General features: G+C 45.7%; 1 protein-coding gene across 2 annotated transcripts; it reads left to right on the top strand.

The window, feature by feature from the left end:
• The first annotated feature begins 3,586 nt into the window (after positions 1-3,586).
• LOC120914288 (class I histocompatibility antigen, F10 alpha chain-like) lies at positions 3,587-83,809 on the top strand. 2 transcript variants are annotated; one of them, XM_040324918.1, is made up of 9 exons: positions 3,591-3,751; positions 12,122-12,382; positions 19,705-19,983; positions 34,148-34,426; positions 68,373-68,480; positions 69,133-69,174; positions 71,537-71,665; positions 78,098-78,137; positions 83,572-83,809. In XM_040324918.1, exons 1-8 carry the CDS (start codon positions 3,652-3,654, stop codon positions 78,133-78,135), a joined length of 1,236 nt encoding a protein of 411 aa, XP_040180852.1. In that variant the 5' UTR covers positions 3,591-3,651; the 3' UTR covers positions 78,136-78,137; positions 83,572-83,809. The 2 variants fall into 2 exon arrangements, with proteins under 2 accessions (XP_040180853.1, XP_040180852.1); XM_040324919.1 differs by lacking the exon at positions 19,705-19,983 and having other exon boundaries at positions 3,587-3,751.
• Positions 83,810-113,942: the final 30,133 nt, after the last annotated feature.

The raw sequence follows: 113,942 nt of genomic DNA, 5'->3' as shown, positions 1-113,942 counted from the left end.
GGGGAGAGAGGGAGGGAGAGAGGAGAGAGAGGAGGAGAGAGAGAGAGAAGGGGAGAGAGGGAGGGAGAGAGGAGAGAGAAAAGAGAAAGAACGAGAGAGGGGGGAAGAGAGAGATTAGACAGAGAAAGAGAGTCAGTGGAAGTGCTCACTCACTTGACGTTGTCCCCAGGGGCTGGCTCACTGGTTCATTCAGCATTTTGTCAGCTGCTTGTTTTAATCTTGCCGCCCACCTCCCCTTCACAGACGAGCAAACACAGGAGGGACGGGGCTCCGGAGAAGCATGAAGCTGATTGGTACAGAAAGCTGAAGGGGGATTGGATGGAGCACACAGGAGAGGTGGGACTCGGGAGTGATTTCAGAGTGGAGAGGGGGGGATTGCTGGACACTGTACACATCAGAGAGGAGAGCGCCCTGCTGGGGCAGGGGTCTGCATTATTTCTGAAAACATGTCAGAGCGGAGAGATGAGAGCTGCGCGGGATCGGGATGGCGCTGCTTTACACATGACAGCTTTGTGGATATTGTGGTAGTGGATTAACCAGCGGCCGGGCGCTCTAGGCGCTCTAGACTAATCCGCCTAGTGGTAGCGCCGGCCCTGCCCGCACCAATACTCTGCAATACCCCCCGCACCAATACTCTGCAATACCCCCCACACAATACTCTGCAATACCCCCCACACAATACTCTGCAATACCCCCCACACAATACTCTGCAATACCCCCCACACAATACTCTGCAATACCCCCCACACAATACTCTGCAATACCCCCCGCACAATACTCTGCAATACCCCCCGCACAATACTCTGCAATACCCCCCGCACAGTACTCTGCAATACCCCCCGCACAGTACTCTGCAATACCCCCGCACAGTACTCTGCAATACCCCCCGCACAGTACTCTGCAATACCCCCCGCACAGTACTCTGCAATACCCCCCGCACAGTACTCTGCAATACCCCCCCGCACAATACTCTGCAATACCCCCCCCGCACAATACTCTGCAATACCCCCCGCACAATACTCTGCAATACCCCCCGCACAATACTCTGCAATACCCGGAAAATACTCTGGAAAAAAAAAAGCGTTTTAACCACTTCCCGCCCGCTGGCCGTCATATGACTTCCTTGAGTTTGTGGGGGGATATCTGAATGATGCCTGCAGCTACAGGCATCATTCAGATATCATCTTTTTCAGCCAGCGATTCTCTACACCATACGAATGATCATGCCGGTGATCTGACATGCTGGTTCCAGCTATCGTGGAAGTTCCAGCGCATGCGCGAACTGATGCGCTGAGATGGTTCCAGCCATCGGGAAAGTTCCTTCAAGCACTGCGCAGGTGCAAACTTGCTGACGGAAATCCCCGAACGGCGGCCGGCATCCAGGGCGACGTGTATAGTGAGGTAAGTGGCCAGTCGGCCTCACGTCCTCGCTGCGCTCGGACGGCTCGCTTCGCTCGCTCGGCCTCCTGGCTCTTTTTTTAACATCCTCCAATCCACGGGGATGTTAAAGAATGAGCCTGGATGCCGGGCGAGGTTCGGGGATTTCCGTCGGGAAGTTTACGCCTGCGCAGTCAGTGGAGGAACTTCCCCCATAGGGGAACATTCAGGACAAGTCACCGGCTGTTCCACCTCTTGATCGTTCTTACGGGAGGCGAAAGGGGGCGTCCTCCCCTCCCGTCGCCCTCTGGTGCTTCTTCCGACTCACCGCTACGATCGAAGCCAGGATCGTGTTTTTTTTTTTGTTTTTTTTTTCAGGCTTCCCAGCCTAGAGGTGAGATGTGGGGTCTTATTGACCCCATATCTCACTGTAAAGAGGACCTGTCATGCTATATTCCTATTACAAGGGATGTTTACATTCCTTGTAATAGGAATAAAAGTGATCAAAACATTTATTTTTGGGGAAAAAAACGTGTCAAACTAAAATAAATAAAGTAAAATGAACAATATTTTTTTTTTTTTTAAAGCGCCCCTGTTCCTGTGTGCTCGTATACAGAAGTGAACGCACACGTAAGTCCCACCCACATATGAAAACGGTGTTCAAACCACACGTGAGGTATCGCTGCAAACATTAGAGCGAGAGCAATAATTTTGGCCCTAGACCTCTTCTCCAACTAAAAAGATGTAACCAGTAAAAATATTTAAAGCGTCACCTATGGGGATTTTTAAGTAGCGAAGTTTGGCGCCATTCCACAAGCGTGTGCAATTTTGAAGGGTGACATGTTGGGTATCTATTTACTCGGCATAACATCATCTTTCATATTATGCACAAATATTGGGCTAACTTTAATTTTATTTTATTTTTTTAAAGCACAAAACAGTTTTATTTCCAAAAAAAATGCGTACGAAAAATTGATATGCAAATACCGTGAGAGATAAAAAGTTGCAACGACCGCCATTGTATTCTCTAGGGTCTTTGCTAAAAAAGCATATATAATGTTTTGGGGTTCTATGTAATTTTCTAGCAAATAAATTATGATTTTTCCATGTAGGAGAGGAATGTCAGAATTGGTCTGGGTGTTCCAGAATGCCCTGATGGTGCTCCCTGCATGTTGGGCCTCAGTATGTGGCCACGCCGTGTAAAAGTCTCACACATGTGGTATCGCCATACTTGGGAGGAATAGCAGAATGTGTTTTGTGGTGTAATTTGTGGTATGCATATGCTGTGTGTGAGAAATAACCTGCTAATATGAAAATTTTGTGTAAAAAAAATCTTGATTTTGCAAAGAATTGTGGGAAAAAATGACAACTTCAAAAAACTCACAATGCCTCTTTCTAAATACCTTGGAATGTCTTCTTTCCAAAAAGGGGTCATTTGGGGGGTATTTGTACTTTTCTGGCATGTTAGGGTCTCAAGAAATGAGATCGGCCGTCAGTACTTCAGGTGTGATACATTTTCAGATCTTGGCACCAAAGCTTGTGGACTCTCTAACTTTCATAAAGTCCAAATAATATCCACCAATTTGTACTTATTTTTACCAAAGATATGTAGCAGTATAAATTTTGGCCAAAATGTATGAAGAAAAAATACTAATTTGCTAAATTGTATAACAGAAACAAAGAAAAATTCATTTTTTTACAGAATTTTCAGTCTTTTTTTCTTTTATAGCGCAAAAAAAAACAAAAAAAACAACGGTGATCAAATACCACCAAAAGAAAGCTCTATTTGTGGGAAAAAAGGACAAAAATTTCATTTGGGTACAGTGTTGTATGACTGAGTTATTGTCATTCAAAATGTGAGGGCACCGAAAGCTGAAAATTGGTCTGGTTATTAAGGGTGTGTTGCCCAGTGGTCAAGTGGTTAAGGGTGATGGTAAAACTGCTTCTCAGCTGCCTATTTTTACTGTCCCCCAGCTGAATGTGTGAAGGAGTCCTTAGTGCAAAGAAGAACGTATGACAGACAGGACTGAGTTGTGTTGTTGCTCCAATCCATCTACAATCCCCTCCTATACAGTATATTGTGTGATGAACAGCTCAGCATTTTACTTATTACTCGGCGCTCCCAACCTGTTTAGCCTCCCTTTGCCTGACAACTAGTGACAGTCTGTGTATTAATTTTCCTATTGGACAGAGAGCCAACCTCATCCAATCAGCACAGTGCTTCCTGTACACAGCTCTGACTCACACTGACTCCTCAGAGCGTCTCTGAAGTTGATGGTGTCGTGTTGTGGAGATTCTCCGTATAGATCACCCCAGAGGATGGAGATGACACCCCTCATCCTGATCATTCTGGGGGTGTCAGGAGGGTATTGTGGTGAGTATTGGGGGGTTATTGTTGTAGAATTGTGAAATATCCTGTAATATATTCCTTTATATCAGAGGAAACAGAGAGGACATTACTGAAAGTGAAACTTGTCCGTCCTCATTGTGATATGTAAATGTTCTGTCGTCATTTTGTCCGATAATAATGTACTAATATTATATATATACTGTATTTGTACATATTTATTTATATATAGTGTCCGGATGTCTCACAGGGAGCCTCTCCGAGTTTTATCTCTCCCTTGCAGGCCATGTAGGATCACCTGAGCTCAGTGCAGTGTTCATTTTGACATCAGATTTCGTTTTAGTCATTGTCTTTTGACTAAAATGCCATTTTAGGGCCGGATTCACAAAGAGTTACGCTGGCGTATCAGTAGATACGGCGACGTAACTCGGAATCTAAGCCCGTCGTAAGTTTAAGTGTATGCTCAAACTGAGATACACTTAAACCTAGCTAAGATACGACGCAACGGCGGATCCAGGGGGGGGCAACAGGGCAATTGCCCCCCCAGAGGCAATCTTTTTTTTTTTTTTTTTTAGACTGCTTTCTGGCAACGGCGGATCCAGGGGGGGGAGGGGCAACATGGCAATTGATCCCCCCCGAGGCAATCATGTCACATTGGCTTTTAAACTGCTTTGCGGTGCCTGCAGCTCCCGCTGCCGAGTCTCTCACTCTCTCTCCCTCTCTCATCACCAGGGCTGGTAAGCTGCCTGTCGCCTGTCCTGAGGCTGCTTTGAGCTGTAGCTGACTGCAGCGCTCCCCCTCTCTCCTGCTTGTATGACACTGGCCATCTCTCGCTGTGTGTGAGATCTGGGTCTGTGTTCGGCTGTGCTGCCTGTGCTAGACCTGCTCGTGTGATAGTAGATGGAACACTGATTGAATCAGTGTTTTGTCTATCACACAAGCCCGTCTAGGGGGGACTTTGCTAGAGCCGAACACAGACCTACAGCTCCTGTTTGTTCCATGACACACGTCGGGAGAGGAGATGCCTGCTGTGTGTGATCGAGGCAATGCCATGGTGAGTGCCATGCACAGTGTGGCTGCATTAATAGACAAAAGTGGGGCTGCATTCAATTACAAAAGTGGGACTGCATTCAATTACAAAAGTGGGGCTGCATTCATAGACAAAAGTGGGGCTGCATTCATAGACAAAAGTGGGGCTGCATTCATAGACAAAAGTGGGGCTGCATTCAATTACAAAAGTGGGGCTGCATTCATAGACACAAGTGGGGCTGCATTCATAGACCAGGGCCGGCCCTATGATGGGACCGGGTGGTACCATGGGTACCAGGCAGCACTTTTAGGGGGGCCAGCCTGTTCCGCCAGCTCCGCTACCCAAATAAAATTGATGTCCTTTTTTTCCCACAAATAGAGCTTTCTTTTGGTGATATTTGATCACCTGCGGTTTTTATTTTTTGTGCTATAAATATATATATTTTTTAACTTTTTGCTATAATAAATATCCCCAAAATTTTGAAAAATAAACTATTTTCTTCAGTTTAGGCCAATATGTATTCTTCTACATATTTTTGGTACAAAAAAAAAACACAATTAGCGTACATTGATTAGTTTGCGCAAAAGACATTGTGGCCGCCGGCAATTCACAGGTCCCTGTATACTCCTGGATACATGTATAGAGCCTTTTATACGCCTATATGCATGTATAGAGCCATGACAGGGCCTCTTTATATTCCTATACATGTATAGAGCAATGACAGGTCCTCTTTATACATGTATAGAGCCATGACGGGTCCCCTTTAGTTATCATGATATAAAATAATGAATGTGGGGGCCTTTTGGTTGGCGTGATTTTTTTTCTGGGGGGGGGGGGCGCATTTCATTCTTGGTCCCAGGCAGCACAATGTCTTGGGCCGGCACTGTCATAGACACAAGTGGGGCTGCATTGATATACAAAAGTGGGGCTGCATTGATATACAAAAGTGGGGCTGCATTGATATACAAAAGTGGGGCTGCATTGATATACAAAAGTGGGGCTGCATTGATATACAAAAGTGGGGCTGCATTGATATACAAAAGTGGGGCTGCATTGATATACAAAAGTGGGGCTGCATTGATATACAAAAGTGGGACTGCATTGATATACAAAAGTGGGACTGCATTAATATACAAAAGTGGCACTGAATTTATACACAAAGGTGGGGCTGCGTTCATATGCACAGTGAGGCTGCAATGGTGGGCACTTATGAGGCTGCATTGATCTCTTGTACCATGTGTTCAGTCTTTGACCATCCCTTGCACCATGCCTGCAGTCTCTGACCATCTCTAATACCACGTCTGCAGTCTCTGACCATCCCTTGTACCATGCCTGCAGTCTCTGACCATCTCTTATACCACGTCTGCAGTCTCTGACCATCTCTTGTACCATGCCTGCAGTCTCTGACCATCTCTTATACCACGTCTGCAGTCTCTGACCATCCCTTGTACCATGCCTGCAGTCTCTGACCATCTCTTATACCATGTGTTCAGTCTCTGACTATCCCTTGTACCATGCCTGCAGTCTCTGACCATCTCTTATACCACGTCTGCAGTCTCTGACCATCCCTTGTACCATGCCTGCAGTCTCTGACCATCTCTTATACCACGTCTGCAGTCTCTGACCATCCCTTGTACCATGCCTGCAGTCTCTGACCATCTCTTATACCATGTGTTCAGTCTCTGACTATCCCTTGTACCATGCCTGCAGTCTCTGACCATCTCTTGTACCACGTCTGCAGTCTCTGACCATCCCTTGTACCACGTCTGCAGTCTCTGACCATCCCTTGTACCACGTCTGCAGCCTCTGACCATCTCCTGTACCACGTCTGCAGCCTCTGACCATCTCCTGTACCACGTCTGCAGTCTCTGACCATCTCCTGTACCACGTCTGCAGTCTCTGACCATCTCCTGTACCATGTCTGCAGTCTCTGACCATGCCTTGTACCACGTTTGCAGTGTCTGACCATCTCTTGTACCACGTCTGCAGTCTCTGACCATCCCTTGTACCACGTCTGCAGTCTCTGACCATCTCCTGTACCATGTCTGCAGTCTCTGACCATCTCCTGTACCACGTCTGCAGTCTTTGACTATCCCTTGTACCACGTCTGCAGTCTCTGACCATCCCTTGTACCACGTCTGCAGTCTCTGACCATTTCCTGTACCATGTCTGCAGTCTCTGACCATCTCTTGTACCATGCCTGCAGTCTCTGACCATCTCTTGTACCATGTCTGCAGTCTCTGACCATCCCTTGTACCATGCCTGCAGTCTCTGACCATCTCTTGTACCACGTCTGCAGTCTCTGATCATCCCTTGTACCACGTCTGCAGTCTCTGACCATCTCCTGTACCACGTCTGCAGTCCCTGACCATCTCTTGTACCATGTCTGCAGTCTCTGACCATCTCTTGTACCATGTCTGCAGTCTCTGACCATCTCTTGTACCATGTCTGCAGTCTCTGACCATCTCTTGTACCATGTCTGCATTCTCTGACCATCTCTTGTACCATGTCTGCAGTCTCTGACAATCGTCTACAAACTATGGGATAGATTTATCGCATTTATATTTAAATATTTTTTACTAGTAATGGCGGCGATCATTGGTTTTTTAGCGGTACTGCAACATTGCAGCGGACACCTAATTGAGTTCTGTAAGCAACACCTTATTTTCTGGCAGTGCCCCTCCCGAGACTAGACTCTGGATCCGCCCTTGATACGACGGCATACGCCGTCGTATCTTAGGGTGCATTTTTTTCGCTGGCCACTAGGTGGCGCTTCTGTTGATTTTGGCGTAGAATATGTAAATTACTAGATACGCCGATTCACGAACGTACGCTTGCCCGTCGCAGTAAAGATACGCCGTTTCCGTAAGAGATAAGCCGCATAAGGATAAAACTGCCCCCTAGGTGGCGTACCCAATGTTAAGTATGGCCGTCGTTCCCGCGTCGAAATTTGAAAATTTTACGTCGTTTGCGTAACTTGTCCGTGAATGGGGCTGGACGAAATTTACGTTCACGTCGAAACTAATTTTGTCCTTGCGGCGTACTTTGGAGCAATGCACACTGGGAAATTCCACGGACGGCGCATGCGGCGTTCGGGAAAAACGTCAATCACGTCGGGTCACCAATAATTAACATAAAACACGCCCCCTCATCCTCATTTGAATTAGGCGCGCTTACACCGGCCCCATTTACGCTACGCCGCCGTAACTTAGGAGGCAAGTGCTTGAATACACTTGCCTCTCTGACTTACGGTGGCGTATCATAAATACGATACGCTGCGCCGCCGTAAAAATGCGTGGATCTACCTGAATCCTGCCCTTAGTTTTAGTCCTATTTTAGTCAACTAAAGTCTCCAGTACATTTTATTTGACTAAAATAAAATGGGTTTAGTTAAACGTTAATGCATTATTTAACCACTTCCAGACCTTAGGTGTTTTTCAGATTTGGTGTTTGCAAGACTAAAACAGTTTTTTCTGCTAGAAAATTACTTAAAACCCCCAAACATTATATATTTTTTTTTCTAACACCATAGAGAATAAAATAGTGGTCATTGCAATACTTTTTGTCACACCGTATTTGCGCAGCGGTCTTACAAGCGCACTTTTTTGGGAAAAAATTCACTTTTTTTAATTCAAAAATAAGACAACAATAAATTTGGCCCAATTTTTTTATATATTGTGAAAGATAATGTTACGCCGAGTAAAATGATACCCAACATGTCACGCTTAAAAATTGCGCCCGCTCGTGGCATGGCGTCAAACTTTTACCCTTAAAAATCTCGATAGGCGATGTTTAAAAAAGTCTAGAGATTGCATTTGTTGAGCTACAGAGTAGGCCTAGGGCTAGAATTATTGCTCTCGCTCTAACGATCGCGGCGATACCTCACTTGTGTGATTTGAACACCGTTTTCATATGCGGGCGCTACTCGCGTATGCGTTCGCTTCTGCACGCGAGCTCGTCGGGACGGGGCGCTTTAAAAAAAATTTTTTTTGTTTTCTTATTTATTTTTATTTATTTTATTACTTTTTACACTGAAAAAAAAAAAAAAAAAAAATTGATCACTTTTATTCCTATTACAAGGAATGTAAACATCCCTTGTAATAGAAAAAAGCATGACAGGTCCTCTTAAATATGAAATCTGGGGTCAAAAAGACCTCAGATCTCATATTTGGGCTTAAATGCAAAAAAAAAAAAAAAAATTGGGAAATGTCATTTTTTCAAATGACAAAAAAAAAATAATTGTCTCTTTAAGAGGCTGGGCGGGACTGACGTTTTGAGCTAGGGGGAGAGCTAGGGGGACGGGCGAAGGAGATTTTTCCTTCAGTCTCGTCCCCGCTCAGATGCCGAACGGTCCCGATCGCCTCCGCTGCTAGCGACGGCTCCGATAACCGATAACGGCGATCTCGCGGCAAATCCGCCGCGGAGACTGCCGTTATCGTTTACCAGACCGCGCACACTAAAGATTGATACCTCGGTTGTGGCAGCAGCTGCTGCCGTTACCGAGATATCAGTCTTTAAAAAATGGACGTACATCGTCGTGCACAGGTCTGGAAGTGGTTAAGCGTTTCTTTAGAATTGCCAAACTCAATATATATTTCTCGAGTAAAAATCTAATATTTATGATATTAGGAGTTGAACTTGCACTACAGACACTGATTTAGCCGTGATTATATGAACGTCTTCATAAATAAAACCACGTTTCATAAACAAACAAATATATTGATTTTTGATAAGCAAAAATACAACTTGAAAAAGAACAAAAAAAAAATGTAAAATCTATTGGCTGTAACGGCATTGCACATATTACTTGAATATATTACCAATATTAACCACTTCAGCCCCGGACCATTTGGCTGGCCAAAGACCGGAGCACTTTTTTGATTTCTTCTTCATATTTTTGGTAAAAAAAATCGCAATAAGCGTATATTGATTAGTTTGCGCAAAAGTTATAGCGCCTACAAAATAGGGGATAGATTTATGGCATTTTTTATTATTTTATTTACTAGTAATGGTGACGATCTGCGATTTTTTTTTTTTTATTTATTTAATTTTTTTTATTGCGGCGGACATATCAAACACTTTTGATACTATTTTGGGACCATTCACATTTATACAGCGATTAGTGCTATAAAAATGCACTGATTACTGTATAAATGTCACTGACAGGGAAGAAGTTAACACTAGGGGGCGATCAAGGGGTTAATTGTGTTACCTAGGGAGTGATTCTAATTGTGGGGGGAGGGGACTCGCAAGGGGAGGAGACCGATCGATGTTCCTCTGTACTGGGAACACACCATTGGTCTCCTCTCACCTGACAGGACGTGGATCTGTGTGTACACACGATCCGATTATCTCACATCGAATCTGATGAGTTTACTAAAGTCCCGAAAATTCTCATACGACAGAATAAAAATTCTGAAGTGATGTCATGTGTTTGCATTTGTATTGCATTTTCGAACAACGGCTGTACTGATAAAACGAAAATCGTACCATCTGGCATCGTACGAAAACAAATTCTGTGCATGTCCGATAGAATAATATCGGATGATCTGTCCTGATCGGCTATGGAAAGCTCTGTACTAGCGATCTGATTATCGTACGTTCGATTCGAATGCAGCATTTTTCGTACGATTTTCAGATCGTGTGTACGGGGCTTAAAGAGGAGTTCCGGCACGGCGCGTCGCTGGAGCCGTGGAGCAGGTAAGTGTCAGTTTATTAAAAGCCAGCAGCTACACTTTTTGTAGCTGCTGACTTTTAATAAACGTGGAAAACCCCTTTAGCCTAGGTTCACACTGCTGCGAATTCAAAATCGCGGTTAAATGCGCGATTTTACCGCGATTTTGCCGCAATTTGCCGCGATTTCGGCCGCAATTTAATGTAAACCGCGGCCCGAAATCGCAAAAAGTAGTACAGGAACTACTTTTTGAAATCGCAGATGCGGCGTCGCACTGATTAGGACAGTGCCATTGCCGACAATTGCCGCCGATTTGAGATGCGATTTGACATGTCAAATCGCATCTCAAATCGTTCCAAATCGTACCCAGTGTGAACCAGGGCTTAAGTCAACAGCTGTATACTGTATCTACTGACCTTCATTATTAGCTCACCTGTCTGGGCATTCAGTGGTGTCCTCATCCAAGCCCATTCTTCAATGGCTATCGGGTGCTGGCGCCGCCATCTTGACTAAGGCAAACAACCGGTTTCCTACTGCGCATGCATGAAGTGCGCTGTGGTTTGTGAATGGGCTGCATTTCACAGGTCCCAGAAAGCTGCAGGGGAAGGAAAGGGGCTGACCTTCCAGCTCAGTTCACCATGGCAAACTTAGCCAGAAGTGGGAGTGTGTACCTGTCAAAACCACTTAAAGGGGTTGTAAAGGTACAATTTTTTTCCCTAAATATCTTCCTTTACCTTAGTGCAGTCCTCCTTCACTTACCTCATCCTTCCATTTTGCTTTTAAATGTCCTTATTTCTTCTGAGAAATCCTCATTTCCTGTTCTTCTGTCTGTAACTCCACACAGTAATGCAAGGCTTTCTCCCTGGTGTGGAGTGTCGTGCTCGCCCCCTCCCTTGGACTACAGGAGAGTCAGGATGCTCTCTACGTTGCAGATAGAAAAAGAAGCTGTGTGTTAGTGGGCGTCCTGACTCTCCTGTATTGTACAGGATGTATATATAACACTCTGTATGTAATCATTATATACATTATACTGTGTGATGTGTACAGGATGTATATATAACACTCTGTATGTAATCATTATATACATTATACTGTGTGATGTGTACAGGATGTATATATAACACTCTGTATGTAATCATTATATACATTATACTGTGTGATGTGTACAGGATGTATATATAACACTCTGTATGTAATCATTATATACATTATACTGTGTGATGTGTACAGGATGGATATATAACACTCTGTATGTAATCATTATATACATTATACAGTGTGATGTGTACAGGATGTGTATATAACACTCTGTATGTAATCATTATATACATTATACAGTGTGATGTGTACAGGATGTATATATAACACTCTGTATGTAATCATTATATACATTATACAGTGTGATGTGTACAGGATGTGTATATAACACTCTGTATGTAATCATTATATACATTATACTGTGTGATGTGTACAGGATGTATATATAACACTCTGTATGTAATCATTATATACATTATACTGTGTGATGTGTAGGGGATGTATATATAACACTCTGTATGTAATCATTATATACATTATACAGTGTGATGTGTACAGGATGTATATATAACACTCTGTATGTAATCATTATATACATTATACTGTGTGATGTGTACGGGATGTATATATAACACTCTGTATGTCTCTCTATCAGACAGTCACTCTATGAGATATTATCACACTACAGTCTCCTCTCCGGGATCCGGACTCCCTGTGTACTCTGAGGTCGGATATGTGGATGATAAGGAGATAGCAAATTATAACAGTGACACCCGACAATATCTTCCCAAGACTGAGTGGATGAAGAAACTGGGATCTGATTACTGGGAGGGACAGACACAAACAGGTCGGAGAAATGAGGCTGCTTCCAAGTACAATGTACAGACAGCGATGAGACGATTCAACCAGACTGGAGGTGAGAGAATTCTTACACATTTATTTATTAAACAAAATACACAGGACGCTGCCGACACTGTGTATTGGGTCCAGCAGATTGTGATAATAATATTGTCACTTTACAAAACAGATACAATTCCATGAACAGCGATCCCCAGAGAAATGTAGTGATGTCCATCTTAGTGCTGGAGGATGGGATCTGTCAGGTTTAGGGTGGCCTTGTATTAAAACATTCAGATGAAGCCCCTCCCCTATACCTCTTATACAGTACAGGGGACCTGGGCCAATCAATATGTTTTTAGTAGAAGAATTGCATCCCTGTAGCTCTATATCTGTTCTGGAAAATGATCCTTTACTGAAGGTCCATACTAATCTTACAGGGAGACTGTCATGGAAAAAAAGAAAACGTGACCCCTGAGGAGCCTGCACATACCTGCAGCGGGCCCTAATACCTGATTATATGGCCTGAGCTGTTCTGGCAGGTAGAGATTTGACACTTCCTGATAATGTTGACGTTTGCCCGCCCCTTTCTACCTCTGCCACATTCCTACTGGTAAGTGAAGAAAGCCGTCATTGTGATGCGCCAAGAGGAATGTGTTGGTGAGGGATTAGCAGCATCCATCAACCCTGCCAGTCAGAGCTTTGACAGACAGAATAACGATGAGTTCAACTGATGTTAGGGTGTTGAAGGCAGTGGCGGCTGGTGCTGTCGATTCAGCCAATCAGGTGACAGGTAACCATACCCGAGCACCTAATTGGCTGAGAGGCGGGTCAGTGTTAGGAAAGCGATTTATTTGCTTCCCTAACACAACACTGAGTAAACAGCGAATGCACAGCATTGCGCCCGCTGTTTACCGATTTGGTAGCCTATTAGAGCCCATGGCTCTAATCAGGCGCTTCCAAAAAAAACTGCCGCTGTAATTCAGATGCCCGGTGGCTGACAAGGGGCTGGTCACCTGAATAGGGGGCGGCAGCGGTGACAATAGATAGATTCATGCATGAATCTATCTATGGTGATAGAGGGGTGACAAGAGAGAGGGGGCGGCGCTCCTGCGCCCTTTATGGACGCACCGCCACTGGTTGAAGGCTACTGGAGGTATCTGGACCTCTAAATGAAGGTACTTTATACTTGCAGCTGGGTAATTGACCTCTTGTTTAATTACCTCATCCTTGCAAGTCTTTGGAAAAAGATAAATGCCCTATAGACTAGTAATTTGCCAGAAAAGGGAGTGGAGGGATGTAGTGTGCTTCTGGAGGAAGGAATAGGTAAGAGGTTGAATGCATTGTACTATACAGGAGAATAGAGGGGGAGGGGTGAATGTTCACACTGCGGTGTTAGTGTTTGATGTCAGTGTGCATACTGCAGTGACCAGTAGGGCTGGATATATCCCAAGGCCACATGGCCACGTGTCCTAGGGTGCCATCACTGTCATATGCACTGGGGGTGATGCCTACCAAAACAAATTGTATGTCTACATGCTATGCACTGCTATGCCTAACGCCTTGCCACACCCCTGTCCTGTTTAATCAGCAGGAATGGCAGTGGACCTTATTTCCACCCTTTAGGCTCTATTCATACTTGTGCAATGTGTGATGCGACTTTGAAAGTCACATGACAAGTTGCACCCCATTATATGTGAAGTACTAATGTGCTACCAGAAGTGTTAACGATAAGAGTAGTAAAACAATGCTTACTCCAAAGTGTATATAGCTGCTGAACTTCTAGAGTGTTGCCACCACCAATGGATATGTATGTGATAAAGTGAAGCAGCGCTAAATACTGTGACCAATACTAAAATATAACGTGCTAATATATTGCAATTATAAATGGGCATACATATATATCTTATCCCAATGTGCAAAAGTGCAATCCAATGACATCAAAAATAGACCATCAAACAAATATATAAATATGTAGTCCAATAATAAAGTGCATCCAAAATTTCACAAAATAGCAAATAAATTGTCTCTTTTTAAAAAAAAAAAGTGCAAAAAGGTAGAGGGGGGAAAAAAGGGAAGGGGAGTCCAGGTGTAGATGAGAAGGTGATAGCCTGTAGATGTCCTTCTATAATCTGCACCCAGTGTGTTCTAGCCTCTCACCTTAAGGGTAGACCCCCACGGTCTTGTCGTGCATTAAAGATGTTTGATCCGATAGATCCAGATTCCACGACCAACTCCTCTACTATACTTCCAATACTCTCTCCAGATCCACGGGATTATAAATCTGGAGATAACATTTGAAGTATAGCAGAAGAGTTGGTCGTGGAATCTGGATTCTATGGAAAAACAGCTTTGATACCACAGTGATCCCCTGTCCAGGATACTTCCATCGAGGAGGAAGATGGAACAATCTATCGCGATTAAACGTCTTTAACCACTTAAGGACTGCCTAACGCCGATATACGTCGGCAGAATGGCACGGCTGGGCACAATCACGTACCTGTACGTGATTGTTAAATGCCCAGCCATGGGGCGCGTGCCCGCGATCCGAAGCTCCGCACCTGCAGACCCGATCGCTGCCGGAGTCCCGCGATCGGTCCCCGGAGCTGAAGAACGGGGAGAGGTGTGTGTAAACACCCCTTTCCCGTACTTCACAGTGGCGCTGTCATTGATCGTCTGTTCCCTGATATAGGGAAAGGCGATCAATGATGTCACACGTCCAGCTCCGCCCCCCTACAGTTAGAAACACATATGAGGTCACACGTAACCCCTTCTGCTCCCCCTAGTGGTTAACTCCCAAACTGCAATTGTCATTTTCACAGTAATCAGTGCATTTTTATAGCATTTTTTGCTGTGAAAATGACAATGGTCTCAAAAATGTGTCAAAATTGTCCGATGTGTCCACCATAATGTCGCAGTCACGAAAAAAAAACGCTAATCGCCTCCATTAGTAGTAAAAAAAAAAAAATTAATAAAAATGTAAAAAAAAGATCCCCTATTTTGTAAACGCTATAAATTTTGTGCAAGCCAATCGATAAACGCTCATTGCGATTTTTTTTTTTTTTACTAAAAATAGGTATAAGAATACATATCGCCCTAAACTGAGGAAAAAATATGTTTTTTTTATATATTTTTGAGGGATATTTAGCAAAAAGTTAAAAATATATTGAATTTTTTTCAATATTGTCACGCTTTTTGTTCATAGCGCAAAAAATAAAAACCGCAGAGGTGATCAAATACCACCAGAAGAAAGCTCTATTTGTGGGAAAAAAAGGACCCCAATTTTGTTTGGGAGCCACGTCACACGACCGCGCAATTGTCAGTTAAAGCGACGGAGTGCCGAATCGCAAAAATGTGCCTGGTCCTTTACCTGCATTTTGGTCCGGGTCTTAAGTGGTTAATGCATGACTAGACCCGTTGGGGTCTACCCTAAGCCTGGGTTCACATTGGAGCGATTTGTCATTCGATTTGAGAGATCAAATCGCATGACAAGTTGCAGCCTATTGGCGGCAATGGCACTGTTCTAATTGGTGAGACACCGATTTGCATAAGTAGTTTTTGCAGATTTTTTTTATTTTTTTTTTGCCGATTTCAGGTGTGACATCAATAGACATCTGTGTATGAAGCCACACAGATGTTTAGTAGAAGTAGCACTTGAACAGGCGCTGACCTTGCTACTTTGAAATTGCGCTACTTCAAGTGAACCAGGGCTTAAAGTGAGAGGCTAGAACACACTGGGTGCGGATTATAGAGGGACATCTACAGGCTATCACCTTCTCATCTACACCTGCACTCCCCTTCCCCTCTCTTTCCCCCCCTCTTACCTTTTTGCACTTTCATATTTAACCACTTGCCTACAGGGCACTTTCACCTCCTTCCTGCCCAGGCCATTTTTCAGCACTCACACTTTGAATGACAATTGCGCGGTCATACAACACTGTACCCAAACCACCTCTGCGGTTTTTATTTGTTGCGCTATAAACTAAAAAAGAGGGACAAGTTTGAAAAAGAACAATATTTTTAACTTTTTGTTATAATAAATATCCATTTTTTATTTTTAAACAAATTATTTCCTCCGTTTAGGCCGATATGTATTCTTTTTCATATTTTTGGTTAAAAAAAAAAAATCGCAATAAGCGTAGATTGATTGGTTTGCGCAAAAGTTATAGCGGCTACAAAATAGGGGATAGATTTATAGCAGTTTTATTATTTATTTATTTTTTACTAGTAATGAAGGCGATCAGTGATTTTTATCGTGACTACAATATTGCGGCGGACATATCGGACACTTTTGACACATTTTTGGGACCATTCACATTTATACAGCGATCAGTGCTATAAAAATGCAATGATTGCTGTATAAATATGACTGGCATGGAAGGGGTTAACACTAGAGGGCGATCAAGGGATTAATGTGTTCCCTAGCAATTTTCCTACTACAGCTGGTTCTAAAACCCCCTCCCCCAGCGAAGACCTTGTATGGGGCGGAGTTTGTTCAGGCTTGAAGTGCAAATGAGTGACCGCCTCCTGATCCAGCTGGTAGGTTCTAATGGATGGGGCTCTATGTGTCATTTCATGTGTGGAAAAAAACATGTCAACAAACACACAGAATAACCAAGCTCAACTTACCAACCGAATTCACCTGTCTAACAGTATGCGTTAAAAACAGGGGTTTAGTTGCACGCATTTGCAAATGCATGCTTAACCACTTTGATACCAGGCACTTATGCACCTTCCCGCCCAAGCCAATTTTCAGCTTTCAGCACTGTTGCAATTTGAATGGCAATTGCGCGGTCATGCTACACTGTACCCAAACAAAATTGGCATCCTTTTTTCCCCACAAACCGAGCTTTCTTTTGGTGGTATTTGATCACCTCTGCGATTTTTTTTTTTTTTTTTTTTTTTTTTTTTTTTTTTTTGCGCAACAACTAAAAAAAGACTGAAAATTTTGAAAAAAAAATACGTTTTTTTATTTTTTTCTGTACATTTTTTTGTAAATAAGTACGTTTTCTCTTTCAATTACGGGCACTGATACGGCGGCACTGATGGGCACCGATGAGATGGCACTTATGGACATCGATGAGGTAGTACTAACGGGCACAGATGAGGTGGCACTGATTGGCGGCGCTGGTATGCGGCACTGATGGGCACACATAGGCGGCACTGATGGGCACTCATGGGCGGCACTGATGGGTAGCACTGATGGATACTTATGGGTGGCACAGATGGGCACTGATAGGTGGGCACTGGGCATGGATGGGCACTGTGGGGCGGCACTGATTTACCCATGTTGCCAGTCAGTGTTTGTGGGCACTGATTGGCATCTTTTTATTTTATTTTTTCATGCTTTTTTTTTTTTTTTGCCCCATTTTTTTTTTTGCTCTTCCCTGGTGGTCCAGTGTGGCGATCCGAGGGGGGGCTGCGCTGATAAACAATCAGCGCGAACCCCCCCTGTCAGGAGAGAGGCCGATCGGCTCTCCTCTACTCGCGTCTGTCAGATGCGAGTGAGGAAGAGCCATCAATGGCTCTTCCTGTTTACATCGTGATCAGCCGTGATTGGACCTGGCTGATCACGTGGCAAAGAGCCTCCGCCGGAGGCTCTTTACCAAGATCGGAGATGCAGGGTGTCAGACTGACACCCCGCATCACCGATCGCTGCACGCCATCGCGGGCGCGCGCGGCATGAAATCCTGCAGGACGTCCAGTCAGGATTTCAAAACCACTTCTCGGACTTAAATCGGCTATAGGCCGGGCGGGAAGTGGTTTACCACTTAAGACCCGGACCAAAATGCAGCTGAAGGACCAGGCCCCTTTTTGCGATTTGGCACTGCGTCAATTACGCGGTCGTGTGACGTGGCACCCAAACAAAATTGGCGTCCTTTTTTTCCCACAAATAGAGCTTTCTTTTGGTGGTATTTGATCACCTCTGCGATTTTTTTTTTTTTTTTTTTTGCACTATAAACAAAAATAGAGCGACAATTTTGAAAAAAAAAACAATATTTTTTACTTTTTGCTATAATAAATATCCCCCAAAAATATATAAAAAAATTGTTTTTTTTTCTCAGATTAGGCCGATACGTATTCTTCTACATATTTTTGGTAAAAAAAAATCGCAATAAGCGTTTATCGGTTGGTTTGCGCAAAATTTATGGCGTTTACAAAATAAGGGATAGTTTTATTGCATTTTTATAATTTTTTTTTTTTTTTTTTTTTACTACTAATGGCGGAGAAAAGCGATTTTTTTTCGTGACTGCGACATTATGGCTGACACTTTGGACAATTTTGAACCATTTTTGGGACCATTGTAATTTTCACAGCAAAAAATGCATTTAAAATGCATTGTTTACTGTGGAAATGACGGTTGCAGTTTCGGAGTTAACCACAGGGGGCGCTGTTGGGGTTATGTGTTCCCTGAAGTGTGTTTACAACTGTAGGGGGGTGTGGCTATAGGTCTGACGTCATCGATTGTGTCTCCCCTATAACAGGGATGACACGATCGATGCTGCCGCCACAGTGAAGAGCGGGGTAGCCGTATTTACAAACGGCTCTCCCCGTTCTTCAGCTCCGGGGACCGATCGCGGGACTCCAGCGGCGATTGGATCCACGGGTCCCGGAGCTTCGGACCGGGTCGCTGGTGTGCGCCCACGACTGGACAATAGCACAGCATGTACTTGTGCCCAGCCGTGCCATTCTGCCGACGTATATGTGCAGGAGGCGGTCCTTAAGTGGTTAAGCTGCAGACCCCGTCAAGGCTCCCTGTGTACTGCAGTCCTAACTATGAAATGTAAAGTCTCCTATCTATCAATCAGCATACATGTGCTTCCACTGAGGAGACTTTACAGTTTAGAGTTAGGACTGCAGAGATTTCCAGAGGCTGGCGGAGCAGCTGCAGTGCATGCATTCAAAAGGTGATACTGCCACTTTCTGAAATGTCCCTTACACATACCAGCAGGGCTTTTTTTCAGGTGGAACGGCTCAGACCCTTTGGTGCCTTCTCACAGCAATCACTTGTAAACACAGAAGTCCAGTTTCTGTGTTTACAAGGGACAGCTCTGCTCTCTGTATGTAGTGCAAAGCCTCCTACTGTTTGTGAAATCTGACCACACCCACTATGTGATGTGATTTGGAGGGGGTGTGTGGGGGAGGAGTTTTGGGGGGTCGTGGTTGAGTTCCAGCACCTATTGTTTGAGGGGAAAAAGCCCTGCATACCATACATGTTTCACACTCTGTGGTCCTTAATACTGTGAGGTGACATCATTTTACTTATATTATTATTTTTAAATCTTGATTACTGTAATGATTTATCATCTTTATCATCATCACTACACCATCGTTCCTCATCACATATCACACACATCACTTCCTCTGATCCCGGGTCACATCTTCCTCTTCTGTCTGCAGGGATCCATATTGTACAGGTGATGAAAGGATGTAAGCTGAGAGATGACGGCACCACTGAGGGGTATTATCATCATAGATATGATGGGAGAGAATTCATGTCTCTGGACACAGAGAATGGGATCTTTATCCCGACCATGAATGAGGCTCAGATCACCACACAGAGATGGAACAGTCCGGAGGAGAGATGGGGGGAGATACAGAAGAATTATGTGGAGAATATCTGTATAGAATGGCTGAAGAAATACATCAACAATGGGAGAGAAGATCTGGAGAAGAGAGGTGACTGCGTATACTGAATGTATATGTGTGTGTAGTGTAACGATGCAGGTGATTATGCTCTAGTGGTGTATGCATTTTCAGGAACACCGGTCATTCCAGGCTGTGTTTTTAGGGGAGTGGCAGCCCAACTTTATTTAAACAAAACAAACGTCACAGAAAATCTTCCCTCACAGGGGGTTCCACCATCGTTGTATAACAGAAATCTCAGCCTCCTGGCTCACTCACTCTTACTTAGGCTCGATTCACACCTATGCATGTCGCTTCTGAGCGTTTTTGCAGTGCTTTCTGTGTTTTTCGACATGCGCTTTTAACAAGTTTTTATCGCTATTTTTCCGCGATTTGCATTTTTTTTTTTGTCAGCAATTTTTTTTTTTTTACATTTCCTTTAACAACCAGCTATAAACAGGTTAAAAAAAATGCCAATCGTGGCAAAAACACGGCAAAATCACGGTACTTGCGTTTTCGATGCGGGTCCATTAAATTCTATTACATGCAAAACTCTGCTTTTTGCGAGGGGGAAAAAATGGCCCCGACCCTTTCCAAAAACGCAGAGGCACAAAAATGCATTGATGTGAACATGTTCCATAGGAACCCATGTTAAAAAATTTCCCTACATTTCTGCAAAATGCACCAAAAACCGCATTAGTGTGAATGGAGCCGAAGTCACAACTCCCTCCTGGAGCTTACTTGCTCAGCTTCGTACTGATTGGTCGCGGGTCACATCCGCCTCCTGTACACATCCACACTCAGACTTCCACCTGCAGCCTTAAGCCTCGGATTTCCCGACAACAATTGTGTGATGGAAGGGTTTTGTCAGATAATCCTACTGTTTGTACGCTCCATCGGACAATTGTCGGAATTTCCGACAACAAATGTTTTATAGCATGCTTTCAAATTTTCCGACAACAAATGTGTTCCGTAGGATTATCCGATCGTGTGTACACAAGTCCGTCGGAAAAAAATCCAATGTACAAACGCGCATGCTCCGAACCAATGCTAACCATCAGACAACATTAGCAGAAGTTACCCAAAGGTAGGTGCTAAAGAGCTGAAAAAACAACGTAGTTTCGTGTATGTTGGCTGAAAATTTTCTGTCGTGTGTAAGCAGAACAAGTTCACAGCCAACGCCCTTCGCACAAAATTCCACGGATTTGTCCGATGGAAATCTGATCGTGTGTATGAGGCTTTAGACTCCTAGAGACCACCTATCTCTCTGTCGTGGAGCCGTCTCCACCTAAAAGCCCTCCCGACTCCTACACCAGGCCACCTGCCTGTAGGGTGGAGATGTTCCCAAGTGTGAGCCCTGAGCTGTCTTCCTGAGAGGAATATAAACCCAGAACACAGGTGTGCAATCATCATGCCTGTCTTTGCAAAAACCAGGCGGAATGTGCTAATACACACTGTGACCTGGGGTCGCCTCTCCACAATATATATATTTATATTATCTCACAAAAGTAAGTACACCCCTTACATTTTTGTAAATATTTTATTCTATCTTTTCATGTGACAACACTGAAGAAATTACACTTTGCTACAATGTAAAGTAGTGAGTGTACAGCTTGTATAACAGTGTAAATTTGCTGTCCCCTCAAAATAACTCAACACAGCCATTAGACACAACGCTTTACCGTCGTATTTGCGGCACTTTTCAGCCACTAGCTGGGGGGCATTTTTACCCCCGCTAGCGGCAGAAAAAGGGGTTAAAACCACTCGCAAAGCACCGCTACAGCGGCTTTTTTCCGGCGGGACGGCATGGCTGCTCATTGATTTCAATTGGTAGGAGCGCATCAGGAGCGGTGGGTTCCATCTTTTAGAGACGGCGATTCTGTGCACCGCAAGAACGATCATAGCGGCAGTTCCACCGCTTGATCGTTCTTGCAGGCCATGGGAGGGGACATCACCCCCCCTCCCGCCGCCCTCTGGTGCTTCTTCAGGCTCTCCCGTGCCATTGGGGACCCGGAGAAAGAACCCACCGCTGCCGGATGATGAGCGTAGAGATATGACCGTTGGAGGCCCGGTGCGACGTTATGACGTTCCATCCGGGCCGCTGTTGTAAACAAAGCCACGATCGCGGCTGGAAAGCATGGGATTGTTAATTACATATTTTTTTTTTTATCTCATGCTTTCCAGCCTGGAGGAGAGATGTTGGGTTTTATAGACCCTATTTCTCTTCCGTTCATGGACGGACACAGCAGCCTTTGACCTTAGGGTTATATCCGCTTCCTTCAGGAGAGTTTAGGCAGAAAAAAAGCACTTTAAGTGTTAACAACACTTTCCTCAGTGCGGCTCCTCCCAGGGGGCGTGGCCCCCCGGGTATAACCCACACCCTGCTCTAGCAGCCTCAGTTTTTCTCTGCCTAACGACAGGCACTCTGGAGTCCTGTACTCTGGAGTCCTGTACTCTGGAGATTTTTTTCTTGCGATTTTTTTCGCTTTTTATTATTTTGTTCCTGCATTTTGGATCCTGAGATTCTTCTATCAACTGCCGACTGGGTGACAGGCTGGGTCTTAGACTCTTGTAGTCCCCCCATGTTCAGCCTACGAGCGTTTGCTGGCCCTCAGCTCAGCTCTGGGTCGTCCACGACAGGCCCCTTGCTCCAGGGGCAGCCAGGAAACATCTTGTTCTAGGGCACACATATGACCGGCCTTTATGGCTTTGTAACAGTGTGTCTGGCCGACAGCCATGCCATTTATGCGGACGTTGGGTCTGTCTGGGATACCTCCAGCCGGTGGTCGCAGGATGGGTAAGTAGTGGCCCCTTGCTCAGGTAAGGTGGTATGGCTGGAAATTTCCCCTGGGAGGTCGACTGAGGGTTTGCCCTGCTTTCCTCTCTCCCTTAATTCCTCTCCCATTTGGGTAGCGGCTGTGAGGGGGGACTTTCAGGGGTCTCTTTATACACCGGGGCCTGTGTGCTAGCGGGGGCTGTTTGTGTGTTCACTGCAGGGGGCTGTGTGTGTTCACTACAGGGTCTTTTGTGTGCTGTGGTGTGTTATGTGCTGTAATGCGGTGTCACTTTGGGCTTTTTAAATGCGCAACGGCCGCCATTTTTCCATAGTCGCGCTTTATATGGGTCGGCGGCCATTTTCCTGTGGTCCTATGGCGTTTTTTGCATATACGGTGGCCATCTTGGATTTCGTTTGGCCTCGTGTGGCCGTTTTAGCGCTCAGGAAGACTGCGAATCTCTCTGAGGGGACAGACAGCAGCACGGCCAGCTTCTCAGCACACTTCAGACTCCTCTTAGCTTGTGCTGCACCGGGTGGGGTGGTGAGTTCCCTGGGGGCCCCCATGCTCTGTGTAACGGCCGGGAGGTGACCATGGGTGTTTTCTGCTTTGCAGTGTTGGGTGACACAGCGGTGGGGCACTATGGAGCCTGAGCCAGGAACTTCTTCCCCACAAATGCCTGAGTTAACCCTTGATGCCCCTCCCCCTGCCACATCTGTTGAGGCAATGTCGGCTGCCCAGGTGGTTTTTTCTCACCAGGTTTGAAGCAACTGGTGCCCGGATGGGGGGCGAAAAGCGCCCCCTCCTTGAGCTTGCTTCTGGGGATGCCTCTGACACAGAACCATGCCCGGCTATTGCCCCTGCCTCTGGTTCTGTAGTGTCAGAGGATGCGGGCTTGACCCACACGGACAGTGAGGATGACTCTGTTTCAGGGTCAACTACTGACAAGGAATTTGTTGGAGCTCTTATTTCTGCGGTGCGTGATACTCAAAGACTTGAGGTTTTGGCAGAGGGACCAGATGTGCCGGTCCCTTTTGGGTTCCGCAAACCGCCGCGTGCTACAAATGTGTTTCCTTGTGTTCCTTATTTGGACAATTTATTGTACTAGGAATGGGATACACCACAGAAAGTTTTTGCTTGAGGCTGTGCCCAGATTGAGCAAAGCCACCACGTTACGTGGAAGGGACTCCTGCCTTTAAGGACCCGGCTGATAGGAGAGTGGAGGCTGTGGCCCGCTCCCTATTTCACTGTAGTGAGTTCAGCGGTGAGGCCGGTTTTGGCTGGGACTCTAGTGTCACAGACTCTGACTGAAAGGGCGAAGCTCCTGCTGCAGGAGCTGGAGGCATGGGATGCTTCCGAGACCTGTAAGGACCTGGCTGAACGGTTGGTTCAGGGTCTGATGTTCGCCTGTGAGTCTGTTCTGGATACGCTCCCCTTGCTTTCCAGGGCCTCCGCCTATGCGGTGGTATTGCGCCGCCTTGTGTGGCTGAAATGCTGGTCTGCGGACCAATCCTCAAAAAAGGTCTTGGTGGATTTACCCTTTAAGGGTGAGCGGCTTTTTGGGTCATCCCTGGATGACATCATTAAGAATGCCACGGGTGGTAAGAACACGCTGCTTCCACAGTCTGGGAAGGGCAAGGAGCCTTGCCTTAAGCAAGGGCCCTCCTTTTCTACCCCCAAGCGTTTTTTTTCGTGCGCCCAGCACGGCGGGTAAAAATCCGCAAGGCGCTGAGGCCCCGCGCCTGGTACCGCAAGCCTAACGAGCCTGCGGACAAACCTGCTTCCGCATGAAGGGCCGACTTCGCGAATTCACAGCTCAGTGGAGGTCTCTTCTTTCCGACCGTTGGGTTTGCGACGTAGTTTCCTCTGGGTTTCTCTCTTGTCCACCAAACGGATTCTTTCCTTCCAACCTCCAGCTTCCTCCAGAACGCCGGCTGGCTCTGGCGGGGGCTGTCCAGGATCTTCTGGTCAGGGGAGTGTTTGTGCCAGTTCCCTCACAGGAACGGTTTCAGGGATTTTACTCCAATCTGTTTGTGGTCCCCAAGAAGGAAGTGGTCCATCCAATCCTGGACCTCAAGGCCCTCAATTGTTTTGTCAGGGTACAAAAATTCAGGATGGAGTTGATTCGCTCGGTGATAGCGGCACTCCATCAGGGGGACTTCATGGCGTCCTTGGATATCATGGACGCATACCTGCATGTTCCGATATGCTCAAAGCACCCGAGATTTCTGCGCTTTGCGGTCGGGGAGGACCACTTTCAATTTGTGGCCCTCCCGTTTGGCCTGGCATCAGCACCACGGGTTTTCACCAAGGTGCTCGCCCCGATGCTGGCCCTGCTGTGACAGTGAGGGATCGCTATCGTGGGATATCTGGGTGACCTTCTCCTGAGCTTCCTCAGGCTCAGAGTTAGAAGAGGAAGTGTCTATCATATAATCGTAATCGAATCGTGAGCCCAGTGAAGATGCGCACCCCTACTGGACGTGTTGATGATTTTACAGCAGCTGTTTTTGGACGTTTTTTTCTATGGTCATTAAACTCTCCATGTTATCCTATGTGTCCATGCACACATAGGTTGTTATCAGTAGTTTTGGGCAGTGGCATTTTTGAGCAGTAAAAAACAAACAAAAAACTAGTGGGTTCTGAGAGACGTTTTCAGCTGTAAAAACGCTCTAACGCTGATAAATGTAGATAAACTCTCAAACGAAGCTCACCAGCATTTTTGGACGTTTTTGATCCATTGAAAAAAAGAAAAAAGACGCCAACACGGAAAAAACGCAAAAAAACGATAATCAACGCTAAAAAAACACTACAAAACTCACTGCAAAGCTACTGATGTTTTATAACGTTATTTTAATGTCCAGTGTGCATGAGGCCTAAAATGTTAAATTTTGCCTTTTTGGCAAATAAAAAACATTGAAGGAACACAAGATCTCAGTATTGATAATGGCTGCAATCATCAGCTTATCTGCCTCCAAGGCTCCATTCACACCTGGGTAATTTGAATTGTGGGCAGAATCGCCACGATTCTTTTCCCAATTCAGAATCGCAGCCAAACGTGGGACGCATTAGCGATGCCATCATTTCTCCATTGCACTTGAAACATGGTGCAATTTTGCCATGATTGTCGCATGACAAATTGTGGCACAAACAAAATTGCGGCCCGCGTGTTTGTTTCATGCGTCCCACAATTTTGTTTGCGTGATTTTGCAGTGACTTGTCGAGTGACAATGGTGGCAAAATCGCACAGCGTTTAGGGTGACATTGAGAAATAATGGCATCACAAACGTGTCCTACGTTTGGATACGATTCTGAAACGCAGGCGGAATCACAGTGATTCTGCCCATGATTCAAATCGCCCAGGTGTGAATGGAGCCTAACTACAGCCATTTGTTTATTCAGCAGTGTCCGGGGACAGTTCTGCTATAAGGTCATTGTCAGTGAAGTGACTGGGGGCCATATTCTCAGAAGAGTTACGTCGGAGTATCTCAGGATACTCCGGCGTATCTCTGGTTTTTGACCCGCGTATCTATGTGAGTGATTCCTAGAATCATTTTCGCATAGATACGCTGAAGATCCGACAGGTGTAAGTCAGTTACACTGTCGGATCTTAAATGTAATGCGCCGCCGGCCGCTAGGTGGCGTTTACGTTCAGGTCTCATTTGTTTATGCAAATGAGCCTGATACGCCGATTCCCGAACGAAATCGCGTCGCGTAACCGTCGTTTGCGTAAGCGTAAACTTACCCCTGCTATATGAGGGGTAAGTTTACGCAAGTCCGCCGTATCCATGTTAAGTATGGCGTCGGGTCCGCGTCGTCTTTTCCCGTCGGGTAAGTCGTTTTTCCTAAGTCGTTCTTAAATACGACTGTACGTCAATGACGCACACGTCGGCGTCATTGACGTTTTCCGTCGAGAACTGGAGCATGCGCACTGGGCTATTTTAAGCCCGGCGCATGCGCAGTTCGAACGGCACGGGGCACGCTTAATTTAAATACAAGCCGCCCCCATGGAATTACGCGGGGATACGCCGGGACTTTTACACTACGCCGCCGCAAACTACGGAGCAAGTGCTTGAGGAATACGGCACTTGCTCCAGTAAGTTGCGGCGGCGTAGTGTAAATGGCTTACACTACGGCCGCCGCAAATGTAGGAGAATCTGGCCATGGGAGTTTAAAGCAGAAGGGGGAATGCAGACAACATAAAACATAATGACCTGGCCAGATGGAAGCAGCTCTGTGTTGCCTTATGTCTTTGGTAGTGAAAGGGTTAAAGCCCAATCTCCCTACCATCCCCCTCTAACCCATCCTGCCAGGCATTTATATGTTCTTATCTGGTGAAGTCAGTTATACTTACCCATCCACATCCCTCACTGACACCATTTTCATAAAAATTGATTACAGAGCCATTAAAGGAGTTGTAAAAACCTTCTGTGCGTAACAGCCCCCCAATTCTTACCTGAGCCCCATCTCTTTCCAGCGATATCTCTGAGTGTCTTAGCTGTCCCAGACTCTCCTCTTGATTGGCTGAGACACAGTGGCGGCACCATTGGTTCCCACGACTGTCAAAATCAGTCAGCCAATCAGGGGAGAGAGGGGCGGGGCCATGTCTGAATAGATACATGGAGCTGTGACTTGGCTCAGGTGCCCCCTATAGCCAGCTGCTGGCTGAGGGGGCACTCGTTAGGAGGGAGGGGCCAGGAGAGCAGAAGAGGGACCCAAGAAGAGGAGGATCAGGGCGACTCTGTGCAAATCCAACTGCACAGAGGAGGTAAGTACAACATGTTTGTTATTTTAAGGCCCCATGTAAACGGGACGCCGCTGCAAACTGCTGAACACACGTTTTTAAGGCTCCATGCACACTAGGAGCAGAAATAACGTCAACGTTTTTAGCTTAAAAATGTGGCATAAAAGACGCAAAATTAAAGCATATTGTACAAAGTTTAGGCGAGTCTATGAGAGTTTAAGAGCATTTCGTTTATAGGTGTTTTTTGCACTACACTCCCCTCTGCAGATGGAGTTGGTTGGTTTTGCTCTGATAATTCAAGAGTCAATCAAATTTTCAGATTCTGCAAAGAATTGTTAGATCATATCTTTGTGTACGGCCACCATACAGGCAGGTGGACATGTTTCATTGGTGACCTGTGAGAAGCCAGGTGTTTTCAGTGAATGAAAACAGTTGTTTGCTCTGTAAATCTCAGTGATATTTTAGCAAGGTCCAATGTCTATCTCTGAAGCCAATGTGGATGAGCCAGTGACAGTGCTGTTCCAGGACTAATCAGTTAGGCAGATTCAGTAAGAGTTAGGCCGGCGTGTCAGTAGATACGCCGACCTAACTCGGAATCTGCGCTGTCCTAAGTTTAAGTGTATTCTCAAACAGAGATACACTTAAACCTATCTAAGATATGACGGCTTGCGCCATCGTATGTAAGGGTGCAATATTTAGACTGGCCGCTAGGTGGCACTTCCATTGCGTTCGGCGTAGAATATGTAAATCACTAGATACGCCTATTCACGAACGTACGTCCGCCCGTCGCAGTAAAGATGGGCCGCCTAAAGATAAACATGCCCCCTAGGTGGCGTAGCCAATGTTAAGTATGGCCGTCGTTCCCGCGTCGAAATGTGAAAATTTTACGTTGTTTGCGTAAGTCGTCTGTGAATAGGGCTGGACGTAATTTACGTCCACGTTGAAACCAATATGTCCTTGCGGCGTACTTTCCCGCAATGCACACTGGGATATGTACACGGACGGCGCATGCGCCGTTCCTAAAAAACGTCAATCACGTCATGTCAACCCATATTAACATAAAACGCGCCCCCTCAGCCTAATTTGAATTAGGCGCGCTTACGCCCGCCGCATTTACGCTATGCCGCCGTAACTTAGCAGGCAAGTACTTTGTGAATACAGTACTTGCCTTGCTAACTTACGGCGGCGTAGTGTAAATATGATACGCTACGCCGCCGCAAGGATGCGCCCGCCTACCTGAATCCAGCTAAGTGTGTGTGCAGGGTCCTTCTATTGGATTAATAAGCGCAGTAAATCAGACTGCGCTATTAAAAGTGACACTTTAGGCAGGAGTGAGTAGGACAGATAAAAAATTCTTTCTCCTGAATTATTAAATGTCTCTCTCCTATGAGATGGAGACGATGGACAAAAGATACCTCCTGTAAAGCCAGGAAATTATGTACAGTGACAACACACCTTTTTTTTTTTTTTTTACAAAAAAACGTTGAAACTTGACGTTCAGAAGAGATAAGAGAAGTTTAGGAGAGACCAACGTTTATACAGCTCCTAAACTTCTCCATGAAACGCGACAGGGAAGGTTTTTTTTCCTGCCTCTGAACGTCCCTGACAGAAAACGCCTGTAGTAGTCAATAATGTGCAAAGACACATAGAGCACAATAGAAGTGCTTCTAGAGGCAGGAGAAAAAAACGTCAAACGCCTGTAGAATCAAAGTTTTTTAAGTCCAGTGTGCATGGAACCGGCGTTTTACCGCATTTGCGTTTATAAGCGTTTAGTTAAGAAACATCATAAGACCCTCCCTAAGGCCCCATGCACACGGGACGCCGGTGCAAACTCTGCTGAACACATGTTTTTAAAGGCTAAAACCGGCGTTTAGAAACGCCAGTTTTTCCGCGATTTTAGCGGCATTTTATCGCGTTTGCGTCTAAGCGTTTAGTTCAGAAACCTCATAAGACCGGAGTGAGTAGCAACTGAGAGAGCAGTGTACTTGTATTTAGCGTGTCACTTGCCACATCACCTGCCACAAGGTGTGGATTGTCCACTTGCCACGTCACCTGCCACAAGTTGTGGATTGTCCACTGGCCAAGTCACCTGGCCACATCACCTGCCACAAGTTGTGGATTGTCCACTTGCCACATCACCTGGCCATGTGACCTGCCACAAGTTGTGGATTGTCCACTTGCCACGTCACCTGCCACAAGTTGTGAAATGTCACCTGGCCACATCACCTGCCACAAGTTGTGGATTGTCCACTGGCCACATCACCTGCCACGTCACCTGCCACAAGTTGTGGATTGTCCACTTGCCATGCCAGCTGACCACGTCACCTGCCACAAGTTGTGGAATGTCACCTGGCCACGTCACCTGCCACAAGTTGTGGATTGTCCACTTTCCACTTCACCTGGCCACATCACCTGCCACAAGTTGTGGATTGTCCACTTGCCACCTGGCCATGTCACCTGACTATGTCACCTGGCCATGTCACCTGCCACAATTGTGGATTGTCCACTTGCCATGTCACCTGGCCACGTCACCTGCCACAAGTTGTGGAGTGTCCACAATGCAACGCAAGCAATTTTTTTTTATATTTTTATGGTTTTTCATAATTTTTGAGATTTCTAATGTAAAAAAATACGCTTATAAACGAAATTGCGGCAAAACGCTGGTACTGCGTTTAGTCGTGTTTTGCGTCTGAAACGTGGAAAATGTTTGCGTCTGAACCCATTTTTTTGCTTCTGGAAAAACGAGGTTAAACGCAACTGCCTAAAAACGTCAATAAACATGACTGTGTGCATGGACACATAGGATAACATTGAATGTGGCCACGTGACCTGCCACAAGTTTTGGATTGTCCACTTGCCACGTCACCTGCCACATCACCTGGCCACAAGTTGTGGATTTCCACTGGCCACGTCACCTGCCACAAGTTGTGGATTGTCCACTTGCCAATCCACCTGCCACAAGTTGTGAATTGTCCACTTGTCATGACAACTGCCACAAGTTGTTGATTGTGCACAATGCAACGCAAGCAATTATTTTATTTTTTTATGGTTTCTCATCATTTGCCATAATTTTTGAGATTTCGAATGTAAAAAAATACGCTTTTAAAACGAAATTGCGGCAAAACGCTGGTACTGCGTTTAGTCGTGTTTTGCGTCTGAAACGTGGAAAACTTTTGCGTCTGAACCCATTTTTTTGCTTCTGGAAAAACGAGGTTAAACGCAACTGCCTAAAACCGTCAATAAACATGACTGTGTGCATGGACACATAGGATAACATTGAATGTGTTCAGAGACAGTTGAAAAAAGTGTCCAACTGCCTTTGAACACGCGTCTAACAGCATCTCGTGTGCATGGGGCCTTAGGCTCCATTCACATTGGCTGTCCAATCACTGCTTCTACAGGAGTTTTGTGTTCTCCCTGTAGAAGTAGCTCAATGTTATCCTATGGCCCAGATTCAAGTACATTTGCGCTTTATTTGCGCAGGCACAGGGCAACGATTTTGCCCTGCGCCCACGCAAATATTTTGCGCTGCCCTCGATTCACGGAGCAGTAGCTCCGTAAATTGCGAGGGCGCGCCGGCAAAATTGCCCGGCGTAAACGCGCGCAATGTAAATGATCCCGCCGGGGGCGGGAATCATTTAAATTAGGCGCGCTCCCGCGCCGAGCGTAGAGCGCATGCTCCGTCGGAAAACTTTCCTGACGCGCATTGCGGCAAATGACGTCGCAAGGACGTCATTTGCTTCAAAGTGAACGTGAATGGCGTCCAGCGCCATTCACGAATCACTTACGCAAACGACGTGAAATTCAAATTTCTCGTCGCGGGAACGGCGGCTATACTTTAGCATTGGCTGCGCCTGCTATTAGCAGGGGCAGCCTTACGCTAAAGATGCCGTACGGAAACTCCGTACCTTGCGTACGCAGGGCCCGCACAACTTTGTGAATCGGTGTTAGTATGCAATTTGCATACTATACGCTGATCACAATGGGAGCGCCCCCTAGCGGTCAACGCAAGAATGCAGCCTAAAATCAGCGTGGCATAAGAGCCTTATGCCACGCAGATTTTAGGCTGCAGTCGGCGTAGCAATGTTCCTGAATCAGGAGCATTCGCTACGCCGGAGCAAGTAAGCAATTGCGCCGTGTAACCTATGGTTACACAGGCGCAATTGCTTCTTGAATCTGGGCCTATGTGTCCATACACATTAGAACGATGAGAGGCCTATTTTGAGCTCAGCAATTAGAGGCAGGAAAAAAACGTTCTGGTTTGCGTTTCTGATTGAAGCTTTTTAGCAGAAAAAACCCCGCAAAACTCTCCTAAACTTGCCTCAACATGTGTACAAAAATACACTATATGAACTTTTTTTTTTGGCCAAGAGAACTGAAGTTTTTTTTTAAGCCCAGTGTGCATGGAGCCTAAGGGGGTGGTAAAATTACAAGTTTAATTACTTAAGGACCGCCGCCTGTACATATACGTCAGCAGAGCGGCACGGCTGGGCATAGGCACGTACAGGTACGTCCCCTTCGGGATGCGAGCCGTGGGTCCCCGGCGTGCTCGCGACCAGTCCGGAGCTGCGGGACCCACTGACCCGATCTCCGCCTGTGTCCCGCGATCGGGTCACAGAGCTGAAAAACGGGGAGAGGTAAGTGTAAACAAACATCTCCCTGTTCTTCTCAGTGACACTGTCAGTGATCATCTGTTCCCCGTCTTCGGGAACAGCGATCAATGACGTGACACAGCAAGCCACGCCCCCTAACAGTTATAATCACTCCCTAGGTCACACTTAACCCCTTCAGCGCCCCCTACAGGTTAACCCCTTCACTGCCAGTGTTATTATAGTAATCGGTGCATTTTTATAGCACTGATCGCTGTAAAAATGACAATGGCCCAAAAATGGTGTCAAAAGTGTCCGATGTGTCCGCCATAATGTCACCATATAAAAAAAAAAAAAACGCTGATCGCCGCCATTACTAGTATTAAAAAAAAAATCATTATTAAAAATGCCATAAAACAGTCCCCTATTTTGTAGAAGCTATAACTTTTGCCCAAACTATTTTTTACCAAAAAATATGTAGAAGAATACGTATCGGCCTAAACTGAGGAAAAAAAATAATTTTTATATATTTTTGGGGGATATTTAGTATGGCAAAAAGTTTAAAATATTGATTTTTTTTCCAAAATTGTCGCTCTTTTTTTGTTTATAGCGCAAAAAATAAATACCGTAGAAGTGATCAAATACCACCAAAAGAAAGCTCTATTTGTGGGAAAAAAAGGACGTACATTTTGTTTGGGAGCCACGTCGCACGAACGTGCAATTGTCAGTTAAAGCGACGCAGTGCCGAATCGCAAAAAGTGGCCTGGTCCTTTAGCAACAAAATGGTCCGGGACTTATTTGGTTAAGCTAAGCCTAAGGCCGGGTACTCACGAGCAAACATGTATGGTGAAAGCGGTCCGTCGGACCGTTTTCACCATACATGTCTGCCAGAGGGCTTCTGTACGATGGTTGTACACACCATCGTACAGAAGTCCGCGCGTAAACAATACGCGGGGCGTGTCCGCGGTGTCGCCGCGTCGATGACGCCGTGTCGCCGCGACAATGACGCGGCGACGTGGGCGGCCCGCCTTTAAAATGCTTCCACGCATGCGTCGAAGTCATTCGACGCATGCGAGGGACGGCGGGCGCCTGGACATGTACGGTAGGTCTGTACTGACGACCGTACATGTCCGAGCGGGCAGAATTCCAGCGGACTGTTTTAAAACAAGTCCAGGAATATTTGTCTGCTGGGAAAAGGCCCGGCGGGCAAATGTTTGCTGGAATTCGGCCCGCTCGCGCCCACACACGACCAAACATGTCTGCTGAAACTGGCCTGCGGACCAGTTTCAGCAGACATGTTTGGTCGTGAGTACGGGGCCTTAGGGTTTACATCAGTGGTTAACCTATGTGCTAAAGGGGACCTCAAATGTGGCCCCTGACATCGCCACCTATGGTTTATTTATGTAATGCTTGAGAGAACTGTCACACTGCAGACCTAATAGAAGAAATGAGTGTCAGAGAGTGAGGACAGGATACGTTGTTGGCTGGGAATATGTTGCAGAAAACAATACAAAGCTGGGAACATGATACATGAGATTAGTAGAGACCAATGTTATTACCCTCATCAGTGTTCCCACTACAGACTACTGAGGGTCGCACATCATATACCAAAGGGGCCTCAGGTTGGGCATCAGGGTTTACATACATTTTGAGATCTACAAATGATTCTGTGAAAAAAATAAGTTTGGTTGATTCTGGATTCTACAATGCTAATTTGCACAATGTGTGACGTGCAGCAACCTATATCAGTATTCAGCTTTTATTGTTCTGAATGCTTTAAAGTGCAAAATCTGATTGGTTGATGGACGTTTCTGCACTTTTTCTATCAATACTCTTTGGATTGCCATATTACATCATCCTGATTGTTTCCTCCTGGATCTCTTGTATGAATAGTCTTATATAGGAATATCCTCAGGACTGTGCTCTGTGTTGATGTCTCTATACTCTGCTGACATAATTTCCAGCTCATCTTCTATTATAGTGAATGGTGGTGACTGTGGCCTCATGTCCTTATTCTGGAGATCATCATTTGTGTCCACATTCATCTCACAGGAGGAATATTGATTAGATTTATCAGTAGATCACATATATTGTTTTCTCTTTCTCTCCCTCAGTGCGTCCAGAGGTGAAGGTGTGGGGTCATCGTCAGTCGGATGATGTGGCCAGACTTGAGTGCCTGGTGTACGGGTTTCACCCCCAACTTTTGGAAGTGAAGTGGGTGAGGAATGGGGAGGATGATGTTTCTTCATATGAAAAGACTCCAATTCTCCCCCATCCTGATGGCACCTATCAGATCAGAGTCAGTGTGGAAGTGCCAACAAGGGAGGGAGACACTTACTCCTGTCATGTGGAGCACAGCAGTCTGGGGAACGAGACCCTCAGGGTGAAATGGGGTGAGTATGGAGAACCTCTACTGTCCTTACAATGTGGGATTATCACAAGTAATGCTATCAATGAAAACATCCCTTGTAATAAGCTGGCTGTGTTTGTGTTACTATGTGAATGACAATGAGTGCAACCGAGGAGCAAAACAAAGTACTGAAATAGATTAGTAGAATTCAGAGAACCCCTAGCAGTGTTTGGGGTAGAATTTTCCAGCCCTGCGGGTGGTTGGTTATTTGCTGAGATTTGGAATTCATTTTCAATGAAAGATCTGAATGTGTATAGTAATCTGTAGAAAATTCCAAGATTTTCTTGTCGTTGGCATAGCATCATTCTATATTTTACCAATGATCACTGTCAGATATATAAAATATATTGTTCTTGATATATTAATCTTTATCACAAGTATTTCATCCAAGTTCTATTCTGTAATATCGCCAATGGTAATATTTGTTTTTTTGTACCTAGGTAACTCTATATTTATAGGGTTAGTTCATACATAAGAGTGGATGTAAACCGGATGTCACAATGTAGAGAATAACATTTTCCTATCATCTGTGCCCTGTCTTGCCACACAGAGTTAATCCAGCTCTGAGCAATCCTCTTTTATTGTTCAGTGAAATAAAACGGACTTACAGAGAAAAACCGAAGTCCGTTCCGCCCCCATGCTTCAAGTGACAGGTTATTTACATATCTCGTGCACTAGCCTGGAGACATGCACATCCTGTGTAAAAAGTATACAATTCACACCCCCCTCCCCTCCAGCTCTCCCAGGATTGGCTGCATTTACTGTGTTTTGACTAGATGTTTCTCATAATATGGGGTGTGATCCACAGTTCAGTGTGACGAGCATATGTATGCTGCAGTGAACAGCCATCAGAATATACATGGACAAGTGATTAGGGGAGATGTATTTAGTCAGAGCTGGGCAGAGTAGAAGCTCGAGTGATCATCTTCTTATTTTTATATTGCAGTGTGTGTCTGAGGTCACCTGATCACAGATGCAACATTCCTTTATATTACCAGGATGTGGGAGAGGGCTGTCTTTCTTACTTTTTATACTTGCACCCAGTAAGGCTGAATGAGCTTAGGGCTGGTTCACATTAGTGCGCTGTGCGAGATCGCAAGTGATTTGCAGCGCAAATCACATGCGATGTCTGTGCAGTGCGATTTCAGCCATACAGATAGTATGGCTGATATCACACCGCATTTGGACCAAACACACACAGGACCCTTTTTTTGGTCCGCACCAGAATCGCATAGGTGTTCACACCTATGCAATCCAATTTATGTCCTGTCAGTTCGCAGTGCGATATGCGAGCTGAAATGAGGTGTCATTACCATTGTATGACACTCCCCAGCAGTTCATATGGCAGTGTGAACTGCCGTGCAAGTCGGGTGCGATGTGGGAACCCACAGTGGATTCGCAGGGTTACCGAATCGCACCAGTGTGAACCCAGCCTCAAAGCATACAGCCTACAAATGTCACCTGACTGCTCCCACCAAGGCTCGGTTAACACTGGTGCGATTCCGTAACCCTGCAAATCCACTGTGGGTTCCCACATCGCACCCGACTCGCACGGCAGTTCACACTGCCATATGCAAACTGCTGGGGAGTGTCATACAATGGTAATGACACCCCCATTTCAGCTCGCATATTGTACTGCGAACTGACAGTTGGGACATGAATCGGATTGCATAGGTGTGAACACCCAAGCGATTCTGGTGCCGACCAAAAAAATAGGTGTCCTGTGCGTGTTTGGTCCGAATGTGATGCGATTTCAGCCATACATGTAAGCCAGCATGTGATCCGAACAACTATGCAGTGCGAATCCCAGCGCGCTCTTCTTCACAGAACGCGCTCTGTCACTCCTGCACATGCACGCCAGTCTAAACAGGCGCGAGGCTCGTCCTCGCAATGCTGGCTGGCCATGGGAGTGTAGTGGTGGGCGGAGGAGTCCTGTGACGTCACGACTTCGCCCACCGAGCGCCGGGGAAAAAATGCCCACAGATTCTGCAATTTTGTGGGGCTTCTGACAGGTGAGGGGGTGACATTTATAATTAATGGATACATGCAGGAGGCATGTTTAGCATTATAGGTTACAACAGTATTAATTATTTAAATTTGATGACAGTGGGTTTACATCCACTTTAAAGGAAACCATAGGGGTTGTCATCACTGACTGGTTGGTAATTGCCTGATTGTCACACTGACCTGTCACGAATGTCTCGTCTACCTAGATGCAAGTGGTCAGACACTATAGCTGGCTACTGTGTGCTTCACCTATAGAAGCCCCCTTTCCCTTAAGACAAGCAGGCCTACCGGTACTTGGTTGACCTCAGGACTTAAACACAATGCTATAGTGCCTGGCCACCACACCTGGGCAGACGCGAACCAAAGAAACAACAGATTACTTGCAGCTAGCAGATAGACAGCATGGTTCAAAGACAGTCCAGGTAATAAGGCATGCAGAGTTCAGGGGTAGTCCAATATTCGATCCGGGTCATACACAGAGAAGTCTAACAGCCGAGCAGAGCAGGCAAATGGGAGGCTTGATCAGAACAATGCAGGTCTCTGTCTCTATCACAAGCGAGGGATAGAGTGTTCGGTTTGCTTATATCAGGTGACTGACCAGATCAATCAGTTAACAGGTGAACACAGACAGGGAGGAAAAGCAACAGCCAACACCGGGTGCTGGAATGAGGAACAGGGGCACTATATGATCATGATATGACTCTTTGGCTTCACAAACCCAGAACAAGTATAAAAAGAAAAAGTAAGAAATCCTATTTTTACTCTGATTTAGTTTATCTGCTTATTTGTTCCAGGCCAGTGACCTAGAAAATAGTGAAACCAGAGGGTCAGCATGACATCCAAGTAAATGTAATTTCCCAAAGGCGTTCATCAATGGCAGGCTCATGATTTCTCTCAGGAAATGTATTTATTTATTTCAGGTACTTATATAGCGCTGTCAATTTTCACAGCGCTTTACATATACATTGTACATTCACATCAGTCCATGCCCTCAAGGAGCTTACAACCTAAGGTCCCTAACACATATTGAGGGCTTTCACAATGGAGCAGTGTGCTGGCATGTCCTGCTAGCAGCATCTTTGGAGCGGTGAAAGAGCAGTGTGTATACCGCTCCCCACCGCTCCTGCCCATTGAAATGAATGGGCACCGCGGCTACAGCAGCGCTTTGTGGGTGGTTTTAACCTTTTTTTGGCCGCTAGCGGGGGTTAAAAGTGCCCAGCTAGCGCCCGAATACCCCCGCAAATACAACAGTAAAGTGCCGCTTTACCGCCGACGCCCCAGTGTGAAAGGGGCCTAAGTAGTTTGCCTATAACATGAGCGGAGCCTGTGTATGAGCTTTTCCACACCGTAATGTGTATTAGGCCCCTTTCACACATGCCTTCCGTTTGTTTCATCGGTTCAGTCACTTTTTTTTAAAGAAAAAACAGATCAGTTGGCATCAGTTCATCAGCTTTTACATCCACTTAACCACTTGAGTAACATTTTTGGTTTACATTAGAGCTGCAGGATTCTGAATAAAATGAGAATCACAATTTTTTTGCTTACAATAAAGATCACGATTCTCGCGGCGTAACATAATCTTTCACATTTATACAAACAAATAGGGCTAACTTTACTGCTTGGTTTTTTTAATTCATGGAAGTTTATTTTTTCCCCAAAAAATAATGTTTGCGCAAATATTGTGTCACATAAAATATTGCAACGATCGCCATTTTATTCTGTAGGGTCTTTGCTTAAAAAAATATTTATAATGTTTGGGCATTCTACTTAATTTTCTAGCAAAAAATTATGATTTTAACTTGCAAGCAACAAGTGTAAGAAAAAGGATTAGGCCCAGATTCTCAAAGACTTACGATGGCGTATCTCCAGATACGCCGTCGTAAGTCCGAATGGCCACCGTCGTATCTATGCGCCTGATTCATAGAATCAGTTACGCATAGATTTGGCCAAGATACGAGCAGCGTAAGTCTCCTGCGCCGTCGTATCTTGGAGTGCATATTTACGCTGGCCGCTAGGTGGCGCTTCCGTTGATTTCTGCGTTGAATATGTAAATGAGCTAGATACGCCGATTCACGAACGTACGTACGCCCGTCGCAATTAGTTATGCCGTTTACGTAAGACATACGCCGGCGTAAAGATAAAGCTGGTCTCTAGGTGGCGCACCCCATGCAAGGTATGGACGTTGGAACAAGCGTATCTTTTTACGTTGTTTACGTAAGTCGTACGTGAATGGGGCTGTGCGTAGGTTACATTCACGTCACAGGCATTGAGCCGGCGTATCTTTGGGCGTAAATACGACGTGATACCGAGCATGGCATTCACCGTTCGTTCGGCCATACATCTACATGGGGTCACACTTAATTTAAATACAACACGCCCGCGACCTGCCTACTTTGAATTACGTGCGCTTACGCCGGCCGATTTACGATACGCCGCCATAAGTTAGGATGCAAGTGCTTTGTGAATACAGCACTTGCCTAAGTAGCGGCGGCGTAGCGTAAATAAGATACGCTATGCCCGCACGACGAAAAGCCGCCATACGTGAATCTAGGCCAGAGTCTTTAAAGAGGAACTGCAGTTTTCTCACATAATTTGTAATAAAAACATCTTTGCCATTCTGAAGCTTCCCTTCAACCACTTTTGCATATTATTTTATATATACTGTGATTCTGTACTTGCCAAATATGCTGCAGAAATCTCCCTCCACTAAGTTTGGCTGCAGCCATTTTAACTGTGGGCAGCTGAAGCTACTGCATGTTCACTTCCTGGGTTTAAACAGAGGCACACCTCCAGCTCTGCAGTGCTCATTGGCCCTCTTATGACTCATCCCCACCTCCCTTCCTGGCAAACTCTCATGAGTGAGAGAGAGCTGTGCACAATGTCATAAGCCTAGGCTTATTACCCGACAAATTAACAGGAAGTGGGCTGTATTGGATTGGAATAAATACTTATAGAGCGCCGAATGCGAGTTGTGAAACTCGCGTCTAAGCGCTTACCAACAAGCTGGGGGTATCCAGTTCCCAAGAGCAAAAAGAAGAAACTAGGACATCTAAGTAAAAGAGGGTAACAGACAAGAAACAAACAGAAATATAAAAAGAAGGGGGGGGTGTCAGGGCACAAAAAGCCTATCCCTACTCCCTGACCATGGACCACAGCCTGGGATTAAGGCAGCGTCCTGCTAAGGGCTTGGAAGGCCAAGTCTCTATCTGTAGGCTTGTGAAAAAATAAGTGTTTTCAAGCCCTTACGGAAGGCCATCAAGGAGGAGGATGCTCGGAGCTGATGAGGGAGCTGGTTCCAAAGAGAGTTCCCCATTGTTTGGAGCCGGCGGCCACCTTTTGAAGCTGATCGACTAGATTGAATAATTGCTAACAGGGCGTCAGTAGAGCGAAGCTCTCTGGGTGGACAGTAGTGTTGTGTCATATTCGATAAGTACATCGGACCTAGTTGCCAATAGGCCCGAAACACCAGACAGAGTGCCTTGAACTCGTTTTGCTATCGGGAGCCAGTGTAGATTCTTAAGCACCGGGGAAATGTGATTCCTCCTTGGGCAGTTTGTTACTAGTCTTGCAGCATGATTCTGTGTAATCTGCAATCGTTTTTTTCCACTTCTGTGGGAGCCCTAGAAAGAAAACATTAGAACAATCTAACCTAGAGTGGATAAGTCCATGAACTAAGATCATACGGTTGTGCTGAGTGAAGAGATTCTTAATTCTCCATAATAATTGCAGATGATAGTTGGCTGATTTTATGCAATATTTTGCGTGAGGTACGAAGCTTAGTTCAGCATCAAAAATTATACCCAGATTTTTTACCAGCTTAACTGGAGTTGGTATAAGGTATTTACTGGCAGAATATAAATGTTTTACTATACAAAGTTAAAACACCAAGGGCCGAAGATTTAATAGATGGAAAGATGAAAAAATTACTGAAGTTCGGCTTTAATGCCCTGTACACACGAGCGGAATTCCCGTCGGAAAAAACTTGGATGGTTTTTCAGACAGAATTACGCTTAAACCTGTCTTGCACACACGGTCACACAAAAGTTTGGTGAACTTTTGACTGCCAAGAACGCGGTGATGTAAAAGACTAAGACAAGCCGAGAAAATGAAGTTCTATGCTTCCGGGTATGTGTCAAATTGTTTCCAAGCATGCGTCCGAATTTAGCGCGTATTTGTACACATGATTGGAAATCCGATGGGAAAATAGAGAACCTACTCTCTATCTTTTTCCGTTGGAGCATACACACGGTTGGGATTCCTGGCCAAAAGCTCTCATCAGACTTTTTCAGATGGGAAAACCAATCGGCTATGGTGCATTGGGCTTCATGTGCACGGGACGGTTGAAAACCTCTCCTGAATGATTTAACTTGACAGCTAGAAACCGGCATTTAAAAATGTCAGTTTAGCCGTGTTTACATGCCGCGTTTATCCGCAATAGGTGTTTCAAATGCCTTTAAACATCTGTCCTGAACTCATTTTTTTGCGTTCCAAAAAAGGCTTCTAAACGCAACTGCCTAGAAATGACTAGAAGCGACCCTGTGTACATGTACTGATAAGATAACATAGAGGAGAGTTCAGGGGCAGCTGAAAAAAATGCCCAACTGCTCCTAAACGTCTGTTTACCAGCAGCATGAGGCCTAAGTGGTTAAACTGAGCTCATTTACAGACCAAAGTTCATCCCTTTGATCTAAAAGAAGGCGAGATACAGTGTATCTCTTCTCTATTCTCTATCTCTCCGCTGAGGAATGTCTTTTTTTTTTTTGACAGCTGTACTAGAATCGGGAAAATATACAGATCCTCTTTTGGGGGGGGGGGGGCAGTGTGTGCAAGAAGAGGAGAGGTGAAGAGCAGTATACAGAAGTCACTGTCAGCTTTTAAATGTAATTGTCGGCATTTTCTTCTATACTTAATAGCCAGGAGGGAGCTTTCATTAGGTCCCTCGCCGTATGAACTGCTCTTCATCTCTCCTGTCTTTCTTTGCCCCAAACCCCCCCCTCTCCCCAAATGACAGCTCCAGAATAAAGGGAAAAAAGCAGACAATGAGTCAGTGACTGGTTGCCCCTAACAACCACTTAAAAAATGGATGAAAAGCTGACCATTTGTGAGTTTACATACATTTTTCTTCCGATCCGTTTTTTTGACGGATGAAAAAAAGGGCTTTCATCCCTTCAAAAAAACAGATGTTAACGGAAGCGGATGAAAACGGACGATGATCCATTTTTCCATAGACATGCATTGATGTCCGTTTTTTATCTGTCAACGGATGGATGAAAACCATACGAACGGTCCATATGTGTGAAAGGGCTCTTTATGTAGTGCCTGTAAATGTGCATTGCAGTTGAGTTAATTGCACCCCAACATATTTTTAGAGTGAAAGGATCAAAAATTTCCAAAAATTTGCGAAATTCTACCTTTGCAGCGGGGCCCTCACACTTTAAGGGTTAAATGCTCATTATTTTTAAGGCACGGGATGCTGCTAAACGGACGTTCAGGGGCAGTTGGACGCTTTTTTCAACTGCCCCTGAACTAATTTCATTTTATATTATGTGACCATGTACACAGTCTAGTTATTGGCGTTTTTAGGCAGTTGCAATTAACTGTGTTTCTTTGAAAGCAAAAAAATGGGTTCAGACGCAGAAGATTTCCACGTTTCAGATGCCAAACGCGACTAAACGCGGTAACCTGCGTTTAGCAGCGTTTCTTTTATAGAAGTTTTTTATTTTTGGGCATTTAAAAAAATATATATATATTTCTAACTGCTTCTAAACGCAAACGCGACATGTAAACGCAGCAAAATGGATGTTTTAAACGTGGGTTACTATCTGTCAAGTTTAATCATTTAGAAGCAGTTGTAAAAACGTCCCATGTACATGGAGCCTGAGGGTGCTGTAATACAGAGAAATACTTTCCTTATTCTACATTCCGGTCAGTGTGACGGGGTTGCTGCAGCGTCCTCTCTAAGCTGATCATGGTCATGGTTATACTCCTGTCCCCTCCATAGAGAATTAACAAAGGAAGGACCTCCCACAGGGTAGAGCCCTGAAGCGGGGGTGAGCATATTGTATATACTCGAGTATAAGCCGACCCGAATATAAGCCAAGGCACCTAATTTTACCACAAAAAAATGGGAAAACGTATTGACTCGAGTATAAGCCTAGGGTGTCCATCTGCATGCCTCAATGTGCCTCACTGTGTCCATGTGCATGCCTCACTGTGCCCATGCCTCACTGTGCCCAATCTCCCTACCTGATCTCCGGCGCTGTGTGACTAGACTGATGTTTAACATGGAAGTCTATGGAAGGGGTGCCCGGGTTTAAAACAATGCTCCCCGGCCATGGGTCCCCTGGACAACAAACTTTGCCGCAATCAGGCTCATAAAGTTGAAGATGGACTCAGACTCGAATATAAGCCGAGGGGGGCATTTTCAGCACAAAAAAATACCCGAGTATACACGGTAAATTATATTGTTCGGTTCCAACCCCTAGACATAATCTCACTACAAGGGTAGATTTTGATTAATTCCTGTAGTTGGGCTTTAGAGTAATGGTGGAGGGCCCTTTTGTGCAATGAGGTGTGTAGTGCTTACTCCCACAGGAGCCGCTGGATTTTCGGGCCCTCCCAGGCAACAGGAATTTTGCAACTTTCTTGCAGGCTCAGTAATCAATCCAGGGAATTTGTTTTTGTTTAGTTAGGGGATAAACTTGAAAGGGGAAGCATGGGATACCCAAAACTACAGAACTTGAATGAAATCTTGAGGATTACAAATGTCTCAGTCTGCTAGGTATTAACATCAACAACGCTGTCCACCCGTAGGATTATTGGCACAGCAAAAACAGTGACAAAAGGTTCCAACTGGAGAATGCAGGTGTTGATCCATGGAGAAATGCTACTGCACCTGGTTTTTACATATCCAAGCTAGAGGTGTGGGATGGCTTTTGTATTAGCTCTAAGCTGTCCCTTGGTCATGGCCTAGCAAAATATTGCATCCTGCTGTCCCCTCTATTCAGGCTTGGGGTGTGGGGCAAACAGAATTTACTCACTCTGTCCCTCTTTTATTAAATCCTGGAGTTTCAAGAGGCTGCTGTACCGGCTTTCTGCTACACACGCTGGACATTGTCTATCAGGATGGCTTCAGCTAAGTCTAGCAGAGGCTGGTAAAGGGGTGAGAATTTCAGATGCTCCTTCTCTCTTTCACCCATCCTCTCTCTCATGTCCTTCTTCTGCCCAGGGGCAGAGCGCTCAGCACAGGAGTCCCCTCCAGGTCACCAGACCCTGGATTCTGCATCCTCACTGCCAGGATCCTGAACATTCATGGCTTATTTCCCTACCTTCTGTGCTTTCCATAAATATTCAGGCTTTGGCCTCCACCCTCTTAGTTCCAGAACTATCCAGAAAATTCTGGAAGCCAGAGGGAATTTGCATTTTCTATGGTAACATAGACCTAGTCATTGGCTAGCTAAGCACAGCTAAGCACAAGCAAATTAACCCCAGCTCCTCTGTCTATAGAGGAGCCAAACTAAATGTACCTACTCTGTACACTGAGGGTACTATAGGTGCATTGACAGTCTATTTATAATGTGCTGTCTTGTGGTATGAATGAGCCCCATTTATCTGTTCACACCCCATACAGATAGGAGTGTAATCATTAGTACAATATTAGTTGCTGTACCCCACTATTGTATTGGGCTATTAACCACTTGCCGACTGTGTCATGTAGATGTACGTCGGCAGAATGGCTGGGCTGCGCAAAGTAACGTATGGGTACCTTACTTTGAATTTTCCACCATGCGCGCACCTGCTGCGAGCTCTGTGACCGTGCCCATGGGATCCGCAGACTCGATGTCCGCTGGGTGCCCGCAATCGTGTCATGGAGCTGCAGAACAGGGAGATGACTGTAAACAAGGCATTTCCCTGTTCTGCCTAGTAACAGGACACTGATCTACTGCTCTCTGTGATTGGGAGCAGTGATCAGTGTATTGTGTCACTGGAAGCCCAGCCCCCACACAGTTAAAATAACTCCCTAGGACACACTTAACCCCTTCCTCGCCTCCTAGTGGTGAACCCCTTTCCTGCCAGTGTCATTTACACAGTAATCAGTGCATTTTTATAGCAAAGTGTGTGTAAACACACAGGCCCAGATTCTCGTAGCACTTTCACTGATGTATCTCGAGATACGCCGCGTAAGTGTAAATGTGCGCCGTCGTATCTGTGCGCCGTGCCCAGAACTATATACGCCTGAAAATAGGCTTCTTCTGACCGACGTAACTTTCCTACGCCAGCGTATCATGGGCGCATATTTATGCTGGACGCATCTGATGCACCCATTGATTTCCTATTCAAATATGCAAATGAGGGAGATGCAGCGATTCACGAGTGTACGTGTGCCCGGCGCAGGCTACGCGCGGTTGCGCGCAAGTTCAACGTCCGGCGTAAAGTTATTCCACATAAAGCAGGTGTAACTCCACACCAGACCTGCACAGGTCAGCTGGAGAGCAGCTGCAGCAGCACCGTTATGGACGAGCTGAGCAACCACACTTGCAGGGCAACACATCTGTATGCCAACATGCCAGGCAGGGCCGCCATCAGGAATTATGGGGCCTCTTACACAGCTTCAGGCATGGGCCTGGGGGGTGCTGCCGCGAATTGAGAAAGACGAACTAAAGAAAAATATATAGAAAAAAAAGGAACTAAAAAGATTAAAAAAATAAATTAAAAAATATCCAATTTTTTTTTTCCCCCTAAAAAATTTAAAAAAACGGGGCTTGCCATCTGGGGTCCTGTGCTCACACACACCACATCCACTTCACATTGTATTAGCCCTAGTCCACCATGCAGCAACGGCCAAGGCCCCAATGGCGTTCCTGTCCATTCATACCACATTCACACGGTCGTGGGGATAACCTCTCCCCAACGATCCAGAGTGACACACCTTGCTGGCAGGCATGTCACCCACATTCACACACCAGTCACACTGTAGCCTGCACTACTGACCGTGTGCATACACTACAAAAAGGGTTCATGCCATTGGCCGACATGGCATGCCCTTACTGGAGGTCGGCACATCCCTCTGTGCATGACACTCCAAAAGAAAAAAGCTCATAACCTGAGCAAAAAAAAAAGGCACTCATTTGCCCTGTCGTGGGCCACGCATGGTGCCACAGGCTCCGGCTCCTCAGTTGCCTGGGGGCAGGGCCGGTGCTAGACTATTTTGCGCCCTAGGCGAGACCAGCTACTAGGCGCCCTAGGCGAGACCCCCCGAAAAAAAAATCTAGACAAACTCAATAATTTTAGCACCAGAACTGGTCCAGGTGGAGAGGGGGTTCAGCCAGGTGAAGGGATAAAGCCAGGTGGACAGGAGGGGGGTGCAGGCAGGTGGAGGGATGGAGCCAGGTGGACAGAAGGGGGGTGCAGGCAGGTGAAGGAATGGAGCCAGGTGGACAGGAGGGGGTGCAGGCAGGTGGAGGGATGGAGCCAGGTGGACAGGAGGGGGTGCAGGCAGGTGGAGGGATGGAGCCAGGTGGACAGGAGGGGGTGCAGGCAGGTGGAGGGATGGAGCCAGGTGGACAGGAGGGGGTGCAGGCAGGTGGAGGGATGGAGCCAGGTGGACAGGAGGGGGGTACAGGCAGGTGGAGGGATGGAGCCAGGTGGACAGGAGGGGGTGCAGGCAGGTGGAGGGATGGAGCCAGGTGGACAGGAGGGGGTGCAGGCAGGTGGAGGGATGGAGCCAGGTGGACAGGAGGGGGTGCAGGCAGGTGGAGGGATGGAGCCAGGTGGACAGGAGGGGGGTGCAGGCAGGTGGAGGAATGGAGCCAGGTGGACAGGAGGTGGGGTGCAGCCACATGGAGGGATAGAGCCAGGTGGACAGGAGGGGTGTGCAGGTAGGTGGAGGGATAAAGCCAGGTGGACAGGTGGGGGTGCAGCCAGGTGGAGAGGGGAGGTGCAGCCAGGTGGAGAGGGGAGGTACAGCCAGGTGGAGAGGAGATATGGGTACAGCCAGGTGGAGGGGTGCAACCAGGTGAAAGGAGGATATGGCCAGGCGGACAAGAGAGGGGGTGCAGCCAGGTGGAGGGAGGATATAGCCAGGTGGACAGGAAAGGGAGTGCAGCCAGTTGGAGGGATGGAGCCAGGTGGACAGGAGGGGGGTGCAGACAGGTGGAGGGAGGATATAGCCAGGTGGACAGGAGAAGGATTGCAGGTGGACAGGAGGGTGCAGCCAGGTGGAGGGAGAGGGGGTGCCGCTAGGTGGACAGGAGGGGGGTGCAGCCAGGTGGAGGTAGGATATAGCCAGGTGGACAGGAGAGGGGGTGCAGCTAGGTGGACAGGAGAGGGGGGTGCAGCCAGGTGGACAGAAGAGGGGGGTGCAGCCAGGTGGACAGGAGAGGGGGGTGCAGCCAGGTGGACAGGAGAGGGGGGTGCAGCCAGGTGGACAGGAGAGGGGGGTGCAGCCAGGTGGACAGGAGAGGGGAAGTGCAGCCAGGTGAAGGGATGGAGTCAGGTGGACAGGAGAGGGGGGTGCAGCCAGGTGGACAGAAGAGGGGGGTGCAGCCAGGTGGACAGGAGAGGGGGGTGCAGCCAGGTGGACAGGAGAGGGGGGTGCAGCCAGGTGGACAGGAGAGGGGGGTGCAGCCAGGTGGACAGCAGAGGGGGGTGCAGCCAGGTGGACAGCAGAGGGGGGTGCAGCCAGGTGGACAGCAGAGGGGGGTGCAGCCAGGTGGACAGCAGAGGGGGGTGCAGCCAGGTGGACAGGAGAGGGGGGTGCAGCCAGTCTCAACCCAGTCTCCATTAACCCCCCCTGCTCCTTCTTCTGTGGGGGGGGAGGAATGGCGGAAGCAGAGCAGGGCCCAGGGGGGATGGATGATGGATCATGGAAGAAGGAGCAAGGGGGGTTAATGGAGACTGGGTCGGGTGGATAATTAATAAAGCAGGAGGGCATAATGGAACTGGAAGAAGGAGTGGGGGCCCCACTCCTTCCAGTTCCATTAAGCCCTCCTGCTTTATTAATTATCCACCCGACCCCGTCTCCATTAACCCCCCTTGCTCCTTCTTCCATCATCCATCCATTCTTCTTCCCCACCCTCACCTCCTGTGCGATTTTCTCCAATCTTCCGCCGCGGCGCGGGACTGGGTACTGTGTCACTCTGTACTACTGCTGCAGCCTCTGTGGCGCCAGCAGTGGAGGGCCGCCCCTTCAGTGACGTCAGACGTCCTCCTGCGCGGAGGAGGACGTCGTCACTGAAGTGCCGTGCCGTACAGGCCCGGACCCGGCGTCATCCATCACCTCACCAGGCAGTAACTTAGGTAAGGGAGTCGGGACTGGCTGCGCCCGGCCCGGGCCACATCCAGTCAGCAGCTGACAGGCGCTGCGGCGCATTAGCACATCGGAGCGGGGCGCCGGAGGGCGGCGGCAACTCCGGATCATAAAGTATTAAAAAAAAAAGTCATTTTTCCGCCCCATCCCAGGCTGCGGACCTGCCCGCCCCAAGCGGCCGCTTGGTCCGCCTGGTGGTTGCGCCGGCCCTGCCTGGGGGGAGCCTCAGGAGGGGGGGTCACACGTCACAGGCTATAGCACCCATGGCGGGCCTGTTCCCTCGCAAGATGTTCCTGGAGGGATTCAGGAACACCCCTTGACTTGTGCGTAGCCTTCCTGGGGGCAGGAGAGGCTTGGGGCCGTCTGTACGGGGAGGCCCTAGAGGGGCTTTCCCTGATGGGAGGGAGGGTAAGGGGCTTCCACTGATGGGCGTGTAGGTCTGTGAGGGCCCGGGCAAAAGGGAAGACTCCTCAAAGTAGAGGCAAACCTCCTGATTCAGATCTACCGTCTCCTCCTCAACCACCTCTAGAGGAGAGGTGTGGGCACTCCCCTCCACCGCTGTCTCTTGGCTTCCCAGGGGGTCAGGATGTGCCAGATGTTCCGGGGATGGCATGGGACGCCACCTGCAGCAGATGGCCCAGCTCCCTCCAGCACATCTGTGGATGACACAAAGCATTCACATGTTGGTGGACCCACACACTTGTCACATATTCCCTTCCACCCCCTCACATGCTACACACCGGATGGTGGATAAAAAACACTTAACTGTCCTCAAGGCCTGGTCAATGGAGTCAAAGCCCTCTAGGTCCTCCACCTGCTCCCTCTCCAGACACCTGGTGATCACCTCCTCCGGGGTCAACCGCACAGCAGATGGTGGTCCGCCCCTCTGGTGCCTTCTGATGGTGGCCACTTTATCCCGGACGAAAAGAGTTTTCCCAGATGGGGTTGTTGCGCAGCTCAGATAGAAAAAAGTTTATAACATGTAGTAAAAAATATATGTTTTATTTGATTCACATGTAAAAGATGGGAACAAAGAGGGATAGCACAGTGGATGGAACATGAATTATAACGGGTACACAAACAGCGTTTACATGAGTGTATAAGACGGTACACAAGTGGTGTTTATACGATCAAAAATATGCATCATAATATAAACAATTCTAACGAGCGTTTCGACCTATTAAAGGTCTTCTTCAGAGAAATTTTGTGTAGCTGAAAGGGAACGAATAATAGTTAGACATCTCATGATTGTAATTTTAGATATTGGAAAACACATTATTACATTTTAAATTTGTGTCTGCTAATACAAAAAAGCCTAGAAGTGGAGAAGCAGTGAGCTACAATACAATACAAGCAGTTCATATGTATTTAGTACAGAACAATGATATTGAATGTGTTTTTTTGTGGATTTTTAGTCCCCTTACCTTGATGTGGTGTCACAGGTAAGTGCTGCGGGCCGGACGGTTGGATCAAAAGGCCCACCCAGAAACGCCTCCCATCCCGGGCAGTGTGGCAGCTCGCCACGCTGTGTGGAGCTCCTCGTTCAACACCACAAGAGGTCACCCCCAAAATAGGTGGGGCGGGTGGTGGAAGGACCGTGCGAAAGCCCGGGAGGGATGGGGGAGATTAGAGGTAATGGGAAGGAAAACTTAAAAAGAGCCTGTAAGCAAAATAATACGGTGGTATTATGGACTGTATCTTTATACACATGCATAACAGGCAAATATGAATAAAATGATATGAACATTGGTCCTTGGGGATGGATGGGTAAGAGAACAGAACACGGATAGGACCGACATAGACTGTCGGTAACAGGGAAAAATGCCAAGGGGTGCTGATGTAGAAATTTTAGAACAGTGTGTCTCTAAAAGAGGGGTACGTAAGTCTCCCTACAGCAGGGAAAAAGACAGAAGAGAAGGGGAATGGGAAAAGGAGTAAAAAGGGAAGAAAAGAAGAAAGGAAAGGGGGAGGAAGAATGGAGGGAGGAAGAGGAGAAAGGAGAAAGAAAGGAAAGAGAGGAAAGGAAAAGGGGGAGTGGGGTAGGGATGCTGGGGAGATCCGGAAGAAGGAGGGAGGAGGGAAGAAGAAGAAAAAAGGGGAAGGAAACAATGAGGGAATAAGGAAGGGAGGCTGAGGAAATTCAAGGGGAGGGGAAAGGGAGGAAGGAGAAGAGAAAAGGAAGGGATGGGAGAGAGGAAATAGCAAGGGAGTGAGGGAAGAGGGGAAGCTGAGGATGAAAGGAGGGTGAGAAGGAGTGAGAAAAGATGTGTGAGCAAAAGTGCTAAGTGCAGGGTGAATCAAGTGGTAACAGCACAAACCAATTGAATGGAAAGAGTGAAGGGGTGATAAATGAATAAGTGAAAGCGGGGAAAAAAAGGGGGGGAGGATTGAAGATGGAAGTGAAAGGTGTGCAAGAGGTGAAAGGGGAAGGAAAAAGAGTGAAGATGGATGACAGGAGTGAAAAAACAAAGGAAGTGAAAAAAGGAAAAGTGAGGGGGAGTGTTGAAAGAGGGGGAGAGGGGGCGAGTGTAAAAGTGGCAAGGGGAGGGAAAGAGAAGGTGAGGGAGAGGGAGAACATAGAAGGGGGAAACTGAAAAAACAGAAAATGAAATAAAAACGTGTAGAGACGTATGAAAAAGAAGGTGGTTGAAGGGGGGGATTGGGATGTGAATGGTGAGGATGGGTGCTGTGATGTTGGAGGGGTGATAGGAAATTGGTGATATAAGTGTGTGAGGGTGAAACTGTAAAAGAGGGGGGTGATGGGACAGGGGCCTGGATGGTGACAGGTGGGGGAGGGGAAGGACGCAGGGGTAGGATGGGGAGAGTAGTACCTTTAAAATGTAGAGAATGAGGAATGAGCGGTGTGCCGTGTATGAAGGTGCCAATGTGATCCTACCAGTGAAGCCATAGAGAGCGTGGCTATATATGGTGCACCTGGCCTAATTAGGGGGTGAGAGAGGAATCAATCTGGATCTGATTAATCCCGGTCTGCCCCTACGCCCCATTACTCCAGAAGATCAACATCACCCTCCCAGGTCGATCAATATCCCCTGCACATACCTGGTAAATGGCCAGGACTATGGCGGCGGTGGCCTCCTCGGCGTGTGCGCGCGCCTGCGGCGTGGGCTGCAGCCGTCGCCCCCACACTACCATGTGATGAAGTGACGTCATCGCGTGCGCGCGGACCAGCAGCGCACGCGCGATGCGTGCCACTGGGTGTGGAGGCGGTGCACACATGCCACCAGCAGGGGGAGAATGCATTCCCCATACATGAGGCGACCGCGCGCTGTCGCCATCATGCGGGGAAATGCTGTAGCGCAAGTGATCGCGCTAATATCTCACCCTGCTGGGTGGTGACGGGAGAATCCCTGGAACGGCGGCTGGGAACATACCTGGGGGAGGGGGAGCGTCAAAGAGGGGCCAGTGGAGGCGCCGTCCATGCTACACAGCAATGACACAATCCAACAAGGAAGAGGGATCATTATAGAAAAAAAACACACAAGAATATTTACATATATACATGAGAGCCATACAGAAATCATCAAGGGAATACAGTTCCACTTATTATTATATAGATTCATATAAGCAGTAGTGACTAGCTAAAACATACATGTTTTTGGTCCAGAACCATGGCCATCATATAATTGCCCTGTAAACATGTGTACTACAGGTATGAGGATTGTATGGAGTATTCTTCTAAAAGAACATAGGATGTGGCAAATGACTGATAGCGGGGGGCAAGTGGCAGTAGTTTACATGGAGAATTGGTGATCCCCTCCATGGTGTGAGGGGGCCAAATGATGCGAGTGCAGGGAAGAGAACATATTTGAATCTTTAATATATTCGTTGAGCCACCGACAAAACATTCACATTTTAAACATTTTGAAGGGGGGTCTGGGAACTGGTATAGTGGTGTACTTCTAGATGTTGTCAAAATTAATTGTTGTAAAAATTAATTTCTGCAAAGATCAAAATTAGACACGAACAGTGCAGTGGACTTAAATCTGAAAATGGCAATTTTTAAGGGTTATGGGGAAAAAAACGCAGGTAAAAGTTACTGCGTTTTCCCGGATACAAATCCCTTAAAGCGGTGGTTCACCCTGATTTTACACATTAGGTCTATGCAATTAGTAGGCAATGACAGTAACCACACCATTTTATTTTTTTTTTTTTTTTAAGTCCTCCTTACCTCCTTTTCAGCAGCCGTCTGTGTCCTGTCACTCAAAATCCCCCGCGGGAAATGGGCGTGTAAGTCCATTCTCCCCGTCCTGTCAATCAATTTCTTACACTCCTCCGGAGAAGCGCTGGACAACGGGGCGTGAGCTTGTGATGCCGGCCGTTGTTTTGGCATCAGTGTAGTGTTGACGGCGACGCTCGCCGTCAACACTGCACATGCGCGGGATAGAGCGGTGAATGCTGGGAGGCCAGCATTCACTGTATCCCGGAAGAAGACCCTGTCGGCTTCAAAGAGCCCACAGGTAAGATGGAAACGTCCATCGCCTGTGAATATAACATCTTCTTTTCAGAATTACATCGCTTACGCCGGCTCTAGGAGTGGGACACCCTGGTAGTGCGGGAGTACAGGTAAGCCCTGAGGATTACTGCACAAAAAAAAAAACGATATCCCGCCGAACCCCCGCTTTAAGAAAGGGAGCATAAGAGACTGATTCATTAAGACCTGGCAAGGTGGTAGCTTGCAGTCGAAAAATCCATCGCTGTTCATGTTGTAACAAGGTTTTGTTCCAATCTCCGCCTCTATCCGGAATATGGATTCTGTAGAGCGCGGTGAAAGTCACCTTTGGTACTGTATAATTGTGTTGAAAGACTGCATGTCTCCCAATGGGGAGGTAAAAATTGCCTATTTTCATACTGTAGGTGTGTTTGGCTATCCTTCGCCAGAACTCCTGTTTTGCCTTCCCAATGTAGAAAGCACCACATTCGCATTCCATGAGGTAGACAATGCCCTTGGTTTGACAGTTGACAAATTGGGAGGGTTTGAAGACATCCCCATTTGGAAGTCGAAAGGTTTTATCCTTTCTAATGAGTGGGCAGTGGGAACAATGCCCACAAGGAAAGGTGCCCGATACGGGGCAGCGTTTAGTCTTTTTGGCAGCATCCCTATATTCACTTTGTACCAGACGGTCATGGAGCGAACTGGCACGTTTGAAGGTAACAGAGGGATGGCCTGCAATCAAAGCCTTGACTTTTGGGTCATCAGTGAGGATGGTCCAATTTTTGGAAAGAATTTGTTGGATAAGCTTATGTTGGCGTGAAAACCGTAGAATAATGCGGGGTAATGTCTGTGTCGGAGTTAGGCATAGGCTTCTTTTTGTATAAAAGGGTGTGTCTGGAAAGGAGATGGGCTTTGTTGAACGCCTTCCGTAGACATTTGCGGCTGTAGCATCGGCAAAGAAGTCGAGCCTGAAGCTTGCCAGCTTCTTAAAAAAAAAGAGCATCATTAGAACAATTGCGACGTAGTCGCAAGTATTGCCCAAATGGTATGGAATCCTTCAAGGCAGGCGGGTGGGAGCTATCCGCGTGAAGGACCGTATTTCCCGCTGTGGTTTTCCGGAACAGGGTACTACAGAGGCGTCGGCTGGCATCTGTATAAAGTCGTACATCCAAAAAAGTGATGCTGCTTCTGTCATGTGTCATAGTGAATGTTAAATTAAACTTGTTAGAGTTTAAATGATCAAAAAACTGCAATAGTAGGGCTTCAGGGCCCTCCCATATGACCAGAATGTCGTCGATATATCGTCGCCACATCTTGATATGGCTCAGATATTCGACAAGAGTCCGGTCATATAGGAGTGACCGCTCCCACTCCCCCAGGTACAGATTGGCGTAGGATGGGGCACAACATGTCCCCATCGCTACGCCCTGCACCTGGAGGTAGTGGGAGCGGTTAAAAGAAAAACAATTGAATTGTAGTATGTATTGAAGAGAGTTAACTAAAAACTCATCAAGCGTGTGGTCATGGAGGTGGCCATGAGTTAGGCACTGACGTATGATGTTTATCCCTGTGTCATGGGGTATGCTGCTGTACAGTGCCTCAACATCGATGGCGACCAGGATGGAATCATCGGAAATAACAACTTCATCAGTGATTTGTAAAAGATGAATCGTGTCCTTTACATAGGAGGGTAATAGTATGACATACGGTTGCAAGTAGCTGTCCACAACACGACTTAGATTTTCGGATATAGATCCGTTACCGGAGACTATTGGTCTTCCCGGTGGGGGGTTTTTTTGTTTATGAATTTTTGGGAGACAATAAAATGTTGCAATTTTGGGATGTTTGGTGCGGATGAAATCAAACATATTTTGGGAGATTAAGTGGTCTGCAAAAGCCTTATCCACAAGGATGTAAAAGTTGGCCAAATATTGGCGAATGGACAAGACAGAAATCTGTTTGTACCAATCAGTATTGGCCAAGATGGTTTCACACATGGTGATGTAGTCACAATTGTCCATCAGGACAATATTGCCCCCTTTGTCCGAGGGTTTGACTATAAATGTGGCATTGTCCTGCGAGAGCGGAGAGTGCCTCATTTTCGCTGAAGGAAAGATTCCTGGGTTTTAATTTGTAAAGCGGTAATTTGTTAAGGTCCCTTATGGTCTGTTTAACAAAAGTGGATACATTGGCATTAATATTAAGTGGGGGACATGTTTGGGAGGGTTTTTTGAATGCAATAGAGGGGTTAACGGGAGACTTGTCCACCTCCTCGAGTAAGGTGTCCAAGTCAAGTTGGTCAATTAGGTCAACAGCGTTGCTTTCTTCAAAAAGGAGGGTCAGATCCCGGAGGGCTTTGAATTCCCGCATGGTCAATTCTGACCCGTCCGTGCAGTCAGAGTGGATTTCCACTTTAGAGTGTAATAATTTAAGTAGAAGTTTTCTAGCAAATAAGTGTATGTCCGTAATGACCTCAAATAGGTTGAAGTTTTCCTCTGGACAAAAAGTTAGACCTCGGGAAAGGATGAGGGATGGACAGCCGCACTCCAAACCAAACGGGTTGTCTTTATTCAAATCAACAGCAAGAACACAGCAGATCACAGCAATAGGAACAGGAGAATACCGACGTTACGCACTGGCTTCAGTGCTAAAGCCAGTGCGAAACGTCTGTATTCTCCTGTTCCTATTGCTGTGATCTGCTGTGTTCTTGCTGTTGATTTGAATAAAGACAACCCGTTTGGTTTGGAGTGCGGCTGTCCATCCCTCATCTTTATACCAATATTTGCCTTAGTGCATTGCCTGCACCCTTGGAGTCCTATATTTGTGAAACGACCCTACAATAGACCTACCTTGAGCGGTGATCTTCTCTCTCACCTCGGGAAAGGACCTGGATTTCAGCGTTGGTCAAAATGTGTGATGAGAGGTTGATTACATTGGGGTGTTGGAGGGCATCCGCACCACAAAGGGGTCTAGGCCCCTCCCGCTTCTGGTTAGTGGGGGGGAGCCAGAGCCCCGTGGAAGGTTTAAAGATTTTTGAACTTTTGGCACTAAGGATGGTAATGTCGTGACATTGGGTGTGCTACTTGGTCCAGACATATTGGAGTCCAGTTCATTTGTCGTAGGTGAAGTTGTCTGTTTCTTAGATGCTAAAGGATCAACGCAATCCTTATTGCCATCATCTGAGATGTTCTTAGTGGTGCATTTTGTATTGTTTTGTGAACCTGAGCCACGGTTAGAAGAGTTGCCCTTCTTTCTACCTTGACCTTTTTGAGTAGAGGGGTAAGTTTGACCATATGACAAAGCTTTGGAATGTTTGGACTTAGAGGTGCCAGTGGCGCCTTGTTGGTCCCGTTTGGTGTGTCGTTTATTGGTTTGGGCATTCCATTTATATGCTTTTTCCTCCGAGAAAGCAAATTTGTCACGCCAAAATTTAAATTCTTTTTCTTGTAGAATAGTTCTGTTGTAAGTTGCCAAATGGTCTTGGAGGTTAGTGCTCAATTCTACCGACAGATCATGTTGAATGTGAGGTAGTAATTGGTTCTCTAGATTACCAATGTCTGCATCCAGAGTGACAATTTGTCTCTGATATTCACGGGACAAGATTGTCATCATTTCCTCTGAGCATAGCTTTAAATTGTTTTCCCATTCTGTTTTACAAGTGTTACTAATTAAATCCGTGTTGGGAAAGATTTGCACTCTTAAACCAAAGGGATTGATTTTTTCTTTAATGTATCTATCGAAGGTTTTGATATGCCAGTGAAGTGAGCACTTTTTCTCCAAGACCCTTTGCAATCTATTCATAAGAGATGAAATTTGTGTTTCTACTTGATCGACTAGTTTGAATGAGGATTCATACCCCTGCATGAGGTTAGCCCATTCGTTGCCCTGATATTGGCTCATATTGGGGAGAGAGGTAAAACAGTGGAAATATATAAAGAAATTATTATTGGTATAACAACTGAAAAAAATGTTTATGCCGCTAATCTGTCAGTACCACATAACTCATGTTCTTTATCCCGGACAAGCCGACACAAATCATTGATTTTTTTGGTAATGTCCTTAGGGGTCCAGGACTCATGACCAAGGGCATTAACATTAAGGGTGATCTGCTCCAGGATCTGTTGTTTCTTGGCCCTGCTGGTCTGGCCACTCTGTGTGCCATGGAGGAAAACATGATATTTCTCTATGGCAGAGATGAGGACAGCCTTCTCATCTGGGGAGAATTTTATTTTTCCTCCTGTCCCTCTCAGACTCAACATTAGCCATCACTCAGCAAAAGTACCTTGCTTCAGGGGGGGAAACAAGCAGGATGTACTTTTGCGCCGGACGGGCAAATGTCTGGGCGTATTTATGTGCTCGGCGTAAGCCGGTGGGCCGGCGTATCCTAGGAAGTTGCACCGGTGTAGTTGTGAGCATGCGCACAGGGGTGCGGTCATACATCCGCGTCACTGCGCTCCGTTCATGATACGCGGGGCGTAAAACACTGCTCCACGCTCGGACCATCATTTGCATAAGGTCATACCCACTTACGCTGGCTTACGCCGAAGAATTTACATTATGCTGGCGCAACGTTGGGAGCAAGTGCTTTGTGAATACTCTGCTTACCTCTCTGTGTTACGTCGGCGTAGCGCATATGAGATGCGCTACGCCGGCAGAAATATGCGCAATGTATCTGAATCCGGGCCACAGATCACAGTTCTCTCAGGGGAGAGGAGAGAGATTGTGTGTTCATACTATGTATGAACACCGATCTCTGCCTCCTCCTAGTTAGTCTTTTCCCCCCCACAGTTAGAACACAGTTAACCCCTTCAGCGCCCCCTATTGTTAACCCTTTCCCTACCAGTGACATTTATACAGTGATCGGTGCATTTTTATAGTACTGATCGCTGTATAATTGTCAGTCCCATCGCAGTCCCGATAAAAATCGCTGATCGCCGCCATTACTAGTAAAAAAAAAAATAATAAAAATGCCATAAATGTATCCCTTATTTTGTAGACGCTATGGGCCGGATTCAGATAGGAGTTACGACGGCGTATCTCCGGATACGCCGTTGTAACTCTGAGTTGCGGGGTCGTATCTATGCGACTGATTCATAGAATCAGTTACGCATAGATTTCCCTAGGATCCGACCGGCGTAAGTCTCTTACACCGTCGTATCTTAGGCTGCATATTTACGCTGGCCGCTAGGTGGCGCTTCCGTAGATTTACGCAAAGAATATGCAAATTAGGTAGATACGCCGATTCAGAAACGTACATCCGCCCGGCGCAGTTACTCCTGCTATATTGGGGGTAACCTATGTTAAGTATGGACGTCGGGCCAGCGTCATATTTTCCGTCGATTACGTTGTTTGCGTAAGTTGTTTGCGAATAGGGCTGGGCGTAATTTACGTTCACGTCGAAAGCATTGGATTTTTGCGGGTTAATTTGCAGAAAGCGCACTGGGATACGTTCACGGACGCCGCATGAGCCGTTCGTAAAAATCTTCAAATAAGTGGGGTCACATGTAATTTAAATAACACGCCCACATCATCCACATTTGAATTAGGCGGGCTTACGCCGGACCACATACATTACGCTGCCGTAACTTAGGGCGCAAGTTCTTTCTGAATATGGAACTTGCGCCCTAATTTACGGCAGCGTAATGTATCTGAGATACGTTACGCCCGCCGATAGATACACTATTGTATCTGAATCCGGGCCTATAACTTTTGCATAAAACCAATCAATATATACGCTTATTGCAATTTTTTTTTTTAAACAAAAATATGTAGAAGAATACATATCGGCCTAAACTGAGAAAAAAAAAATGTTTTTGTTTTTTAAAACAATTGCCATTATAGCAAAAAGTAAAAGATATTGTGTTTTTTTTTTTTTTAATTGTCACTCTTTTTTTATTTATAGAGCAAACAAAAACGCAGATGTGATCAAATACCACCAAAAGAAAGCTCTATTTGTGGGAAAAATAGGACATCAATATTGTTTGGATACAGCGTGGCACGGCCGGGCAATTGTCAGTTAAAGCGACGCAGTGCCAAATCGCAACAAATGGCCTGGTCATTGAGCAGCCAAATCTTCGCGGGCTGAAGTGGTTTAAGCAAAGTGAAAAATAGGAATACACAGGGCTAAAAATCTAAAATTGATAAAGATTCCTTTAAATGGTGGCATGATAAGGGGTTGTATCGTATAGGACGCTTCTTTTCTCGTTCGGGTCCCCTCCCCGAGCAACATTTTATTGACAAGCTAGACCTTCCTGTTTCAGAAAAACTAAGATTTTCTCAACTACATGACTACGCTCAAAGCCTATGGGATAGTGACTCGATATCAGGATTTTTGACACCCTATGAAAGTAAATGTGATCAGGGTTTGTCCAGGAAGGGGAATATTTCAATTATATATAATTCACTTGCTACTAATGACACCAAATTGCCGCACATGCTGGCATGGGAAAAGGAACTTAATAACGAATGGGATTTGTCGGACTGGTATAAGAATTATACCAGATCCATTAAAGGTTATGTGAATGTCTCTCTTATAGAAGCTAACATAAAAATTTATACTAGATGGTATTTAGTTCCCGTCAAACTGACCTCTATGTATCCGACAACTTCTCCCCTATGCTTCAGAGGCTGCCATGGATTGGGGTCTATGATACATATTTGGTGGGAATGTCCCAAAATTCGGGGTTACTGGAATAAGGTGTTCAATATAATCAGACGAGTCACAGGCTGTAACCTGCATCAATCTCCTACTATTGCTTTACTTAACGGAATGTTACCTCTAACTTCCAAGGTTACCAGAAAACTCATCTTATATATTATGACAGGTGCCAGGATTACACTCGCAGCTGCATGGAAAAAGACTAATGTTTCCATCCTATATATGAAAAGAAAGGTCACATGGATTATGGAACAAGAGAAAAGGGTGTGCTCCATGTTGGATAAGTCTACTCTTTTCTATGAAATCTGGGAACCTTGGTTGGAATACATGGGGATAACTTATACTCCGTGAAGGTTTTGATGACATCAGTGTCTTTTGGACGATGCTGGTAGATGGCAGGCAGGCTAATTTTCTATCTCTCCTGATTTTCTTCTGGCTTTCTTTTTTTCACTTCCTCTCTTGTCTTTTGTCACTCTTTTTTTCTTCTGATTCTTCTTAGGTTTTATCTCATTATTTTATCTCTGGGGATAGAATCCTTAAGATTTTTAGTCCGAGAGGCGCATGTGAGGAGCCCAGAGGATGGCTGCTTGAGCCGGGAGCTCCTCACCACCCCAGTCCAGCGGTGCCTGTAAGTAAGCCAAAAACAGTCTGGAAGTCGTGCCACCGCTACACACAGCACCCCCAGACACCAGGGCACCCCTCTATATACTTGGATTAATTAAAGGGACACATTAAAGCTGTTATTTTGCTGTTTAAAAACACTGCAAAAAACGGCAGAAATCCAAGATGGCTGCTGCTGCTGCACCTCACAAGAGCAGAGCTGAGGAGATGCCTGAGGGAAGGAATCTTTCAGAAGCGGCTCCCCTACTTTTTAACCCCCTGGTTCAAGTGAATAATCAGCAAGATATACCCCCCTCAATAAATTCTGCAGAACCCCTGGTAGGCTGTAATATGGAGGACTTTGCAATTCCCCTCATGGGACCTAACATAGGAAATCAGGCTGCTCAATTCTCTGTCAGCCCCCTGACTGCAGCCTCTGCATTCTCAGTGACTGATTTATATCAGGCACTGGCTGAACTTCTGGATAGGGGACTTTCTCAAACTGCTACCAAGATAACAGGAGAATTAAAAGCAGATTTTCAGAATTTGGGCACCAGAATTGAAGCTATAGAAAACAAGCTTGATCAAACTGTGGCAGCCACAAACCAGAACTCAGAGCATATCCAAACAGTACAGGAGCAATTGGATGTGGCCCTTTCCAGGATCGACGAATTGGAGAACAGATCCAGGAGGTATAATATCCGGATCAGAGGTCTGCCTGAATCCATCACTGATATTCCAGCAGCGGTACAAAATGTGATCCAGGGTCTGATCCCTAACATTCCTCAAAACCGCCTAGAGCTTGACAGAGCCCTGGGGCCACCCAGAAAGGACGGCTTACCGCGGGACATCATCGCCAAACCTCACTTTTACGCAGTAAAGGATGAAGTCATGAGACTAGCACGTTCTGTGCCCAATGTTTTGTGTCAAGGTCATCCCGTCCAAATATACGCAGACCTTTCTCCCTCCACAATGCAGCGAAGGCGGTCATTGAAACCGCTACTTCTAGTCCTGGCCCAAAAGGATATAAAATATAAATGGGCATTCCCCTTTGCGGTCAAGTTCTCAGAAAAAGGGAAGAATTACTCCTTCTCCACTTTCCCTGATGGTGAAAGATTACTTCTACGCCTTAAGCTCCTATCGCAAGAACCCGCCATGGATACTTCTCATAGTATTCCAAATACTTCCAAGAGACCGACCCCCACCAGTCCTCAATCCCTGCTCTGGACCAGGTCAAAGTCCAAGAAGGCTAGAGACGGCGGACCCATCTGACCTTGGTTGACACATTGGTCATATTCACCTTGAACTTTAGAGGATCTCGGATGGACCTAAGCATGAGGATTAGACTTTCTCTGATCAGCTTAACAATTTCTTGGACACTTGCTATTACACCGTTACTTCACTTCCTTAAAAGATCGGCCCCCTCTTTTTTTTTTTTTTTTTTGCAGGGGGGTGTCCCCACCTTGATTTTGCGGTCCCTCCCTCCTCGATTCCCTCAGAGCGGAAGGACGGGGGGACTTTCGGGTCGGACCTAGATCCGACCGAACTGGGTCTTGACTTACTTGATTCCTTCCAGTTACTGTTTTTGAAAATTGTTTCATGCATTTTTTCAGGGGCAGCCTGGCTGGGGTGGGCCCCATGTACCTCCGCCTTTCCCTCAGACTCCAGAAGGTCTCTGGGGGCGAGGTCGCTTGTTCCCTCCTGGAGCAAGCTTGACTTGTTCTACCTTGGTAGAAGTTCTCGAGGGCGTCTCCCAACCCCCCCCCCCCCCGAGAATGTATTTTCGCTTTTTTTACCTATTCTCCTTTAGTTGGATTGGGAGACCTTCCTTTCATCTCTTTTTCTCTTTCGATTCTGTTCTTTCCTTTTCTGTTCCTTGCCTTTCCCACATGTGCCTAACCTTTCAATATTTTACAGCTTGCATTACCTACGAACAAAGGGTGTTCACCTGGCTGCCTGATGTCCATCCTGACAGCTGGCAGGTTTGGGAGAGCGGAAGACATCTAAGGGTGAGTGGAGGTGGAGACAGACACAGTGACTTTTCGGATCCCCATGGCTGATCACGTACAGAGCTCCCTCAAAATAGCCACACATAATGTTCAGGGCCTGAACTCCCCCGTCAAAAGGCGAAAGATCTTTAATAGTTACAAAGCGCTCGGACTTGACATCCTCATGATACAAGAGACCCACTTTCCTGGGCGGTACAGTCCCAAATGTGTCCACTCTCATTTTCCCCTTTTCTATTTGGCTAATGCTGAGAATAAAACGAAAGGGGTTGCAATTTTTCTCTCCAAATCCTGTAACTTTGAATATCTCTCTGACTTCAAAGACCCAGAGGGAAGATTTATATTGGTTAAGGGCAAAATTGAGGGTCATCTTTACTCCCTGGTCTCATACTATTCTCCCAACAAAGGGCAAGACAAGTTTTTCCAACTAATCTTGGATACTGTAACCCCCCTTATGGAAGGCACAGTCATTTGGGGGGGGGATTCCAATGTGGCTTTTGACCAAGGTTTGGACAAATCCAAACCTCCATCTGCCCAACTTACTAGACCCACTAGGGTCAGCCTGAAAATTGCCAAATTACTCCATGACAGGGGGATGACGGATGTCTGGCGGGAGTCTAATGCTTCAAAGAGAGACTACACCCATTACTCTCACCCGCATAATACCTATGCCAGGATTGACCATATTTTAATTCCTTCATTTGTCCTTCCGGCAGTGATCAAGGCCCAAATCAGAGACACGGTCCTGTCTGACCACTCCATGGTCATCATGTCCATACGCACTATAGCCGGTATGGCAAAGAGTGGACATTGGCGGCTAAACGAGTCCATTCTCTCCAATCCAACCACAACAACAGAAATCAATAAAGCTCTTCAAGAATATTTCACAATTAACAATGTTGAGGATATCTCCGCAGAGACCCTATGGGCAGCCCATAAAGCTTGTATTAGAGGTAAAATTATTCAGATCTCCACACGAATCAAAAGAGAACACGAAGCGGACGTTGTGCGATTGGAGAGGTCATACAGGACCCTAAGGGCACAACACAAAAAGAAACCGGCTTTAGCCTTACTAGAGAATATTGACAAGCTGAGACTAGAACTTAATTTAGTTCTCACAACAAAAGCGGAGAGATCTCTCCGCTGGAGTGGCAATAAGTTTTACACCCAAAAAGAAAAGATAGGTCAGATGTTAGCGACCAAATTGTCCCCTAAAACAAGCTTTCATTCCTTGCCCAAGATACGCATAGCGGGTCAAGAACCTACGGCCAATCCAAAAAAGATTCTGGAAGCATTTCAAACATTCTATTCTAACCTGTATAGTGCTCCTCCACAGCTTCCCAGGGACTCGATCGACGATTTCCTGGACAGCCTATCCATCCCATCCTTAGACACAGAACATAGAGACAGGTTGGAAGCACCTTTTTCGGTTGAGGAGGTGGCGACAGTAATCAAGGGCCTCCGTAAGGGTTCAGCCCCAGGCCCAGATGGTCTATCAGTCCCCTATTATAAAACATTTGCAGATACCCTAGTCCCACATATGACAAACTTTTTTAATTTCAAGACTCAAGGCTCCCCCTTGGGTACACAACTGAATACTGCATACATTACGGTTATTCCAAAACCGGAGAAAAATCTAGAAGAAGTTTGTAATTACCGCCCCATATCCCTGATAAATAATGACCTAAAAATTCTTACAAAAATTCTAGCGGTCCGCATCTCCTCTTTCATTGGTAAATATATTCACAAGGACCAAGTTGGGTTTATCCCAGGTCGACAAGGCCCAGATCAAGTGAGAAGGGCAGTAGACATTGTCTCAATCTTGCAATCCAACTGGGACAGAGGTCCGAAACAACAAGGCTTTCTCCTAGCACTTGATCTGCAGAAGGCCTTTGATTCTGTGTCCTGGCAATATCTCCTCCCCCTACTAGAGCGATGGGGCTTTGGCCCGAGATTCCTGGGGGTGATACAAGCTCTCTATTCCAACCCCAAGGCCCTAATCCGAATCCAAGGGTACTATTCTTCCCCAATAGACATAGCTAGGGGTACCAGACAGGGATGCCCTCTCTCCCCAATCATTTTTGCAATGGCAATTGAAACCCTGGCAATAGCTATCCGACAGAACCCTGACATTTTGGGTGTATCATGCGGAGATCAAATTCATAAATGTGGGCTCTTTGCCGATGATTTACTATTATTTCTAACCTCTCCCATTACTTCTTTACCAAACCTCTACAGGGTAATTTCAGAATTCTCTAAAATCTCTGTGCTTCAGGTTAATTATGCCAAATCACAAGCCTTGAATGTGTCCCTCCCACCTTCCACAGTATCCCTCCTCCAACAGTCATTCAAATTTGAATGGTGTCCCTCATCCATCAAATATCTAGGGATTTCCTTAACAGCGCGTACAGAATCCCTATACACAAACAATTATCCTCCCCTATACCGAAAACTTACAGCAGACATGAATAACTGGGCCAAATATGAACTTTCCTGGCTAGGCAGAATTAACTCTATAAAGATGACCTTGCTTCCTAGAATCTTATATCTATTTCGCTCCCTTCCCATCCTCATCAGAAAAGACCAGTTGCAGTCTTTACAAAGCAAAATACTCAAATTCATCTGGGGCAAGTCAGGTTACAGAATCCCCCAAAACACCCTATATAACCATAGGAAAAGAGGGGGGCTGGGATTACCGCATCTATATAAGTACTTCTTAGCCGCCAGGCTGGCTCAACTATCAGTAGTTTACTCCAAATTTGATAAACCGGACTGGGTCCATATAGAGAAACAGGCTGTCCCCCATCTTTCCCTAGACTACTTACTTTGGTGCCCCCAAAAGAGAAGACCACCCATTTTGTCCCCCTCCCTCTCTCAATCTTACGCCCTTTGGGATAGAATCCGTCACCTTCCAGCCCTGGTTTCGAAAGCGCAACCTCTAGCCAATGTATTTCAAAACCCAAATTTTCCACCTGGAATGGACAATAAGGCCTTCAGTTGGTGGTTGGACAAGGGCCTGTACCGCATAGGACACTATTTCACAACCAAGGGCCCTCTTACCCTAGACCAGTGTTTAACCAAGTTGGATCTCCCTGACACTGAAAAATTCAGATTCAGACAGATATCACAATTCCTACACACTCTATTGACGGAGAGACCTCTACCTCCCAAATTCACAGACTACGAGCTCTGGTGCGGGCAGGCCATGGGACAAAGGGGAGGAATATCTGTCATCTACTCTTCCCTCACTCGCCCGACCGAGAAGTCTTCCTACATGATGGCATGGGAGGCCGACCTCCAACTTGAATGGGACCTGGAGACCTGGCAAGCGGCTTGCTTTGATTCATTTCAGGGTATCTTAAATACTTCCTTGATTGAAGCAAACTTAAAAGTTCTCATGAGGTGGTATATGACTCCCGCCAGACTTGCGGCCATCTACCCATCATCAGATCCCAGTTGTTTTAGAGGATGCCAACTCCTGGGTTCGATGGTGCATGTCTGGTGGGAATGCCCCCGAATTAGACCAGTCTGGAAGAAGATTTTTAACCTCATCTACACAGTCACTAAATGCTCGGTCCCCAGGTCAGCATCTGTTGCTCTCCTAAACGCTCGGATTCCGGGTATATCCAAGCCCAATCAGAAGCTGATCCGATTTATGCTCCTCGGGGCTAAAATTACCATCGCTAGGGCTTGGAAACAACCCAGGGTTTCCATTAAAGCAGTAAACCGCAAGATTTTGTGGATCATGATGCAGGAAAAGCTGGCCAGCATCCTATCTAACACGAAACAAAAATTTGAAGCTGTATGGGAACCATGGGCGTCCCACTGTGGTTTATCTCTAGATACTGGGGTACACCCTGGGCAACCTGCATCCTCCAGCTCTAGTTAGGCACATGCTCCCTTCCCTTTCTTTTTCTCTTCCCCCCACTTCTCTTTCTCTTTCCTACCTCTTATCCTTTTAAGATAGTTGTTTGACTTACGGGTAATGTTTTATATTCGTTTTTTTATAAAAAACTATTTGGCAACACTATAGGCCTAATTGAATTCATAAGTACAAGCTAGAAGTGCAGTGAAGTCAAATTCGAACCCACTAATTTTCTTACGTATGCTTTTATTGGGGGGGGGGCCTGGCCGGGGCACAGAATGATCCCATTAGGGGTGCCCAGGACAGGTAGGACTCCCCTGAGCGAGTGACTACTATATTCATTTTTTTTCCCTCCCCTTCCCCTGTTAGCAAGCTCGTATATTTCCTTTAATCAGCCTACAATCGGGCAATATGAAGTCGGTTGAGGCCTTGTTGCTGACATTTTGCCTTATTTGTTGAATGTTTTGATGTTGTAGACACGGCCTTTGGTCATACTGTAATTGTATTCTATATTTGGAAAAATAAAAATCTATTGAAAGTAAAAAAAAAAAAAGATTTTTAGTCCTCAGTTTGTTTTATTTTGAAAAGATAAGTTTTTATGTTTAAGTAATTGAAGGATTCTACCAAACCTTTGAAATAATTAGATTTGATGGGGATTCCGAAAATTTGTTTTCGGTTATCGGAGAGTTCCAGTAATAGTTATTGGAGGGAGGGAGGAAGGATTGGAGGTTTTGCTCAACCTCTTGGACACAGAATGTTCCCGTTAGGGGTGTCGGAGAGGTTGATGCACTCCGGATATCTTATCCTTTAATTATTCTAAGTAATTTAATCTGGTACACTCAAATAGTTTTATCCCTTATATAACTTATTGTGTGATAACGCTAGACCTAGGAATTCCTTGATATATAAAAATATTCTGTTTCTCTTTCAAGTTTAAAGTATTACTTTGAAATAGTCTTTTAATTTAGCTTATGTGAACTGCCTTACTTTCACCACATGGTGTAGAGCATATAGGATGGATAGATATAAGTGGCAGTTAATAAGACAGGAATGATTATTATGAATTGAAATGTATTTAAATTATTATATTTCTGCGTGCTATTGACTTATTTCTTGCTAATTTAATACAAATGTATGTATTTATTTTATTGAAAATAAACTTAAATTTGAATGGAAAAAAAAGGAATACACAGGGCCATCTTTAATATTGTTTGGACCCTGTCCACAGCCACCTCTGTACCTCCCCAGTCCACTGCCACCTCTGTATGCCCCCTGTGCACTGCCACCTCTGTATGCCCCCTGTGCACTGCCACCTCTGTATGCCCCCTGTCCACTGCCACCTCTGTATGCCCCCTGTCCACTGCTTCCTTTGTACCCCCAGTCCACAGCCACCTCTGTACCCCCCCCAGTCTACAGCCACCTCTGTACCCCCCCCAGTCTACAGCCACCTCTGTACCCCCCCCCCCCAGTCTACAGCCACCTCTGTACCCCCCCCAGTCTACAGCCACCTCTGTACCCCCCCCCCCCCAGTCTACAGCCACCTCTGTACCCCCCCAGTCTACAGCCACCTCTGTACCCCCCCCAGTCTACAGCCACCTCTGTACCCCCCCCAGTCTACAGCCACCTCTGTACCCCCCCAGTCTACAGCCACCTCGGTACCCCCCCCAGTCCACAGCCACCTCTAACCCCAAGTCCACAGCTACCTCTGTATCCCCCAACTTCATTTATTAGCGGGTGAATGCGGCCATCCATGCATTCACATACATTGAATCTGGCCCTTAAGTGGAAAAGGTTGCTGACTACTGATTTATACCTTTCCAGGGGTGTTATTTCCACAATGATCAAACTAATGCCAGATAATTGTACCGTGTTATTGTTTATGTGGACTGGTAAATTTTATCCTCCATGACCTGCCACCAACATAGAGCACATGTTCATGAAGTGTCAGGTCTATCCTGTACTGACTCATCCATGTGTAATGCCTTGTACACACGACCAGTTTTCCCCGACAAGAAAACTGCAATTTTTTAGATTGGTCGGGTAAAACCGGTCGTGTTTATGCTCCATAGCAGTTTTTCTGATGAGAAAACTGCCCGCCAAAAAATTAGAACCTGCTCTATTTTTTCTTTTTCTTGTCACGAAAACTGCTCTTGTGTATTCTTTTCCGAGAGGAAAAAAAGCGCGTATGCTCAGAATCAAGTATGAGACGGGAGCACTCGTTCTGGTAAAACTAGCGTTCGGAATGGAGATAGCACATTCGTCACGCTGTAATGGACTGAAAAGCACAAGGCTGAAAAACGTGAATCGTCTCTCACCAAACTTTTACTAACACAAGGGTCAGCAAAGGTAGCCCAAAGGGTTGCATCGTTTGAATGGAATGTCCCCAAAGTGGCGTTGTACATGTTGGACGTCAACGCGCTTTGGTCAAACATTTTTTTTTTACTGAACGTGTTGTGACAGGAAGTCAGGTAAATCTGTGGGTGTTTTCACTGACGGGAGATACATTTCTGCCTTGTTCAGACAATACACCAATTGTTATTAGGCGTCGGCTGCAGAAGTAGCCAGAAAAGGTTTAAGGACGTTGGAGAACTTCAGCTGTTCAGAATGAGGCAATTAAGGCCTCTATAAGTAATCCAGAGGATTACCACTGAATTTGCTGCATCCTGAGGCTTTGTGACTAAGGAGAGCAGTAGCAGAAAGTCTTCTGAGGAGGTGATTAATTTTTCTGTGTGAAAAAAACTCAAAAGACTATTGTTTTTCTGCTGTATGACCAGCAGTGTCTGCCCAGCACTAGGCTGTGCCAGACTCCATAGATAGGTTCCGGTGTGGTGAAGGTAGACGCCCCAAGTGGCCAGGGTTTATTTTATGTTTGATTTTGTTTATGCTATTTGGATGCTTGCACTTGTTTCCAGCAAGATGGAAGAATAAACCAAAATCTTTGTTTTCAACCGTGTTCGACTGCCTGTCTGTATAAAACTACACAAATCTGTCAGTAGATCTCACACCATGTTACTTTTGTGTTTCCCTCTCAGATCCCAGCACATCTGACAATACTCCTATAATTATCGGTGTTGTGGTTGTTGGTGCAGTACTTATTATCGGAGCTGTTATTGGATTCCTCATATACAGGAGACGCTCAGGTGAGATTTCTGCACATTACACACCGGAGCTCTATTCATTATATAGCAGAACCAGACATGAGTCCGACAGAGTGATCAGCAGGAAGGCCTTGTACTGTACATGGACAAAGGAGAAAATGAAGTGTCAGCACAGAGGGGTATATAAAGTCCATATGGTTCTGTTATCAAACATTTCTAACCATTGCAACTGCTTCCCACACATACCGTTTTTTTAATTGGCACTTCACTACAGTACAGTTTTTTAATTTTTTTTACTTGACGTGATTGTAGCCGTATTGGTGCAATTGTGACAGAGAAAATTGAGTACTGTCCGTGATACTTCTGAAAAATTGTATGTTAGTGCAAATAAAAAAACAGTATCACGGACAGTACTCAATTTTCTCAATTTTTTACTGAAATGTATACAAACTGGAATTTCAATTTGAGAAAAGATTACCAGCTTTAGTACAGATATTAATATACAGGTTTTGTTCAATAATATCTCAAAGTTTGGGGTGATCAGAAGGCAAAATAATACCAGCAAATCCAGTATAGAGATGGTATAGTTGGTAAATTGTGATTATTACTTCTGACTGACTTCTTGTATATGAAGGGTTTCAAAAACAATTTCCTGGTTCTGGTTCCTAATGTATCAAATTATTTTTTACTTCAGGGAACACGCCTGGTGGTCGCATCATTAATGCTTCGGCTCGCAGTAAGTAACATTATTATGTGTTCTGTCCCCTCTGCAGTGTGTTTATACCATAAAAGCTGAGCTGTAGGGGTGATACATATTGATCTGATATTGAGTGTAGCATGTAGTTGATATTCCTCCTATAAAGTGAGCTTTTATTTTAATTAACCATTTCAATACCGGGCACTTTCATCCGCTTCCTGCCCAGGCCAAGTTTCAGCTTTCAGCGCTGTCATACCATGATTGCTTATAACAGTAAATTTTACTGTTACAAGCTATTGTTTTCTAAATAAAAAATGGTCTTTCAGTGTTTTCTATTGTGATTGGCCAGCTACTCACATGATACAGATGGGTTGTGATTGGCCCTGTATGTCCCTTGTGATCACGGTGACCAATCACAGCGAGCAACACAATTGTACACAATGGGCCAGATTCATAAAGAGATACGACGGTGTATCTCCTGATACACCATTGTATCTCTGACTTAAACTGGTCCTATCTATGCGTCTGATTCATAGAATCAGTTACGCATAGATATGGCTAAGATCCGACAGTGTTACACTGTGTTACACTGTCGGATCTTATTTTCAATTTGAAAATGGCGCCGGGGGCGTTCCCGCTGATTTACGTTGAATAATATGTAAATCAGCGAGATACGCAAATTCACGAACGTACGCGGACCCGACGCAGTGTTCTTACGACGTTTCCGTAGCGGCTTTCCCGGCGTATACTTACCCCTGCTTCTATGAGGCGCAGCCAATGTTAAGTATAGCCGTCGTTCCCGCGCTTTTAATTTTTTTTACGTTGTTTGCGTACGCCGATTCAGAAACCCGCGCGTCGCTAGTTACGCTCACGTCGAAACCACTGACGTCCTAGTGACGTCAGTGGGAGCAATGCACGCCGGGAAATTCCGCGGACGGCGCATGCTCATTTAAATCGGCGCGGGAACGCGCCCGATTTAAATAGTACACTCCCCCTAGCCGCGGAATTTGAATTCCGCTGGGGGATTTACGATCCGCCGCCGCAAGTTTGGAGGTAAGTGGTTTGTGAATTACCCACTTGCCTCGCAAACTTGCGGGAGCGGATCTTAAATCAGGTAGATCGAGCGGATCTAAAAATCCGCTGATCTACGTGAATCTGGCCCAATGAATGGAAGCCATCCATTATGTACAATTACGATAGATATCTGCGCTCACAGAAGGTGAAATTTATCCATAGTAAAAACAATAAAGTTTACAATGGAATATAGAAACAGCAGCCCGCATAAATATTGTTGATTGCAATATTAACTTTATACATTATGTACAATTGTCATGTGATCTGCTGTGATAATTACGCTGCAGCACAACCCATTCGGGGGGGGGGGGGGGGGACATCATATTATGTCCCTCCAGAACGAGAGAGCTAAGTGGTTAAAGAGGCCATGTAGCTAAATCATAAAATTTCTCTTGGGAGAACTAAAGGCTAACATTACTTTAGATTTACACTTATAATAGTTTTTAATAGAAAAGCGGAGGGACTGGCAGGAAAACCGGGGATTTCACACAAAGGAAGCAATACAAAGAGAACAGCAGACTTTCTCATACCAGTACATGGTACAGCAGGCACACATCAGGAATATGAAGTGTTGGGGTCAACATATTCTTTAAAGGCTAACTGAATGTTCAGTTTAAATCCAACATTCCACTTACTGAGTCACACCCAGAGCTCTCCAATCAGCAGAGTAGCTTGAGTTTTAATGATTGCAGACTTAGGCCCCTTTCACACTGGGGCGGGAGGTGCAGTGGCGGTATAGCGCCGCTAAAAATAGCGGCGCTATACCGTCGGAATTGCTGCAGGATTTGGCCGCTAGTGGTGCGGTATTAACCCCCACTAGCGGGCGAAAAAGGGTTAATACCGCCCGCAATACACTTCTGCAGAGGCGCATTGCGGGCGGTATTACCGCGGTTTCCCATTGTTTTAAATGGGAAGGAGTGGTGAAAGAGCGGTATACACGCCGCTCCTCTCACCACTCTAAAGATATTTTTTTTTTCTCTCCTGCCAGAGCATCGCCTCGGTGTGAAAGCCCTCTGGCTTTCACATTGAGAAGGCTGGGCAGGAGGTTTTCAGGCCTCCCCCTCCTCTATTCATAAAAGCCAAAGTATTGCTTCTATGAATAAAGTATGATGTGAATAGAGGACAGGCTGATGATTGGAAGGTTTGCCCTCTCCATTCATACATCTTGTTCATTCATAGAAGCTGTAGTACAGATAATAATAGCTGGGAGGGGCATAGTGGGGCACTCTTAATGAGTAATTGTCACAACTCACAGCTCATTCTATTAAATATCACTGCACTGGTAGATTGTTCATTGTGTGTGGTTTTTTTTTCTCCATTCATTTAGAATTTGAGCCTATCGGAGTGTCTTCGCAAAGCGAGTCCCTGCTTGATACCCTCCATGTAGAAACACCTCTCCATCCACCAGAGAATTCCAATACATCCCAAATCACTGGGACCTGCAGTGTGACCACAAGTGAGACCCATTATCTGTTATTGTCTGTTATCTTTCATCCATTCTGATCTATTGGTGCTCTGTAAATGATATTTTGTACATATAGATGGACTGATCACCCCGGGGAAGGTAAAGTAATCTAGTTTACCCAAGTTATCTGTAAAAATGCCATACCTGCTGAAAAGCGAAGGAGTACTTACCTCTTCTACTCATTACAGTATACAGCAGTGATGCTGAACTTATCAGGAGGAACCCGGGAAAGCTGCAGGTAGGAGAGTTGCTGTAAGTATTCCAATGCTCCTCTGCCGATATGGTATTTTTAAAGATAAAAGGAAGTGACAGTGACTGGTGTAAAGGAGAGAGTGACGGGTGAGTTGAACATTGTGGGGGAAGAAGGGAAAAGTTTAATTCAGCATGAAGTAATACAAATGTGATTTTTGGTTGCCCCATTACCTGTTATACAGTATATTACCTAATTGCTAATTTATATATACATGGTGCAATAGATGTCAGTGACTTACCCGCTGTCTTCAGAATGTTCTCTGATTTGTTAGGATACATGCACATGGGGGCTTTAGCTCATCAGCATCAAATCTCTGTGTTTTTGGACTCCCAGGAGACATAGGTATAGCGTTCCACCCCATTGCCAGCAGCCTATCAACTCTCCGACAGGTTAAATTATGCGGTGGGTGTACAAGGGACATGCAGGGAGGTCAGTGGCTGGTGAGGCACTGGCTAGTATCGGATCCAGATACACACAGGTTACATATTCTGCAAATGTTAGAGCGAGAGAAATAATTCTAGTACCAGACCTCCTCTAACTCTAAACGTGTAACCTGTAAAAAAATTTAAAGCGTTGCCTATGGAGATTTTTAATGTAGCAAAGTCCCGGGGGCCTCTGAAGCCCAATGGTGACCTCCTTCAGTGTAAAGTGGGTTACAAGGCATGGTGGGTGTATTGCAAGATAAACAGGTGGGCGCCAGACACTTTTTGAATGCAAAGAGATTTATTGTCTCTTAAACAGAACTGTGGGAGAGAGGATTAGGGCCAGGACACCCTTAGGTAGATGCAATGTTAATTGGCAGACTCAGAGACTTACATAGGTAGATGGCTATATAGATGAAGGCCTCCAGCCAGATACCAGTTCTGTATAGGTAGGACCGTGGTCCCCTTTTGCAACAATCTTACATAGTTAAATAGTTAGTCAGGTTGAAAAAAGACACAAGTCCATCCAGTTCAACCACAAAAAAACACAGTACAATCCCATACACCCAACTCCATACCCACAGTTGATCCAGGGGAAGGCAAAAAACCCCAGCAGAGCATGATCCAATTTGCTACAGCAGGGGAAAAAATTCCTTACTGATCCCTTAGAGGCAATCGGATGTTCCCCGGATCAACTCTACCTACAAATTTTAGTACTCAGTTATATTATGTACATTTAGGAAAGTATCCAGGCCTTTCGTGTAGCTGTTACTAACAGTAAGGCCCCTTTCAGACGAACGGCAGTTTTACCACAGCTAAAAGCATGTTTATGTTTTGCTGGAATTCAAGACTCCAGGCACAGCGATCAGCTGCATTTGTACAGTGCTTTTAGCTGCGGTTGCGTTTAGCAGCGGCACGATATTGAACGGGGATCAGACTTGGATCCCTGCCTATACCAAGCACTGTGTCTAGTATGAATCTTGAGGGGGAACTCCACGCCAAATTTCAACTAAAAAAAACGGCATGGGTTCCCCCTACAGGAGCATACCAGGCCCTTGGGTCTGCTATTGATTTTAAGGAGACACCCTCTGCACCCAAAAAACGGCGTGGGGGGTCCCCCAAAATCCATACCAGACCCGTATCCGAGCAGCAGCCCGGCCGGTCAGGAAAGGGGTGGGGACGGGCGAGCGCCCCCCCCCCTCCTTAACCGTGCCAGGCCGCATGCCCTCAACATAGGGGGGTAGGTGCTTTGGGGTAGGGGGGCGCCCTGTGCCCCCCCCACCCCAAAGCACCCTGTCCCCATGTTGATGAGGACATGGCCTCTTCCCGACAACTCTGGCCGTTGGTTGTCGGGGTCTGCGGGAAGAGAGCTTATCGGAATCTGGGAGACCCCTTTAATAAGGGGGCCCCCAGATGCCGGCCCCCCACCCTAGGTGAATGAGTATGGGGTACCCCTACCCATTCACCTGGCGGAATAAAAAAAAAAAACACACGACACAGGGTAAAGTAATTTATTAGTCAGCTCCGGGGGCCCCCCCTCTCTTCTTTAGCTCTTTCACGAGGGGGGGCTGCTTCTTCGATGTCTTCTGGGGGGGGTGATGTGCCGCTCTTCGCCGCCGTCTGGTTCTCTTCCGCCGGGAGGGGGGGCGCTTTTATAAAAGCGCCCCCCCCCCTTTCGGGCTTCCTCCGACGTGTTCGGCGGGGGTGAACCGTCTTCTGTCGCCGTCTGCTGCTGCTTCTTGTTCTCCTTCTGTCGCCGTCTTCTCCTTCTCCTCCTTCTTCTTCAATGTTGACACGTCGCTTCCTCCCGCTGTAATGGCAGGTGCGCGGCTCGCACCGATCTATATAGGCCTCTTATGACGTCACAGTCCCAGCATGCTCCGGTACCGACCCACGCCTATATAGATCGGTGCGAGCCGCGCACCTGCCATTACAGCGGGAGGAAGCGACGTGTCAACATCGAAGAAGAAGAAGGAGGAGAAGCAGAAGGAGACGATGGTAGAAGACGGCGACAGAAGGAGAAGAAGAAGCAGCAGTAGACAACGCCAAATGAAGAAGAAGCAGCAGCAGACGGCGACAGAAGACGGTTCACCCCCGCCGAACACGCCAAAAGCGCCCCACCCGGCGGAAGAGAACAAGACGGCGGCGAAGAGCGGCACATCCCCCACCAGAAGACATCAAAGAAGCAGCCCCCCCTCGTGAAAGAGCTAAAGAAGAGAGGGGGGCCCCCGGAGCTGACTAATAAATTACATTACCCTGTGTCGTGTGTGTGTGTTTTTTTTTTTTTTTTTTTTTTTATTCCGCCAGGTGAATGGGTAGGGGTACGATGTACCCCATACTCATTCACCTAGGGTGGGGGGCCAGCATCTGGGGGCCCCCTTATTAAAGGGGTCTCCCAGATTCCGATAAACTCCCTTCCCGCAGACCCCGACAACCAACGGCCAGGGTTGTCGGGAAGAGGCCCTGTCCTCATCAACATGGGGACAGGGTGCTTTGGGGTGGGGGGGCACAGGGCGCCCCCCCTGCCCCAAAGCACCTACCCCCCCATGTTGAGGGCATGCGGCCTGGCAGGTTAAGGAGGGGGGGCGCTCGCCCGTCCCCACCCCTTTCCTGACCGGCCGGGCTGCTGCTCGGATACGGGTCTGGTATGGATTTTGGGGGACCCCCCCACGCCGGTTTTTCAGCGCAGGGGGTGTCTCCTTAAAATCCATAGCAGACCCAAGGGCCTGGTATGCTTCTGTAGGGGGAACCCATGCCGGTTTTTTAGTTGAAATTTGGCGTGGAGTTCCCCCTCAAGATTCATACCAAACGCAGCTGACACAGTGCACTGCGATTACCTGCGGTTATGTGCCGATAGCTGCGGGATTTCGCAGCTGGACACATCCAGTTCTATTTTTTCTATCCGCACAAAACCGCGGGGAAAAACATCGCAGGTAACTGTAGTGTGTGAATGATGTCATAGGAAAGCATTGTGTGCTTCTAGCTGCGGTAAAATCCGCAGCTAAAAGCACCATTCTATCCGTCCGTCTGAAAGGGGCCTAAAGGTATTCAATGATCTGAAACACAGTTCTCTTTACCCCACACTCACTCACTGTGGGTCTTCTCTCAACAAGCTCCCAGTCTCTCTCACTAGACTTCAGATCCACTAGCCACTGGATCCCCTGAGATTTTTCACTGTACTACTTGGTATATTCCTCAAGCGTCACCCCCGCTTCACTGCTGGGTGTCTGGCTTGGCACTCACAGATACTCCTCAAGCTTCACCCCCGCTGACACGTTGGGTCCCTGGTTTGGCACTCCACAAGCATCACCTCTGCTCTTCCGCTTGGTCCCTGACTTGGCACTTGCTGATGCTTTCCCACTTCTTCACTATCCCCAGTTGGCAAAAAGTCTGTCCTGGTACTGGTCTCAGCTTACTTACAATGGTCTCCGGGGGCAAGGTGGATGGTCGCTTTGTGGCGACAGCTTCCCCTCTCCCTCCGACCACTACTGGTTCCCCAGCCCAGCAGAATCGTCACTTCTGGTTGGACTACAAGCCCGCAGTCCCAACTCTCCACTACCTCTGGATAGGATCTCAGATAGCCTAGCAGCCAGATGTCCCTGGGATAGGCCTTAGGTTTCTGGCCTAGCAGCAATAACGACAAACATCCACCCAGACAGCTGTCCAGGTGGCACAGAACCCCCCGATCACCTGACTCCACCCAAATAAATAGGTCCTCACAGAAAATCCCTGCCCATTGGCTGAGACACCCCATTCATTCCTAATCTGTCCTTGCAATGCCCTCGTCTTATCTAATGTCACCAGATACCTGGCTATCTAGCGACAGAAAGAGAGAAGTGCAGCAATTCCATAATTGGGGTGAAATCAATTGACCTCCTAACAATTGGCAAAAGGCAACTAACGCTTGGCAAATAAATGTAATAGCAACCCTGCCTAAACATTAGGGTGCTACATCAAGTACTGAAGTTTGGCGCAATTCCACAAGTGTGCACAATTTTAAAGCGTGACATGTTAGGTATCTATTTACTCGGCGTAACATCATCTTTCATAGTATACAAAAAAATCTGGCTAACTTTAGTGTTTTTTATTATTATTTATGCGCAAATACTGTGTGACATAAAAAGTTGCAACATGCGCCATGTTTGGGGTGTCGTAGCAATAATACGCTTTTCCTCTAGCAAAATAATTTCCTTGCGCTTAAAAGCACAAGTATAGCTCTCTTATATAATGCCGGGGTCAGCGCTGGAGAATCTCTTAGTAACACAGACACAGATGCTGGTATTACATTGAGCTTAGCCGAGTCCTCCTGTAGGATTGCCAGCTCCCTTTATTTATGTCAATTTGAGTAACAAAAGAAGGCGGTGGCTTTACAAAACAGCCAATCAGACATGTTGTATACTTTCAAAAGAACCAATCACAGACATGTGATTCAAACAATGTTTAGTAGTGGTTTGTGCAAACGGCTGCGATCAGTGACCATGCTATGTGAGACACAAAGGAATCAGGAAGCATGGCTGCACAGAGCCGTGTGCAAACCAAACCATTGCCATTGTTGCAAAACCATACTTAAATCATGGATCAGATAACCATAATTTTCGTATAGTTATCCTACAGTTTCCATGTACGCAGATCTGTCCACTCGGAGTCATTTAATGCAGTCGACAAGAAGTGGCCAGTCCCTTGCTGAGGCATAAATTAACGTCCCTAAAAGGAGCGTGCAAATCTGCTGTGTCCATGAAAAGGTGTTTGCGCCAAAGGCCTTCCACCAACGTCTGTATGTGTGAATTCGCTCACCTGAGCGCATTACCGCAAAACCGACAGTGGGGGGACATCTGACAACATACATTTATAGAATTTTCCACAACAGGGGTTATGAGTAATTTTCGAGCAAAAAAATTATTTTACATGTAGGAGAAAAGTGTCAGAATTGGCCTGGGTGGCAAGGGGTTAATTACCATAAGTGATACACAAATAATTATTATATATAATTAAGGCAATTCACTATAATTTCAAAATCTGTACTCAAGCAGGTGGCTTAACGGACAAATCACTGAAGTTTTTGAAGTTATAACTTCCAACCAGTAATTTTACAGTAAATAGATATATAATAAATTATTATGTTATGACATATAGCATAATAATATATGATTTAGCTTGATTAAACAGTACTTTTTTTTAGCATTCTTCCTCTTAACTGTGTGAGAAAAACATGGGATTGTGGGTAAATCTTCTACCCATAAACTCATGCTTTTTCATTCTAGTTAAGAGAGCTGGGCTGGAAGGGAGTAAAAGACACATTCCCCCTTCTATGACACTGCAGTAAGAGGCGTGCCTCGTCTGCAGCATTTTTATTGGACAGCTGGGGCCAATGGTACTTTAGCATTGGTCCAACGCTCCAAGCTGTCCATTGAGCACAAGTAGCCCCATATCTCCGGAACCATAGGTCACAGGAGTCCCAAATGTTGACCAGTGGTGGGGTAGGACCCCAGGTCGCTGAGCTACAACCCTCAAAGCCGAGTTATATTTTTTATTTTTATTTTGGTTCATGGCAGGTGAGGCTCTGCCCCACTTGCCTCCCCAGACTGCACGTCACTGAAGGTGTATGTACCCCCCAGATTTCTGTGGGAAGTGACAGTGATGGGCCAAACTATCTGTGTACATAAGGCCTTACAGTAGCTCTATGAGGATGGACACGCATATCTCTATAGGCCGAAACTAACCATATTTTTCAACACTTCCTCTCTGCAGTCAATGAAGAGAATGCTTCTAATGTATCCAGCAACTAAATGTGAGTCTCTGAATGTCATTACCCAGCTCTCTGCTTTGTATTTCATATGTTTATGCCTCTTGTTTATTTATGTTGTATGTACAGAACCTCGTATGTTTGTAGTATGTGTCATCGATTATCACATTGCTGTGACATCATTCTTTATCCCCGTGAAATGAACATTACCTGTTTATAAAACTACAGCCATATTTTATTTCACATGTTGCCTTATCACTACCTTGAATAGCTTATTTCCCTGCTCATTGAAACTCACATTTATTGCCAACCCGAAAGGTGTTTTAAGGAGAAAAAAACTCCATATGATATTCCTGATTAAATAGTCAAAATACCATAAAAATCCTTTATTTATTTGTTACAGGTACTTCATTTACGCAACATTTTATCCTTCTCTCAAGAAGCTTACAATCTAATTTCCCTAAGACCACTTTCACACTGAGGCGCTTTCACGCTACAAAAAGTGCCTAAAAACCTCACGAAAACTTATTTCCATTAAAATCAATGAATGCTTTCACACTGGGGCAGTGTGCTGGCAGGGCTGTGAAAAAATCCCCTCTCCATTGAAATTAATGGAAAGCTCTTAAAATGCACCTGAAAATCGCTTCAAAAGCGCTCAGTGTTTTTACTGGCAGTTTAGAAGCGCCTCAGTGTGAAAGTAGCCTAACTCATATTCATACATATACAAGGGACAATTTAGACAGAAGCCAATTAACCTACCAGCATGCTTTTGGATTGTGGGAGAAATCCGGAATACCCAGAGGAAATCCATGCAGGTGCAGGGAGAACATGCAAACTCCAGAACGTTGGTACCATGGTTGGGATTCAAACTAATGACCCCAGTGCTGCTAGGTGGAAGTGCTAATCACTTAGCCACTGTGTTGAAATATTGTGTGCACAGTACATTTTTAGGTGTGTGTGGTAAGTTTTTTTTTGTGATGTGTGTAGCATTGTTTTTAGTAAACTAAACAAAATTCTCACATGTCAAAATGTTGCACCTTTGTGATGTGAGGCCTTTACAATTTTCATGTGAAGGAGCAAAATTTTTTATCAATGACTGCCAAAGGGTCACTCACTCCACCCGGATCTGTAATATCCCTTATAGGTAGAGACTGGTGGGCTGGAATCTTATCTCTCTTGGGGTCTCCAACAGTGACATCTCTTCCTCTGAGCTCACAGCTTCATTTCCCGTAGTGTCTGAGAGCAACATGAACACTCTGTGCAGAAATATAAATAGGATCCTACAGGGAGAATGAGATCCACCTATTAGATACATCAGGTGTGAGGACCTGTCTACCTAGGTCACCATATAAGGGATCAGTAATATGACATCTTCCCATATCTAATACTGAAAAATCAATTTTGGGTGATCTCATACTTTAATAGAAGATGTCGGAAAATATAATGGAATCATCAGATTTAAAGGAGTTTAATGGTCACAGCATACACTTTCATTTTATAACATCAGAATTGTAATTACATTACAACTGTTATTCTTGATAATCCAGTATAAGCTTATTAAAAAAATCATCCTTTCATGTTGGGAGTTCTGCCTATCTGTGGGCAATCTCTTTGCACAACTTCCTGGATTCCCTGCATGCTTTGCAGCTTCTCCTCTGCTGTTTACTTTCCATTTCTAAGGACCACATATCCCATAGTACCGTGCTGCCTGCAAGAAGTGATTCCTGTACTGACTCCGCCTCCTGAAACTCCTCCTCTCAGCACCTCTGTAGTACAGAAGGCAGGCACTGTGAAACGTGTGACACAGCAGTCCCTACTCACAGGGCATAGTGACTACGTGTGACAATAACATTTATTTTAAGATCTGAGAAAACCAAGTTTGTTTTCTTCATATCAGACACAAACTGTGGAGCCCCTCACCATGTGTAGGTGAAATACTAAGGCGATACATATACACCCACCACAATCCGGCCACCCAGGACCTCACAAAAAACACAAAGGAGAGGTACTGTATATCAAGCTCATCCACTATAGTCAAGAGACAGACGGGGATGGAATTACTAAATAGTGGATTCTCTATTCATGTGTCACACACACCATCACCGGGGGGAAATTATCTAGTCAATTACCCTCCCGGAGTGTTCCTCTGAATTTAATGAAGGCAAATAACAAAACATAGAAACAGAGGGTTTTCCAAAAAAGAAATTCTTCAGTGAGAAACAACTGGTGGGACTATAATTAATTTATTGTATGTCCGCAAGTAAACAGTTTTACAAAAATACAAAATTTGAGGAGAAACATACCCACCTTAATTTAAAAAGAAACTCGTCTAAAATAAGGACACAGGTGGCCACCACAACAGGCATATACATCACACAGGTCTTCTCATATGAATACTCTTTTTAGTTATGGTCTAAAGCCCTATATTAGTGTAAATAGAGGATTTCCTCATTAGTTGGATGGGTGAGGCTAGTCTTGGCATTGAGAGTTCATTGTTGGGCTCCAAAAAAATACACCATTCAGTCACAAAGATGTATCCACACCGTATCGGGGCAACACATTAGTAATATACGCTGTTCACAAACTATAACCAGATAAAGCTTATGAAAGTCTTATCTACGAGCAGTTAGAAACAGTTGGAAGCAAAGTGACTGTTTGAGGAAACAGGCGGCTAGGTACAGGTATACATCCCCTCAGTACTTGTGGGGGTAAATACAGCTTACCGCTAGACGTCTTCTTAAGTCACAGCCCGTTGCACAGGCATTCAAAACAAGTGTTCATTCAAGTAAAAAGCAATTCAAAACCATTCTATATGTTAGCGATGCTTTAGCATGTACTAGTTTTTGTCTGTTTCAGGAGAGCAATGTCCGTACAGGTAAACCTTCCTTGTAGACAGTGCAGCATGGTAAGGTGTGAACCAGCATGATGTGTAGCGTCTTCCCAAGGCTGTGCGCTGTGTGGGAATGGAGCCGGTAAAAAGGAGAGTAGATGGGATGGTTAGCTATGCGGGTGGAACATGCATGTCCTCACCACAGTAAGCGTGATAGAATGATGCTTACGAGTTTCGCTTGTTCCCAAGCTTCATCAGAGCATGCACAGTACACCTCCACGAGTCCTTTTATACCCTAAGTGCCCTTTCACACGGGGTGGATCAGTAATGATCCGCCTCCGTGTGTCCACTTTGCTCAGCTGGGATCCTCCGTATATCCCCGCTGAGCCATCGGATGACAGGGCGGTCCCCGCACACTGTGCAGGGACCGCCCTGTCTTTTCCCCGCTCTCTCCTATGGGGGGATCGGATGAACACGGACCATGTGTCCGTGTTCATCCGATCCAATCCGCAGACGGAAGAAAAAATAGGACATTCTTCCGTCTGCAAAATCGGATCTTTGCGGAGGCGTGTGATTACGGGTGTCAGCGGATAATTATCCGCTGACACCCGCAATCACATAGGGACCAATGTATGTCCCTTTTTCATCCGCAAACGGATGGATGAAAAAGCGGACATACGGTCCGCACGTCTGAAAGGGGCCTAAGTGTTTGGTTGTCAATTAGGCAAGATTATAGGCTCACAGGGTCATTTATATCAGATAACACACTTAGTAATCATATAGGGCACATAGGAAGAAGGCGATCCATGGTGCAAGGTGCATCCGTTCTGTCCGGTATATGGTCTCACATGTACCGTATGTACAGCTGTTCCCCTATGTTGACAGGACTAATTGTTTCAATTGGAAATTACATCTAATACAGAGCAGTAGCAGTTACCATAGCAGTGAATATATTGTGTCACCAGGTAGCAGGTGACTTCACAGCTGATGACTGAGTAACCCAGTAATGAATTTATGAATTATAGATTCCCTTTGAAAACTGACCATCCCCGTCATGTGTACACTCTAGCGCTTAGGTGAACTTCCATGTACCTGGGGAAATATGTGAAATAATAGCTACGGTTCCAGAAATACAGACGGGTTACATTTGTTGTTAAGTCCCCGTGGCTGCATACTGTCTAAATTGAAAATCCCAATTTTTTTCGTTTTTGATAGAGGATTTTGTCAAACTCGCCTCTCCTAGGGGGCAGATTGAGTCTGTAAATCCCCTTGCAGGTGAGGCCGTCCAGTTCGCCTCCATGATATTTGAGAAATTGCAAAGAGAGAGATCGTTCATTGTCCTTTTTAACGATGGTCTGGATGTGCTCACCAACTCTGACCCTAAGTTGTCTCTTATTCTTGCCCACGTAAATTTTACTGCATGGGCAAGACAACATATAAACAACACGAGTGGTAGAACAATTAATAAAATTACTGATTTTGAAACGCTTAGTTCCATCAGAGTTGGCAAACACATCCGTCTTGTCCACGTATTTGCAGATGGAGCATCTACCGCAGGCATACATGCCCTTCAATGTTGGCAAGTCTGTCAGCCAGTTAGATTTGGTCAATTTTAGATATTCAGAATGCACCAAGCTATCTTTCAGATTAGGAGATCTCCTGGCGTTAAGAAGAGGGCGGTCACCAACGATGCTTTCCAAAACTGGTGCTTCTGACAAAATATGCCAATGGTGACCAAGAATATTTTTGACCTGGTCCCATTGTGCACCACACTTTGTGATTATGCGTATTGGGGCTTGTTGTTGAATCCTCGTATTCACCGACCTCTTCTTATCCAGGAGTTCTTTCCTATCAGTTCGAAGGGCCCTCCTATTCGCCTTGCGTATACATCCATGGGAGTATCCCCTTCACGAAACCTACCATACAATTCTTGGGCTTCCACCCTGAAGTCATCCTCACTTGAGCAGTCCCTCCTAGTTCGGAGGAACTACCCAATAGGGATCCCATGTATCAATGTTCTTGGATGGTGGCTAGTGGCAAATAGTAGGGTGTTTGCAGCTGTTTCCTTCCTGAATGTTTTTGTAGACAGCCTATTGTTGTCTGCATAGATTGTCAAATCAGGGAAGGAAAGGGTTTTTGGATCCCAGGAGAAGGTAAGATTAATATTTCTTTTGTTGGAATTAAGTTCAACAATGAAGGCAAAAAGGTCCAGGGGTGTCCCCCCCCCCAAATCATGATCACGTCATCAATGTACCTTGATGAGGCGTACACGACCTCATCCTCCCATAGTCCCAGGTGGAGACAGGCATAGGATGGGGCCCATGGGGCTCCCATCGAAGTACCCCTTATTTGCTGGTAGTTGACACCCAGGAATTGAAAACAGTTGTGTTCCAGCATAAACTCATCACAGTATATATTGCAGCACTGGAAATATGGTGCAGCAAACATGAAAAAATGTTAAAGTTATATAAAATACTTTATGGTAAATATTACAATAACTAATAATATGAGCTCACATATTCCCTTTACATTGGGTCCTGTTGGAGGAAAGGTGACAATCAAGGTGTCAGTTCAGAGGTTCTGGTCACTACAAAGACTTCTGTCATTTGCATAAAAGTACAACCAAAAAATGTAATTTTTTTTTTACAGGATGAAAAGTTTCTGAAGATCATCAACAAAGAGACTGAACATGCTGAGCCCGTTATGCTTTGAATCTGTCAGCTTGTTTTAGCTTTTATTCTCTACTTTAAAGTGGACCTGTCTTCTAATGAATAATTAGCACTTTCTTCAGGAAGTTTGGATATAAACATGTTTTTTAGATGTACGTGTTCTATTTTTCTAAATAAGTTTTAGCTTTCTGATAAAGAACCAACACTTTTTATACAAATGTTGTATGGATAATGGTTTTTATTGGTGCCTGTTGCCCAATTACAACTATTCTATCTTACTTCCTGTTCTGGCTAAAGCCGCGTACACACGACCATTTTTAATGTCCTAGAAAAAACAATGTTTTTCTCGACGGGATTCTTGTCAAGCATGCCTTGCATACACATGATCGTGAAAAAAAAAATGCTCGAGCAAAGCGCGGTGACGTACAACACGTACAACGGCACTATAAAGGGGAAGTTCCATTCAGATGGCGCCACCCTTTGGGCTGCATTTGCTGATTTTGTGTTAGTAAAAGTTTGATGAGAGACGATTCACTTTTTTTTAGTCTTTGTGCTTTTCAGTCTGTTACAGCGAGACAAATGTGCTATCTCCATTACAAACGCTAGTTTTACCAGAACGAGTGGTACAGCAGATTACATGTAAGATTTGTATATCTGCCCATGTGTAGCCATACAAGGCCCTTCCTCAGTTAGCCAATCCCTGCAGGTTTGTTTCTTCAACATCTGGAGGCAGCCAATGGATATTCAAGTATGTTTGTGCTTGTACAGTTATCATCAATGCCCAGACTGGGGAACTTGAGATTCTTGCGACAATCTGCCAGAATTCTTTACATTTCCAAAGATGTGCACTGGTCAGTTATACCTCACGTGTTGGTCTGACTCCCATTTCCATATACTTTTGATACCTAGATCCAGGGCTTTTTTTCAGGTGGAACTCAGCTCCACCACCTCTGGCTCAGACCCTTTGGTGCCTTCTCACAACAATCACTTGTAGACACAAAAGTCCGGTTTCTGTGTTTACAAGTGACAGCTCTGCACTCTGCTCTGTGTAATGCAATCCTGATATTTAATGCCTCTTTAAGACCCTCCTACTGCTTCTGAAATGTTGGGGGGGGGGGGGGGTTTGGAGGGGTCGTGGTTGAGTTCTAGCACCTATTGTTTGAGAACTGATGCAGATGAACTGTGAGCACCGAACTTTAGAATGCTGGCAAGGTAAAGACTCACCATAGAGCTGTGGCAAACTGGATGGGAGGGAAATGTCATGGACTGCAAAGGAGCTCAGGATCAACAGATCCCACCCTTCCAGTGGAAAGGGGGCACTTTATTTAACTAACACATTATAGTTTTCTGCTCATAATGACAGGTTCTCTTTAAAGCTTCAGCCGATATTATATGGTGTTGGTTTTGTTAACTATCACAGATCTTTATTACACAAGATTTATGCCATCAATTAAACTACAATATTTTCTTCTGAGATGTGTTGTGTTTGTCCTTTTATAGTGTCCACATTTATACTCAGTTTCCTTTTTATTTGCTTTTATGTGATAAAGTATCTTCTGTATTACAAGGCAAAACTGCACTGAAGTAAACTTGGCAGACAGGGAATGTATGGAAATAAAAACAGCATGGACATTATTCTGTATGGTCAGGTCTGGTGCATGGGCAGGTTTCACTGAACACTGAGAGTGCAGGAGAGGAGTATAATAACTGGTTCACACTGGGGCAGCCTGGGATCCGACTTCAAATCGCCTCAAGTTGCCATAAGTCACGCGGTCGAAAAAATGAATGGAAGTGAATGGGAGAAGTCTTAATGTACACTACTGAAGTCGCTCCGACTTCAGAAAAGGTCCCTGTACTACTTCAATCCGACTTCTAGGCAACTTGTACCCATTGATTTCAATGAAAGTTGCCTCAGAAGTCGGATCAGTGTCTAAACTAAAGCAACAATACAGGAACATAACATACATTTCTCAGGCAAACACCTCCCTCCCCCCCACAGAGCTGATTGTTGTTTGATTGACCACTGGAAAGCCTACTGTCCTGGAGGCGACTTGAAGTTGCCTTGTAAGTTGCCTGATGATTCATACTCAAGTTGTGTCCAAGTTGCCTCCCAAAGTGGTGCTAGAAGTCGTGTTGCCCCTGTGTGAATGGGCTCTAAATGTACAGTCAGGACAGGATAGATGGAAATGATTGTACACGGAATGTGACTATAGGGGGGTATTTTCTGGGGGTGTGGATTGCAGAATCTAAGGTGGACCCTTAAATCTGTACTGATGCTGTAATCCATACAGCAACCTGCTTGGCGAGAGCAAGTTTCTTGGATAAGCTGAGAAATGTTTACAGAATATGTCCATCTGAATGTGATTAAAGGATAAGTTCACCTTTAAAAAAATTATAAATGAACATATGCAGATAAAAAGGTGAATGTATTTTTTTCTAAGGACAGAGCTCGGAGCTGGCTCCCGCGACGGGAGCCGCGGAGAGCGAATATCGCCGATGCCGAGCCGCTGGAATCTACAATATCGGAGTCACCTACTATACATAGTAGACGAGGTTGAAAAAAGACATAAGTCCATCAAGTCCTATATTGAATATCTCTGTATGTTGTGGTCTTATCTAATAGTTTTTTTTTTAATTATCAATTACTCCCCGCTGAAACCACTCCGTATGGAAGGGAATTCCATATCCTAACCCTCTACGCATTTTAAGGTTAAAACATTTTCTTCTAATTTTAGTTAATGGCCGCTTGTCTTATTAAATTCCCTTACATGGAAATGTTTTATCCTTATTGTGGGGTCACCAGTACGGTATTTGTACATTGAAATCATATCCCCTCTCAAGCGTCTCTTCTCCAAAGAGAATAAGTTCAGTGCTTGCAACCTTTCCTTATAACTAATGTCCTCCAGTCCCTGTATTAATTTTGTTGCCCTTCTCTGGACTTTCTCCAGTTCCAGCACATCCTTCTTGAGGACTTGTGCCCAGAACTGGACGGCAAACTCCAGGTGCGGCCGGACCAGAATTTTGTAGAGCGGGAGAATTATTGTTTTATCTCCGGAGTTAATCCCCTTTTTAATGCATGCCAATATTCTGTTTGCTTTGCTTACAGCAGCTTGGCATTGCATGCCATTGCTGAGCCTGTCATCTACTAGGATCCCCAGATCCTTTTCCATCCTAGATTTCCCCAGAGGTTCTCCCCCTAGTGAGTAGATTGAAATCATATTTTTGCCACCCAAATGCATTATTTTACATTTTTCCACATTAAACCTCATTTGCCATGTAGTTGCCCACCCCATTCATTTGTTCAGATCTTCTTGCACGCTTTCCACATCCTGCGGAGAAGTTATTGCCCTGCTTAGCTTAGTATCGTCCACAAATTCAGAGATTCAACTGTTTACCCCATCCTCCAGGTCGTTTATGAACAAATTAAATAGGATTGGTCCCAGCACAGAACCCTGGGGGACCCCACTTTCCACCTCTGCCCATTCCGAGTACTCCCTATTTATCACTACCCTCTGAACTTGCCCCTGTAGCCAATTTTCAATCCATGTACTCACTCTATGGTCCGAGCCAACTCACCTTACTTTGTACAGTAAACATTTATAGGGGAACTGTATTAAATGCCTTTGCAAAATCCAGATACACCACGTCTTCAGGCCTTCCTTTATCTAGATCTGGGATATGCAATTAGCGGACCTCCAGCTGTTGCAAAACTACAAGTTCCATCATGCCTCTGCCTCTGGGTGTCATGCTTGTGGCTGTCAGTCTTGCTATGCCTCATGGGACTTGTAGTTCAGCAACAGCTGGAGGTCCGCTAATTGCATATCCCTGATCTAGATGGTAGCTCCCCTCCTTGTAGAAGGTTAATGGATTGGTTTGGCAAGAACGATTCTTCATGAATCCAGGCTGATTACTGCTAATGATACTGTTGTCATTACTAAAATCTTGTATATAGTCCCTTTTCATCCCCGCCAAGAGCTTGCATACAATTGATGTTAGGCTAACTGGTCTGCAATTCCCAGGGATGTATCTTGGTCTTTTTTTAAATATTGGTTCTACATTGTCTTTTCTTCAATCAGCTGGTACTATTCGAGTCAGTAGACTGTCAGTAAAAATTAGGAACAATGGTCTGGCAATTACTTGACTGAGTTCCTTAAGGGCCCTCGAGTGCAAGCCATCTGGTCCCAGTGACTTATTAATGATACGTTTTTCAAGTCTATTTCTAATTCTGACCTCTGTTAGCCATGAGGGTGCTTCCTGTGGCGTGTGATTAGAATAAACACTGCCGTTTTGGTTACGGAAGCCCCCCCCCCCCCCCCGATTCCCTTGTGAAGACAGAGGAGAAGAATAAATTCAATACCTTCGCCATCTCACCATCCTTAGTAACCAGATTCCCTTCCTCATTCTTTATGGGACCAATATGATCTGACCTCCCTTACTTACTATTTATGCACTTAAAGAATTTCTTGGGACTTTTCTTTCTCTCCTTTGCTATGTGTCTTCCTTGTTCTATCTTAGCCGCCTTGATTGCACCCTTACATTTCTTTTGCATTCTTTGTAAAGTTGGAATGCTGATGATGATCCCTCAGCCTTGTATTTTTTGAAGGCCTTCTCATTTGCTTTTATATGCATTCTTACATTGGAGTTAAGCCACCAAGGACTTTTATTGGCTCTTTAACCACTTAAGGACCGCCTCCTGCACATATACGTCGGCAGAATGGTGCGACTGGGCACATGTACTTACAGGTACATCCTGTACTAGCTCCAAGACCGCGGGACCCGCGGACCCGATCGCAGCTGGAGTCCCGCGATCGATCCCCGGAGCTGAAGAACGGGGAGAACCGTGTGTAAACCCGGCTTCCCCGTTCTTCACTGTGGCGGCTGCATCGATCGTGTCATCCCTTTTATAGGGGGGACACAATCGATGATGTCACACCTACAGCCACACCCCCCTACAGTTGCAAACACACTTCAGGAAACACAAACTCATCAGCGCCCCCTAGTGGTTAACTCCCAAACTGCAACTGTCATTTTCACAATAAACAATGCATTTTTTTCTGTGAAAATGACAATGGTCCCAAAAAGGTGTCAAAATTGTCCGAAGTGTCCGCCATAATGTCGCAGTCACGAAAAAAATCGCTGATCACTGCCATTAGTAGTAAAAAATAAAGTTAATACAAATGCAATAAAACTATCCCCTTTTTTGTAAACGCTATACATTTTGCGCAAACCAACCGATAAACGCTTATTGCGATTTTTTTTTTACCAAAAATAGGTAGAAGAATACGTATCGGCCTAAACTGAGGACATTTTTTTTTCATATATTTTGGGGGATATTTATTATAGCAAAAAGTAAAAAATATTGCATTTTTTTCAAAATTGTCGCTCTATTTTTGTTTATAGCGCAAAAAATAAAACCTGCAGAGGTGATCAAATACCACCAAAAGAAAGCTCTATTTGTGGGGAAAAAAGGACGCCAATTTTGTTTGGGAGCCACGTCGCACGATTGCGCAATTGTCAGTTAAAGCGACGCAGTACCGAATCGCAAAAAGGGGCAAGGTCCTTTAGCTGCATTTTGGTCTGGGTCTTAAGTGGTTAAATTAATTTCCCATTGGGATGCACTGGCTAATGCCCTTATTTAATATGCTCTTAAAGCATACCCATTTCTCCTCCATGTTTTTTGTTCCTAAGATTTTATCCCAATTTGTATCTTCTAGCGAGGCTCATAGCTTAGGGAAGTTGGCTCTTTTGAAATTCAGTGTCTGTGTGATTTATACTGAAACTAATTGACCTGTGATCGCTGTTTCCTAAATTGCCCTGTATTTTCACAGTGGAAGATGATATTTGTCATCTATTCATTCACAGGGAACTGAGAATGAATGATGGGGCCATGTGGGTGAAGCCCCTCATGGTTGTGCTTTTTTCAAACTGTGATAGGGGGACTGGGGGAGAATCCCCCATCTGCTAACCATTGTGCTACTGTTTGTATATTACTTTTTGTTTTTACCTATCATGGGTTTTAACTCATTGTTAGAGTTGAGCGGACACCTGGATGTTCGGGTTCGGACCCGAACCCGGACTTTGAAAAAAAAGTTCGGGTTCGGGACCGAACCCGGACTTTGACCCGAACCCGAACCCCATTGAAGTCAATGGGGACCCGTACTTTTGACTACAAAAATGTCTCTAAAAAACTAAGGGAAAGGGCTGGAGGGCTGCAAATGGCAGCAACATGTCGTGAAGAGCATGGCAAGTACTCTGGAAATAAATGTGGATAGGGAAATAACTTAAAATAACATAAACAAAATAAAAATAAAAAATATAATGATTTTGACCCTGGAGGACGAGGTCCATCCCTGTGTGACTGCTGAGGAACTGAGAAAAGATTTGTCAGATGTGGGTACTGAAGTTTCTGCTCAGACAATACGGCGCACACTGCGTAATGAAGGCCTCCATGCCAGAACTCCCAGGCGCACCCCCTTGCTGTCTCCAAAGAATAAGAAGAGTCGACTGCAGTATGCCAAAAGTCATGTGGGCAAACCACACAAGTTTTGGGATTGTGTTCTGTGGACTGATGAAACAAAATTAGAACTGTTTGGGCCCATGGATCAATGCTATGTTTGGAGGAGGAAGAACAAGGCCTATGATGAAAAGAACACCTTGCCTACTGTGAAGCATGGCGGGGGGTCAATCATGCTTTGGGGCTGTTTTGCTTCTGCAGGTACAGGGAAGCTTCAGCGTGTGCAAGGTACCATGATTTCTCTTCAGTACCAGGAGATATTGGATGACAATATGATGCAGTCCATCACAAACCTGAGGCTTGGGAGACGTTGGACCTTTCAACAGGACAATGATCCCAAGCATACCTCCAAGTCCACTAGAGCATGGTTGCAGATTAAAGGCTGGAACATTTTGGAGTGGCCTTCGCAGTCACCAGACTTAAATCCGATTGAGAACCTCTGGTGGGACTTAAAGAAAGCATTTGCAGTGCGCAAGCCTAAGAATGTGACTGAAGGTGGAAGCGGCGGTGGAGGAGGAGGAGGTAGCCAACGCAGCAGGTTTTGGTTTTTAATTGATTTATTTTTCAAATTAGGGTAAACCCCAAAATAGTGAGACAGATCTAGGGTTGCTACCTCATCCCTTTAAACCTGAACACAGAGTTACACAGGTTCTGGGGCTAATTTGATGTCGATAAGGCACCAAGTGAGTTTAATTAGCAGCACCTTAATCAGCCAGAGAACCTGTGTAATTAATATGTTTTTGCTTTGAAAGGGATGAGATGGCAACCCTAGAAAGCTCAGAAAAAAACAATGGCTGGGTAAGGCCGGCCCGGAGTCTATTCTGCACAAGGTACGGACAAGTCCTGTGGGATCCATGCCTGGTTCATTTTAATAAACGTGAGCTTGTCCACATTGGCTCTGGACAGGCGGCTGAGCTTGTCTGTGATAACGCCCCCTGCCGTGCTAAATGCACGTTCAGACAATACACTGGCCGCAGGGCAGGCCAGCACCTCCAAGGCGTAAAGGGCAAGCTCAGGCCATGTGCCCAATTTGGAGACCCAGAAGTTTAAGTGGGCATAGCCGTCATTCAGTACGTGTAGGGGTGTGCTCACATACTGCTCCACCATGTTGCTGAAATGCTGCCTCCTGCTAAAACGTTCCATATCAGCTGGTGGTGCTGTTTGTTGTGGCGTGCTGACAAAGCTTTTCCACATTTCGGCCATGCTAACCCTGTCTTCTGAGGTGCTGGCGGTGCCCCTGCTGCGTTGGCGACCTCTTCCTCCTCCGCCTTCTGCTTCCACTGTGCCCCCGCTGCCAGGTGGGAATTGCACCAGCAGCGCGTCTAACAGCGTGCGCGGATCTTGCGTTCACGCTCCAGTGAGGGGATTAAGGACGGTACATTGTCCTTGTAACAGGGATCCAGCAGCGTGGCCACCCAGTAATCAGCACCTGTCATAATGTGCGAAACACGCCGGTTGTTGCGGAGACACTGCAGCATGTAATTGCTCATGTGTGCCAGGCTGCCCAGAGGCAACGAAAATCTGTCCTCTGTGGGAGGTGTATCATCTTTGTCCTCTGTATCCCCCCAGCCACACACCAGTACATGGTTACATAATTAGTCAGGTTGAAAAAAGACACAAGTCCATCCAGTTCAACCACAAAAAATAAAAAAACAAAATAAAAAACACAGTACAATCCTATACACCCAACTCCATACCCACAGTTGATCCAGAGGAAGGCAAAAAAAAACCAGCAGAGCATGATCCAATTTGCTACAGCAGGGGAAAAAATTCCTTCCTGATCCCCCGAGAGGCAATCGGATTTACCCTGGATCAACTTTACCTACAAATCTTAGTACTCAGTTATTTTATGTACATTTAGGAAAGTATCCAGGCCTCTCTTAAAGCAATCTACTGAGCCGGCCAGAACCACCTCTGGAGGGAGTCTGTTCCACATTTTCACAGCTCTTACTGTGAAAAAACCTTTGCGTATTTGGAGGTGAAATCTCTTTTCCTCTAGACGTAAAGAGTGCCCCCTTGTCCTCAGTGTTGACCGTAAAGAGAATAACTCAACACCAAGTTCACTGTATGGACCTCTTATATATTTGTACATGTTGATCATATCCCCCCTTATTCTCCTCTTCTCAAGAGAGAATAAATTCAGTTCCTCTAATCTTTCCTCATTGCTGAGCTCCTCCATGCCTCTTATCAGTTTGGTTGCCCTTCTCTGCACTTTCTCCAGTTCTCCGATATCCTTTTTGAGAACTGGTGCCCAAAACTGAACTGCATATTCCAGATGAGGTCTTACTAATGATTTGTACAGGGGCAAAATTATATCTCTGTCTCTGGAGTCCATACCTCTCCTAATACAAGAAAGGACTTTGCTCGCTTTGGAAACCGCAGCTTGGCATTGCATGCCATTATTGAGCTTATGATCAACTAAAACCCCCAGATCCTTCTCCACTACAGATCCCCCCAGTTGTACTCCCCCTAGCATGTATGATGCATGCATATTCTTATTCCCTAAGTGCATAACTTTACATTTATCAACATTAAACCTCATCTGCCACTTAGTCGCCCAATTAGACAGAGCATTGAGGTCGGCTTGTAAATTGGCGACATCCTGCAAGGACGTTATTCCACTGCATAGCTTGGTGTCATCTGCAAAGACAGAAATTTTACTTTTGATCTCAGACCCAATATCATTTATAAATATATTGAAAAGTAAGGGTCCCAGCACTGAACCTTGGGGTACACCGCTGATAACCTTGGACCATTCAGAGTAAGAATCATTAACCACGACTCTCTGAATTCTGTCTTTCAGCCAGTTTTCTATCCATTTACAAACTGATATATCCAATCCTGTAGACCTTACCTTACACATGAGCCGTGTGTGCGGAACTGTATCGAACGCTTTTGCAAAATCCAAATATATCACGTCCACAGCCACGCCTCTGTCCAGGGTTTTACTTACCTCTTCATAAAAGGAAATCAGGTTTGTCTGACAACTTCTGTCTTTCATGAATCCATGTTGTCTGCTGCTTAAATAGTTTTTTTCCAGCAAGAACTCATCCATGTGGTCTTTTATTAAACGTTCCAACTTCCCAACTATAGAAGTTAAACTAACAGGTCTATAGTTGCTTGGTATAGACTTTGTTCCCTTTTTAAATATGGGCACCACATTGGCCCTGCGCCAATCCAGTGGTACTATTCCTGTCATTAATGAGTCCCTAAATATTAGATACAGTGGCTCAACTCAGCTCAACTCACCTAGGATCCGTGGATGGATGCCATCAGGTCCAGGTGCTTTATCCACCTTTATTCTGTCTAAATATTTCTGGACCATATCACTTTTGAGCCATTGTGGATTTGGGGCTGTGTCACTCCCAGTAATGGCCATGAGCTGGTCTGGATGCCATCCTGCTTTGAACATGGTTCCTCCTCCATGTCTTCCTCCTCCTCATCCTCCACCACGTCATCCTCCAGAACTGTGCCCTTGCTAGACAATTGTGTACCTGGCCTTTGTTGGTGCACGAACCCACCCTCGGAGCCACTTGTGAACGACTGCCCTGAAAGCCTTGCAAATGATCCCGATTCCTCCTCCTCTGCCACATCCTCTTCCATCATCACCCGTAGCGTTTTTTCAGGGAGGCATAGAACTGGGATAGTCACGCTGAGAGCGGCGTCATTGGCACTGGCCATGTTGGTGGAGTACTCAAAACAGCGCAACAAGGCACACAGGTCTCGCATGGAGGCCCAGTTATTGGTGGTAAAGTGGTTCTGTTCCGCAGAGCGACTCACGCGTGCGTGCTGCAGCTGGAACTCCACTATCGCCTGCTGCTGCCAGGTAAGAGAGCTGCCGCTCCAGGTGAGCTCACTAGGGTAATTGATGTCCACTCAGAAGCAGATGGGTGCTGGCAATGCACAGGATGTGCAAAAACAATAAGGATATGGACAGCCGCACTCCAGTAACTTGAAAAAAGACGTGCCCTTTATTGGGTACAGGAAAAAATGCACTACAGATATCAGCACACAGTGGGATAAACAGCTGACGCGTTTCACATTGAGTGTCAATGCTTGGGACGGTGATTAAGCATTGACACTCAATGTGAAACGCGTCAGCTGTTTATCCCACTGTGTGCTGATATCTGTAGTGCATTTTTTCCTGTACCCAATAAAGGGCACGTCTTTTTTCAAGTTACTGGAGTGCGGCTGTCCATATCCTTATTGTTTTTGCATCGCCTGCTGCTGCTCGCACAGTCTGGCCAGCATGTGCAAGGTGGAGTTCCACCTTGTGGGCACATCACATATGAGGCGGTGAGCGGGAAGGAAAGTTACGCTGAAGCGCTGCCAGGCGAGCAGCAGCAGGGTGAGAACACCGAAAGTGCGCACAGACGGCCCGCACTTTATGCAGCAGCTGTGGCATATCAGGGTAAGTTCTCAGGAAACTCTGCACCACCAAATTCAGCACATGCGCCAGGCAAGGGATGTGCGTCTAGGCCGGCTAGGCCCAAAGCTGCTATGAGATTTTGCCCGTTATCGCACACCACCAGGCCCGGCTTGAGGCTCACTGACGCCAACCACTCATCGGTCTGTTGTTCCATGTCCCTCCACAACTCCTGCATGGTGTGTGGTTTTTCCCCCAAACAGGAAAGTTTTAAAACTGCCTGCTGGCGTTTACCCATGGCTGTGCTGAAGTTGGTGGTGTATTTGTTACGCTGACTGGATGAGGAGGCTTTAGAGGATGAGGAAGCGGAGTAGAAGGCGTTAGGAACAGGAGGCAAACTGAAGCGCCCAGCAATCCTCGGTGGTGGAAGGACATGCGCCAAACTGCTATCCGCCTCAGGCCCAGCCACCACTTCATTCACCCATTGCGCTGTTACTGAGATATAACGTCCCTGACCGTGCTTACTGGTCCATGTATCCGTAGTTAGGTGGACCTTGGCACAGATAGCGTTGCGCAGTGCACACCTGATTTTGTCCTCCACTTGGTTGTGCAGGGAAGGGATGGCTCGCCTGGAAAAGTAGTGGCGGCTGGGCACGACGTACTGTGGGACAGCCGATGCCATCAGGCTTTTAAAACTCTGCGTCTCCACCAGATGGAATGACAGCATTTCAAAGGCCAGTAATTTTGAAATGCTGGCACTCAGGGCCAGGGATCGCGGGTGGGTAGAGGGGTACTTCCTCTTACGCTCCAGTGTTTGGGAGATGGAGAGCTGAATGCTTCCATGGGACATTGTGGAGATGTTTGGTGACCCAGGTGGTAGTGTTGCTTGCCGGTCCTCTAATTGAGGGGTGGCAGGTGGCACTGTCACTACGGAGGTGGATGAAGAGGCAGAGAGGCCCGAGACTGATGCAGAAGAGGAAGCAGGAGGAGCCAGAGACCTTTCTTGTTTTTTGAGGTGTCTACTCCACTGCAGCTCGTGCTTTGCACTTAGATGCCTGGTCATGCAGGTTGTTCTCAGGTTGAGAACGTTTATGCCTCGCTTCAGGCTCTGATTGCACAACATGCAAACCACGCGTGTCTTGTCATCAGCACATTGTGTGAAGAACTGCCACGCTAGGGAACTCCTTGGACCTGGCTTTGGTGTGCTCGGTCCCTTGCTGCGTTGGGCAGTAGCAGGCGTACTGTCTAGGGGACGGACGCTCTGCTTTGGCACCCTGCTCCCTCTTCTGCTGTGCTGGTGTCTCTGTGCGACCACCGCCTCTTCCTCCGAACTACATGGGTCACCTGCATGAGGTTGATACCATGACGGGTCGAGGACCTCATCGTCCTCCACATCATCTTCCACCCAGTCTTCACCACTGCCCTCCTTGTCGGTCTGCACAATTGCAAAAGCACCAGCAGTTGGCAACTGTGTTTCATCATCATCATCATGCAAGACATGCTGTGATGGTCCCCCCATGTACTCATCTTGAAATATAAGTGATTGGGCATCGGTGCACTCAATCTCTTCCCCTTCTGGGGCTGGGCTAGGTGGATGGCCCTGGGAACACATGCTAACAGACTCATCAAAAAGAAGAAGAGACTGCTGCATGCTTTGGGGCTCAGACTGCTTGGCTGATTTGCAAGGGGGTGAGGTGAAAGACTGATGGTGGACATCGGCTGCAGGCGCCAACTCTGAACTTTCAGCACAAGACTGGTTGGAAAACAATGTGAAGGAACTGGAGGCACTGTCAGCAACCCAATCTACTACTGCCTGTTCTGCTCCTGGCCTCAACATTCTTAGAGCTGGATTAGGCCCAACCAAATACCGCTGCAGGCTCTGTCGGCTACTCGCACCTGAGAAAGGTGTTTCACTTGTGCTTGTAGCTGGCACAGATCGACCACGTCCTCTCCCTGTAACAGGAGCTCCACCAGCAGCACCACGGCCACGTCCCTTATTTGACGTTTTCCTCATATTTCTCAAATTTAGGGTCTTGCCCTAATTTTGAGAAATTTTAAATACAAAAATAGTGTAAGCTGGTGAAATAGGCAGAGATTCACCTATATATTTCTCTACCTATAGCAAGAGGCAGGAACACAGCCCTAAACAATGTACTGGCGGAGTGCTGGTGAAATGGGCAGAGATTCACCTATATATTTCTCAAATTTAGGGTCTTGCCCTAATTTTGAGAAATTTTAAATACAAAAATAGTGTGAGCTGGTGAAATAGGTAGAGATTAACCTATATATTTCTCTACCTATAGCAATAAGCAGGAAGCCAGCACTAAACAATGTACTGCACAGACAGTATATCACAGGGGACAGGCGGAGTGCTGGTGAAATGGGCAGAGATTCACCTATATATTTCTCAAATTTAGGGTCTTGCCCTAATTTTGAGAAATTTTAAATACAAAAGTAGTGTAAGCTGGTGAAATAGGCAGAGATTCACCTATATATTTCTCTACCTATAGCAATAAGCAGGAAGCCAGCCCTAAACAATGTACTGCACAGACAGTATATCACAGGGGACAGGTGGAGTGCTGGTGAAATGGGCAGAGATTCACCTATATATTTCTCCACCTATAGCAAGAAGCAGAAACCCAGCCCTAAACAATTTACTGCACAGACAGTATATCACAGGGGGCAGGTGCAGTGCTGTTGAAATATTCAGAGTCACCTATAGATTGCTGACTGCCCCTATAGGAAAATTTCAGGAACCTGTCCCTGAACTATGTACTTGACAGAAAAACACAGTATATCACAGGTGCAGTGCTGTTGAAATATACAGAGTCACCTATAGATTGCTGACTGCCCCTATAGGAAAATTTCAGGAACCTGTCCCTGAACTATGTACTTGACAAAAAAACACAGTATATCACAGGTGCAGGCAGGTGCAGTGCTGTTGAAATATTCAGTCACCTACAGGGGCGGACTGACTATTGAGGCACTCGGGCACTGCTAGGGGGCCCCATCAGGCTCATTAAAACCAGGGACAGCATGTAAAAATCTGTGTTTTTTTTACATCTGTCCCTGATATGTCCAAAACCGACATGCTTTTGATGTGAAAATTCTGAGATTTTAGCTGCCCCGCCTCTGTAATGCCTCCTGGCTTGGTGGCCGTCTGTAAGCCCGGGGGCCCCATAATCTTCTATTGCCGGGGGGCCCATGAGTTGTCAGTCCGCCCCTGGTCACCTATAGATTGCTGACTGCCCCTATAGGAAAATTTCAGGAACCTGTCCCTGAACTATGTACTTGACAGAAAAACACAGTATATCACAGGTGGTGGCAGGTGCAGCGCTGTTGAAATATTCAGAGTCACCTATAGATTGCTGACTGCCCCTATAGGAAAATGTCAGGAACCTGTCCCTGAACTATGTACTTGACAAAAAAACACAGTATATCACAGGTGCAGGCAGGTGCAGTGCTGTTGAAATATTCAGAGTCACCTATAGATTGCTGACTGCCCCTATAGGAAAATTTCAGGAACCTGTCCCTGAACTATGTACTTGACAGAAAAACACAGTATATCACAGGTGGTGGCAGGTGCAGTGCTGTTGAAATATTCAGAGTCACCTATAGATTGCTGACTGCCCCTATAGGAAAATGTCAGGAACCTGTCCCTGAACTATGTACTTGACAGAAAACACAGTATATCACAGGTGGTGGCAGGTGCAGTGCTGTTGAAATATTCAGAGTCACCTATAGGTTGCTGACTGCCCCTATAGGAAAATGTCAGGAACCTGTCCCTGAACTATGTACTTGACAAAAAAACACATTATATCACAGGTGCAGGCAGGTGCAGTGCTGTTGAAATATTCAGAGTCACCTATAGATTGCTGACTGCCCCTATAGCTGAACAAAATTCCTAAGTTATATGAAGCACAGCAGATGTCACAGGAATAAAGAGTGCTTGTTGAGATTTCTGGAGCAGGATACACCTAACACTGTCCCTAAGCAGCAGATTCAGCAGCCTTTCCCTATCATAAGTGAAGCAGAGTGATGATCTGTGCTGTGTTACTCTATCTAATATAGAGGCTGGTCACATGATGGGTCACATGCTGCACTGGCCAATCACAGCCATGCCATAAGTAGGCATGGCTGTGATCAGTTCCCAGTCACAGTAGTAAAACGAATGGCGATTGGCTGCTGTGCAGCGTGCCAAAACATACCCGAACTCCGATCCCGGACCCAAACTTTTTCCAATTATTCGGGTTCGGGTTCGGGAAAAACCCAAAGTCCGTACCGAACCCGAACTTTACAGTTCGGGTTCGCTCAACCCTAATTAGGATGAAAGATTTAGCACTGGGAAACACGTTTTGAAAGATAAAAAGTGCATTTTATATCCAACTATATATATCAGACCAAGATGAGGAGGAAAGAGGGACAGATTGTTCCAAATCAGGGACAGTTGGGAGCTATAAAAGTGCTATATTATTTCCACATTATACTTTAGTGGTAGATGGTTACAAAATGCCACAATTTAGTCAGTCTGTAGAAAGTCTCCTGTGTAACCTCCAACACACACACAGATAGGAAAGATGACTGGTTGTGTGAGATTAAAATACTAATTTGGTTGTGGGGCCGACTGATCTGTTCTATGCAGGGCTTTTTTTCTCAGAGAATAAGTGCAGGAACTCCACCCTTCCGAGTCACACTTCATCTATGCCCCCTACGCGTCTCTGAGAACCAACCCTTGGGGTTCCACACCCTACCCACCTCCCAGTACAGCACCTTTCAGAGAATACAGAACCAAGTATTTTGTGCTACTCTGTAATTTCTATGAAATTTGGTAATGAAAACAAGAAAGATAGTAAAACAGATCCCTTGCAATGAGCAACAATAGACCCCACCCCAGAAACAATAGACTCCACCCCTGAAACAATAGACCCTCTGCAGCAACAACAGATCCCCCCAGAAACAATAGATCCTCACACAACAAAAGACTTTACACCCAGTAACATTGGACCCCCCACAACAAAATACCATCCCAGCAACAGTAGACCCCTAGCAGAAATAACAGATTTTTCAACAGATAGCATCAATAGACTCTCCAGCAGCCATCAACAATAGACCTTTTCCTCAACAGTAGATCCCACCCAGCAACAATTGACCCCCCCAGCAAGATAAGACCCACCCCCCACCAGCAACAGTAGACTTACACAGAAACAATTGACCCCCACACAAAAACAGATCCCCAGCAGGGACAATAGATACCCCAGAAGCCAGCATCAATAGGCCCTCCAGCACCCCTTTCCAGTACATTCATTCAGTGCTGGAGGTGCCAAAACTGCGTCCCCGCTGAAAAAAAAGCCCTGGTTCTATGTATATTTGTGCGAAACATTAATTTGTAGTGGTATTGACTGATCAGTTGTAGCAGTAACCAGGGGCGTCCCTAGGGGGGGGCAGAGGGGGCCCTGACCCCCCCAACATCATGCTGTGCCCCACCATGTGCCCCCCCAAAAAAAAAAATTTATTTTTTTTTTGCAATTTTTGTATTTTGCTCCCCGAGAGGGAGAGCGTCCCCAGTCAGCTCTGCGGGGGATTCCTCCCCCTCCCTCTGCTCGCCATCACTGCATAATGTGAGCGCTCACACAACCAGATATTCTAGCCTGGACCGTGTTTAAGTGTGTGCACTGCAGACTGCAGTACACTGTAATCACTGAACTACATTATCTCCATCCCTTCTCTCTCCCCATCTGTCTCCCTCCCCTCTCCTGTTCTTTCAAAACATTCACAATTTACTTTCACTTTCAGTTAGGCAGATAATATACAGTGCAAATTTCTTTCCTGCATCCACAGATTGCAGGAAAGAAACTTGCATGATTCCCCCAATCAACAGACAGTGGTGACAAGGGAATATCCCTCCTGCCCAGCAATTATATTCTCCCGACAAACAGTGATTATCACTAGTGGCTATACAGCAACCACTAGTGATAATTATAAGAGAATCTTCTCATTAATGGTTCACATCTCAGCCAGTTTCTGCTGAACCAGCTGAGATTTAAACTGTCTATGGCTGGTCTTAGCTCTTAGGCAGCCCATACATTGATTAACACTGTGGAGTGTCGGCTTCCTGGCGTGATCGGGCATGTGGGATTTTAAACACACCCGAGCCCATCTCTATTGGTTGTAGACAGTTGAGCTCCCTGCAGGTTGCTTAGCAGCAGTGGACCCTTCTCTGATATGCTGATCGGGATGCAATCCAGGTGATGCTCTTAGTCAAATCCTAGTCATAAATATCAGTGATTTTATTGATCAAAGCCCACACTTTACAGGCATAGAGCCCACATGGCTGCTGATCATACGGTTGATTATATTTATGTGGTTGTACTCTTGGGGCCAAATCCACAAAAGAGATACTCCGGCGTAAGCCGTCGTATCTCTGGTTCTAACTTTGGAACTGATCCTCAGAAGCAGTTTTCCTAAGTTAGGCAGAAGATCCGACATCTGTAAGGGACTTACACTGCCGGATCTTAGGATGCAGTACCGTCCCATCATGCTCCGGCAGGTACCCACGTGGTGGGTGCCTACCCACGTGCACCCACCACGTGGGTACCTACCGGAGCATGATGGGACGGTGATGCCTATATAAATGGGATGCAAGGCGCGCTTCCATCATTACAGCGACAAGAGGCGACGAGGCAACATCGGAAGAGGGGAGAAGAACAGAAGAGAAGACCCTGACGTCACAGAAGACCGCGCCGGCTGCCTGTTAGAAATTGAGCTAACACACAAAGATAGCAGGCAGCCAGCGCTGAAGAAGAAGGCACCGGACAGCTGGAGAAGAACCGGGGTTCGCCGAGTCAACAGCGGAAGAGGGGAGAAGATAGAAGAAGACCCCCAGAGAGCGGAGAAGCCCCCCCCCCGGAGAGGGAAAGAAGAAACCCCCCCCCCGGAGAGTGGAAGAAGACCCCCGGAGAGTGGAAGTAGAAGCCCCCCCTGGTAATAGAGCTAATAAAGAAGACAGGGGGGTGCCTCCGGAGCAGAATAATAAATTATTTTAAAAACCCTTGTGTTGTGTGTTTACTAACTTTTACTTTTTGCCTACAGGTGAATGGGTAGGGGTACGATGTACCCCATATCCATTCACTTAGGGTGGGGGGCCGGTATCTGGGGGCCCCCTTATTTGAGGGGACTCCCAGATTCCGATAAGCCCCCGCCCGCAGACCCCGACAACCAACGGCAAGGGTTGTCGGGAAGAGGTCCTGTCCTCATCAACATGGGGACAGGGTGCTCTGGGGTGGGGGGGCCCGCAGTGCGCCCCCCTGCCCCAGAGCACCCAACCCCCCCATGTTGAGGGCATGCAGCCTGGCACGGCTCAGGAGGGGGGGGGCGCTCGCTCGTCCCCACTCCCATTCCTGACCGGCCGGGTAGCGTGCTTTGGATACGGGTCTGGTATGGATTGTAGGGGGACCCCCTACGTCGAATTTTCGGCGTGGGGGGGTCTCCTTACAACCCATACCAGACCTAAGGGCCTGGTATGCTCCTGGGGGGGGAACCCATGCCGGTTTTTTCTTTGAAAATTGGCATGGAGTTTTCCCTCTCAGGAATGCATGCTGAGCGACGCTGTCATTTTTTTTTATAATTATTTGTTTTCCCGGCGCGTATATTTTTTTCACCCGTCGCAACTTTAGTGTCCCGTCGCAATCCACAAAGCCGCCCGGCGTCAATTACGTTCGCGCGCTGCACGTCGGGAAAATGACGCCACACGCATGCGCAGTACGGCCGGCGCGGGAGCGCGCCTCATTTAAGGCGGCACTTAAGTTACACGGCCTGAAATTTCTAGGTAAGTGCTTTGTGGATCAGGCACTTAGGTAGAAACTTTAAGTCAGTGTAACTTAACTGCTGAAAGTTAAGTTACGCCGCCTGGCTGAGGATTTGGTCCTTGATGCTGATAAATACTGTGTTTATTAGATCTGACTGGGAGCATCACCTGGATCACATGAGGATCAGCATGTCAACAGAGAAGGTTATACAGCATTACTGCTGCTAGCTGACCAGCTGGGGGCTCGGCTCTCTTTAACCAATAGTGCCAGCCTTCCCCTGCATGCACCCATAATGTCACCAGCACTAGGTCCTAATATACTGCCGCCGCTGCCAAGGAGACAGATGCCAGACCAGCGCTGTAAATAGCAGGGACAGGACAGCTGGGGATCCCCACTGTGGCAGAACACCAGGGCCCGGTAGCAAGACAACCTTTGCAACCCTGATAGTTCTCCCACTGCTTTGGACCCTTATATTTTCTTGGTGTGCTGGTGACATATATCTCTTGTTTTCTGCCCCCCTGGGGGGCCCCAGTATAGTAGGAAGGGAGCTCACTGCAGAACATATGAAAGGGCCCATAGTGGGATCATAGTAAAGGGCCCCTGGATATATATATATATATATATATATAATTGCATTTTATAGTTGGCCCCCCTACTTTTGTCCCTGTCCCCCCATGTGCCCCCCCTAAGTATGAAAGCTGGAGACGCCACTGGCAGTAACAATTATGAAGCCCCCTTATATAGTACAGGGGACCTGGGGCAATATATTAGTTTTTAGTAATGGAAAGGGGGAAGGGCCGGGCCACAACTCTGAATGGACACAGGGAGTTGTGACTCATCTCTGGTGCCCCCATAGCAAGCTGCATGCTGTGGGGGCACCCAACAGGAGGGAGGGGCCAGGAGAGCTGAAGAGGGACCTGAGAATAGGAGGCTCCGTGCAAATCCACTTCAACAGAGCAGGTAAGTATAACATGTTAGTTATTTTTAATAAAATAAAAAAAAACATGACTTTACAATCACTTTAAATTGGCCAAAGCCACAGCAAGTGTATGAATGAATGAATGAGTTGTATAGCGCTACACATGTGAACTGAATCGCCTCTGGGCGCTTTTTCCAGCCAGTGTCTGCTTGGCTGGTGCGGTCATTTTACCCCGTAGGATCTCGACACGCTTGGGACACACAGTCAAACACACAGATAGACATATATATACTGGGCCAATTTTTGGACAGGATCCAATTTACCTACCAGCATGTCTTTGGAGTGTGGGAGGAAACCCACGCAGGCACAGGGGGAACACGCAAACTCCAAGCAGATGGTGTCGTGGTCGGGATTCGAACCAGCGACCCTTTTGCTGCTGGGCAAAAGTGCTACTCACTGCACCACTGTGCTGCCGCCCCATCTGGCTGCAATGTACTGGCTTGTTTTTACCAACTCTTTGCTACGTGTGAAAAAATGTCCCTTGCACATACCATACATGTTTCACACACTGGGGCCCGTCATCCTGTGAGGTGACATCATTTTACTTAGAATATTTTTTTTTTAAATCTTGATTACTGTTGTGATTTATCTACTTTAGCATCATCACTACACCATCGTTCCTCATCACATATTACACACATGACACGCTCGGGTCACATCTTCCTCTTCTGTCTGCAGGGATCCATATTGTACAGGTGATGTCCGGCTGTGAGCTGAGAGATGACGGCACCACTGAGGGGTATTATCAGTACGGATATGATGGGAGAGATTTCACGTATCTGGACACACAGAGAGAGATCTGGATCCCGACCATGAATGAGGCTCAGATCTCCACACAGAGATGGAACAGTCCGGAGGAGAGAGAGGGGGAGATATACAAGAATTATCTGGAGAATGGATGTATAGAGTTCCTGCAGCAACACATCAACAATGGGAGAGAAGATCTGGAGAAGAGAGGTGACTACACATACTGAATATATGTGTATATATGTATATACATGTGTGTGTGTATATATGTATGTGTGTGTGTGTATATATATATATATATAATTACAGTATCTCACAAAAGTGAGTACACCCTCACATTTTTCGGAGACTGGGCCGCAGGGCAGTATTCTGACATAACGACCCCAAACACACCTCCAAGATGACCACTGCCTTGCTAAAGAAGCTGAGGGTAAAGGTGATGGACTGGACAAGCATGTCTCCAGACCTGAACCCTATTGAGCATCTGTGGGATGTCCTCAAACGGAAGGTGGAGGAGCGCAAGGTCTCTAATATCCACCAGCTCCGTGATGTCTTCATGGAGGAGTGGAAGAGACTCCAGTGACAACCTATGAAGCTCTGGTGAACTCCATGCCTAAGAGGGTTAAGGCAGTGCTGGAAAATAATGGCGGCCACACAAAATATTGACACTTTGGGCCCAATTTGGACATTTTCACTTAGGGGTGTTTTTGTTGCCAGCGGTTTAGACATTAATAGCTTTGAGTTGAGTTATTTTGGGGGGACAGCAAATTTACACTGTTATACAAGCTGTACACTCACTACTTTACATTGTAGCAAAGTGTAATTTCTTCAGTGTTATCACATGAAAAGATATAATACTTACTTTTGTGAGATACTGTATGTAACGGAACGTCCCACACTCCGCTTGAGTGCTTCCGTCATATACCGTTTCCTATCAGTCTTGATATAGATATCAGATATTTCAGCTGCTCACAAGCACACAAAAAGACGAGACTTGTTTGTCTGCTGAACATGGAGTGTTTAATAGAACCAAGAATACAACCTTATATACAGTTAAACAGAAGGTAACCAGAACATAAATTAGCATGAGCTAATTAACTAATCATTTACCCAGACTAGGCGACTCCTAGATATCACCTTTCAGGGTAGACGCCACGTCTCCTCGCTCACCTGCTATACAATACACATTATCATAAGTGTAAACACAGGACATCTTCACACAATAGCAGGGTCAATTAGTACAGAGAACAGACAGATGGCTGGAGTTGGTGACATTAGCATCTAACAGTATGTGTCCCAACATTATGAATGAGTCACTCTTACAATTAACCCATTGAGTTCAGAATCAACAAACAGTAAATAGTTCTTTACAGATATCCTGGAATATATTGTGGATAATAATTACATAATAAGCAACCTCGTTCCGAATTCCTCTTCCATGGCGGCTGATATCTGTACCTCTCCTCTCCTCTCCTGCTATCCGGTCCTTGGATCCAGGTGAAGGATGGATGTCCCAGACTGCAGGAAGTATCCCACTGCTGCCACCAATGTAACGGAACGTCCCACACTCCACTTGAGTGCTTCCATCATATACCACTTCCTACCAGTCTGGATATAGATATCAGATATTCCCACCGCTCACAAGCACACAACGAGACAAGACTTGTTTGTCTGCTGAACGTTGAGTGTTTAATAGAACCAAGAATACAACCTTATATACATTTAAACAGGAGGTAACCAGAACATAAATTAACATGAGCTAATTAACTAATCATTTACCCAGACTAGGCGACTTATAGATGTGACCTTTCAGGGTAGACGTCACGTCTCCTCGCTCACCTGCTATACAATACACATTATCATAAGTGTAAACACAGGACATCTTCACACAATAGCAGGGTCAATTAGCACAGAGAATAGACAGATGGCTGGAGTTGGTGACATTAGCATATAACAGTATGTGTCCCAACATTATGAATGAGTCACTCTTACAATTAACCCGTTGAGTACAGAATCAACAAACAGTAAATAGTTCTTTACAGATATCCTGGAATATATTGTGGATAATAATTACATAATAATCCCATCTCAGGTAGTCCAAGATATCATTTCTCAGTTAAACCATTTGCCCCTAGTGGACATAGGATGATTTTAGACATAAGAGGGTCTGGGGATGTCCCGGGTGAGTCTGTCACACTGTATATCCAAATCATCTCACAGGAGGAACATTAATTACATTTGTCAGTTTTTACAAATATTGTTTTCTTTCTCTTTCTCTCTCTCAGTGCCCCAGAGGTGAAGGTGTGGGGTCATCGTCAGTCGGATGATGTGACCAGACTTCAGTGTCTGGTGTACGGGTTTCACCCCCGACCTGTGGATGTGAAGTGGGTGAGGAATGGGACAGACCATATTCCTTCATATGAAATGACTCCAATTCTCCCCCATCCTGATGGCACCTATCAGATCAGAGTCAGTGTGGAAGTGCCAACAAGGGAGGGAGACTCTTACTCCTGTCATGTGGATCACAGCAGTCTGGGGAATGAGACCCTCAGTGTGAAATGGGGTGAGTATGGAGAACCTCTACTGTCCATACACTGTAGGAATGTCATGCCAAAAAATGTAAACGTCACTTATTATAAGCAGAGTTTGTGTTTGTGTTCATGAACAACTGATAATAAGTATGACAAAGGACAAAATTAGCATTTAGTAGTGGGGTTGTAAAGGTTTGTTTTTTATTTTCTAAATAGGTTCCTTTAAGCTAGTGCATTGTTGATTCACTTACATTTTCCTTCGATTTCCCTTCTAAATGTTTGTTTTCTTTGTCTGAATTTCTCACTTCCTGTTCCTCCTCAGTAAGCTTGCCCCCATCATCCGAGCTGTTCTGGCTGGGGGTTAGTCAGCGTGCTCGCCCCCTCCCTTGGGACGACATTCCTGCGGGGAGATGCAGTGTCTCCCCGCAGGAATGTAGTCCCAAGGAAGGGGGCGAGCACGCTGACTAACCCCCAGCCAGAACAGCTCGGATGATGGGGGCAAGCTTACTGAGGAGGAACAGGAAGTGAGAAATTCAGACAAAGAAAACAAACATTTAGAAGGGAAATCGAAGGAAAATGTAAGTGAATCAACAATGCACTAGCTTAAAGGAACCTATTTAGAAAATAAAAAACAAACTTTTACAACCCCTTTAAGTCCGCATTACATCGGGTTCCTGGAATTACGCAAAAGATCACCATACACAGGCAGATCTTTCATTGTAACTGAATCACAAATCTCAACAGATCATTGGCTAGTCACAGAGCTGCAAAAATCTGCCCCAAACGCTAAATATTTTCCACTGAATGCTATGTACTGTATATGATATAATGATACTGCTAAGGCTCATACACACTTCAGCTCAAAGAAGCGGCTCCTACAGGCTTTTGAGATTTTTGAGTTCTGATTTTTTTCTGCCTGGAAACTCCCCTCCATGTTGGCCAATGGCTTGGGTTTCTTTTTCCTGATTGTTGGGTGGGTTCATCACCAGTGGAGATGGGAACCCAGCACAGTAATCTCTTTGTAAGCCTGAACAACATATACTGTAGAGCTGCAACTAACGATTATTTTCATAATAGATTAGTTGGCCGATTTATTGTTTCAATTAATTTGATTAACCACTTCCATACAGGGCACTTATACACCTTCCTGCCCAGACCAATTTTCAGCTATCAGCGCTGTTGCACTTTGAATGACAATTGCGCAGTCATGCTACACTGTACCCAAACGAAATTTTTATCATTTTGTTCCCACAAATAGAGCTTTATTTTGGTGGTATTTGATCACCTCTGGAATTTTTATTTTCTGCAAAAAATAAATAAAAAAAGAGCGCACATTTTGAAAAAAATATTATTTTTTTGTTTCAGTTACAAAACTTTGCAAATAAGTACGTTTTCTCCTTCAGTGATGGGCACTGATAAGGCGGCACTGATGGGCACCGCTGAGGTGGCATTGATGGGCACCGATTATGGGCACTAATATGCGGCACGGATGGGCACTGATAAGCGGGACACGGATGGGCACAGATAGGTGGCAACGGATGGGCACAGGCAGCACGGATTGGCACAGATAGGCGGCACGGATGGGCACAGATAGGCGGCATGGATGGGCACTGATAGGCAGCATGGATGGGCACTGATAGGTGGCATGGATGGGCACTGATAGATGGCACAGATGTACTGTAATGTATTTTACTGATGAATGCCAATCAGTGCCAAACAATAATGCCTGCCAATCAGTGATGCCCAATGTGGCCACTGATTGGCATCCATTGTGGGCACTGAATGTGGGCATTCATTAGGGGTGCTGTTTGGCATCCCTGGTGGTCTAGGGTGGCATACCTGGTGGTGGGCATCTCTGGTGGTCCAGTGTGGGCATCCTCGGGGGGGGGGGGGCGTGCGCTGATAATCGATCAGCACAAACCCCCTCTGACAGAGGAGCAGCCGATTGGCTTGCTTTTTATATAAAATCACCCCTCTGTGTGTTGTAGGAAGAAGTCTGCCTGTAGATTTTTATGTATTAAATACCCGACAAACATCACACAAAACACAATTACTTGTGCTACCAGTAAGGATTCAAAACAATACAAAAACTAGATCTTGCCCCTCCCCCCTAGTGCAATACCACCCAGGAGTAATGTCCAGACCACAGGTTTAACCTCTGAAAAGAAGCAACACGACGTAACAATTACTACAACAACCATCTAAGAGCCCATGTCTACTAGCAGCGAAAGCCTACAGGTACACTAATCAGACCATAACTCCATCTACCTTGAATCAACCAGAACCCGAAGCACATTCATGGGGCAGATTTCATCACCAGGTCAGAACCAGACCCTCCTCACGTCAATGTTGAAGAATCAGATAGGAAGGAAGAAAAAACGATGGCTGCACACCGTTGAAGGCATCTTTATTGATATCTTGTGTAGAAGATGAAATTCAATACAGTCACTTCATGTTACAGAAAACAGGAAAACCTACTGACGCATTTCACACCGTATGAAGGTGCTTAATCATGATTAAGCACCTTCATACGGTGTAAAACACGTCAGGAGCTTTTCCTGTTTTACCGAGCTCCCGGCGGCACGCACGCGCCCCCACAATGCCGGTTTCCTAAAGGGGACGTATATATACATCCTTCTGCCTGTCCGTGCCATGCTGTCGACGTATATAGTCGTGCGCTGGTCACCAAGCAGTTAAAGTGTGACAGTGCTGAATAATGTCCTGATCTTGAAGGGGATAAAATCTTTCGATGGTCAAGTGGTTAAATATTAAAAATAATTATGAAATTTTGTCAGTGTATGGCTGCTCTTGGACATCAGAAATCATTGTCATGTCCTGTCAAGGAGCAAACACCTTTTTTATCAGTGACCGATAAGGTATACAACAGCTCTTAGTGACCTTATCAGTAGAGACTGGTGGGTTGGATTCTTATATACTTACTAATCCCTGGGGTCCAGTGCTGTCTTCCCAAAGCCAGTTCTTTTCACTGTTGTGGGTCCCTGGTTTCTCCATCTTGGACTTCCTAAAATATCACAGCCGGCTCCCCTCTGTGCATGCCTGAGATTGTGCGGTGCTGTGGGATTGGTTCTGTAGCCTCTTAGGATGTGTAACATGTCCCATAAGGGTGAGGATGGGTGACATGGGCATGGGGTGCGCCCGAGTGGGTGTCACTCTTGCCAAGGTGAGAATTGAGGACGTGGGAGTGGGTACCTGTCAAAAAAGGTACCCACTCCCTGTTAAAAAAACAAAACAACAAAAGCATCACAACTGTTATGCCCTGTACACACGATCAGGCTTTAGCCCGACCAAACTCACATCGGAATTCTGAAAGAATTCCATCGGAGGAAAAGAGAACATGTTCTCTATGTAAACTCAGGCGGAATTCCTCTGAATATCCGATGGAGAAACTTCGATGGGCATACATACGGTCGGAATTTCCGATGGAAAAAGTCTGTCTGACTTTTTCCATCAGAAATTCCGATCGTGTGCACGAGGCATTAGGGAGAGGGGTGAGAAGGAGGAATAATAGGCACTTTCAACGTTGAGTGAAGGTCCACTTTCAGGTAAGATGAATTCATACAGATCACCACTAGAGGGAATATCTGCAGTCTGTATCTATGTAATACAATACAGGAAATACATTTTAACATTTCTATTAATATTTACAGGATGACAATTGTCTGAAGATCTTCTAAAAGGAAACCGAACAAACTCCAAATCCCGTTCTGCTTTCAACTTGCTGACTCGTTTTAGGATTTGTCTACTGAGTGAATCATTTAAAGTGCACATGTCTTAACAACTTCAGCCCCGGACCATTTGGCTGGCCAAAGACCAGAGCACTTTTTGCGATTCAGCACTGCGTTGCTATAACTGACAATTGCGCGGTCGTGCGACGTGGCTCTCAAACAAAATTTACTTCCTTTTTTCCCCCACAAATAGAGCTTTCTTTTGGTGCTATTTGATCATCTCTGCGGTTTTTATTTTTTGCGCTATAAACAAAAAAATTGTTACAATTTTGAAAAAAGGCTATTTTTTTTTACTTTTTGATAGGTAAATAGCCCCCAAAAAATTATCACAAAAAAAACAAATTTTTTCCTCAGTTTCGGCCGCTATGTATTCTTCTACATATTTTTGGTAAAAAAAATTGCAATAAGCATTTATTGATTGGTTTGCGCAAGAGTTATAGCGCCTACAAAATAGGGGATAGTTTTATGGCATTTTTTTAATATTTTTTATTTTACTAGTAATGGCAATGATTAGCGATTTTTATCGTGACTGCGACATTATGGCGGACAGATTGGACACTTTTGACACATTTTTGGGACCATTGACATTTTACAGCGAACAGTGCTATAAAAATGCACTGATTACTGTAAAAATTTCACTGGCCGTGAAGATGTTAACACTAGGGGGCGTACAAGGGGTTAAATGTGTTCCCTCTCTGTGTTCTAACTGAAGGGGGGATGGGAATTACAAGGGGAAATGACAGATTTCTATTCATACTTTGTATGAACATACGATCAGTCATTTCTCCCCTGAAAGAACCAAAAGCTGTGTGTTTACACACACAGCTCCCGATTCTTGCTCTGTCACGAGCGATTGCGGGTGCCTGGCAGGCATTGGGCCTGCCGGGCACTCACATCGGCTCCAGGGGGGAGCAACGGGCTCACATGCACCCCTAGTGGCCACAGGGCGAATCGACGTAACACAATGTTGTTTTGCCCAACCGAGCCATGTTAGTGGTTAATAAGATTCTATAAGATCTGTAAAATGTTTCTGCCACATTTAAAGCCAGATCACTCTGATTTTGGTGTACCCTTAAAGCGGGGGTTCACCCCAATGTTTTTTTTTTAACATTACATCTAGCAGAGCCAGCATACTAAGGACATTTACTTTTGGCAGGTCATTTTTTTTTCTCCGTACATACCTTTATATTCTGATTTTGTCCAGGGCTTCCGGGTTCTGATGACTGCGGGACTGGGCGTTCCTATCCTTCAGTTCGATGATTGAAGGCTTGTGAAACAGGTCCCCTGTTGCACAACGCGCATCACCAGATTTCCGGAAATAGCCGAGCTGCGAGTCGGCACTATACGGCACCTGCGCAGTCAGCTCTACACGGCGGGCGCAGGCCCGGAGTCATCAGAACGCGGAAGCCCTGGACAAAATCAGAATATCAAGGTATGTACGGAGAAAAAAAAATTACCTGCCGAAAGTAAATGTCCTTAGTATGCTGGCTCTAATGTTAAAAATTATTTTTTAGGGTGAACCCCCGCTTTAATATAAGATTATTATTTAAATAGTGTCTGTCCAATAATTTTCGTAGTGTGGGTTGTCAGCACCAAAGGCAAGTAATTTGCACCCCTAACCTATGGACATTTAGCGCTCCCTTCCACTTGTACAGTATTAAAACCCGTTATGGTACATTTTAGGATGTACCACTCTCTTTTTTTCTTTTCTCCTTTCGTTCGCTTTTATCCCTCTCTATCCTAATTTCTTGTTTTTTTGCCCCCATCCATCTCTCTGGCCGTCTTTTTTGTTCTTTCTCTTATTTTTTTCTCCCTTTTTCTTTGTTCCTTCCCCTCTTTTTCTCTCCCTTCCTTGTATTCTCTATTTGTATTCCTTCTCTTACTTCTTGGTGGGGGGGAATGAGATGAGTGGCAGTGGTGGCGGGGAGTTGGGATGAGTGGTAGTGCTAGGTGGAGTTCTGATCAGCCAACTTAGGTGCTCTTGATCAAGGTCACCTGCTGATCTGAGAACTGTAGTGAGGACTTTTAATGATAACTATAATCATATGTCTCCGACTTTGTGGTGTCTCGCAGTAGTGACACCTATGCCGAAATCAGGAGATAGGGTCTCTTTAGCCCCTCCCACTTCATATTCCTCACCAAACAGCTGACCTCTAGTCTCTGCCCCCCAGCCATGAGGTGAACTAAATGAGTGGCTGCAAAGAGGCTCCAGGAACAGCTCTGCTGAGCGGCCAAAAAAAAAGGCTGGGAGAGCGGTGTGGGCTTCAGGAACAGCCCAGGATTTGGTGACCCCTGGCAAACCATCATTCAACCCCTGAGGGGGTCCCGGCCCCCAGGTAGAGAACCACTGATCTAATTAGTGAACTAGCCTATGATTCAGAATTTTGGTGACAGGTGTCCTATAGGGCATATAAGAGTCCATAATATTTGATCGCGATCAAGCTACATTTTTCCTTTCTGTTCAGCTGAAATTTAAGAGTTGTCCCCAAAAAAAGAGGTGAACTGAAATCTTCCAATGGGGACACGTTAATTATTCTGAATATACATTTCATGCATGAAAATGCTGTACAGAGTGAGTACTGATATCACTAAAAGTGACTGTAACATATGCATGACTCATTGGGGCAGATTTACTAAAATTGCAGAGTACAACATCTGGTGCAGCTCTGCATAGAAACCAATAAGCTTTCTTGTCATCACTTAAAGGAGTTGTAAATAAAAAAAATGCTTTTGCTGAAATGACTGTTTACAGGGTATAGAGACATAATAGTTAACTGATTCCTTTTAAAAACGATTAAAAATAGATAAAAATCAATCATATAATGTACCTGTAGTTTCTAGTTTCGTTTTTGCATGTTCCCTGCTTCTCTGCTGCAGGGCAGTGATGGTTTGGAAAACGAAACTGATTGGTGCTGTGGGGTTTTAGACACACAGTAATCACACCTCCTTGAATAGTGACAACAGAGAGAAAGCTCCCAGCACTGTGGTTATCAGGAAACAGACAACCAGGAAGTGTGGAGATCAGAGAAGAATTACAGCAACTTGAGAGCAAAAACGAACAATGAGGACATAAAAACAGCACTGCATTAAGGTAAAGGAAGCTATTAAGATAAAAAAATAAATCCTTTACAAACCCTTTAATTAAACAAGCTGAAGTTAGAAGCTGATTGACTACAATGCACAGCTGCACCAGATTTTTCACTCTCCAGTTTTAGTAAATTAACACATTGGAGTAGATTTACTAAAACTGGAGCACTCAGACTCTGCAACTGTGCATGGTAGCCAATCCGTCTCTAAAGTCAGCCTGTTCAGATAAGCTTTAGCAATGAAACCTGGAAGCTGATTGGTCTCTATGCAGAATTGCACCAGATTTGGCATGCTACTTTGTTTGGTAACTAACCCTCATTGTTTATTTGGTGTACTGGCATAAATGTTGTAAACTGCGCTATTTTAAGAACAGTTTTTCTGACCAATTGTATTTTTTATTTATGTTTTATTTTAAGGTTTAATATTATTGCACTCATTCCTTAGTGTACTTTATCGGATCATAACACACCAAAGCAGCATCATTTAGATATTCTATGTACACTGCAAACTGGGACTGCAACCTGTGCATTGAATAAGAATGTACACTCCAAAAGGTCAGTAAGGAAACCAAGATCA

Source organism: Rana temporaria, chromosome 9, assembly GCF_905171775.1.
Source record: "Rana temporaria chromosome 9, aRanTem1.1, whole genome shotgun sequence".
Lineage (NCBI taxonomy): Eukaryota > Metazoa > Chordata > Amphibia > Anura > Ranidae > Rana > Rana temporaria.
This window is presented reverse-complemented; position numbering and strand designations above follow the sequence as displayed.

Bases quoted from the DNA above. Each gene is read 5' to 3' on its own strand.
- LOC120914288 (XM_040324918.1), top strand. From the start codon at position 3,652: ATGGTGTCGTGTTGTGGAGATTCTCCGTATAGATCACCCCAGAGGATG. The intron at 12,383-19,704 runs GTGAGAGAATTC...TTCTGTCTGCAG, and splicing joins ACGATTCAACCAGACTGGAG to GGATCCATATTGTACAGGTG. The intron at 69,175-71,536 runs GTAAGTAACATT...CCATTCATTTAG, and splicing joins CATTAATGCTTCGGCTCGCA to AATTTGAGCCTATCGGAGTG.